The sequence below is a fragment of the Lissotriton vulgaris genome, chromosome 12 (genome assembly GCF_964263255.1).
Source record: "Lissotriton vulgaris chromosome 12, aLisVul1.2, whole genome shotgun sequence".
NCBI classification, from domain to species: domain Eukaryota; kingdom Metazoa; phylum Chordata; class Amphibia; order Caudata; family Salamandridae; genus Lissotriton; species Lissotriton vulgaris.
Window position 1 is genome coordinate 379,203,136 of NC_141700.1, and position 144,179 is coordinate 379,347,314.

The window sequence follows — 144,179 nt, forward strand, 5'->3', positions numbered from 1 at the left end:
GCCCTCACTACCTGCCCCAACCGCTACCCTTAGCCACAAGGGGGAATGATCAGAAATGCCCCTGGGGAGGTGACGGACCTCCCGCACAGAAGGAGAGTGGGCCGACGGCATTAGGAAATAATCGATTCTAGAAAGACTGCCGTGGGCTCCAGAATGGAACGTGTATTGCAAGTGCGAGGGGTGTAGCATCCTCCTAACATCCACCAATCCAAGGGTTTTCAGCAGTTCAGAAAGCCACATCTGGGAATTCGGTAAGACTCTGGGGGGTATCGATCAGAATTACCAGAGACCACAGAATTAAAATCCCCCCCAAGAATAAGGAGACCATCAGGAAGTCCCAGCAAAATCCGACCGAGGTCAGCATAGGTAGTGGGCTGGAGACCCGGGGGGACGTACACATTAACTATTGAGAGCACCTTACCCTCCCACCTCCCCGAAATAGCAGCTTACCGACCCCTATCATCAAGCGTTATATCGTCTATTTCAAGGGGCAGAGAGGATCTAATCAGTATGCCCACTCCTCTGGAACCGGAGGTGAAGCCAGCATGAGCAACCAGTCTATAACCACCAGATGGGTCTCCTGTAACAAAGCAGTGTCAGGGGACTGGTATCGGAGGAACTGGGAAACAACGCCACGTTTTATCTTATCCCCCAGACCATTAACGTTCCAAGACAGCAACTTCAACTCACCAACCCCCATCCCGGTAAAGGACCGCAACCCTCTCTCCTCGGAGCCCAACTACAGAAGGATTAGAGCAAAGCATACAGTGCCATGTGAAAAAAACAAATACAGTAACAAAAACAAGCCCTCCCCCCACCCCCCAACAACGCCCTGTTACAACACCCCCCCACCCTGCACCCCTGCGTACGACTAAAATGCCACCCCAATTTGCAGTGTGCCTGTCGCCCTCTCATAACTACACTACACAAAGAACCCCAGAGGAGGAAAAGTGTCTACCCACACCCAAACCACCCTCGGGCTCAACCCTAACAATAAGAAGCAAATGGCATAACTCAGCTGATAAATAGGAATCACTGACAGAATTTCGACCACAGAAATATCGACCTACAAAAATATCGAGTCAACAATATCGAGGGCAAAAATATCGACATCCTATCTACAACATGGTAAGTACAAAAATATTGGAAAAAAAATATCGATGTAAAAAATATCGATGTTAAAAATATCGTTTTTTTTTTAATATATAAATGTAAAATTAAGTCTATAAGACTAATAAATAAAATAAACATATTTAAAAGTATCTAATAATGTTTAAAAGTAATAAATAATACATATATATTAAGAATACATTAATTAAATATATACAGTAAATATGTAATATATATGCACTGAACAATAAGTATTAATAATTATTTTACGAATTTATAAATTAATGAAATATATTCTAATTTACTAACACATTTACAAACATAAAAGAGTAACATAAATAAAATGTAAGTAATATAAAAAATAAAATAAACATTTGATATTTTAACAATTAATTAAATAAAACGTTGGATAGCGTAAGGGTAAAAATTTCTATTCCTACTCCAGAGAGTGCAACAGTAGGGAAAACTGACCCTGAACTCAAAAAATACCCCTTTACCCAAAAACTGAAAACTGACCCTGAACCCAAAAAATACCCCTTTACCCAAAAACTGAAAACTGACCCTGAACCCAAAAAATACCCCTTTACCCAAGAACTGAAAACTGACCCTGAACCCTAAAAATACCCCTTGAGCCAAAAACTGAAAACTGACCCTGAACCCTAAAAATAACCCTTTACCCAAAAACTGAAAACTAACCCTAAACCCTCAAAATACCCCTTTACCCAAAAACTGAAAACTGACCCTGAACCCTAAAAATACCCCTTTACCCAAGAACTGAAAACTGACCCTGAACCCTAAAAATACCCCTTTACCCAAGAACTGAAAACTGACCCTGAACACTAAAAATACCCCTTTACCCAAAAACTGAAAAACTGACCCTGAACACTAAAAATACCCCTTTACCCAAAAACTGAAAACTGACCCTGAACCCAAAAAATACCCCTTTACCCAAGAACTGAAAACTGACCCTGAACCCAAAAAATACCCCTTTACCCAAGAACTGAAAACTGACCCTGAACCCTAAAAAAAACCCTTTACCCAAAAACTCAAAACTGACCCTGAACACTAAAAATACCCCTTTACCCAAAAACCCAAAACTGACCCTGAACCCTAAAAATACTCCTTTACCCAAACTTAATTAATATTATTTAATTAGCAATTAATTATTAATTAACAATAACAAATAAAGTAAATATATTAGCACATTAGCTGTAATTAATATAATTTAATAATTAATATTATTTTTCCCCAATTAATTAATTAACAGTAACTAAAAATTATATATAAATAAATTACTCTAATTAATGTAACTAATTAATATTATTTAATTACCAATTAATTAATAATTTTAAATATGTACAACATTATAATAATTAATTAACTAATTAATAATAATTATTTCCCAATAAATTAAATATAAATTTTTAAAAACATATATTAATTAATTAATTATTATTAAATTACTCCCCACCCCATTCCCCTATAAACCCACATCCCGCTACAGAAAATATATATCAATTAATCAATTAATCAATATTAATTAGCAATTAATTATAATTAATTAATTAATCCTACTAATTATTAATCAACTTACCATAATTAAATTACTTCCCACCCTATTCCCCTATAAACCCACAACCCGCTACAGAACATATATATCAATTAATAAATTAATTAAAATTATTTTCCTATTATTTTCACATAATTACCAATTAATTATAATTTATTAATAAATCCTACTAATTACTAATCAATTTACCATAATTAAATTACTTCCCAACCTATTCCCCTATAAACCCACAACCCGCTCCGGTACAAAAACATAAAATTTACTTATAAATTTATTTATTATTATATAAAATTTATACACATATAATAGTAATTATTTTAAATACTTAAATTAAACATATAACACATACATAATAAAAAACTATACAATAATACAAATATCGATATTAGTGTCATCGAAATTAGTAACATCGATATATATGCTATCGATATTACTAACTTCGATATTACTTACATCGATATTAAGTATTTCGATATTACTTACCTTGGGTCGATATTCTGTCCTACGATATTCTTGCCTTCGATATTATGCACCTTCGATATTTCAGACTCGATATTATGGTAGGTCGATATTTCCTACTCGATATTTTGACTGTGTACCGATAAATAGGAACAAGAAACCAGACGTTGAGAACCACAATGTTACTCCTGGGCCGATGCACCCCCCTCTGCTCCACCGGGGCGTCCGCTCAGATTGTCTCTTTTCGGCAACGAGTCAAGCCAGTCACTGGCGCAGTCTGGTCGATCAAAGAAAAATGTTCGTTCCTCATATTCGATGCGTAGTCGAGCTGGAAACAACATCGCATACTTGAGACCCAAGTCCCGCAAGCGCCTCTTCACTCCCTGGAACCCCATCCTTTGTCGCTGGACTTGAGGAGTAAAATCCGGGTAGATGTTAACAGTACTATTGTCAAACTTCAATGGGCCACGACCACGAGAGGCCTGGTAGATAGCGTCCCTGTCCCGAAAATGAAAAAGCCGTGCAATAATAGGCCTCGGGGGGGCTCCTGGTTTAGTCTTCCCACCCGGGAAGCGATGAGCACGTTCAACCGCAAAGAATTTGCTGAGTCCGGCGGGAGCAAGATGGTTGAGGATCAGATCCTCCACCAGAAGGTCAACAGTGGGGTCATCTTGATTTTCCGGAACTCCCACCAAGCGAATGTTGTTCCGCCTGGCCCTATTTTCATATTCGTCTAGTCGTCGGGCCATCAGGTCGTGCGATGATCGCAGGTTACCAATCTCCGACTCTGCGCCCGCCATATCAGTGACGAGACTGGAGGCCTTCAAATCCAAAGCTTTGACCCTCTCATTCGTTTTAGCCAGATCGGCTCTGATAAGTGTGACATCAACAGCCACAGTATCGATCTTGGAGACAATAGCCTCATATTGTAGCCCCATATCAGCCTTCATCCCAGTGATGGCACTCATTAGGTACAGGAGCGAAACCTCCGATGGCGCGGTAGAGTCCTTCCTGGGGTCCGCAAGAGTACGACCGGCACTGCCAGGGGAACCCTTCGGTTGCGTATAGCGATCCATCACATTAGTCTGAATGGGACCCCCACAGGTCGGCGTTTTCGTCTTGTGCCTCTCGAACTCAGGTTTGGAAGCCATATTGGAAGCCGTGCGCCAAAGGGGCCCTCTGGACCTGGTGAAAATGGCCGATGCTATTGAGATACCAAAGCAGAATTGCAGCCCAATACTGTAGGATGCGAGTCAAGGGATGAAGCAAAGTTAGAGGGATATGGCAGGACAACACAGCGGGTCGAAGCTAGACCGACTTGGGAGCCGAACCGCTCTTAGAATAGTCAATCGAGGAGAAATCGAAACTGAAAGCGACAATGCAGCCGGCTGGGAGGATGTCCCTTAGGCCGTTGTTGTTGACTTACTTCTCGGCCCACCAAAGCAGCAGAGTCCCCGGTCTCGATCGGGGGCGGGCCAGAAAGATGATGTTGATGTAAAATCGGTTCTCGACATCTGATTTCGATTCTTGAAAGGATATCGAAGTCAGCGAGAGTAGATCTTCAAAAGCCCATAATAAAAATCAAGATATTTCGAGGATAGTTGCAGGAGGGCGGTCCGGGTCCCGGGAGCCCTCTGCTCATGCGACCATCTTGGATGCCCGCGTAGCTCCTCCCTCCAAGCAATTTTTGATGGAAATGGACCAAGTTTGGATTTTGGCTGTTTCGGTATATTTAAAACCACTGCCAGCGTCCCAGATCTGGGAGGGTGGTACTTGGAGGGCAGACCTCACTACAGGCAGGTTCTAGGTTCTCCTTCAAAGTTGTTGCTCAGAACAGGAGGCCAACCATCTATCCCCTGGAGTCACTCTGGTACTCCTATGATCGAGCAGCAAGGAAGGCCTCATGGAGCAGGGCTGTATTCTCAGGGTATAAGGCAGACTTCTAGCAGCTGGGCGGTCTTCTGGAAGCTTGAGGGCAGTCCTCTGAAGTGAAGTACAAAACAACCCTCAAGTAGCAGTGCAGTCCTCTGAAGTACAAGGCAGTTCTTCTTAGGGTCCTATACAGGTTCAGGAGTGAACTGAAGAGTGGTTCTGAGGGTCCTATATTTATACCTGGTGCCAGCTGTGAAGTAGGAGAAACTTCTGGAGTTCCCCCGCCTCCCACAGGTGGGTCTAAAATTTCCTTTCTCCCTGCCCACACCCCAAGAGGTCTCGGCTGACAAAATACTAGTGTGAAATTATTTGTGAGTGAGCTGAGGCAGCTCCTTTGAAATGTAAGTGGGGCAGAGAACAGCTCCCTCACACATCCTGGCAGGATGGACCATCCTCCCAACACATAATCCCCTTTTGTCTCAATGTCAGGGAGAAATACACAAAGGCCAACTTCTATACTAATCGCACTCATGTGACCCAGGACACAGGCCTCAGTCACCAAATGGTTAGGACAAGAAAATACAAACTTTCTAAAAGTGGTGTTTCAGAATTGTGAGTAAAATTCTTACATTTACATTACCATTAAAGATGATTTTAAACTATTCTTCTTTTGAGACCAAACATGGCACTTTTATCTGTTCCCAATCAAAAGTTATCACTTATTAGATAGAATAAGGTAACTCAACAGTATCCTATGGGAGAGGTAGGCCTCACAATAGTGAAAAAATAATTTTGTACTTTTTCACTACCAGAACATGTAAAACTTAACGTACTTGTCAAACTCATTAAATACAGTGCAACCTGTGCTGTGGGGTGTTTAGGGACCCCCTAGGGGTGACTTATATAGATTAAAATTGGAGGTTAGGCCGGGCAAAAGTTTATTTTGACAGGTGGAATTGGCAGGTTAAACCCGCACATAGACTGCAATGGCAGTCCTGAGACAAGTTTTTAAGGGCTACTTATGTCAGTGGCAAAATACCTGCTGCAGGCCAGCTGCCAACCTTCTCCTTTGCTGTGTACTGTATTTTGTATTTTTTGTATTTGTATTTGTATTTTTAGGTGCTCCTTTTACGGCCCTGCCCTCTGTGCCCCCCGCTCCCCGCTTCCCGCCGCTATTCCCCCTTGGCCCGCCCCCTTTTTCCTTCTGTATCCCCTGCCCTCGCCCATTAGCCACCCGCTCCCACCTCCCAGCTGCTCCTCCCTCCCACCTGGCCTCTTATGGAGGCCGCGTATCGGCCGCACCAATTGCGCGCTAAAGGCAAGCCCGTCTGTGCCCATCCGCGCCTGGACCACGCCCAGCGCCAGAACCCCTGGTCCCCGCGCCTCCCAAAACACCAGACTGCACTACGACTCCAGCACCCTCCAGGCACTCAACACCGGACGAGTCCACCCCTGATACCGGGCCACCCCGAAGCGCACCCAAGGGCCCTTCGCCTGCCAGAACTGCAGATTCACCAGCATCTAGCCCACCAAATCACCAACCAGAGAACCCAACCACCTCTGCTGCATCTTCCTCAACACTCGCTCCGCTCGCAAACACGCCATCGAACTCTGGGACCTCCTAGACTTTACCACCCCCGACGTCGCCTTCCTGACGGAGACCTGGCTAAACGCCACCTCAGCACCAGACATTGCCATATGCATCCCACAGGGCTACAAGATCTCCTGCAGAGACCACACCAACGGAGTGGGAGGGGGAATCACCATCATCCACAAAGACACCATCAGAATCTCCACCAACACCGACGACACCCTCACCACCGCCAGGCACATGCACTTCCAGATCCACACCGACCCCAACACCACCCTCAGAGGAACACTCGTCTACAGACCTCCCAGACCTTGACCACAGTTCAGCGCACCCTCGCCGACCTCGTCAGCACCCATTCCCTCGCCTCCACGGACTACATTTTCCCCGGGGATCTGAACTTCCACATTGAGAACAACAACAACGCCAACTCCACCGCCCTGATCGGCAACCTCGCCAACCTCTGACTCAAACAGCTCGTGACGACACACACCAACGCCGCTGGACACACGCTGAACCCCATCTTCTCCACAAGCCCCCACGTCTCCTTCAACCACACCACCGAACCCCACTGGACCGACCACAGATGCGTCCACTTCACCTTCAGGAAACCCACCACACACCACCGCACCCAACAGCTGCCACGCCGCTGCTTGGGCAAGGTCACAAGGACCAACCGACTACCACCCTCGCCCTGAGACCACATGCCGACCCCACTGACCCAGACACCGCCGCGACCAACCTCAAACAGTGGATCAATGACTGTGCCAACACCCTCTCCCCTCTTAAGACCGCCACAACCAACCACACCAACAAGAAAGCCGCCTGGTTCAACGAAGACCTCCGGATCTCCAAGCACACCTGTCGGAAGCTGGAGAAGAAATGGCTCCATGACCGAACACCGGACAGCCACACAGCCCACAAGAGCGCCACCCGCAGACACCACCAAATCATCAGGGCCTCCAAGAGGTCACCTTCAGGGACCGCTTAGACAACAATGTACACAACACCAAGGAGCTCTTCAGCATTGTGAAAGAACTCTCCAACCCCAGCTCCAACACCAACAACATCCCACCATCACAGGACCTGTGCGACGCCCTGGCCACCTTCTTTCACCGCAAGATCACCGACATCCACGACAGCTTCAACTCCGACACCCCCGCACCCACCACCGAGTCCATCACCCCTGCGACCACCACCCGCACCAGCCGCCTGACCGCCTGGTCCAACATCAGCAAAATAGACACCATCAAAACCATGAACTCCATCCACTCCAGATCCCCATCTGACCCCTGTCCTCACCACATCTTCAACAAAGCCAGCACAACCATCGCGCCCCACCTCCGAAAAACAATCAACAGTTCCTTCGAGACAGCAACCTTCCCGGAAAGCTGGAAGCACGCCGAGATCAACGCCCTCCTGAAGAAGCCCAAGGCGGACCCCAAGGACCACAAGAACTTCCGGCCCATCTCCCTGCTCCCATTCCCAGCAAAAGTGACAGAGAAGATTGTCAATAAACAGCTAACCCGCTACCTTGAAGACAACAACATCCTGGACCCCTCCCAATCTGGCTTTCGCAGCAACCGCAGCACCGCCGCCACTGACGACATCAGGATCCTGATGGACAAAGGAGAAACAGCCACCCTCATCCTCCTGGACCTATCAGCAGCCTTTGACACAGTCTGCCACCGCACCCTATCATCATGCCTCCATGACGCCGGAATTCAAGAGAAGGCCCTGGCCTGGACCACATCCTTACTCTCCGGCAGAACCCAGAGCGTCCGCCTCCCACCTTTCCACTCGAAATCCACCGAGATCATCTGCGGCGTCCCACAGGGATCCTCCCTCAGCCCGACGCTGTTTAATATCTACATGGCACCGCTCGCCCACATTGCACGACAACATAACCTCAACATCATCTCCTACCCCGACGACACCCAGCTGATCATATCCCTCACCGAAGACCCCCACACCGCCAAAGCCAACCTCCACAGAGGAATGATGGCCGTAAAACTGAAAGAAGGACAGCAGACTAAAGCTGAACTCAGACAAGATGGAGGTCCTCATTCTCGGACCCACCCCATCAGCCTGGGACGACTCTTGGTGGCCCACATCGCTAGGCACAGCCCCGGAACCCACAGACCAGGCACGCAACTTGGGGGTCATCCTTGACTCCACCCTCTCCATGACCAGGCAAGTCAACACCGTTTCCGCATCCTGCTTCAACACCCTCCGCATGCACCGCAGGATCTTCATATAGATCCCTTCCGACACGAGGAAAACCGTCACCCAGGTCCTCATCACTAACAGACTCGACTACGGGAATGCCCTCTACTCAGGAACAAGAACCAAGCTCCTAAGATGACTACAACGAATCCAGAACGCCTCGGCATGACTGATCCTCAACGTCCCCCGACACAGCCACATCACACCCCACCTGAGAGGCCTGAACTGGCTCCTCGTCAACAAGAGGATCACCTTCAAACTCCTCATCCGCGCACACAAAGCCCTACACAACACCGGACCTACATACCTCAACAACCGACTCAGCTTCCACACCCCCACCCGAAGCCTCCGCTCAGCCAACCTCACCCTCTGCAAACACTTCCTCGTATCCGGAAAACCACCGCCGGCGACAGATCCTTCTCCTACCTCACCGCCAAGACCTTGAACGCTCTCCCCACCAGCCTACGACAGACTCAGGACCTGCTGGCCTTCAGGGGACCCCGCAAGACCTGGCTCTTCAATCAGTAGCGGCCCCCCTTCTCCCCCCAGCGCCTTGAGACCCTCACGGGTGTGTAGCGCGATTTAGAAATGCAATGATTGATTGATTGATTGAGTAGCAATTAATTTACAGACCTTGGGGCTCATTTATGAGCCCCTGCGTCACTTTTGCACCACCAGTGCGTCACTTTTTGTGACGCACCAGTGGAGTAAAACATGCGCCATGTGGCTCATATGTATGAAGTGACGCATCTATGTAGATGCGTCACTTCGTAAATCCCTCCTCTACATTATACGTGCACCAGGTATAATGTATGCAGGGTGGGCGTACCCCCGCAAGAAAGGGTCGTAGGAGTGGCGCCGGGAAATCTATGAGATTTCGCTGCGCCACTTCTAGAACACCAATGCGTCAAAACCTTACGCCTGCCTCATGGCAGGCGTAAAGGAGATGCATGCCCTTTCTTTCACATGGGGCTTGCCTCATGTGAAAGGAACATTGCTGGAGTTGCGTCAAGCTTCCGACGCAACTCCAGCAATGCGCCACTTTTAGCACTGACAGATACATCAGTTATACTGACGTATCTGTCCTTCCTTGCGACATGATGCATCATATTGTAAATATGATGCATCATTGGTGTCGCAAGGAGGGTGCACTGAGAAGTGGCGCATCGCTGCTTTCACGCAGCAATGCGCCACTTCTCGTAAATGAGGCCCCTTGGGTACATGTTGTACCACTTTGCTAGGGACTATTAAGTAAATTACATGTGGCAGTTGGGTGTAAGTTTATTTTACCATGTTTAAAGGAGTGAGCATAAGCACGTTAGCACTGTCTCTAGAAATTAACTTCTCAATTTCCTTGCGATTATCCAAAATTCTTCCTTGTACGACTTTCATCTCTGATTCCATCTCCCCTGTACGCGTGCTTAATTTATCAATTTTATCTTCTAATAATGTACATGTAGCACTTATGCGTTCCTGATTTCTTTTGGAGGCTTCAAATCCTAGATGAATGTCCTGTTCCAGTTTCCTTAGCAATGCCACAACAGACAGATCTATCGTTACTGCATTATCTTGCTGTCCTATTCCAGATTCTTCTGCGGAGATCAGCATTTTTCTGCTATTTATTGTATCTCCTGGCATTGTAGATATAACATCTCTCATATCTCCCTTATCATTTTCCAACAGTTCATCTGAAATGGCTGATAAATTTTCTCCTGATATATCTGGTAATGGGGGATGAAACCCCTCCTCAATAGATGCTTCTGCATCCAAACTAAGAATTTCCCCTTTATCTAAATCCATCTCAACTGCAAGTACCTGGAAGGGGTTTGGTGTCGAAAGAGTAGACCAATCCTGCTCTTCTTCTATGGACCCAAGTGAGGGGTTAACCGACTCACCAACAATGTTTTGTACTTGAGATGTAGAATTTGGTTTCAAAACCAAAACTTTTGCAACTGGCTTAAAATATGAATTAAGCGAAGGGGTTGTTAAGAGATTGAGACCAGCCCTTTTTTGCCTTTTTTTTCTTTCTTTTCTCGAAGGGGAGTACTTAGATTTATTAGAAGTAACTTCTTCAACTTCTTTTACCGCACCCTTTTTAGTGCCTCTTTGCAACTGCAATGAATTAGTTTTCCCCAAAGCACATTCACTATTATCTACTTTGTTTAAATCCTCAAGTTTGTTACTCCTTAGTAGATATCTTGTTTTTCCCTGCTTACTTGTTCTGATTCAGATTCAGCCTCCTTATCTTGTTCGACAGCGTTCCTCACCAGCAGGGGAACAGGGGGGGAGGTAGTTAGATCTTCCTCTCCTCGTCCTCTGCCTCCACACGTCGGCGTCCCAATTTTTGCTAGTATTCGGCGTCCTCTGCCGATGCCTTGAGCCGCTCTCTCCCAGCTCCCGGCCGGTGAATCCTGCGACTCCGCCCCCTCGCTCTCGGCAACCTGCACAGCCGAGGTCTCCGCCATCCGCTGCGGGATACCAGCAAGCGGCCGACAAACGGCCTCCAAAATCGCCCGGTAACTCGTTTTGAGATCGAGACCGTACTCGCAAGTAAGTACACACCGTCCTGGAACCGTAAAGCTGACCGTTAGCTCACACCAACATCACCACTGCTCCGGACATCCGCGACCCGCTACCTAGCCGGTTGCCATGTTTTCCCTCCCTCACTTGGATAATCGCAAGGAAATTGAGAAGTTAATTTCTAGAGACAGAGAGTTGGACGAAAGAGTAGAGAGGCTGGAGAATATGCAAAGGCGTAATAACTTAAAAATTCTTAAAGTACCTGAAGGGAAAGAGGGTTCGGATATAAAGAGTTTTGTAGTACAGCTATTAAAGAAGGAATTGCCGATAGTTGAGACAGAGGAAATGTTGCTGCGAGATATTCAGCGAGTACATCGTGACCCCTTTAGGTTGAATCCAAATCGCTCTAAACCAAGAAAAATTTTGATCAACTTTTTGACATACTCTTTAAAAGAAAAGATTTTGAAAGCTGCTCTTAAGAAAAAGACTATAATGGTAGATGGATCTGTAGTGGATATTAGGTCAGACTTGTCCCCTGCTACAGCAAACAGGCAGTGGGAATTAGGAAAAGGATTGATACCCTTAAGAGAAATAGGGGCTACAGCCCAGTTGAAATTTCCTGCTTTCCTGAAAGTTATGTGGCAAAACAAGATGTATACTTTCCGCACAGTTGAAGATGTAGACGCCTTTCTGGATAGCTCTCAGGATGGATAAGAGTAGATCACTGACCATGTATAGATAAATAATAGAAAGAGACATTACCACTGTGACATCCACCGGCCTAGGCCATGGGAGTTTTGGTTGGGTTTTCCAGGGAGGGAAGAGGGGGGGGGGTAGGAAAAGTAGGCTGTGGGGGAAGGGGAGGGGTAGGGGTAGTGGGAGGGTTGGGAGGGGGTGGGCTAAGGGAGAAAATAAGAAAAAATATTCCTCAGGAGTTACCTTACCGTCAAACAAGTAGAAGGGAAACATGGGTAGCGTATTATGAGTGGGACTACTAATAAGGAGCTAAGGTTCCTTACATAGAATGTGAATGGTCTCCGGGTTAAAATGAGGAGATTATCAATATTGAAATACTTAGAAGATTCTCCTGCCCAGGTGATTATTATACAAGAGACGCATTTAACTGAAAATGAAAGTAAGGAGATTTTTAGTACTCAAAAGTGGATTGCTAATGCTATTTTTACATCTCAAGATTTGGTTACGAAAGGGGTGGCTATTTTGATTAGGAAAGGAGCTGACATAGTAGTTGAAAATAAATCGGTAGATAGAAGAGGAAGATGGGTGATCGTTAAGTTAAGATTGGCAGGGGAAGCTTTTGTTATAGTTGGTTATTATGGCCCGAATGTTGATGATCCAACAATATTAGATAAAATCGAAGCGGAGTTGTTGGAATTCTCAGGCAAAATAATTATGGCTGGAGACTTCAATACAGTATTAGATCGTAAGCTCGATAGAACTGGGAATGACAGGGCAATAGTAAATAGTAAAATGACAGCAAAGTTAAGGTCAATTATGGCACAGCAAGAGCTATGTGATATTTGGAGACTGAAAGCTGCACAACAGACAGGATTTACTTTTTATAATAAAAAATACAAGCATAGTTCACGGATAGATTTCTTTTTGGTTGACACTAGGTTGAAAGAACGGGTCACGAAAGTGGAACATATAGGGGCACATCTATCAGATCATTCTGCTGTGAGTCTAAACCTAAGACTGGAAACAGATGAAATAAGTTCTGTCTGGAGATTAGATCGAACTATTTTAGTAGATGAAGAATTTCTAGAAGCTTTAAAAGATGAGGTACGAGTCTTCTTAGATGTGAATGTTGGATCAGCTAAGGAGGATATAGTATGGGAAACTTGCAAAGCGTTTATGAGAGGGAGACTGGGAGCTCAGGGGGCCAAGAAGCGGAGACAGTATCCTAGCTTGGTTACTAATTTGGAAAAAGAAATTCGAAAATGCGAAAGCAGTCCAACTGCTCAGGGAGGTAATATTTCAGAAGAGGCAGTTAAGAATAAACTTTTAGATTTAAAAATACAACTTACGGCAGTACTTGCTCAAAGAGTTAAAGAAAGATGGGAAGCTAGTCAGTTGGCACATTTTTCATATGGAGAGGGATGTGGCAAGTTACTAGCGTGGAAAGCCAAGAAAGACTTCATACGTAATCAAAATAAAGAGATTAAGAAGGCGGATACAGGGGAAGTCATAACAGAGAGGAAACAAATTGTAGAAGCATTTTATGACCATTTTGTGAATGTGTATACAGAGGATCTTTGTCCAAGTAAAGTAGAGATAGAAAGTTGGCTACCCTTAGTGAAACCACTTTCAGAGGATTATATGTGGGAGCTAAATAAGGAAATCACTTGAGACGAGGTGATGAAAGTGATTAAGGAGAGTAAAAGAGGGAAAGCCCCTGGACCAGATGGCCTCCCAGGAGAAGTATACAAAGTGTTAGGAGACACAATCGCTCCCACATTATGTCATCTATATAATAAATTTTTTAGAGGAGAGGTAATAATACCAAGCTCATGGAATGAGGCAACTATTACTTTAATACTTTAACCAGGGAAATCACCAAGGAGTTTGGATGCCTATAGACCTATCTCACTTTTAAATTGTGACTATAAATTCTTCTCAAAAATTCTAGCTGACAGGCTCGGTAAAATTATCCATAAGTTGATCCACGAAGACCAAAGGGGTTTTATCAAGACGAGATATCTAAAGGAACTAACATACTCATTGATAGGAATGATAGACATAGCCTCCAATTATGAGTATCCCTTGGCAGTGATCGCGTTAGACGCTGCCAAGGCTTTTGATCGGGTTAACTTTACATATCTAAAAACACTTTTGCAATTCCTTAACTTAGGTGATAAATTCACGCAATCTCTTTTTGCTTTGTATTGTTCACCAACATCGCGTGTGTTGGTTAATGGGGCTCTCACACACCCTATCAAAGTAATGCGGGGCACCAGACAACGGTGCCCTCTATCACCCTTGCTTTTTAATTTGTATATAGAGCCTCTTGCCTGCAAAATTAGAGCTTCAGAAGAGATACCCCCTTTTGTTGTGATGGACTGGCCAAAGAAACTTGGATTATATGCAGATGATATTATTGTTTACTCTTCAAACCTGTTGCGTTCTTTGGAAAATGTAGTTAAAATAACGAAGGAATTTGGAAAGATCTCTGGTTATCAGATAAATCAAGACAAGACCGAAATAATGGCCTGGAATCTTAACACAGAGGGGGTAAAAACCACAGCAGAAATGAGATACCTCGGGGTTAGGATTACACAAAAAACTGAAGATCTGGCAAAAACTAATTTTGATAGGGTTAAAAAAGAAGTTGCTGATACTTTAAAAGGATGGATGAATCTACCACTTTCAATATATGGACGATCTAATCTTGTAAAAATGGTGATAGTACCGAAAATTACTTTTTTGTTTGAGACTATCCCGCTGGGTTTTAAAAAGGAATGGCTGGTTAAGTTACAGAGCACGATAACATCTTTTATTTGGGCGTCAAAGGGCTCTCGGATTTCATGGAAGAAAATAAGGAGGAGAATCAATAAAGGAGGGTTGGCGGCCCCAGATATACAAATTTACGCATGGGCTTTCTGCCTAAAAAATTGCAGAATGTTGTTGGGTACCCTACTTAGTTCTCCGATCGGCGAAATGTTTGGAATATTGCTGAAAAGGTCTGGATATCATGATTTTGGTTTTTTGTATAAGTTTGCGGATCCTACATTTTTTTAAAAGGTGAGACTTAAGACTTTGAGAGACCTGTCTGAGATATGGCATAAAATCAGAAAAGTATTAAAATTGCCTTATTTTAGCTATATGGCTCCAATATGGGAGTCCCCTGGTGCTCCTTGCTGGACAAAAGACGCGCTAGCACTACACCTGAAAAAGGAACCTGCTTTGCAAAGGTGGAAAGATTTGTTTCAAGATGGCAAACTTATAACATGGGGTTTTTGCCAGCAAATGTGGGGTCCGGTTTTTTCAAAATATAAATATTTACAGATCCAAAGCTGGGTAAATGACTTGGAAACAGAGATTGGAATTGAAAATGATTTTGAGTTAAAGTTGGAGACAGGGATCTTTAAGAAGGAAGTGGCCTTTTGGTATTGGCAGATTCTAGAAATGGAAGATGGACCATTCGTTTTGCCAGAGACCCTGTGGATGGACAGCTTGCCAAGGATCGCGACAGAAAACCAATGGCAAGTAACTATGTCTATGCTCTATAGTATTGTTAAACCTGCAAACCTAAGGCGAAATCTTTTGTTTACCATCCACAGGGCATATTGGTCTCCGTATAGACTTTCTAAATTCAAAGCCGGCGGAATTGTTGGGTGTCCAAAATGTAAAGCCCCAAATGTGGATGATTTGCATATGTTTGTGTCCTGTCCAAAAATTGTGCAATTCTGGATAGATGTAAGTAACTCTCTCTCCAAATCTCTGAACCAACGCATTGAGGTAAGCCCTGAATTAATTATTACGGGGAGATATGATTTGGAAAACAGATTTATGAATAACAATGTTAGACTTATTTTTTATGCTATGTTGCTAGCGCGTCGAGAGATATGTAAACTATGGGTCTCACCGCTTAGTCCTAGTTTAATGGATTGGATTTTAGCTATGAGGTATATGGCTAAGCTTGATATTTTAGACCATTCTAAGAGAAATAGAGGATTTTGGATACCCTTCCTGTTATGTTTTGGTTGAATAATTTTTGTGTTGAAGTCCGATGATTAAGCCCGTGCCTATCTCGCTGGTATATGGTATTTCAGGACGAAAAATAGAGATGGAGGAGGACACACTTGTTGAGTCAGGTGGCTAAGAGGGATAGTTCGGAGAAAGGCCAGACTCAAGAATAGGTGATGTCCATGCCCCATTACTCTAAACCAGCCTATGAGATAAAAAGCCCAGTGGTGGACTAAGATAGAAGCTATGGGTGACGAGGTGGCAAATGAGGATAAAAAAAAAAAAAAAAAAAAAAAGCACGTTAGCACTGGTTAACAGTGGTTAAGTGCACGGACTCCTAAGGCCAATGAAAATAAACTTTTGGGGGAGGTCTGGCAGGTCTACAAGGAACTATGTAACAATGGACAGCAATGTAGTCAGACATTGTGATGAGTGATAACACATTTGTTGAGTGTCGATCTAAATGTTGATGACACCCAATGAGGTGTTATGTGTAAATTAGATGGAACTTTTTCAAGAGAATTCGTTGTTGTTGCATGATTTGCCTTGGCTTGTGTCTGAGAGAATACCACTGTGGTGTACAGGTAGTACAGGTAGCTGACAATGTGCATACTCAATTATGCTCTGACATTGCATTGTTCATGTGCAGGTTACTAGGCTCTGTCATCTATCTGGTCTGAGTGACCAGTCAACATGGGCAACATTCAGGGCGCCAACAGTGGAAATGGTGGAAGGCTTTCTGAGGGGATGCCAACCCAGGGCCTGCAATAGTCACTGTGATGAATATTTCATATGTATATAGGGATGTCTTCTTGTTTTCTGACCTATGGGAGAACCATGTAAGATGTGCACAGACCAACTGAGTTGATAATCAGGCATGTAGCACATGGTGTGTGCTGTAGACATATATCGTTTTGACATATTTCTGGCTTAGTGAAAGTGATGGACTTTCTTGCCAGGCCTAGTCGTGCCTCTGTCACACATATATGCTGCTGCTGGCACTTGAAGGAGTGCATTCCTGGAAACTTAGAGGAGGATTGGATGCACAGAATAACAAACACATATCTTGCCTTTGTTTGGATATGTATTCAAAAACTGAGGGATGTGTTGTGGTTTTGTGTCCAAGACTGTCCCTACATCTCAAGCGTGATGTGGGCTGTAAGTGGACAAGGTGACATTATCAGCACGCTTTGTGTATTGCTACATGTACTGTTGTGTGCATCTTGCCTGGTGTGATAATGATGGTCTCTAGAATAGACTGGTCATGAAGCTGGTGTTGATGCATGGCAAAGAGGATACGTAGATCGTGGAGGAAGAAATGGAGCTATATCTGGGGTGGCAAGCATATCCTGGTAAACCTATCCTTCACTCAGCTCCTCTTATCTGATCACTTCTTCTTTGTCGTACCTGTGCACGCTGTGCCACTGGAACCAAGCTATACCTGCTTGATGAGCTCTAATAAGAATCATGGATTGTTTGTGTTAAGGTTCAGGAAGGTCCTGACCTGGCAGTTTGGGCTGGACTGTCCCTATTGGAAAGGGTCAAGACTAATTTGCATATAACTAGGTCAAACCAGAGTTGACATGGTGCAGGGCCGGTTCGTTTGCATGAGCGTTGTGGCCCCACCACCCTCTTCCTAATTTCCTGCAGCCTCTTTTTTCATTAATAATATTCCCCTAACACTAGCAACAGCCTTATCACCTATTGACGAAGGCAGTCGAGCACTTTTCACAGGCACATATGCTAGTGCGCATGTGCCTGGTGCCGCAGTTTTTACCTGTCTTACCTTCAGTCAGCCCTGGCCCCCCGGATATCTTCCAGACTGTAGGGCCACGCCCCATGTGACTTGATGTAAACTGGCTAATTGAACACATGCCGGGCGTAATAAACGTCAGCTCTGTGTTCACCAGGCAGTGTGTCAATCAGCGAGTTTCATATTCCCTTTCCCATGTTGTCACAGGGCAGGGACAGCAAGACTCATTGATACCACCTCTCCCTGTGACAAGATGATGAAGGGGTGGGGTTCACAAAAGACTGCCTCCTCACATGGATGTCTAATCTAAATGGATTAGGCAGAGTGCAGAATTTAATTATTGCCACTCCTGTCCTAACCAAGACGGTTTGGGCTGGGAGTCCCTTGCATATCCTTTTCTGCCTTGCCACTCCCTCCTCCTGATACTTCTGCACAAGATAAAGTTCAGGTGTTATCCACCATGGCACGCGTTCAAGGTGAGGTTACTATTTGACAATAATACCTTGGGCAGCCTGCCTTAGTTTGAGATCGTCCCATTAAGCAATTTGTAAAATCGGACTTTTATGTAGAATATGGAGTTTCTCCTTTAACAATCATTGGTTTGTGTCGGTCTCTGCTCTGTGTAGAAAAGGCAGTGTTAATTTAAAAGCTGATGAATTATCAGGTTTGCTTACTGTTGAGTTTTCTATTTAAAAGTAAACATAATCTACGCAGTCTATTTCAAAACTGTTTTTTATTACTGGCATTTATCAAATCCATTGCTATGGAAACAGTATTAGCCTTGATATAAAAACAAATGCTGGCTATGGTCTAGCATCAACTGCTGCATTTTGTGTTCCATTCATATAATGTACCCTATATGTTTAGTCATCTCTGAGAGCCTAGCGCGGAAGTGAGTTGGTGGGGGGTGGGGGAGCACATTTGGCAAACAGCGTAATTGTGCATTTTGTAGGCCAGTAGGTGATCTCCTATCGCTGCTAAGGTTCCCAGGTCCATGCATAACTAAGTTGGCCTGTCTATTATGACTTATTTAACACAGTATAAAACCAGCACTGCAAACTAAAAGAGTTCCGCCACAAATGCTGGCACTGTTCCCCCACATTGCTACCCCATAGCACCTCCGGGAGGTTGATGTCATCATCTATCTCCTCCAGGATCGCCCAGTACCAACATGCAACCTCCTTTCCCCCCCCTGGTCTTGTCATCAATAGATTTTCTAAGTTGCTGTAATTTCCCAGGGGGGCTCCCTTCCTTATTAATGCCTGAGCCCAACTGGTCAATTGTATGTATTTAAAGTTGGTTAACCTTGGCCCGACTCTCTCCCGCAAAGCCTCCCAGGGTAACAATGAACCTCCTGCTATCAGTTCTCCCCAGTTAAGAATTCCGGCTTCCTTTATTGAGCATGCCAGCCTGTCTTTAAGACACAAAGGAGTGCCTGGTGAATCCCAGATGGGGGCTAATTTGGAAAAGTAGCTCATCCCTGTTCGTCTCCTAATTATGGACCAACTACTGGCCAATGAATGAAGAGTTTTTAATTTTATCTTTTTAAAGAATTTCTGGTCCCCAAACTTAAAAAGAAAACCGTCAGATGAAAGTTCTGACCCCTCCAACATAGCTCGAAACATCTTACCCCTAGGGTTATCCACTGGTGTTTTTAGAAGCATTCTTGAAAAAGATAATTGGAAAGCCCAAGCATAATATTGGATATCTGGAGACGTTAACCCTCCTTTTTCTCTCCTTCTCCTCAGTTTTTTCCAAGCCAATCTTGTGGCTCTATTCCTCTAAATGAAAGAATTTATTTCTTGTTGACATTTAGATATTTGTTTGACATCGAAAGCCATAGGGATAGAGTTAAACAAGAAGGTATATTTAGGCAGGATGGACATTTTTATAAGATTTGTCCTCCCATAGATAGATAACAGGAGATGGTTCCATGTCTTTAGTTGTTTTTGACATTCCTTATGTACTCGCTCAAGATTGTAAGTGGCGATTTTACTTATATCTTGGGTTATTCTGATGCCAAGATAACGCATAGAGGACACTACATCCACCTGAGTATTTGGGATATTCCAAACCATAATTTCAGTTTTTTCGGAATTTATGTTGTATCCGGAGATTTTACCGAACTCCTCAGCCCTCCTGATCACTGAAGGAAGGGCCAGATCTAAGTTTGATGTCATTATGAGGATGTCATCGGCATATAGAGCTACCCGCTTTTCCCACCCTCCAAAGCTAAATGGTGGTATATTAGCCTCCTCTCTAAGAAATTGTGCGAAAGGTTCAATATAAAGGTTAAAAAGCTCAGCTTGGCTGAGACGAAACCACCTATTTACTTTACATCGGGCATATCTGTCTCCACAAAAATTAGCCTAATTCCAGCCTGGTAAAAAGTGTAACAAATGTGATCTTGCAAAAGCTTCAGATGTGCACATGTTTAAAGAGTGCCCAGCCATTAGCCGTTTTTGGGAAGAGGTGATGGATGCCCTTTCTTCTATTCTAAATATCACTTTGAGTAGCACTCTCCCTCTGATTATCTTCGGGATTGATGAAAACATCTTAGGGTATGCCACATCCTTCTTGTTTTTTGCAATTTTAATGGCAAGGAGACAGATCTGTAGGTTTGGGTGGATACAGCCCCTCCTACATATGCAGGATGGTTATCGTCCCTATATGAAGTTTCTAAAGTAGACCTGGCCAGATCCTGCAGTAGGAAAAGAGTTGCTTTTTGGGAATACCTGATACAGTGGAAGTAGGTTTCCGGGTTTTTTTTTTTTTGTTTGTTTTTTTCCCTGGGTCCTATGATTATGCCGGTTTCCCTGCTCCATGGACCTACAACAAGGGTCTTTCTCCGAATCTCTGGTCCAACAGGCCGAAATATGCCTAGATGGAGTTTTCTAAAGGTCCCCCTCTTTGTGTGTGGTTTTCTCCTTCTTCCGCCAATCTAAGATCTGTTCTCTTTGTGCAACTGTCTGACGCACACTATAGTTTCCTGGTGGGCAGGACAAGTTAGCACAATATGGTGGTCGGTGGTTTCTTCAAACACACATAAGGGTTCGGCAAATGAGGACAATTTTTTTTTTTTTTTTAAATAAAAAAATAAAAAAACCAGCACTGCAAGTCCCAGAATTCTAAGAAAAAACTAGGACTGGACTACCCGTTCATGCACGGACACAGGAAACCTGGGAGCTATGCCCCCTACTTGCCTCTCTCTGTGGCAAGGCAAGTTATTAGCCATGTTGAACTTTGGGACGGTGGGGTTGTTATTTATTTATTGTGTGTGTTATGACCATATAAAGAAAGTCTCTGGGACATGTTTTGCTACTCTAAGAATGCGCAGAAATTTTTTACCACTGCTCCCTAGAGAGGCTAAGGAGGCTGTTACCCGAGCACTTATTTTAACAAGGCTGGATTACGCGAATGCCCTGTTTAGCGGCATTCCTGCCTACTTAGTTAATCGTCTGTTAGTCATACAGAATGCCGCTGTTCGCCTTCTTTTTAATGTCCCAAGATGGAAGAGTGTCCGGTCTCATATGTCTAGCCTTCACTGGCTCCCAGTCCCGCAACGCATCCTTTTTAAAACCCTAGTGCTTGCCTTTAGAGCCACTCATGACCAAGGTCCGGTTTATCTGAAGAAGAGATTTACTCTCTATGTCCTTACAAGAGCACTTAGGTCATCCTCACTGTCTAAAATGACCCTTCCTCGGTTTAGGGGAGCCAGGCTGGGTGGCCAGTCCATTGCCGTAGCGGCGGCCCGAGCCTGGAACGCTCTCCCATTACATCTGCGCTCCAGTCAAGGTGTTACTCAGTTCAAGAAAAATCCTAAAACCTATCTGTTTAGAAGTGTGACATAAGCTGATCTCTGGTGTTCTTCCCCCGTTTTCTCTCCTTCGCGCCAGGATACTCTCCAGTAACGGAGCGCGCTATAAAACAATTTATACATATACATACATATGCCTTACACTGGTGGAAGCTGCGCCAGAGCATTCTGGGTAGAACCAAACAAATAAAGTTGCATGAGTGAATCTTAAGGATAGAATGTGAAGCTCCCTTACTACATTGTGACTGGAACGCCAAGCCATCTTAGTAAACCGGAATCTGCAGAGTAGAAGGACTGAAGGCCTAATGGACAATATTCACAGTCAAGTTAGAAGAACATTACAATTCTTAAATATATGGAGCATGGGGTTTTGCCATCACGGTATTTTCCAGTAGTGTCTCTCCAATAAACTAGTGCCTTTAAAAAGAGGCATCAGGATGTTATACATAAGACTCTTTATTCAATGAATTGGCTCAGTTGCTTTACATGCCCCCTCCTTGATGTTCCAAATGGGTGGTTACGGCCTACCACTGCCATATTTTACTGACCGCCACTAGCATGGTGTTCAAAATAATGATAGAATTGGATTTTGGCTGAGTATTTACCAGTAGCTAAAATTAATTTAAACATTCCATCCATCACTTTTTGTATACTTTAGTGTTTCGTCCTCAGTAGGATGAGTTAGGACATAGGTGTGCACACTGTGGTATTAGAATCAAGCTATACCTTACTGATGAGCCCTATCGAGGTTGAAACTAGCTCCACGTTGCTTGTGTTCTAGAAGGATCTGGCCTGGAAGTTTGGGCTGGACTGTGCCCATTGGCGCAGGATCAAGACTGATTTGCATATGACTGGGTCCAAACGGAGGTGGCATGCTGTGCAAAATAACAATGGAATGGGATGCAGCCCAGGTAATTACCAGTGGCTAAGATTAATTCAAGCATTTCATTCATCATCATATGTTTGTACACTTTTGATCCAGCAGCTCGAAATTGGAGCTGCATGCCAACAGCACTTGCACCTAATTCCTTGAGTGAGTTGTAACATTTCCTGTAGACTAATGTCTACATGTGTTATTTTCAAACAGTCAAGCACAGCTTTGTTTACCAACATGAATCTGTTATCATTGAGTGTTGCAGTGCCTAATCCTATTTTGGAACAAAAAGATGTATATGGTTTCCTTATGGAGCAAGAGGGCTTTTGTATGCAACACAGCTTTGGATCGATTAGGAAGATGAATCTGGTGCGATTTAATTCATGGGAGAAGTCATGTATTGAGATCCATTCTAAGGGCCTGGTTTAGAATTTGGTGGGTGGGTACGCTTTCACAAACATGGCGGATATCATGTTCTATTTATTACAAGTGCTATAGAATATAATGCAGTAGTAACAAGGCAGATGGGAAATCTGTCAGGTTTGTGACAGAGTGACCAGTTCACCAAACTTTAAATTAGGTTCTAGGTTTCAGTCACGTGGATGTCTGGACTTTTTAATAACATGCAAATATAACTTTCCGGTTAAAACAATTACGAATAATTCATTTTACTTGCAAACCCTGGAACTGACTTTGATCCAATATAGCGGAGTAACTGAGTTCCTACAATATTTTTATTTAACATTTATAAACCACCTGCTAAACTATGGAAATGTCAAAGTCAGGGGCAGCTCCTACTTGTCTTAAAAAGTTTACTTCCACCTAGATGTGATATAGGCGTGATCCCTACTCAGGATTTAATGAGATTTGTAAACCAAATGAATTTTGAGGAGGCTGGATAAAATCTGGGGAATTCTGAAACTAATAAATAATTTCCATCAAAACCTCGTGATGATGGAACATTCTGAAGTGAGCTGCACTCTCGCTATTGAGTTTGAAAAAATAAAGGACGTCAGAGCTTGTGTATTGCTTTGGCTGTTTTTAGAGACAACAGACGGTTGACTCACCTACACCATATGGCTTTGAATTTCATAAAAATGCAAAGTAACCATTATCACCACACAGCCAAATAATTGAAACTGACTTAAGGATTTAGGGCTAGATGTACAAAGCAGTTTTCCAGTTGCAAACTGCCAGATTAATTGAATCGGGCCATTTGTGACTGGAATTTTTTTTTTTTTCTGAAGTACTAAAATGCAGAATGCGATTTGGAAATTTGTTATCCAACAGCAATTTGCATTTGGGATTTCGGATTTGGTAGGGGCGTGTTTCGGGCATCCCTTCCAAATACAGAATCGGTATGGTATGTATTACGAATTCCAATAGCAAGACAGTAATACTTTACCACCATTTTAAAAGTGGTGGTAAACCATTTTCAGATGGGAAGGGCTCCCCTTGGGACGCCTTCCCCTTTCACAATGTTGAATTTTTTTAAGAGCAGGCAGTGGTCCCAAGGACTATTGCCTACTCTTAAAAAATGAAACTTCAAAGTTTCTTTTTCTTCTGTTCAACCCCGTTTTCCTCTAAGTACAATCGGTTACATTTAAAAAAATAAAAGAAAGAAAAAAATAAAAATAAAAGATTGCTTTATTAAAAAGCAATCACCGGCATGACGGTCAGCTTACCTTAACAGGCCACCATCCATGTGATGACTGCGATTCCTGATGGGTAACAAATTACAACCTACCTGATTAATATGCATGAGTTAGGTCTTTTTGCGACCCACGAGGAATCACTAATGAAAGTCAAAAGAGTTTCATACATTAGGAATAGCGATTTCCTAATAGCGATTTGCAGGACATCGCAATAAGGAAATCACTATTCCTATGTTTGTACATCAGGCCTACAACCTTCAAAAATAAATAATAAGTATTATGCAGAAACATGCTTTACACAATAAACAAATAATATTATGGCCATCACCATTCACTTGTGCACCGTAAAGAGTTACAGAAGCAATTGGCTCAAACTTTATTCACACAAAACATCATCGGGGTGACGATATAGGCAGATTTGGGTTAAAAAAATATGAGTTACATTTCTTTCTGTATTGCAGTGTCACCATAACCATACTTAGGATAGAATCAACAGAAAGCTCATTATTTAGAAGAACTCCTTTCTTGCAGTGAACTTCAGGTGATCTTCTTGAAATTATGTGAGTGTACGGAGAATGTTCCTTTCTGCCCCCAGGGACTTCTTGATTTTTTTGTTTCTAAACAGTTTTCTTTTGAGACAATAATGCTTCAGTGGGCTACATCTTATGTCAGTTTGTTAAACTTTCAGCCTGGGACTTTATAGTTCATCTGTTTATTTCTTCCACATTCATTAATATCTACTCCATTTCATAAGAACCTACTGTGAGTTGGAGCTCTCTCATGCCTAACTGCAGGATGAAGGTATTTAAACTGCCAAAACACAATCTTGTTTCACTCTTTTGAGAAGACTTAATTGCCAGTGGCGGCTGCAACTGAATGGGGATGGTGAGGCGGGGAGTGCCATGGTTGGGGGAAGGAATAAAAAAATCACTTACCTCATTCTTTTCTGATTCCCTGAACAGAAGCCGGAAGCACACTGGTTTCCCCTAAGCCAATCACAATGCTGCTGTCACCATGACAGCAGTGTCGTGATTGGTCTGAGTGCCGTGGTTCGGTGCTCAGATGGGGACTATGAGCCTGTGTATGTTCTCCTCCCAGGCTGTGCGTTATAGCCCAGTGGAGAACATGCAAAGTGCGCATGACTGTGTGGCCGGCCCAAGATGGCCAGCCAAACCGTCATGTGCATTTTAGTGCTCATCACTCCTCTCCCTGCTCTGCAGTGCCCAGCCCAGCCCTGCCCCGAGATTTGAACAAGTATGGAACAATAAAATGACAATAACAATGTATTAATATTGTTTCATTTTTCCTTTTTAACTGCTCAAAGGGTGGTGGGCGATGCTAGTGGGCGATACGCCGCCACCTTAGAGCAGGAGCCGCCACTGTTAATTGCTCAACTCTACCACATATTACCTTGCACTCTACCCATATTTTCATAAGGAAATTCCACTTGATAACACATTTGTGTTACCTGCTTTAGTCCACTGTTGAGTAGGATTCAATATTATAAATGAGTTATCAAGTGGTCGTAAGATGTCTAACTGTGCACTTTGAATCTGCAATAATTGGGAGTTTTTATCTCAAACCTTATGGAAAAAGACAGAGAAGGAAAGATTTCTATTAGTAATGCCTCTTTAAGTGTGTTTGTTCCTCCCATATGGTTTTCTTCTGAGCTCCACAACCAAAAGCATGAATTTACTACAGGGGTTAAATAGCATAATAGGGCTAACTGCTCTGATCATCTTCTGGATGGTGTAAGGGATCTTTGAAAAAAGATGTAATGGAAGCCAAAGTGCATTTTTGGAAACTATGGGTTGATATTATACATATTGTTGAGACTAGAAATCCCAGAGCATTCTTCACTCTGTGGATGAGTTCATAAGAAATTGGATATATGTCAGTTATAGTGTAGTTGGAGGACTGGATATGTTGCCTTAGGACTAGAGCGGTTGACCTTGAAGCTGGGGAACCAGGTTCTAGTCTCGACAAGGACGCTCAACGTCGTCTGATTCTGGGCAAATCAATGAATCTCCCTGTGCCTTACAAAAATGAATGTGTCCATCTGTACCGAAGCTAGTGGTCATGTAAAGCGCTCTGATACCTGATATCTTTGGGTCTTGTTTCCGCTATATAGAACTCTAAAAAAGACACGCATTCAGCTTCTATGTAGCTCCAGGCAAAGGGCCCACACATATATTTGAATACTTAGCACTTAAGATTTCTGTTACTGTCAAACAAATATCTTCTCTCATTTGATCATCTCATTAGTCAGGAAGCTCTTGCGAAAAAAGACTCCAATTAATATCATGAACATTTATTTTGGGCCAATCCATTAGCTGTTTGTATCTCAGCTTGTTTTTAGCATAGAGCTATCTCTGACATCTGTATCTTTCACCTACTTTTAAAAAGTGAAATACGAAGACCCAAAAGCTTTCAGGTTAACCACACTCCTTCAGAGTGTAACCAAAATGATTTCTGAAAATATTTTCAGATGAGGTGGAAATCCTGATCCATCAAACTGCCTACTGGGGACTGAAAATACTCACTCAGAGCCAGGGCTGGTTTGGCCATTTAACTCCTCAGGCATTTCCGGTGGGCTGGAGACTTTGACTGTCAGTTTTTTCAGAACCAGGCCAACTGCCTTTGTTACTTTATTGCTGGAGGAACAGTGGGAGATATGAGCAAAGAGAAAGAGGAAGGAAAGACAGAGGATGAAGAGATATCAGAGAAAGAGAGGGAGAAAGGAGAGAGACAGAAAATGGATGGATGGAAAGAGACTGGCGAAGAAAAGCGTGGTGCTGATTTGAACATTTTTATCAGGGCTGTTTTTGATTCTCAGCCCGGTCTGGCAGAGGCCAGTCAGGTGTCCAACAACAAAGCTAATTATTTATTTCCTGGACCACTTGTACTCATTTGATAAAGTTAATAAGATGATCACTTGGCAGGAACTCAATACCTGGAGTGTTTTGAAGTTCTTTTTAAGAGCAATTCAAATGTTGTATTCCAACACATGGACCTGAATAAATCATCATAGAAACACATCTAATATTTGCTTTTGGCCTGGTGAGATTTATTGGGCAGTATGGTTGGTCGAGCCTTAAATGTAAGGAGTGGGAAGAGCAAGGCAGGTGATATGGTAATGTTTCAATTACTTACTGTTAATCTTCATTATATTGAATCTAGACTGCCTCATCCCAGTCCTTAGATTCCGCTCTCCTTCGGCTTCAGCCTCCCTTCCTGACTGGTCTTCTGAGACAGATCTTGGGTTGAAGTCAAGGGAAGGGGCTTAAAGTGTATGAACTGTGAAAAGCTATTAGAGAACTAGTTTTGTAGCCTTGTTTCGAGTGTGGACACTCACTTACATGCAATACCTGTGACGAGGAAGTTGAGATTGGATGTAATAAAGGTTACTGGTAGGCAATCGTAACGTTGGCCTTGTCCTTTTACAGTCTACCTCAAATCTACCCTAAAAGCATGTGCCATTGCCAACCTATACGTTTCAAAGCTCGCTCAACCTTGCATAACCCCCAAATGCCTGTAATTCAAGTCCACCCCCACTCTACTCACCCAGGACTCAGCTTATGAAGAGGACCATTTAAGAAGCCCCACAGTTTAAGACGTTTTCGCACATCATACGCATTTCTGGGACTTACAAAAGCGGATAAATCACAACGTTTATAATTGACAACTGCATGCCAGTTTTTTTATTCTACTTTATTTCTTTTTATGCATTTAATACAGCAGTTTATGGAGTCATTGTAGTTAATACAAGACAGGGCGAACGTGATAGCAACATGAAAGTGTCTTCAATCTCCCCCGCCGGAGTCTGGCCTGATACACTAGAGGCTTAAATGAGGGCAGACATGATTACTAACCAGAGCCCGTGGTTCACTTGCAACTATTGTCAATGTTGACAATCATGCTGGGCAAACGAGTTTAGACGTAGAAAAACAAGTTATTCGTTCCCAATGGAATCAGTTCTTGTTCCTTTGTATGCTGGGGTTGATGACATTATTAAAAATGGATGCAGCCTGCGGCACTCAATTAATTGTGAGTTTACACTGCCAGAATGGCCTCTCTGTTATAATCAGAAGAGAAAAACATAGATTCCATAGTGAAAGCACTGTACTACTTAAGCGCCCTGATGTTCAGCACCAGTCGGAACAAAACAATTTCATCTCCTGAGATATAAAATCGCTACATCAATCTAAGCATATTTTCAAAGCTCATCTCCTAAAAACAGAGTGTCTCAATCAGTTGTTTGGGGTCTAACAGAGCCAGGGAAATAACCTGGGGAAGATAGGAAATATTACACATCGTTTTGTATATTCCCCACATCATATCTACCGGTATTGGACATAAAACTGTGACTCGACAGTCACTATGAATTGTCATGTTCTCAGATCTCTGTGGATTCGTTTTATATGTATTGTCTCAGGGTGGAAAAAATGAAATGTTGTACAGTTGAAGCCAGAGTGCTAGAACAATTATCAGACTAGAAGCCTGATTTCGAGTCTGCCGTTCTCCGACTGACAGGCTTGCAGTGGCACAGTAGCGGCGGTCCACCATCTGCCGTATTATGACTCCTACCCAGGTAGAACAGGATTACTTTAGAAGCCATCCCAGAGTCATTGGATAATCATCCAACTACCTTAGAAGTCATTTTCACATCATCACACATCATTAACCTCCTGAAGTAATCAGCAAAGCTTTGAAGTGGTTGAGGCGGTGGACCGTCGGCTGAACCAGGGAACAATTGTTCCCTGGCAGTGGATCAGGAACGCCACACCGTAATATACTGAGTGGGGACTGGCCCAACCCCGCTCAGCATATTAAGAGTTCCTGGGACCGCCAGCTTTTTCATGGCTGAGCCCCGCCATGTAATGGCTGGCAGTGCAGGAACAAAGGGGACCCTACAGGGCTCCCATGGCCCCCAGCCATGGGGATACATTCAGGGGGGCATAACATGTGCCCTCCCTTCTATACCCTCACAAATTTTCAACACGGCATGGACAGCCACGTTCATGTCGTGCTGCAACTTTTTGGCTGTTTCCATTGCAGTGCCAGTTTTCCAGGGACCTCCATGGGAATAGCAAAGGACCGCCCGACGTAGTGAGAGTTAGACATTTTTGACCCATAATATGGTTGACAGTGCTTGAATGGCTTTGGCACAGTGGAGGCGGAATTGCACCATCTCCGCTGCACCAAAGTTGTGGGCCCTCGGTCTGCGGCCATTAGTGTTATGTCACTGAAGTCAAGGGTATTGTGAAAAATCCAAGTGTCACGCAAAGAAGTGCAGCAAATGAGCAATGCATATTCAGCAGGAGAGATGTAAAGCTGGGGTGTGTAGCAAAATGATGCATTTTGCAGCATGCTGTTGCAAATCTATTACTTTTACAGACAGAACATTTTCCTTTGAAATGGCCACAACATTCGTAGTGACTTGCAGTTTTATTGATAAAACCATAGCACACAAACAGTAATGTGTGACTATGAAGTTTCAGCAAATGTTATTGTTTGCACATTAGCAAGTAAAGGGTATTGGTTTGTCTTGATTCTATTAAAATCATTGCTTTCATCACATTTGCTTCATTTGTCCTTTCCTAACTGGTGATATATTTTGGAATATTTGTACAGTTAATTTTCAAGTATTTAAATTTTGTTGTGTTACAAAAAAATGACTTCCTGCAGCCTTTCCTTTCACACCTCCCGTACCTCAGTAAGTTTGTCAGATAGTTCACCTTACACATTTCTCTAATTTTGCACTTTCAGAAAGAGAATTAAACATCTTCTTGTTATTATAAGCAGCCATTTGTCAGAAAACAAACCCTGACGTTTGACAGCTGTCTCAAGATAAAAGGCAAAATATAAAGGCATTTTTATTCCTCATTCACCTTCAGTACAACAGCAAGGTTATTCTGGGGTTCTGCCACACCTCCCCCTCCCACACCCATGCTTCCAGCACCTAGGGCTGAGGCAAATCCTGAAGACCTAGCAGTGATTCTGGTGTTGGGATGCATCGTGCTGCATCAGGTCGATGAAGCTACACGTCTGAGGCTGCATCGCAGAGACCTGCATCGAGATGCATCATACTGGGTCGGTGCTAAGGAAGCCACCAATCAGGTGCTGCAATGGGAGGCACAGCATTGAGGTACGACATGCTACATAGGTTGTAATTGTAATTGTAAAAATATTTGTTAAGCGCGGTTGCTGCCCGTAGGCGTCCAAGCGCTGAGTTGAAGCAGAGAAGTGACGGGAAGAGGAGCTAAGGTACATAGGATTTCCCTTGAAGCTGCTTGTCTCTGTAGCTCAGGAGGAGGCCAGTTGACTGGCCCTTGAGACACTCTGGAAGTCTTTGGTTCAAGCAGCAAGGCATGCCTCCGTCATCAGGGCAGTCCTCAAACTGGTATGCAGTCCTCAGGCAGCAGGGCAGTGTCAGGAAGCTGAGCAGCCCTTTTACTTGTAGAGTCTGCAGGTCCAGAAGTCATCTGAAGAGTGGGGGTAGGGTTAATTATTTATATCTGGTGCCAACTTTGGAGAAAATTCTAGACTTCCCACATCTGGTTCTGGGATTCCCTTCCTTCCCTTGCCCAGGTCCCAAGATGTCTGGGGTGACAAATGGCTAGTGTGAAGTTCTTTGTGACTGCAGGAGGCAGCCCCTATTGAAGGGAAAGTATGGTAGGTGACAACTTTGCCATCACCCATCCTGTCAGGATGACCCTCTCTGCCAACACCCAGTCCCTCTCTGTGTCATGGTTCTGCATAACCCTTCAAAGAATACACATGCCCTGTAGACATGAGTAGTATTCCCTTATTGAAACCCACCCCTGTCCCGTGCTCCCCGCACGCTTCATAATCAGTGTGTTTGGGTGTATTCAATACTTTAGCAATTCATGCCTTATAACATTTAGGATTATTGTCAATCTTGCTTTAATTGAGTCTTGCGTTTGTTTTTGTGGTCTAATTGTGCAATATTTCAGAGCTTTGGACTCAGCGTTTGGTACAACTGGGACGTTGCCCGGTGAAGGTTTGGTTATTTCTCTCCCCGCATCCCTCGCACGCTCCTTTTTGGTGTGCGTCCGAAGGGGATGAAGAGCAACGTCTTCACGCACGTTCCAAGTGCGTAGCTGGGAGCGGCTGGGTGCGGTCCTGTACTTAAACCGCACCCAGCCTTCTAGAAGGCGCTTTGCCTTCTGATTTCCTCTGGAGGAGGTCGCGTCTGGAAGAGGAACTTACCTGATGGCGTTTCAATGCTGGCAGGACTCCGTTTCAACTCCTCTTCAAAGCGGTTCTTCTCACATCGGAACAAGAATCCAGAAAGACAAGAATTAGAAAGCTAAGTACTTTCATTGTTTAAAGGCGCCCTTCGCAAGTAAGGTCAACAGAATTTTTGGAACTCTTTATTAGAAAAAGAAGATGCAAGAAAGAGACTTTGGACAGTTCTGATTTAAGTTAAAGAACGCATCTTGATTGTAGAGGAACATTAGTAAACTGTTATATGAATGTGACACTCTGAGAAATAATTTTAGTTTGTGGTTTTAGATTTTGTGCCTAACGTAAGGTGATTGAAGAAAGACATATAGGATTTTGTGTTCTTTTTTGGTCTATGCTTATCTTTTGTTGAACTAGAGGAAATACATGAATCCCAAGACAAAGAAGCAAGAAGTTAATCTCAACTTTCAACAATTTGACAATACAAGTTGATATCCTACAAGCTGACCACTAATCCTAGAGGACGTCTGACGACTTCATCATCTCGATCCAAGAAAGAAATACTGGACAAAAGCCAACTACTTACTGATCGCAGGTAGGGGAACTACGAGACAGTCACTCTGATTTAGGAATTCTAAAAAGGGTAGATAAGAATAGTTTAAAAGCCACAGAATAGTTAGGAGGAATATCTTTTGACCTGAATATTAAAGTCCTTGGTGCTTGTTGCTTCGCAGGTCGACAGCAAGAACTAAAGTCTTCACTTCAACGTCCAGTACCGGCCCTCCTCCCTAATTCCTAGTTTAAACCTTGCTGTTAATTTTTAGAACCAGTAAGTTTTAGTTAGTGATTTGGGAAGTTGGTCCCTTGCGTCTCTGCGAAATCATCTGCGTCATCCAAGAGGGCTTCAGCCAAGGCAAGGTAAGGGACGACGTGGATTGTTTGACAGAAGCCAAAGCCCACGTTGATAATTTCGCCCAGACGCAATGGATCAAATCAACCTGCAAGATTTGGCCTCAGTTTTAGACGCAATTAGACAGGATAACGCAGCGTTACGTAGAGACTTGTCCTCTCTCCAAGACTCAATTCAGCAGAAGTCAGTCTTGAGACCAACCACTTTTCAGGGTTCATCTTCCAGTTCTGATTCCTCAACACAAATCCAAGTGGTAACTCCGGTTCCCACCCCCTTAGCCCCACCTGAGAGGTTTCATGGGGATTGTAACAAATTCTCAGTGTTCTTACAACAATGCCATTTACACTTTATAGCTAAGACTTCAGCCTTTCCAGATGATTCCTCCAGAGTAGCATTTATGTTATCCTACATGGGTGGAGACGCAGCTCTTTGGTCAGTCCCCTTAGTGGAAAATGATGATCGGATCTTATATAATTTTAAAGATTTTGAGAAGGCTTTAAAGAAGATGTTTGCAAAACATCTTTTTGTTCAGTCAGCGGACAATGAGCTTTTAGGATTAAAGCAAGGTTCTTCTGATTTGTTGCATTATATTTCCACCTTTAACCGTTTGGTTTTAGAAGCAGACTGGCCATACGACAAAAGAGTCTCTATCTTCTACAGAGGATTAAGGGACGAACTACAGGATATGATAACTCAAATTTTAGAGCCTCCAGAAGACATAAGTGCTTTCATCGACTTAGTGGTTAAGTTGAATCATCGCATTTCTGAGAGAAAGGGAGAAAGAGGGAAGTCAGAACATAAGGTAGTTTTCTTTAAGGAAAGATCCGCACCTAACCGAGAAACTAGCTCTAAAACTGATTCGGTAGAACCTATGCAAATAGGTTCTATCCGTGGTCCTTTATCAAAGACGACGACGATTAAATCAGTGCCTTTATTGTGGAAAGACAGGACACTTTGTAAAGGAATGCCCCACACGATCAAATAAGTTTAAGACCAAATCATCTGACTTAGCGATCACACAAGAAAAGTCGGAAAACTAGAAAACTCGGTAAAGAAAGAGGTCGGTTTATCGGGTTTATTCTCTAGTTTGGCCTCAACTCTTCCTCCCATCAGTTGTAGACACTTTTCTATTCTAGTAGAACTTCGGGGTCAGCTTCCAGGATCTCACACTAGAAAAGTAGAAGCCATTATAGATTCCGAAGCTACAGGAAACTTTATAGATTCCCATTTCTTCCTCCAGTTAGGTTTTAAGTCTTTGTTTAAGGACCACCCAGAAACTGTCAGAGCAGTTGATGGCAAGGAATTGACTTCGGGTCCTGTAAATAGACAGACCGAATTACTGGAAATGGATTGTTCTCCTATACATCGAGAAAGAATACAATTTGATATTATTGATGCTCCACAATTTAAAATGATTCTGGGTATACCTTGGTTGGTAAAACACAACCCGATCATAGATTGGGTAACCAAGTTAATTACTTTTAAATCTTCTACTTGTACTGATAATTGCTTCCTTATAGATAGATCTCAGGATGTGATTCAAGGTTTTGACTTTGGAATAGAATCACCCAATCTACTGATTTTGGATGGGGTTCCATCGGTATATAATGATTTATCTGACGTATTTGACAAGAAGAAAGCCAACACCCTACCACCACATAGAGATTTCGACTGTAGGATTGATTTAATACCTGGAGCAACCTTGCCCTGCAGTCGCATTTACGCTCTTACTGAAGCCGAAAATGTCCATCTGAGAGAGTACTTAGATGAGTACCTTGCTAACGGATTCATTAGACACTCAAAATCTCCTGTTTCATCAGCTCTTTTTTTATTCCAAAGAAGGGAGGGGAATTGCGTACGTGCATTGATTATAGAGCTTTAAACAATGTAACTATAAAGAACAGGTACCCCCTACCTTTGATTCCTACACTTTTGGACCAAATAAAGAAGGCTAAGATTTATACTAAACTGGACTTACGAGGAGCTTACCATTTAGTAAGGGTAAGAAAGGGAGACGAATGGAAGACGGCCTTCCGCACCAAGTTTGGCCTCTTCGAATACCAAGTTATGCCATTTGGTCTGTGTAACGCTCCTGCCGCATTCCAGTTTTTTATAAATGAGGTCTTACATGAGTTCATTGACATCTGTTGTGTAGTCTACATAGATGATATTCTCATCTATTCCGATTCAGAAGAAGAACATGTACAACAGGTTCGCGCTATTCTTCAAAGACTACTTTCGAACTCACTCTTTGTGAAATTGGAAAAAAGTCTGTTTCATGTTTCCAAAGTGGACTTTATGGGCTATATTATTAGTCCAGAAGGGATAGAAATGGACCCAAAAAAGGTAGAAGCTGTTACAACTTGGCCAAGCCCCAATTCTGTGAAACAAATTCAAAGTTTCCTAGGGTTTGCCAATTTTTACCGCAGATTTATTCAGAACTTTTCTCAAATTATTACACCCATAACCAAATTGTTGAGAAAAGGAGTAAAATTTCTATGGACCTCAGATGCAGAAGAAGCCTTCCAAATCCTAAAAAAAGGTTTACCATGGCCCCAATCTTATGCCATCCTGACCCCAATCAGCCATTTATTGTAGAAGCTGATGCATCTCAATATGCGTTGGGCGGAATTCTTTCACAACGAAATTCTGATACCGGCCAAATGCACCCGATAGCTTACTTTTCAAGAAAGTTATCAGAAGCGGAACAGAATTATGCGATTGCCGATAAGGAGTTATTGGCTATAAAAGCTGTGTTTGAAGAATGGCGTCACTACCTGTTAGGGGCTCGTCATCCAGTAACAATTTATACTGACCACAGAAACCTTCAAGCTCTAAGATCAGTAAAGGCTTTGACTGCTAGACAATTACGTTGGTCTATGTTCTTCAATGATTACAATTTTGTAATTACATACGTCCAGGAAAAGAGAACTTAAAAGCAGATGCTTTGTCCAGAATTGGAGATAAAGGCCCGGAGCAACCTGAAATTATTTATCCAGTAATCCCTACTTCTTGTTTTCAGGGAAGTTTATCCGTTGGTGACATCATTGATGACATCAAGGAGGTTTTGAAAGAAAAGGATATTGAGATGTGGAAAAAAGATCATCCTTTTTTATATGAGAAAGGCAATTTGATGATGGTACATGATTTGATTTTTGTTCCTAATGAGAAAATTCGAAAATCCATTATTCATCTGCACCATGACATAATGTTGGCAGCTCACCCAAGTATTTTGAAAACTGTGGAACTGATTAAAAGGAACTTTTGGTGGCCTTTTATGTCCAGAGACATTCAGCAATTTGTAGAAACTTGCAGCACTTGTATTCAACACAAATCTCCTCATCAAGCTCCCAGTGGTTTGTTAATGCCCCTGCCAATTCCACCCCAACCCTGGCATACTATATCGTTGGATTTTATAGTCGAACTACCTGAAACCAAGAAGGGATTTAATACTATTTTGACAGTTGTAGATCAGTTCACTCGAATGGCCCATTTTATTCATTTAAAGAAGCTTCCTACTGCATTGGAACTTGCTCATTTGATCATGACCCATGTAATAAGACTACACGGAATTCCTTCGGTAGTTATTTCGGATAGGGGTTCCCAATTTATTTCTAAAGTTTGGCAAAAGCTAGGATCTTTGTTACATATGGATGTTCGTCTATCTTCTAGCTATCATCCCCAAACAGATGGATTAACTGAACGAACTAATCAAACTATAGAACAATATCTTCGTTGTATGTTGCCTAATGTTTCCGAAGAAGAATGGTCCGATCTTCTAAGCCCTTTAGAATTCGCCTATAATAATTCCGAACATTCTTCCATCAAAATGTCCCCATTCTTTTGTAATTTCGGATTTCATCCAAAGAGTATACCCGAAAGTTCTAACAACAATAATGATAATTCCGTGCCTGCAATTTCTGACTATGTATCCAAGGTATTCTCCATTCAGGAGGAAGCTAAATTCAACTTGGCCAAAGCAAAGGAATCCCAAAAGGAAGCCAAGGATAAACATCGATCTGAACAACCTCAGTATGAAGCTGGGGATGAAGTATGGTTGAGTACAAAAAATTTGAAATTAAGAGGAAACAGGAAATTTAATCCAAAATTTATTGGCCCCTTTTCTATTGAGAAAGTAATCAACCCGGTTTGCATAAAATTGACTCTTCCTCGCAAGTACTTGATACACCCAGTTTTTCATGTCTCTCTAGTAAAACCTTTCCATCCCCAAACTCGTATTTCTAAGTCTCCGCCTTCCATCATGATTGAAGGTCACCCTGAGTTTGAAGTTAAAACAATCTTAGATTCTAAAAGAGTTAGGGGAAAACTTTTTTATCTCATAGATTGGAAAGGTTATGGCCCAGAGGAAAGGTCTTGGGAACCTTTAGAACATCTGAAAAATGCTCCTAGGTTGGTTCGACTCTTTCATTTAAGACACCCTGAGAAACCAAAACCCATTTCTACTGTTCTTGGGGGGATCTTGAGGAGGGAGTACTGTCATGGTTCTGCATAACCCTTCAAAGAATACACATGCCCTGTAGACATGAGTAGTATTCCCTTATTGAAACCCACCCCTGTCCCGTGCTCCCCGCACGCTTCATAATCAGTGTGTTTGAGTGTATTCAATACTTTAGCAATTCATGCCTTATAACATTTAGGATTATTGTCAATCTTGCTTTTATTGAGTCTTGCGTTTGTTTTTGTGGTCTAATTGTGCAATATTTCAGAGCTTTGGACTCAGCGTTTGGTACAACTGGGACGTTGCCCGGTGAAGGTTTGGTTATTTCTCTCCCCGCATCCCTCGCACGCTCCTTTTTGGTGCGCGTCCGAAGGGGATGAAGAGCAACGTCTTCACGCACGTTCCAAGTGCGTAGCTGGGAGCGGCTGGGTGCGATCCTGTACTTAAACCGCACCCAGCCTTCTAGAAGGCGCTTTGCCTTCTGATTTCCTCTGGAGGAGGTCGCGTCTGGAAGAGGAACTTACCTGATGGCGTTTCAATGCTGGCAGGACTCCGTTTCAACTCCTCTTCAAAGCGGTTCTTCTCACATCGGAACAAGAATCCAGAAAGACAAGAATTAGAAAGCTAAGTACTTTCATTGTTTAAAGGCGCCCTTCGCAAGAAAGGTCAACAGAATTTTTGGAACTCTTTATTAGAAAAAGAAGATGCAAGAAAGAGACTTTGGACAGTTCTGATTTAAGTTAAAGAACGCATCTTGATTTTAGAGGAACATTAGTAAACTGTTATATGAATGTGACACTCTGAGAAATAATTTTAGTTTGTGGTTTTAGATTTTGTGCCTAACGTAAGGTGATTGAAGAAAGACATATAGGATTTTGTGTTCTTTTTTGGTCTATGCTTATCTTTTGTTGAACTAGAGGAAATACACGAATCCCAAGACAAAGAAGCAAGAAGTTAATCTCAACTTTCAACAATTTGACAATACAAGTTGATATCCTACAAGCTGACCACTAATCCTAGAGGACGTCTGACGACTTCATCATCTCGATCCAAGAAAGAAATACTGGACGAAAGCCAACTACTTACTGATCGCAGGTAGGGGAACTACGAGACAGTCACTCTGATTTAGGAATTCTAAAAAGGGTAGATAAGAATAGTTTAAAAGCCACAGAATAGTTAGGAGGAATATCTTTTGACCTGAATATTAAAGTCCTTGGTGCTTGTTGCTTCGCAGGTCGACAGCAAGAACTAAAGTCTTCACTTCAACGTCCAGTACCGGCCCTCCTCCCTAATTCCTAGTTTAAACCTTGCTGTTAATTTTTAGAACCAGTAAGTTTTAGTTGGTGATTTGGGAAGTTGGTCCCTTGCGTCTCTGCGAAATCATCTGCGTCATCCAAGAGGGCTTCAGCCAAGGCAAGGTAAGGGACGACGTGGATTGTTTGACACTCTGTGACACTGCCTGGGAGGGATACCCAAAGGGCAACTGCCAACTACACATAGTCATGTGACCCAAGACACAGACTGCAGGCACCAAATGTGTAGAGCAAGAAAATTAAAACTTTCTATTAGTGGCATTTTCAGAGTTGCGGCTTAAAATGTGACTGTACCAAAAAAGAGGATTTTAGAATACAATTATCTATAGCCCAATATAACATCTCTACCTGTTCCCAAGCAAATGTCATCACATATTAAATATAATAAGGTAACTCAATGTCATCCTATGTGAGAGGTAGGCCTTGCAATAGTTTTTCACTACCAGGATATGTAAGTGTTATAAGTACATGTCGGAGTTTTTAAATACAATGATCCCTGCCCACTGGCTGTTTATGGCTTATCCTAGGTGTGATGTATAAGTATTAAAAAAGGAAGGTTTAGGATTGGCAAAATGTATATTTTGCCAGATCAAAATGTTTAAAAATGCACACAGGCTACAGTGGCAGGTCGGAGACATGTATTTACTTATTTATTTATTTATCTTTCAAGTTTTATAATGCGCACATTTGACCCTAAGGTATCAGAGCAATTTGCAGAGTTGACAAAGTAGAGGTTACACGAGTTACATATGGAGTAGATAAAATTACATGGAGTATATACAAATACAGAGCCACAGTATATTCAAGTGGTGAAAAATAGACAGTAGGATATGTGGACAATATAGTCTTGAGGTAGGTATGGCGTGCTTTACAAAGGTGGGGAGAGTGGGAGGGAGTGGGGGCACAATTTTCCCCAAGGAAGTAAGTACTGATGCTCAGATTTATCTGGAGACTGCGGGTTAAGCGCACCAGGCCAGTCAGATGGCGGAGGGTTGAGGTATTTATTGAGAAGTAGACGTTTACGTAGATCTTGAGTGTTAGATTTGGGGGTCTCTAGTTGGCACAGGTAGGTACTTGTGACAAATAGGGACCCTCTCCTCTAGTCAGGATAAGGGGGGTCACACTCCTAGAATAACCCCTGCTCACCCCTTGGTAGCTTGGCACGAGCAGAAGGGCTTTACTTCAGAGGTGTTGTAAGTTAAGCAGTTGTGACCACATACAGTAACCCAGTGACAACACTACACATGGACACCACACGGTTTTATATAAAAAATAAGTAGACTTTATATAGAGTTACCACAAGACCATAAACGACAAGAGTACACACTATGATTACTTTAAGATGATAGATTTAAGCTTAGTTCAGTTCAGTTCTTAGATGCGACACTCTGCGTGAATGTACCATAAGTTGCGTTGCGCTTCCACGACAAGCAATGTCGCAGCGATGGGAAATGCGGCAAAGTTCAGATACAAAGAAATAAAGATGTGTAGATCTTCCCGCTGTGGCACGCCTCTCAGGGATGCGAGAAGTTCTCAGTTCGATGCGTGGACTGCAGCGGCGACACCCTTATGATGCGACGACAACAGCTCCAGCGGCAACGCTCTTCTTCCATGATGCATGAAGCTTCAGCTCGATGCGACAACTACAGTGGCGACATCCAAGATGCGAAGGCAGCAGCTCCGACGGCGGCACACTTCTTGGCGATGCGAGGTGCTCTTGGTCGATGCGGTGCAATGCGACAGTTCCAGCAGCAACACCCTCCTTCGGAGTTGCGACGGCAGGCACAGCAATGGCGACACACTCCAACCTTGTTGTGAGATTCTTCTTCTGATGCAGTGCAGTGCGACAAATACAGCGGCGACACCCTCCTTCGGAGTTGAGACGGCAGCAGCAGCGACGGCGACACGCTTCCTCTTCATTGTGGCAAGCTTCTCTCTGATGCGGTGCAGCGGTGACACCCTCCTTCAGAGTTGCGACGGCAGGCACATCGACAGTGACACGCTTCTTCTCGTTGAATCACGCTTCCATCTCCTTGCGACACGCAGTTCCTCAGAAGGCCCAAAACAGCAGCAGGCACTTCCAAAAAACTCTGGGGAGCTGGGGGGTGAAGTCTGTTGTCCCTGAGACTTCAGCAGGAGGCAAGCTCTTTTCCAAGCCCTTGGAGATCCTTCACAAGATGAAAGCCAACGACACAAAGTTCATTTCTCCTTCCTTTGGCAGTAAGGCAACCACTGCAGGCCAATCCGCCAAGCAGCACTTCAGCTTGGGAATAGTCTCTCCTCAGTTTCTTCAGGTTCCTCTCCTCAGTTGAGGTTTCTTCTTGTAGTCCAAAAGTGATCTAATTTCATGGGATCAGGGTCCCAATATTTATGCCCCAAAATCCTTTGTTCTCTGAGGGGAGAGGGGCCTTTGCCCTGTCCAAACCAGTTCTGAAGCACTCTGTTTACCAGACTTCTCCTTTCCATTCACAGTGCAGGGCGGGCACATCAGACGCAATTCTGACTTGTTTCAAGATCATTGCAGTGGTTCAATACAGACGTTGAATAGAGGAGGAGAGAGAGTTGATTCTTGAGTAACTCCTTGTGTGACTGGTGTTGATTTACATGTAAAATTGTTTAGCTTGATTATCTGTGATCGCTGGCTCAGGAAGGAGACAACCCACTGAAGGACAGTTCTGTTGATGCCTGCATGCTGTGAGAGGGTGTTTAGGAGGATGTCATGGTTGACTATATCAAAGGCAACCAATAGTTCTAGGAGGGCAAGGAGGCAGGCCTGGCCATCGTCCAGGAATCTGTAAAGGTCATCAGTGATGTGTAGTATTGCAGTCTCTGTACTGCAGGCTCTACTGAACCCAGATTTGAAGGAGTCATGCAGGTTTTATTTTTTTATTTGGTTGTTGAGTTGGGCAAGCACACACATTTCAATGGATTTGGCAAGGAGCAGGAGGTTTGTTATAGGTCTGTACTTGTTAAGTTCGTTCAGATCGGCGTCTGGCTTTTTGATGAGGGGGGTGGCTTACCCAAGTTTAAGTGAGGTCGGCAAGGAGCGCTCACCAAGGAGGAGTAAATTATTTTGGTCCATATGGGAGAGATGATCTGATTGAGATTTTTGACAAGTACCGCAGGGTGGGGGTCTGAGATGGGTAAAGTTGGCTTCAGGCAAGCGAGTAATTTTAAGACTTCTTCCACAGAGATATAGTCAAATTCAGTCCAAGCTGCATCAATTGTCTGTTGCAAAGGGGTGGGGTTGGAGTTCTGGATTATTGATAGGAGGAGATTGAGAAGAGAATGATTATTTGGAGGCAGGGCCTTTGGTGGACCCCCACTGCTTTGGTGGCTCAACCTTGGTGTAGAGCATGGGGCAGGTGGCACAAGCGCAAGTTCAATGTTAGCTATTTTTATGGAGAAAAATGTTGTGAATTCTTTGCAGCATTCAGTAGAGTCAATAATTAGGTGCTGAGGGAAAGGGGGGGGTTGCTGTTTGATGATACTGAAAAGGTCTTTATGCCTGTTCCTAGATCTGTCAAGTTGGACTCGGAAGAAGGATGATTTTGCTCTGAAGATGTGTTTCGTCTAATTTAGGCTTTCAGCTCGGAGGATCGAGAGATTGGTTTGCGAGGGCTGTTGTCTCCAAATTCTTTCAGCCAACCAGAGCTGTTGCCTTACTTTGTTGAGGTCTTTATTGAACCTGGATCTTTAGGGTATAGTTCTTGATGCCTTGAGTTTAAGAGGGGTGAAAGTGTCTAGTAGTTCTAGCATTCTTGTGTTTTAGTGGGCGGTGAGGTCATTGGCGATGGAGGTAGAATTTGGGCACTGACTAATCCTTCTAACTCTGCTTTTGGGACTTGATGTATGTTCCTCAATCAGTGCTTGGGACAGGTATTTTGGGGATGAGCCTTTGGTTGGATGGCATTGAGATCAAATAGAATTAGATGGTGGTCAGTCCAGTCAGAGGGCAGGATTGAGTGGAGGGATACAGTGTTTTGTTTGGAGATGATTGTGTCGAGGTTAGAGTCTTTGGCGTAGGTTTGCTTATTGCACTGTTGGGGGAGATCAGTTGCTTCCAGGAGGCAGGATAGGGCTTGTCTATGGGATCTTTGGCCTTATTCAGGTGCAGGCTCAGGTCTCCTAGGATAATGTCTGTTTTTCTTTTAAGGGAGTTTTGCATTAGTAGGTCTGCTAGATCATCAAGGAATTGTTGATTTTCACCTGGGGAGTGGTAGATGGCATGCAATTTGATGGGGTTGGGGCCTTTAGAGGAGAGTTGAGCTACTAGGTATTCAAAGGTGGGGTATTTAATGTTGTGGAGGTGAGTTAAACAGAGATCATTTTTGTGTATGATGGCTAATCCACCGCCTGTGCGAATCTTGCGGTTGCAACAAATGGTTGAGAAACCCTAAAGGGTGGGGAGATCGATGAAATGGGATAACTTGTTTTTCAGCCACGTTTGGTTAGAAAGCAGATGCCAATTTTATGTCATAGGATAGTTTCAGCTATGTCAGTGGCATGCTTGGTTGCTCATCGACAGTTCGGTACTTGCAGCAAAGCGTAAGTGATGATCTCAGGCCTTGTTGACTAGGTTGTATGGTAGTTAGTTGGGCAGGTGGCCTGAGAGGGTGGGAGGTGCTGAAGGTCCTATTGGTGCCCAGGATGATCGGAATCTTGCAGTTGCAGGGTTGGCTAGGGGTATTTTTATGTTTGTTGATCAGCATTTCGGTTTCCCGCTGTGACATTCCACTCATAGTGCGTCTGTATTTGAGGTGGTAATGAGTGTAGCGAATAGATTGCCTGGGGGTGTTGGATGTTGGGTCTGGGTGTGTAAATGAGGCAGGATAAGAGCTTGCCATGGCAGCAAGTGGTTGGGGCATGATGTGGCTAATCTTTGAGTCCTTACTTAGACACACAATTTTATCCAGAATAGTGTTGATTTTGAGATCTTAGCCCTAAAGCCGACATGAACAAATTTCAGTTTGTAAAATCTCAATTTAAAGTGAGTCGTAATCCTACCCATCTAATTAAAATTCATTAAGTAAGGTGCCAATTGCGACTCACTCCAATTGGATACAATCACAAGGATAGCGGCCTGCAAGGGTTGGTGAATGGCCAAATGATATACCCTATTCCCTGAAAGGATGTAAAAACGATTCACACAAGTTGGGCGGGGAAGTGATACCTGCACTACTGTTCGCAGATGACACTATTCTAATTTCACAAACCCCCAGCAGCCTCCAAAATTTGCTAAACTCCTTTCATCTGTATTGTACCAAGAAGGGACTTGAAATTAACCCTACTAAAACTAAATATATGTCTATTAATTCAAACAAAGCTCTTAAAAAGAATTTAGAGCTAAATGGCCAAAGACTAGAATATGTGAGTTGTTTTAATTATTTAGGAATTACATTGGACTCAAATTGTCCTGGAAACCACAATTAGAAAAAAATAGACTAGTTCTGCTCCAAAACTGTACTCCCATCATTAAGAAACATAGTGGGAGCATCTCTAAGGCTGTTTCTCCTGCCAGCTTCGAAATCGGAGAAAACAAATTTATTCGTAAGCTTCTGTCCTTACCTAATAGAACCCCATTTTCCCCCGGTATTCCTTGATATTAACCTAAAGCGCACTGATAGTCTTGCTGCTCTACGCCCCCTTTTATATTGGGTAAGAATTTGGTCTACGGTTGAGCTTGTACACTATAATAAGGGGCTACAGGAGATAATGCCTTTTGGTCTTTTAAAAGGCATTTCATGGTTTAAACATATTTCGAGCTGGTTTAAAAAAATAGGATTGTCACATTATTGGGACAATCCCTCAGATCTAACGAGGGCATGTAGCAAGGAAGTAAAATCATCATTCTGGAACTATTTAGGTACTAACCTGATACATGACACCAGTTTAGGATCTTTAACCATATCATTTCTCCTGTTTAAAGATAACCCCCAGTTCGAACCATTGTTGGACGAGGTAAATCCACCAAGTGCCAAATCACTATACCTGAAACTTATATATGGGGTTCTGCAAACCAATGATAGGAAATCCAAATGGGGTAGTAATGTAAATGACAAAGACTCTGATAAGTGAACTGTTTGTAAAAAAAAACTTGTTTCAAGTGAAGGAAAATGATATGCACATTTTATTTTTCTGCACGCATATGAATATCCAAGAAAAGGTGGATCAAACCATTATGTAACACCTTAAAACTAAGACAGGCAGGCAGAGCGGATCTTACGGTCTGATACCACACAACTGGTGGTTTTCTGTGTATCGAGATTCCTTTGTAATGTAATGTACATCAGAGCTAAAAATGGGCTGAAACTACAAAAGATGCAGCATAAAATTCTAGTAATTAATGGGTATAATTAGTTTTTTTAACCTAAATGATGATTTCCTTCAACTCTCTGAAAGCTGTGGACCAATTAGTCATTTTTTATTTGTTTTAATAGTAATACTGTGATCTGTGATGGAATGTCCTACTCTTTTAAGAGCAAGCTTTTTTCTTAAAAACTTTTAACACTTTTAAATTTATATTTATTGTATTAGTAATCAATTGTTTTTTAATTGTAAATAGATGATGAACTGGTGTAAACTCTGCCCTCCTTCAGTTTATTATTATAAAGTTGTAAAATCGCTGCGATCCTGATAGTGATGTGCTGTAATTTATTTTTTATGCACTTTTATGGTCTAAATAGACCGAAATAAAGTATAAATTGAATTGAATTGAATGGCCATTACTGTGATTGGATTTAATAAAGAAACTTGTGATTTTTAGCAATCCAATGGCTGAAAAGGAAACTTATTAACGTAAACATGTAAGTTATCTTTGTTTAACTTTTCTCTGAGTTGGTAGTGGTTCCCTGGTAGGGACCCCTTACATTTTGTTAATGAGTTACCACCCCAACTTGGGGGTTAGTACCTTTTCAATGGTTTGCAACTGGAATACTATCACAACTCCTCTGCACCTATCCTTGACTTTCTAGTCCCTCCTAGCTAAGATATCATTAGATTAGACAGATCTAGTGGACAAAGTGGACGTATCGCCTATATACACTGTAACACTCCATCAGTCAAACATTCACAATTGGCCGCTTTATCGTCATGTGAATACCTATGCATTGAGGTTACATGCAATAACTGGCAAGTATGCAAATTGCACGCACACTACCACCCCCCATGAGACAACCTTTCCTTCATGAAACAAATTATGGAAATCCTCTCAACTAACGCAAATCTTCACAGCACCCAGATCTTCCTGAGAGATTTTAGCCTTGAATGTCCCTGCAGTCAATAGCCTTAAAACCTAATCCAAATATGCAACAGTCCTACTCACATCAAGGGAGCAACCTTAGATCTAATCATTAGCAAGGTCAACTCCATTCAGCTTGAATCTATCGTCCCTTGTGACTGGACAGACCGCAACTGCATCACCTTCCTCATCATGGCTCATGGCAGTGATAATCTGGGCTAAGGATATAGCAGCTGGCGTATTTGGTTTTACAGTGAAATGAATGTAGGCGTCAGCCATCTGGGATGGAGTATCTTGTATAAGAACTTTGGAAAAGTCGTCAGCAGGGCTTTGATCCTCTCCTGGATGATGCACAATAGTATAAATGTACCTTTGTAATCACAGCCCCACTGTTCAATCCAAGGAGGCATCTTGGCTTTTGGAATCCCAAAGATAGTCAGTAAAGCTTGATGATCAGTTGCAAGTGTAAAATGTTTTTCAAATATGAATACATGGAAATGTTCACAAGTCCATAACATGGCTAAACTTTCTCTGTTTTGAGTAAGCACATGCTCTCTGGGACTAGTATAAGCCACAATATGACTATGAGCATTTGAGTGTCCGCTGTGCTGTGCAAGGATCGAACCTAACCCGACTGGGCTAGCGTTAACAGCAACCTCTGAATGAAGCTTTGGATTGATGTAGGCCATTTCAGCCGCAGTTTCAATGGCTTGATTGATTTTCTTGAAACTTTTCTCAGATTCTTGTGACCATTTGAATGAAATATTTTTCTTCGTTAACTCTCGTAATGGAGCACTTACAGTAGCAAAGTCTAGTATGTATCTGGAACAGTAACTGACCATGCCAAGACATTAATGTTTTTCAAAATCCTCAATGGGTGGAGTATATTTTACTTATTCTTGGGCCAAGTGTTGTATTGAGAAGTAACATCACGGTTCACCTCTTGGGCTTTTTTCACCCCCCTCATCAGTCCAGAATTTCAAAGGTGGGTGGTTGCCTTTATCCAAGACTGAGGGGCCCTCCACTTCTTTGTCCAAGGGCTCCAATTTTAAGGTCCAGAGAAATAACAAACTCAAATCTTTGTACCAGGTTGAAGACTAAAATTGACTCCCTCACATTGTAATGTCAGTTCCCTTGGTCGATTACCATTCCTCTACCTCCCTACTTTAGTTTTTGAAATGTAGGAGGGGACCAGGATAAAACCTTATATGAGTCTCAACTGCAGATTACAGCTCCTTCACTGCTCCCTCCAGAGTGGCTGTCCTATTTGCCAAATTATCAATTTTTTTTCTCAAAATGAGAACGCATTCTTCAGATCTCCTTTTGGTTTACCACCCAAACTTCAAATCTATTCCTAATTTATATAGAGAAGGCTTGAATCATGGCTTCAATGGACTGACTTCCCTCAGCCTCGACCTCTGTTATGGAATTTGGCGTATCCACAGTCCCCCTGAGCACTGTCATATATTTGGTGGGGGGCTCATTGAACCTAGGACTTGAAACCTGATAGGGCTAAGACAACTCAAAAATCCACTGATACCCATATTATCTACTGTAGGGAGTTGATCTGATCCTCCTAAATTTGATGATGTCTCCAGTGATCCCCTGTGGGTCCCCTTCTCAATGCCTCTGATTCCCTCACTCAGAACAAGGGTCTTGGGCAGCATTTTAAAGTAGGTTGGATGCAAGGGTGCAATCTTCAACGTTTGCGCTGATTCCCTCACTTTTAAGTATCTCCCCCTCCCAAGATTAGACTTATCGCTGAAACAGGCTTTTTGACAATAACTACTCCTTTGGGTGGACTAAGCATGTTTTCTAACTTCCCTTTGCTCTCTGCCTCCACTGGTTTGCCTCATAGTGGTATTTTTATATAGTGCTTTGGGCCTTGTCTTTTAAGACTATTTAAGGGTGTTTCATAGTGCACACCTTGATTTTTTCACCTGGACTGTCAAGCTCTCCATTGAATCCCAAGGTGCCAAGTTTTTGATCTTATGCCCCGAATCCCCCTTGACTCCTTGCCTCCTCACTCCAGTGTTCACTTCCTCTCCATTTGAATGAGGTGTTAAATTAGTAAATGCTTCACTAGCCACAACCTCTGTGTCTCGAGGAATTTCTTCAGTGACCCCTCTGTTCGCACCTGTTACCTCTGTACTTGCAATTGCCGCTTCTGCCTCCCTTCCCAAGGAAAGAGATCCTTGCGACAGCTGTCTACCCTCTCCAAAGCTCGAGCATGGCCATTACCAGCATTCTGCCTTCCCTCGAGACATGCCCCATCTGCCGTGATTGCCGCGGCTATGTTGGACTGCCTCCAAACCAAATAGTGCTATCTCTGTATTCCAATGTAAGGTATGTGCTGGTGGAAAATTGTGGAGAAACTGCCTTTTCTTTTCGGGTGTTTCCCTCAAAGAATCCCTCAAAGTGTGTGCATCCCCAGCACTAAGCACTCCTGCTGCTAGCTGGATAACATGCTCCTCCGTACCTCCAGCTGCCACCGAACACTGATTATGCATCTTCTGACTGTCTCTGAACCTGATATGGTATTTTTAAGGGTTGATTCCAAACATGATGACAAGGATTGCTTTTCATGGAGGCATATCTGCTTTGGTCCTCCACTTCTAGTGGAAGCAGTGTGTCCCTTCCCACAGGAGGCATGTATTTCCACAAGCCACACCCCTCCAACCCCCGGGGCTCCTCTGGAAACCTGTGTAAATTTAGAGCTACCTCACATGTGGCAAGCTACTTATCTATGTCATCCCCTACCACATAGTTGGGCACCAGATCCTTTGGGTATACATACCTTTTTTTATCCCCTCCAGAAACTGTGGGTATGCTGCCAACATTATTGCTGGACTCCACCTGCTTAGCTCTGATATGCAGCTCTCTTAGACTTAGCTGATGGGCCATTCTCCTTTCATCCAAGGCACTCTTAGCAGCAACGTTCTCCTTTGCTGCCTCCATGGACAGTTTATTTTCCTCCATCTTGAGCCTGGCCACCTCCAGTCTGAATTATCTCTCCTCCCTCCTCTACGCCATCTACTCTATGAACAGACTGTGGGAAGAGACACTGCTACCTTCCCTGGCAGGGGGCTCCACTTCAAAGTCCGAGTTATCCCCCTCAGCTGAAGGCTGGATCTTAGATTGACCCTCTCCTTGTCTGTAAATCATCTCAATCCCCTTCTGTGGCTTCCACCACTGACTCTTAAGTTCCTCCCCATGCTCTCCAGCCTTTTGTAGTTCCACCATCTTGGTGGTGCTCTTGGCTGGATATGCCCTCTCCTTACAGAACTCCATGTGCTGGGCCACTGTGTAGGCCTCAATATTGGGCAGATCAAATTCTTGCAGGTGTGGTTTCAGACATAACAATCAGGGAAAGAATTTAGAAAAACAAAAAGATGCCAGTCAACAAGAGTTTTAACTCAAATTGATCTTAGATATGGATGGTAGCACATCACGGTATGGCACTGTATAAACACAAGTCTTGATCCTCACCACTGAGCACCAATGAAATAAATTGGGTTACTGGTTGACTGTGGCGTGAGCCCTGGTCAAGCAGCAACCACAATCATAGACAGGGTAAGGCACAAGCAAACCCCAAATTAACCTGTGCTTGACCCCAGTAGCTTGGCACAGAACTGTCAGGCATAATTCAGAGGCAACGTGTAAAGTATTTGTGCAACACTTCAAACAGTAACAGTGAAAACAACACACAAAAAGTTCCCACACCAGGTTTGCAAAATAGGCACAATTTAATAAATAAAACAAGTCCAAAATGACAAAACTCTAATCAGTAGTACTGGAGTTATGAATTTTCAGAGAATAAAGAGTAAAATAGCACTTAAATGCAGAAACGGCCTACCACGGCTATCTGGTTACACTGGACTGGGTCAAAGTCAAATATTCAGGCTGACCACGATGGACCACATGTTGGATAAAGATCCAGATTAGTGGTACTGAAGCTTTACCTTTTCAAGCTATGTGCCAACAACCCTGTTTTGCGTTGGAGTTGACCAAAAAGAGCAGCGAGGGTGTCATTGGAGGCTGTTGACATTGTGCGGGACGTAGGCCGAGGATTGTGGATGGGCAGTGTTCAACCTGTCATCCATAGGATGGTCTTCCCCCAAGCTTTTTGCCTGCTTACCTCCTCTTTTTATTGTTGGCCTTAGGACTCTGAGCACTTTACCACTGCTGACCAGTGCTAAAGTGTATGTACTTCTCCTCTAAACCTGGTGACATTGGTGTATACATGATTGGAACATTAGGTTACTTATAAGTCCCTTGTAAACTTTTGTACCATATACCCAGGGCCTGTAATCAAATTGCTACCAGTGAGCCTTCATCACTGGTTGTGCCACCCTCACAAGTAGTGTTTTGTAGTTCCTATAAACCTATATAGGATCCGCATGTTAGACAATATACACTGCGGGCTTGGTGTCAAAACTGATTTCGGACACACCCACTGAGTATGCCAGCCTGTATACCAGCTAGCTCACAGTGCCATTAGAAACCCCTCTAACCAAGGGGAGAATAGATCTTGGCAACTATCAAACATGACACCTTTTGATCCCTCAGAATCGTGGAAATAGTGCTACCAGTCGCTCAGTCATTTGTGCTCACTTTGTCTCAGAGAGAGATACACAGAATAGAATGGAGTGTATAAAGTTGGGAACAACTCCGAGGATTGTCTGAAAGGTGCTTAACAGTCCAAAACTCATGGTCTTAAATAGTTGGACTATACCCGTTGCATCAGACATATTAAAGGTACGTTGTACCATTTCTGTGAAATGGAAAGAGCAGTTTGTTCGTATCAATTCCTGTATCTTGGCTGAGGACCTTGCAACCTGACGATCATAAGTTTCTCTGACGTAGATTAAGGGCACGGTTTGCTGTAAAAGCATGGCTTCTATTCAGCTTAGAGTATCAAAACGTTTAACGGAAACATTCAACTATGACGGCGCCTCCCTAATGGTGGGGGTCGGTGGAAACAATACTTGCATACAGCAACTAACCCTGGAGTTTACAGTGACAAGATATGCAATGCTCGGGATCATCCCACAACAACCTTGATCATTCAGCATCAAGTAACTCCCATTTGAAAGTAACTCAAATACCGCATTGATCACGGCAGCTGAGGTCCCTTTCAAGTGACAGGATAAGTTTGCAACTGAACAATTACAGACCCAGTGAAGCATGATATCCTGACATATGAGAGATCCATTTAAGGAGTTCTCGCAGTTGGTCCTGCTAAGAAACACTTCTGTGTCCCCATTCCTGCATCGAAATCTGTATGGCAATTCACAAGATTCCTTAAGGAGTTCCCTACCCATCGATTCATATCTGCCTGCCTGTCGTTATTCTAGGCAATATTGAAATTGGAAAATAGTGACCGGTAGTGTTATGTGGCCATGAATTAATCATTCTGTGAATGGCGACACTACCACAGTAAAAGGTAACTTGTCAAGTTTTGCAATACACTGAATTGTATATTTTGCTCCCTTTTGTGCCATTGTAATCTGTTTTTCATTTAGATTGTTTGCTGAACATAGAGAAGTACTGTTGATAAATCGCCAAGGCACATAACCAGTGCGCAATTATTGCAGTGTCCAGCTTAATAAAATAATAGAACATAGCTGAGATTGTCCATGCTGTACAATGGACAAGTCTTGGTTCTAGTATATAATAATAGCGGAAGATACAATGTTGCCCAGTAAATAAATCCTAGATGTTAATGTAGTCATACCATTATTAACTACAGCTCACGCTTTTTCTAGGTTAATTCTATCTATCTCATAAAGTCTCTCCACAGTTTCTTGTTGAGAGATTTTCCAGATTTCATTATTATAGACAGCAAAATAGAAACATTTCTGAAGTGGCTTTCGGGGACCGAGTAAAAAAAATCCCTTAAATCCTCCTCATCTGAGAGTAAGGATAAAGTGCTGTTTCACCTGGGACAGTGTCTAGGTTTTTAGCCAATCGAGGCACAACTTTGTAACAATGTAGGATGTCATTACCCCCGGATGTACTTTTTGTTCCTATTGTGGGTCTAGCCTATGGATACTGAGCCCTTTGGTTGTATCTCTGAATCTTGATTGACATCGGTTTGTGTCTGTGGGTCAAACTAACCATCCCTTCCAATTGGGTTCTGATAATAGGGGTGTGCGGAATTTGCGAAGTTGGCTTTTGCATAATTCAGTGAAATAGCAAGAAATCTCCGCGAGCCCATGAAATTTTGCGTGCTCGCGGAGATTTTGCTGCGCCCGTCGAATATCGCCTGTAAAGTGGCGCCACTGTGTATGCGTGAGAATAAAACCATCCTGGTCACTGTGTCTTACTTTATTTTTTTATTTAACTTATTTGCCGCTTTGGGGACAACTTGCCGTGCTTTATTTATTTATTTATTTTTCACGTTTTCTTGAACTTTTGTTTTCGCCCTTCTCCATCTAGATGCTTCACTTTGAAAGAGAAAAATGAAAGAAACAGACTGCTTTTCCAGCAAAGGAGTTTCATTTGATTTTGGATCCATTTCACTGGGGAACAAATAGAGGAAGTTTGCCAGCAAGTCAGTAGGATCGAGATCAAGGTAGAGACGGACGGAAAGAAAGTGAGAGGGAGGGATGGAGGGAGGGAGGGAGGCAGAGAAGTGGACACTCGGGCTCCTGCAAGTGTCTGCAAGCAGATGCTGCACTTTGAAAGAGAAAAATGAAAGAAACAGACTGCTTTCCAAGCAACAGTTTCATTCAATTTTGGGTCCATTTCACTGGGGAACAAATAGAGGAAGTTTGCGAGCAAGTCAGTAGGATCGAAATCGAGGTAGAGATGGACGTAAAGAAAGAGAGAGAGGGATGGAGGGAGGGAAGGAGGGAGGGAGGCAGAGAATTGGACACTCTGGCTCCTGCAAGTGCTTCCTGGTGAAGTTTAAAAATACCTCATGCCCCCTGAATTCCGTTCCGCCACGGATCGCAGAAGTTTCAACATTTTCACGTTCCGCGCGGAACATGGAAATGCCAAAATTACGCAAGTTCCACGAGCAGAACTGAATTTGCCGCCCACCCCTAGTTCTGAAGTATTGTAATGCATGATGTCATCTAATGTATCCCCTCCACTTGATGTAAAATTGATGCGTGAATGTGTTGGAAACCGTGGTGTGTTCAAATCGTTCCTCTTGGCTAATCTAAGACATGAAGTCTATTGCACAGTTTCATTCAGAAATATTAGTTGTTGCCGAATGAGGCACACTCTAAATAGTGCTTTTGTTCCCTGAACTTTCCATTCCTTAGAACCCCAGACTGATTTTGTGTCTATTGTCTCTTTCCATAAGTCGAAACCCTGTTTAGACTGTTGGGCAATAAAGTATGTAGAATAATTATGTTTGGTGTTAGTCAGCGTATTTTCCTGTGCAGGTGTAGGTGCAACCTTATAGTAAAATAAGGTCGGGTCAGAAGTGTTAAACCCTTAAAAATATGAAAATGTCTGTATGAAATTTTTTGAACTACCTTTTGGTGATGCTGGGCAATATTCCCATTGGTGGTATGTGCAAACATTGCGAGTCATACTTGATTTGTGTAAAAAGTGATGACCATAATTATGGAAACAGTACGTGCTATCATAATCAGATGTGTCCTCTAATATATCATTGTTTGAGAATGCAGCAGATTTCTCTAAATCAGACAACCTATAATTTACAGTTTCAAAGTCCCAATCATCGGAAAATGTACTAGAGGTAATGATATCATTTAAAGATACTGTAAATTAATGTGGTATTTTCAAAAGTTCTGGCGGGCCAAATACATCATAATCAAATTTGTCCCAAACAATACCATCAGGAATTGGAATAGCTGTAATGTTCACTGAAAACAAGTCTCTTTGTTCATGATGAGATGATGTATCTGGTTTCAGGACCAAGTTGACATTGGATACTGCAGAGCGTTCTGGAAGATATTTTCCATTCAGAAGTAAGCAAAAGACAGTCACTAGGCCAATCCAGAACAGAAAAAACAGTATGGCAGATATTATCTAAGCTGGAGCCAAGGTGATACTAAGTAAGTCTTTTTAAGAAAAGTGTAGAACTCACAAATTCGTTGCTTACGTGAAACTGGAGCTGGCGTTATCTCAGGTCCGTTGGGATCAAGAGAGAAGGTATCAAAATTGATGAAGTAACCACGTGCAGTTCGATCTATCTTTGGTAGCTCAGCAGGTTGTGTTGAACTGGCAGGTATCTCTTTTTGAGGCATATTGATATAGATACCAGTATTCGGTCGAATTGATATTTGTGTTTCACTTTAGTTCTGATGTTTAATTTGAACAGGAACGTGTTCCATTTCATTGTTGGAAATTCAATTTTTTGTATTGGAGACTCTTCGAATGTTATGAGTCTTTCAGTCTGAACTTCCTGTATGGTAGCAAGAGGAGAGCGTCAGCTACCCAGGAGCCCATGAGGCCAACTATTCAGTCTCAGCCACATAGTGTGGTTCTATCAGATCAATGGAGACAAATCTCTTTTCTATTTTGCCTGTCCTGGCTGTCGACAGCCAGGACAGGTACAGGCTTTCTGAAGGGTGACCCAAATTCGTTCTTGTTCTCTATATTTTTTCTGACCATATCCCTGACTTTTGGGACCCAGACAGGTCTTGCCGTGACTGATTTGACTTCCCCAGTGGTGGTTGAACTTTGCTTTGTAGTGCTCTGGATTTGTTTAGATCCTGTAAAACAACCAAAAGTTTATTGATATCAAATGGTTTTTCATCCGCCCATGTGCCTTCACAATCAAGATCAGGTACCCACGGGGGCGCTAGAGGGCGCACTGCGGAATGGCTGGCTAGCTTGTCAGCTCCGCCGGACGGTCGCGCGCCTAGCGGCCTTTAACCCCTTAAAACCCCACGAAAAGAAGCGGCGATCATAACTATGGGCATCGGAAGGTGAGGCCGACATCTCACGTCAAAAATAAGAGGCATACTGAGCGGGGACGGAAAGATCCAGCCCAAAGCTCGGACTCCCAGCTGGTACATCGCCAAAATGGCCGCTCCGGACACTTGGCGGATCGGAGCTTCCCAAGGCTCCTAGCACAGCGGGACACACGATCACACCCAGCGCCACCTGGTAAGTGGCTATTAATCACCAGCGCGACATTTGCGGGGCTCAAGTAAGACCCCAGGACACAGCGCCACAGAAAATCGGCGTGCGTTCCACTGTGGGCAAGATGGCGGCGCCCGTGAAACGCACCAGGCTGGAGGCGGCGGCGGACGTTCCCGCCGGACAAATCCCCCCCGATATCTGCAAGAGGAGAACGCAACTATAAACCGGCAGCGGAGGGAGGTTCCCGGCGCTTTCCATTGACCGTGCCTCGCATCGACCAATACTCGGAGCGCTGTCAGCTGGGCAACGAAGGGAGCCGACAGTGAATCAGCTACGGAGGTGAGCAGACAGGACATCTCGCATACGAAGGCGCCTGTAATTTAAACGCATGGGCATCAGCGTAGTGCCGGCTCCACCACCTACACGGGGACTGCCCCCCCCCCACGGCGTGATGTGAGACTGTGAAATACTGCCCTTGAAGTGCCTCAACGGCCCAGTGAACGACACCACCTGCCGTGCCTGACGGAAGAGACCTGGTTGGGCGCCAACCTACATCCAGGCACTAGGTAGCCAGCAGATGACCACACGAACGGCCAGAGGGGGAGCTGCAGTGACGGCGCCTCGTGCCATCTCCACAGCCAGCACAACATCGGGCAACAGCCCAAAATCGGCAGAGCAGCACTCGTCCAAACAGCACCCTGAAATGGGGAAACCTGACCGGAATCAAACTAAGCTCCAGTTCGAAAAGCGGAACCAAGGTAAAAATAGCACAACTGACCCAGAGGTGGACGGGGGCCAGGAATCAGCAGAGGGCACAGGCATGGAGTCGGTTCTGAGGGCGATACAGCAGAGTTTGCAAGAGATGCACGGAAAACTCGACAACGTGGTACAGAGGGTCGACAACATGGCGGCGAAAATTGAACAACACGACGGACGCCTCACGGAGGCAGAGCAGCGAATCTCGAGGCTGGAGGATGAGCAGAAGACCACAACCAAGACCTGCGATGGCCTGGAAAAAACAGTGGAACACCTACGAGCGAGGGTGGAGGACCAGGAAGCTAGGTCCAGGCGGAACAACGTACGGATTTCGGGCCTGCCAGAATCCACAAACACAGGGAAGATGGAGACTTATGTAGAAACCCTGCTGCAGGAAATCTTTGGAGCCGACAAACTGTCTACAGTGTTCCTGGTGGAACGCGCACATCGATCACTGGCACCTGTGCCGAAACCCGGAGCTGCCCCGCGCATGGTCATTGCCCGCATGCTTAATTACAGGGACAGAGACACGGTCTTGAGGCTAGCACGGGAGATGGGGAAAATAACTCACCAGGGGAACACGCTAGAGTTCTACCCGGACCACACTATGGCGGTGCAACAGGCTAGGAAAGAATTCGCTCCTGTCAAAAAGAAGCTCAGAGAACTTGGCCTGGAATACGCCATGCTATATCCGGCGAAACTCAAAGTCATCACCGGCGGGAAACCTGTCATACTACCAACGGTGCAGGCGGCACAGGAATATGTCAAGCAACAAGGCAAGAGGAGAAAACAGCAAAACAGGAATGAACCAACCAGTGACGTGGAATGAGCGAGAAAGAACACTAACCAGCTAGACGGAATTACGAACTTCGCCAATGAGTTACGGCTATCTATAAACATTATGGCCTGCGGACAATTTCATGGACCTTGAAGGCCGCGAAGGTGGCGGCGGCTGAACTGGAAAGGCGCTTACGGACATAATGTGAGTGCTGCCCCTGTGTCTGAGATGCCGTGGAAGTGCTGTTTCAGTTGTGAGTATACGAAATGATGTTGTAAACGTGGAGAGACGGGGAGGCCGGCTGCTAGTATGAGAGGCAGCGGGCAGGTAGCCGTGGCCCTGACCGGCCTGGTTGTTCCACTGATCACTGAGCAGGAGAAATTACGCACGTTACGTAGCATAGCCCACATATGCACTAGAACTAGAGACGTAGGGGAGTCTGGAGTAATTGAGATGTGACATTGCAGCGATGCTAACTATGTTTAGTGGGTGACAGGGGTTGGGGGATGTCACAAACATGCTATACACTAAAACACACGCTTGCGACCGTCCACATCCACTATGTGGGTGGAGATGTGTGAACCTGGTGACACCCCCAGGAGGGTGTACCCCGAACTAAGTTGGACACAGAAGTTACTGTTAAAGTTGAAGTTGATTCAGGGATGGCTTTGGCAAAGTTTGGGCGCTAAAGTGGGTGGGGGGAGGGCGGGGGAATCAGAATCTAGCCGACTGCAACCTCTGTGTCTGAGAAGCATGGCAAACTCCTTGGGACTGTGCTGGCATGTACATAATGTTTGTAATCAGCAGATGACGTTGTCACTATTGCATGATGTACGCTATGGCACCATACACGCATGGTATAACAAGCAGACTAGACGTCTGAAGTGTACAGTTCATCACCGAATACATACCCATGTCACGTAGTAACACGCTGAAAATTCTCACTTGGAATGTGAGGGGCCTAGGCAACCCAAAGAAGATCAGGCGACTATTTGCGTATTTTGATAGATTGCGAATTAACATTGTTTTCTTGCAGGAAACGCACTAAGACCGAGATGGCACCTCCACACTGGGGGCAAGATGGGCTGAAACAGTGGTTCACTCTAGCTACTCAACATATTCAAGAGGTGTGAGCATATTAATCAGGAAGGGTACGGGCTTTGAAATTACAGACGTACAAAGAGACACAGCCGGGCGGAGCATAATGCTAGCAGGCAGACTTAGACGGCAACAGATTTTATTGGTGAACACATATGGCCCAAATATGGATGACCCGGGGTTTTTTAGCAAGGTCTGGCACAACATCACAAACATGCAGGCACCTCATGTACTGTGGGGAGGAGATTTTAATGTCACATTGCAGGACGCTCTAGACAGAGCAACACACACTTTGGAACAACATGGTAATGCTAGGGCAATGGTGAAAGACGCGATGGAGGATCTACGTTTGGTAGATTTATGGCGGGTTCGCAACCCAGGGGTGGCGACAGCGACGCACATAAACGCAGCAAACAACAGTTGGTCCAGGATAGACTACTGGCTGGGCACTCAAGAGGTACTCTCATGGGTGGCGGATATTGCACACTTACCACGTACACTATCGGACCACAGTCCGGTACTTTTAGAAGTGGATATCCCACACTACGACCCACCACCCTTCACCTGGCGATTTAACGCAGCCTCATTGAAAGACCCAGTGTACGCCTCCACAATACATAAGGCAATAGGGGACTACTTTGATCTTAACGGCCCAACCACGGAAGACCCAGGTTTGCTGTGGGAGGCCTTCAAGGCTACAATCCGGGGAGTCTGCCTCAGTACGGCCTCGGGCATCCTAAAGGATATCAGACACCAATTGCACACACGGGAACAAGCCATTCAAGCACTAGAACAGTCATATACGCAGACGGGAGACACCAAATTCTTGGGGGATATCCAGTCACTATTGACGGAACATGCTAAATTTGCAACGGACGAGCTGAAATATGTCACTAAACGAGCTACTGCGAGGAGGTATGGAGAAGGAGGTAGACCTGGCAGGGAGCTGGCCGCAAAGATATGCGCAGGCAAAACACCACAAAATATCACATCCATAACCACTAGCGCCGGGGGGGTGGTCACGGACACCAAGGGTATACTGCGAGAATTTATGAAAACATATGGCACGCTATACGAGGCACACCCCTCGCCGTCACAGCCTGAACTATTGGAATACATGGAGGATATTGAGATGGCGTGGTTAGCAGATGGACATAGGAAATACCTAGAACGCCCCATAACTATAGAGGAAGTCACGGACACCATCAGGCGCCTGCCTAACAACAAAGCACCGGGACCGGATGGCTTTGTAGCGGAATTTTATAAGGCATACGTAGACCTCCTTGCGCCGCACTTAGTACGGATGTACGGGACGGCACATGAGGCCCAGAAACTGCCAGCTTCGCTGAGAGAAGCCCTGCTCATCACGCTGCTAAAACCGGGCAAAGACGCTGATAAATGCGATTCATACCGTCCTTTATCTTTGTTAAATGTAGATACCAAAATCATAGCTAGTCTGCTGGCAGACAGGCTGAAGCCACTTATGCCAATGTTAATTAGACCCGATCAGTCGGGATTCATACCAGACAGGGCCACCACACACAACACCCGAACACTGTTCGCATTAGCACATTATCTAGCTCCGGAAACGAAGGCTGTGGCAGTGCTCCTAGACGCTGCTAAAGCATTCGATACAATAGGCTGGCCCTTTATTCATGCGGTACTGGTGCGTATGGGGTTCCCCTGGATATTTCAGGGTTGGATAGCGATGCTCTACACAGACTTGAAGGCACGCATCAGAGTGAACAGATACATATCAGAACCCATACAAATTTGCAGAGGTACTAGACAGGGGTGCCCACTATCACCGATGCTTTTCGCTTTAGTGCTGGAGCCTCTAGCCTGCAAAATCCGACAGCATTACCACCACTCAGCGATTCAAATGCCCTCCCGACCCATACACATCTCACTGTACGCGGATGACATGGTGCTGTATGTTAAACACCCGGAACAACACCTGAATCCCCTACTGAGGGAATATATAAAATTTGGTCACCAAGCCGGCTTACAGATAAACTGGGATAAATCTCTGGTGCTGGCACTAACAGACAGCACACAACCAACTAAACTAGACTATCCATTGGAGTGGCAAGAGGAACCCACAAAATATTTGGGTATATGGTTCCACAGAGACCCTGAAGTGGTCATTAGGACAAACTACGGGCGGACGATTGCCACCCTGGAGGATAAAATAAAGAAATGGAACAGACTGCCACTTTCGTTGGCGGACAGGGCAGCGATAATAAAAATGGTGCTCTTGCCAAAATTTCTATATTTATTTAACAACATCCCAATAAAACCCCCCGCTGCTGTCTTCCGCAATATCAAGACGCTAGTACTTAGTTTGCTATGGGCGGGCAAGCAGGCAAGGATGGACCTGCGCACCATGACATTGCCATATGCCAGGGGGGGGTTCAAAGTACCAGACTTCTACCTGTATTACTTGTGCGCGCAGGCGCAATACGCACACTTTTGGTATCATGAAGTGCCCTTCCTGACACATGTGGCGGTGGAGGCAGGCGACACTGACCCGATTCCATTGGCCAATATACTCACGCACAAACGCACCAAACTACATGACCGGGATATTAACACAGTCAACGCGACCGCTGAGGCATGGCGACTAATAGGCAAGGCAGCAAATTGCCTGCCACTGTACGCACCCGCACTCCCACTAGCACATCACCCAGCCCTCTCGGTAACACAGGAAAAGGTTGGCATGGATCTGTTCCGGCAGGCCGGAATAGACACATTGGGGGACCTATACAAAGATGGAGAATTCCAGACGCTAGATAAGCTACATTACATCACAAATCCATCTCCGCTGTTTAATTTTAACTTCTACAGGCTACAGAGAGCAATACGAGAACACTACCCAACATATCCAGAGGAGCCGCCTACCCTGGTACCTCTACAGCTACTCTTGACTACACCCAAAGCATCTCACATGGTGTCCAAGCTTTATGCGAGTACACAAGGGGCGGTGGGGAACAACACACACAAGGCCAGGGATAGATGGAGCGCTGAGCTAGCAGAACCCCTGACAGAAGTAGAATGGGACTCCGCATGCATGCTTACGGGTATGCTGACACCCAACGGGAATTTGAAAATAATACATTACAAGTATTTACATCAGGTCTACCACACCCCCCAGAGGCTACACAAGCATGGCTTACGGGAAGATTCGAACTGCTGCAGGTGTAAACAAACAGATGCTGACTTCATGCATCTAGCGTGGCACTGTAGAAAGGTGGCGGGATATTGGGAACAAGTCGTACAGGTATTGAACGAAATGTTAGGGGTTATCATGCCGCGCGAAGCAAAGATTTGTTTATTGGGTATAACTCCACACTTGAGAGCCTTGAAGCGTAAATTCTGTGCTGTTGCTCTCCTGTTAGCTAAAAGGAGGGTGTCAATCCATTGGAATAGTAGAAGGGCACCGGAGGTGAAACGCTGGATTGAAGACATGGTATATTGCCGAGACACGCTCAACACAAACGAGGAGGAACTACCAATTGGCTCTAGGCCCAAAGACTACTGGGGGTACCTACGTGACTATTTACTTGAGCATGGTACGTCAGATTCAGAATCTGAAGCGATGTAAATGGACATCTGATGGTGACAACACAGGACGAACAAATGTAAAGTGCAGGCACCTAGGAGGGAGGATGCTGTGATGCAGAGGGGAGGATGCAGGGAGAGAACTACAAGTTGGGGAATGTACAGTTAAGTGAAGTTTCAGTTAAAAGGATCAAAAAACTGTGAAAATGTAAGATTATTGATGTATCAGGCAGCGGACATAGCACTGACGTGCGACTGGACTCTATCTGACAATTCGCCGCCGGTCCACTGGATGTCGGCTGATGGGCTGTGTACATCTAACACTGTTGCTGATAACCATAGTTGCTGGACGCCGGCCCATTGCGGTTGTAGGCGAGCACGCTATAGGTGATTATCGATTTGTCTTGTATGTGATATAAAACAGTGCAATAAAATTCTTACACCAAAAAAAAAAAAAAAAAAAAAAAAGATCAGGTACGCACATTCTCATTCTAAATAGGACTTCATAAGGAGTGACATCCCCTAGAGGACTTCTTGGCATATTATTGAGGGCACGTTGTACCCCATATATGGTTGACCCAACTACCACCCAAACCTAATACCCTAGCTGTTAAAGACTGCTTTAAGTCGAGGTTCTTCCTCTCCACAAACAAATTTCCCTCAGGATGGTAGGGAGAGGAGTTCTGCAATGCTACATCCAAAGCCAAAGTTTTCATGGCTTCCTTGTAAGCCCTAGAGCTAAACGTGGGGCCACGGTCAGAATATAATGTGTCAACTGCGTATGTCCCTATAAAGACTTGCAAATCTTTTATAGCAGTTCGAGCGTCAGCAGAGCGATGAGCCCTTACCCATTGGAATCTCGAGCATGAATCCACTGCAACCATGATATACCTGTAAGCCCCATCTAAATGTAGGGGGCCGCAGTGGTCTAGATAGACACATGCAAGTTATTAGTAAAGGTGTCTGCGCTGGCATCGCAAAGGTGGAACCCTTCATTTGCTGACAGATGTCACACTTCATGACAAAATCCTTTGTCTGTCTAGTTAACCCTGGCCACCAATAGCGTTGTTTCAACAAGGAAACAGTTGCTGTAACTCCTGCATGTGCAGACCTTAGACCCTTGTATGCAGCTAGAAGTAAACCTAATCTGCGATCCATGTTTGGTATTACTCTATCCTCCACTCCTGGAATTTGAGCATACAAATGTTATTTGCATCTAACTTGTATGAGTACTGGAGTGAAAAACCTTTCAGTAAAGCTGGGCTGTTTTTGCTTGAAGCAATGACAGCTACCATTATCTGACTGTCTATTCTCATTTTTGAATGAGTGATTGCAGCTACGGAAGCAGTACGTACTGCCCCCTTGCTGCTTCATCAGCCAATGAATTCCCTTCAACGTGAATGCCATCACGTTGATGACACAGCTTGTGTATAACATGAGCTTTTGGTAGTTAGTTTTCAACTCAGCTACATGTTCCCAAAGCATTTTATACTTTATTGTGCAACCTTTTGAGTCTTTAAACCCATTCTGATCCCAGTAGTGAAGATATTCATTGTATGAATAGACACAATAAAACGAATCGCACATGATGAGTGTGCAGGATTCCCAATCCGTATATATTAGTGCCAGTAACAGGGCTTTTAGTTCTGCCAGCTGAGCTATGCAATCTCCTAGACACTGCGTCTTCGTACTGCTAGGATGGAACTTGCCATCCTGCATTTAACCGTTACAATTGCACAATCAGTGCTTTATTGCTGTTTACTTCCTGTGGCAGGCTGAGCAGATCCGTCAGTTTAAATAATGAATTCATACTGATCTAGAGGCATTATCTCATTTGGGAGAGGATATTCTTGTTCATATTACAGAAATGCTTGTGTTCTCAGTTTGGTATCATATCTGTATACTACATCCGTTGCAGTGAGAGAATTAGCCCATTTTATCCATCTTTGATGTAAAGCTTTAGCATTAGAAATGCTAGTCTTTGTAACAGCCTCTAAGGCTGGTACTGGAGTTGTGACAAGTATGTGTTTCCCCTGAGCTAGTGCTCTTTCTCTCGCTACAGTGGTTTGTACTGCCATCAGTATTTTTTTTGTAGATGCAAAACGCATTTCAGCGTTTGTGTACAAATGTGATTTGTATGCTATGGGTACCGTTTGTCCTTCATTGAAAGTTAGGTAAGTGTACCTGGATTGACCCGCTATAACATGGATCACCAGATTGCGTATGTTCACGTGTGTCTGTAAGTGTTTTGAAGCTATCACATCAGCTTGTAGGGAACAATGGATATCTGTGTGTTCCTGTGTCCATTGCCTAACTGAGAAATCAGGTCTTATTAAGACATAGAAAGGTTTTACTCTTTATGCATAATTCAAAATGGATGTTATGCAAAAATTTAAAAATACCATTATGGATTGTGTGTTCTTCAAAGGTTTAGGCGGTTTGAGTAGCGCACATTTTTCTAAAAAGTTAGCTGCCAGGCTTTTACCTTCGCTTGATAACTCATATACCAAAAATTGGACACTGAGGTGGGCTACATTTGATTTTTTAAAGTTGAATTTGTAGACCTCAGAGGCGAACCCAAAAATGATGTTGCTCATCCTGTTCAAGTGATCTTTTTAATCATCATCCATCAGATAAATATCATCTACAGGACAATGCATCTTCATTCAAATTTTGAAGTAATTCTGATATCCTAGCGCTGAACAACCCAGGGCTATTCTTATACTAACTGATCCTAACGCGGAGAATGCTGTCAAATACCTGCTTTCAGGCGCTATGTTTTGGCAGAAGAATCCATTTGAGATATCTAGTGTTGTTTTGTATTTTTTCTGCACAATGTTATTCATTAAGGCTGCATTGTGTGCATTCTGTACTGCAAATGTTTTAGTGCATGTGTTCAGATGTCTGTAATCTAAAACTAGGCGATATGAATTATCGGGTTTCATAACTGGAAACAAAAGATTATTCATTGAGGAGGTGTAAGTTTCTATCACATCCGGGTATTCAAGTTGATCTAAGATCTTCCTGACCTGTCTTTTCAATTCTTGTTTTATTGGGTACTGTCTCTATGGAAATGGAGTAGTTTTTACTGGGATTACATGGTGTGGTGACTCAGCATCCCACCGAACATGGTTGCGATAAAGTGCTGGAGAAAGGGCTACCGCCAACTCCAGCACGTAAGTGTATTTTAAGTCAATTGGAACGTGGTCGGAAAAAGCCGGGTAAATAACTGTTTCTCCCTTTGGGAAATCCATAACAATTGCTGGTGGCCAATCTTTTTTCAGCTAAAAGGATGTCATAGCCGTAAATCAGGTTCTCCCAAAAGAGACCTTTAACTTTTCTTGTTTTGTCCCCCTCCATTTGGAGTGTTATTTCATATAACCTATGTGGAACACTTACCCTGGTATTATGTGTTTCCACCGTGATATACTCATTCAAGTCTGCTGTCACCACAAATTCCATCAGGTTCAGGCAAGCTATTGTTACTTCTGCTGCACTGTCTAGCATCGTCAGAGCCCATTCCCTGTTCAGAAGTTGAGTCCTCAAAATTTTGGGCTTGTCTAATTTTGAGACCTGCTAATTTCTTCTTTTTAAATTGAGGTTTAGATTGTGGCTTGTCTTCTTTTTTTGGAAGGGTAGCTTCAAGCGCGTTGAGTGTCTCTGGACTTTGTAGGCTCTTCTTTTCTATGTTCTGACAGTCCTTCTCTCTCAGAGTTTCTTAATGAACCCTGAAAGGAACGAGAGGAGCATGCATCAGTATCCTGATACCGGTCAGGTTTTTTAATGTTATCCCTTTCGGAGGGCTCCTGTTGACGAGACCCACTCCTGGATTGAGAGCTATTTTGTCTATTCTTTATATTTTTCTTTTAATATCCCATTTCTACTTGGAAGAATTAGGTGCTTGCTTGATGTTATCCTTTTCAGGACCACCCATGAGTTGAGGTTTTAATGTTCAAGCTCCCAAATTATCTCTACCTAATTCAGCGTAGGTTTCGGCAATAATTTTAGGTAATACACGTTCATGTTGCAAAGGAGTGAACTCCCTCAGGCGTTGGGGTATTGCCTTTGCTCCCCTTTTTATATTTGCTAATATTATAGATGATACCTGGGCAAAACTGCCTGGCAATTTCATCCCTAAGTTCAGAGCAAGTTCTGCTCCATACTCAGTCTGTACTTGTCTTATACATCTGGTATTACCGCTTATGACTGGATACCATGAGTTCTGGTGTATATGGCAATGAAAACTGTATCCCAAGTGGTACAATCCTCTATCTTGGGAGCTATCTCCATGGGCAAGCAGATTGTTAGCATTCTGTGCTTTTCTTGAAGGCTTATGTGTGGAAATACAGCCTCTAGCTGTGTTATTTTCTGAGCTATCCAGAATGGCATTTGTTCACGTTTAGTGGGCATTTTACCCATAACGCCATGTAGTATTTGTGGTGTAATTTGGTTGCATTTCCCTGAATTGGTCCTGCTTGTGTAGCTTTTGTTGGCTGAAGTGTGAGTGTTCTCATAACCACTTGTATTAAGTGTCTGTAAAGTCTAAAGGTTTACTCCTTTCGACTAAACCTTTAGTTTAGTCTAAAGGAGTCCAAAACTCCTTTAGACTAAATTAAAGGAGTTGTTTAGTCAGATTTCAGTGAGCATTAAGAGGTCAGGATTGTGTGCGAGGATGAGGGCAGCAATGTCTGCTGCATGTATTTGAAAAGCATATGCATTTAAGCTTAGAATTGGTGTCAGCTAGGGTAGTTTGTGTGATGGTGACTCATGTGAGGTTGTTCTTGTTTAGGATCTGGGGTTGACCCAAGGTACTCTGCGCGGGTCCACATGGATTGTCTCGATTTGACACATATTGACTGTGTTGATAGAGTATGCTGGATCATATGAGAGTAGGAGGGTGTGAATTTCCGTGTTGGACAGTGGATCATTTAGTCTAATTGGCCGAGAAGGGTTGTTATGGTAGGGTGAGGTATACCATCTAGGGTGAGGAGAAGCTGAGATTAGTGAGATCACAGTGAATGGGGGTCGTGCTGGAAGCCTGGTGCAGTAGTTAGTGGGATGGGGGTGGTTATGACTGGTTGTTTTCGGAGACCTGCTTAACTGCCAATTATTGGCCGGCTTAGAGGTTAGGTGTAATAGGCTTTGAACATCTGCCTTGAGTTTTTAGTGGACTAGTGTGATCTCGTCAAGTCTGGATTCGAGTGAGTTGTAGGAGCGGATTTCCGAGACTTGGAGCCGGGAGCTAGATGGGCCAGGGTGTGTGTTCGGGAATATTGTGTTAGAAAATTCTTTCCTGGGACAAACAGCAGAAGCAAGATAGGGTTGTTGATGGATCAAGTCTCGATGAGAGGATGTGGGGAGCACAACAGCTTGCTGAGTGAAAGTGCTGGGATCATATGGGTCATGTTGCTAGCTGGGTTTGGGAATTCAGATTTTGGACATGACATTAATTTGATTATGGGGAGTGTCTTAGGCACACTAGTAGTATCCACAATAAACAGGTGATGGTGTGACTTCCAAAGCATTGTAACTCTGAGCTATCTGCTGTAGAGGAGTAGTGAGTATGCAGACTAGTTTGCCGATTGCTAGAGAGGAGTTCAGACCCACCGGGTGGAGTTGAAGAGTTGGTATTGTGTTTGATGGACTCTATGGCGGAGCAAGAAAGACAGAGATAAGGGTCATTGAGATGTCATGGCTATGAGAAAACACTACTTGAGGGTCTTTTGGGTTGCCTGAGCAACAAGAACATCTTTGGGAGATTATGGATTCAGTTCTAGTCACTGTATTTTTCATGATGGGAACAATATTTTAAAAAATGTGGAGGTTGCGGTCTGACAATTGGATAAGGATAGTCCCATTGTTGTAAAGGGAGATAGTTGCTTCTGCTCTGTAAACAGGTAAGGGGGCAACTTTAAGTCTAAGACCATAAGGTGTTTTCTTAGATGTGGCGATCAGGAGCAGTGAGTATAGGTCCTTCGTCTATTGAGCACGTCTTTTTGTATAGAAGATAAGATCACTTATTGTAGCTCCTTTTTGTGTGCAGAAGTAGGGATCAGAAATAAGGGTTTCTGGGTGAGATTTGAGGAGTCTGTGTTTGAAGTTTTTCGATGTGTTTTTGTTAAGCTGGAGGGTATTTGATTTTATAGGCAGTATGGCTGGAAGGCTCCAAATTAGTAAGGATAGCTCTTGATGATTTAGAATCCATGTCGGAGCTTTGATGCAACTGATACCAGAAAAATGGAAAGTATAAAGAGATAGGATCAGGGCTCCAGTAATGGGGGTAGTGTCCATTGTATTCCGTTTACCTGTGAAAAGAGGGCTGGTTATTAGTTTGAAGTTGACCAAATTGGAGACAAGCCAGTCTGCCGGAAGGCACGGAAACACATGGAGTTGAACCAGTGGTAAAGATTGGGAAAGGAGAGCCAGCTACAAGATCGAAGTTGACCTATAGAGAGACAAACCTTCTGACAATAAGGCGCCTAAAAAAATTGAGTTTAACCAGTGGTAGATATTCGGAGGAGTGGAGAAGTAAGGGAAGTGTAGCTAAGTAAGTAGATCAAATCCTGAGACACATGAGAAGGCAGGACCCTGAGCGGCAATGGAAAAGGCTGCAATGATGGTGGTTGAGGAGTAATTCAGATGAGTCACTAATGGTATGACAAGACCAAGAGTGGGAATGAAAAGGTTGCAATGATAGGGCGAGAATTAGATGTACAGGAAAGGTAGGTATCGGATGAGAATCATGCTAGGATGGCCGCTGCTTAGAGACTTGTGGTTTCATCTGTGTTTGGGCATGCTTGTAGTCCTTCTTTACTTTCATTGGAACTGCAAGTAAGCAGACAGTCCTACTTTAGTTACATTGAAACTGCAAGTAAGCAGTCCTTTTGCAGTTTGTCTTTGGAAGGAAAAGGACTGCCATCTTAGTATTGAGGCACTTGTGAATAGATGGGACCACAAAACGACATGAAAGCCACCACTGCGAGTCCCCAACAAGCGTGGTGGAGGACGTGGGCCAGCCCCAGAGCAGCGATGTGGGACAGGCAGGTCCATAAACTGTCCCGCCACAGCGCTGAAACAATTGTAGAAGCCTGTTGGGCTGCAAAGCTGCCTCAGCAAGACCCACCGTCTGCCCCACCTAATTTGGCAAAAGGTATGGACCGGTACCGGTGCAATGCTATGACCCATCCGGTCCCAAAACAGTCCAGACACTACCCTGCATTGCACCATTGCAGTGGCAGAAGTCTGTAAGGCGAGGGACTCGCACCAAAGGTGGCAAGTCATGCCAGGTCAGCAGCCAGAAGTGGGGGAGAGAAAGCTGCACTTATTAACATCTGCAGTGTCCGCAATTTGACTGAAGCAAGCCGCCTACATCCATTGGTGCCCAGTGGTCTAGCAGTGAAAGTGTCCAAAGTGTCTGCCATTTTAATATGCAGGCTGCCTACATCCATCGGTGCACAGCAGGTTGGGGGCCAGTAGGTGAGGCGGGTGGGCCCGTAGGTAGGCTAGGCCATCAGAAAGTGCGATAGCCGGCGAATTTAGGGTAGCAAGATCATGTTCTTTGCGATTCTATCGGCAATGCGGCAGAAGATCAAGCTCCTTTTAAAACCTTTGAGGAGGGTGTGAAGAGAACGACTGCCAGGTAAGGGTACAATGTTGGTTAAATAGGGTCTCCCCATTTGAAGGGGTGAACGTGAGTAGCTCCAGTTTCTCTTTCAGTTATAAGTGTTCCAGGGTGGTCGTTGGTGTGAAGGTCAATTTTAGAGAGGCCGATGGCTGGGTATATACAGGAATATTCAGAGATTGTTGATTCCATACCTGGGAGCTTCCCCTTGAAGCTCCATCCTGGCGGCCATGCTTCACTGAAATAAGTAGGCTCCCAAAACAAACCAGGTGCTAAAATATCCTCTAACATTTGATTCATTTTTTAATCAGTTTCCTGCTTGAACAATCCGAATTAATAAGGCTGACCCATGCATAAATTCAACTTGGACTACAATTTCTAAGGTACCTGTTAAAATCAAACTTTCTCACTTCACTGTCTAGCAATGACACTTATATGGGTTTGCATTCTCTTGACACTTACTTTGTCACATGCTGTCCAGTTCAGCTTTCTATTAACATCATAATATCCCTTTGTTTCTCTACACGTTGTCAAACAATTGCCATGTTCCTTACCTGCCTTGTCTTTTCTTTTATCGCACAGTGAGCACACCTTTCCTGACCGACTTCTAAAGCTTAAAGAATCACTCCCTCCTTCACATCTCTTGCTATTTCCTGACTGTAAGAGCGCCCACTCTTCCTTCTAAAAAAAAGAATATAGTAACAATCTACCCTTTAAATCTTTCTATCCAGCTACCATATTATTTAGGGGGTTTAAAGAACTGCAGGGGCATGATGCCTCAACGGTGATCCCATCTGACAGGATTCACAGTTCAGTTGTGATCGCTGTGCGCAGTGCACATCTGAAGCGCACTTCTGGCTGCAAGGCTGCACGTCATCATACACACGCCTTAGCCTGGAAAATACAGTCAGCCGTATGAAATTCTGCACACTCATCCCCACTAAATGCATAATTTTTTTCTGAATGATGGAATTCAGCGGTGTATCTTGAGCAACTTGTTCTCATGGTGCAGTACACTCCGTGCTTAATTTGAGCTGCTGGTTTCCGGTGCTCAGCACCGACACCTAATTGTCAACACCGGCTCTTTTGACAGTCTGCCACATGGTGGTGCTGTTTTGGTAATTTAGAGATGAGCAGAACAACAGTTGTTTCTTAATTCAATATATATTAAAATGACGAATACCTGCCCCCCATTTTTATAAGTGGGGGCCTGAAACAGTCTGAATTGTCGCACTTGTAGGAGTGTGATGGTTAGCAGTTGTGGTAGCATTGGCAAGGGTGGTGCAAGTTGCTGTGGTGAGGGCCCTGGCACTTATTTGTAAACAAATTAAGCACTGGCTACACTGCCAAGAGATGTTCTGCTACTATTGCCTTACAATGACAGGGTTGGAAGATTATAAGAGATGCATTCATCCCTGAAGCTATAATAGGCTGTTTGGGCTTCACAGCTGACAACAGTTCGCACACAAGAAAACAATATTTTTGTTAACACAGCTTCAGCCAAGACTTGTGGAGTGTGGCTACGGCTTCCAAAGTTAGTGCACTGATTCAATGAGCATGAAGCTGAGGAAGCAGAGCACAGATATCTTAAGTTTATTCCCCCTCCAGGCTGCTTTGCAGGGGTCACGGGAAGAAGAAAAGATAATATGTCCATTTAATACACCCCTACACACACGGGCAGCTTAACAGCCAGCCGTAGTCTTGCCAGCGCCTGGGATATTTGCAATTCCAGTGAACTACAGTCTGTTCGTGCTCGTTTCTCTCCCTACTTTGCTTCTTATGTATTTTACAGGATTTATTTAAGTAATGTTCCATTACAAAAATAAATACTGCAAAATGGCTGTGTTTAAAGCAAATTAGAATGAAAGGAGAGCCCGGGCATGCATTTACAGCAGTTGCACTAACTGCTCAGTAAGAGTAATCGTCTCTTCTCTCACTTACACATAATTATTGGTTTTGGCGCCAGTGTGCTGGTTGCAGCCAGTGCATCGGCCGGCTTCGTGTCTCTTGGCAGGCGACAGGCTGGGTTGCTGTGCTGTGTCTGGGCCTAGAGGGCGGACGGTCCCCCACGGTGTCTGCAGCAGGCCGGCCAGCAGTAGGAGGGTGGTCTGAGAGGGCCTGCAGACAAACCGCACTGCGGAGACTTTGAAGGAAGGGGGCAGGCTACTGCTGCCTGGCAGCGCCGGGCTCTGCTCTGAGGCTCCTCGAATGACCCTTTCTCTCCCAGCAGAAGGTGAAGCAGCACGTGCGCACCGTGATTTGCACAGCGCAGGAGAACATCAGGAAAGGTGCGGATGTAAAAACCCGTGACGATGCGATCAAATGCCACCCTTACGCCGATCAACGGAAGATGCTAGGGCAGGCCACAGAAGGTAGGCACATAAGGGCATGCTGATGATGCGGTTCCGGGGCCCAATTCCAGATTTTTTTCCCACTGGGCCTAGTGGACTAATTGGCACAACAATCATTGCTCTGCTGCCTCAGAAGTGAAAACAGGCTTCACGCGGCCATGCAGCCATTAAGTATTGTTTCAGCCGGCCATCCACATGGGGCCCACCTGGATGTGAAAGGAAGTGCTCTTCTTCCGCCCCCACCCCCTCCCTGTAAGGGCACCGTACCGAGGGGGCGGTAGACGCCTTCATTACGCCCTTGCCTGTCTCGCGCAGGCAGGTGCTGAGCTCATCCTAAGGACAAAGCTGAAGGGGCGTGCTAAGCTATTACCAAAAATACCAACACCTCGACAAAGATGTTTGAATATTCCCAAGTGAAAAGTTTTGCTGACATAGTTGTGGAAATAGAAGAGAGCTTTGTGAGCACCACTGAAGATGAGATCGCATGTTGGATTAAAAAGCAGAGTGTTACATCTCTATTAGGGTGCACATCATGTAAAGGCAGAAGATGGGGCCCATGAAGAGCGCTGGGGTTGCCACAGCCTGTATAACATTAGCCTTTCCATAATGATGCAGGCCTGCACAGTGGAAATGTTTTGGGGAACATTCCTACATGATATTCTCCCAAGCATGACTTTATTATTATTATTATTTTGAGTTTTATATAGCGCTAGCTAGACCCGAAGGTATCTGAGCGCTTTACATGTTCTGCAAAAACCAAAAGAAAAACATACAATACAGCATTGAGGTAGTCAACAACCAAGCAAAAAGAGTGAATTACAATACAGTGTAGAGGCCAGCACGCTTTACAGGTTATGCGCTTCATCCCTGTGCTTTGACACTGGAAGGCTGCATAGGTTTCCAAGTGATCGCCCCTGAGGTAGTGACTTGAACTTTTCCTTTCAGAGCATCAGCTTGTAATTTGTAGAAGTTAAAAATTCGGTAGAAAGGTAGGCCTAAGGCGTGCCATGAAGTATGTTTCGAAGTTAGAAGACAATGTTTAAATAAAGCACTCATTTTTTTTACTGACCCAGACAAAGCAATCAACTTTGCTAGGTCTTATAAACGTGCAATGCATGTGTCATCTAAAGGCACACTGAGAGACGCAAATGTATTAGCGGACTGACAACCAGTGACTTGAGCATTATGAATGCCCTGTAACTTACTCCTGATAGTCATTTACTTTGATGTCCCTCCTTTTCGAGTACTGACAGATATAAAGGGCAGATGTACCATTATGCTGGTCACAAAAACTGGTCGTAATTTGCAACCAGTATTTTTGCCATCAGTTTTGAATTATGTGAACAGACCTTTGTACTAATAGGTCGGTTTGTAAAATCCCAATATAAAGTGAGTCGTAATCCTACCCATCTAATTAACCTGATGCGTGCTCATGACAAGCTCAGCTCGTCACAAGCACGGCGGCACCTCGCGGCCCCCCTCCCCCCGCACAGCAGGTGAACACGCCCCGCAGTGAAGGGGTTAAAATTCATTAAGTAGGGTGCCAATTGCGACTCACTCCAATTGGATACAATCACAAGGATAGCGGCCTGCAAGGGTCGGTGGATGGCCATTACTGTGATCAGATTTAATAAAGAAACTTGTGTTTTTTAGCAATCCAATGGCAGAAAAGGAAACTGATTAACATACACATGTAAGTTATCTTTGTTTAACTTTTCTCTGAGTTAGCAGTGGTTCCCTGGGGGGGGACCCCTTACATTTTGTTAATTAGTTACCACCCCAACTTTGGGGTTAGTACCTTTTCAATGATTTGCAACTAGAATTATGATCACAGACCATAAAGACATAGGGTACCATTTAGGATTTGGAAGCAACGCCTAAAACACACCTTTTCCAAATCTGAAATTAGAAACCAGTCACAATCCCATGTTAGGAGTTGGTAAAAGTTGACTGATTCAGAAAAATGGATTGATACATAGGAAATCTATTTCTATTGTCACAAACATCATTTAGCATGTTTGTGATCCTCAAAAAGGTTACTGTATCTTGCCCAGGTTGTGTGCAGCTCACAGACACATTACAGAAGCTAAAAGAAAAAAAACCTCTCCTTTCAGCTCTCCCTTCTGCAGCTCTTCTTTATCCCCTCCCTTATCAGACATGGATGTCTCAATAGAGAAGTAGTCTCTCACGTCACACAACAATCCAAGAAAGATATATCCCACTCCAGCGTAATGTCACATATCTTGTTTCCTACAAACACAAAGGATTAAGCAAGAGAAATCACAAAGGAATCACAACTAAATGTACACTGGTACCTTAAGACCGGGAAACCATTCAGCCGAACTCCAGTTAAAGAGATTAGTTGAAGAAGCAACATGTATTGTAGCTCAACAAATACATGAGATAAATGCCCTGCTGGTTTCCATTCAGGCTGTGACCATAACCTAGGTCCATCTGAACCTCATAAACCATGCAATCAAGAGCCCGTCACCCAACACACAAGGCAGATATTGAATCTATAGAAAGAACATCCAGGTATACGCCTTCTGTCTCTGACAAAAAGTAACCCTGGGCATAGTACATCCCTACGCTCGCAGAGCTTGCATAGTTTGCGCTACTACGCAAATTGCACGTAGCACAGTGCAAAAATCCGTAGCGTAGCAGCATTTTTTGCTTGCTCGCGATCCTCAACATCCAGTTGGTGGCCTCGAGCGAGAAAAATCAACATCCCAGCGAGACTTTTTCCTCGTTCGCGATCAGCAACATCAAGTTGCCGATCGCGTACGTGGCAAATAAACCTCCCAGCAAGATTCTCAATGCGGGAAGGTCAGGATTCTCATTGCGAGTGGTCGCGTATGCTCGCAACCGCTCGCGATGATAAACTACCAGTCCTTTTCGAAATCTAATCGAGCAGCAGAAAACGACCGCTTGCACTGTGCAAGATGCTGTTTGCAATGATTGCACAGTGCGGACAAGCATCCGGCACTGTGCAATCAGTGTGAACAGCATTTCCCTACCACACTATGCAGTTCGTGTAGCTACACGTTGTGTGAGTAGTGTGAACTGCACTTCACGTAACTATGTGTAGCACTACTAAGCAAACTACGCCCAGGGTTAACAAAAAGACCAACATTGATAAATACATTAGCAGAGATGAGAAAGGAATGAGGCCTGGAAATATAGGTCTGAACTTCCTGATGACACCTAACAGATGCCATGCCTCTTACTTTTAGGAAGGACAGTCTCCTGCTCTCCTTAAAAAGTTGAGAACTAATTAGGACAATTCAAGGATCCAATTACAACACAAGCTGGTCTGGGAAAATATTCATGCAAGTGGTTAAGCAACCAAACAGCATAGTTCACCCAATCTCACAGCAGAAATAATGGCTACCAAAAGCAAGCATTGGCAAAGCAAAAAGGTCTTGCTTTAATGTGCTGCCACATGCAAATATAGACATGTGCGTGTGCATTAGCACATTTAAACCACCCCTGTAGGCTAAATCCCAGTGCTTATTTCATGGATGCTAGGAGAGGTTAAACAGCCATGTCAGAAGAGAATGGTGAGTATCTTTCAAGAACAAATATGTGTTAATGGGCAAACCTTTACACTTGACTAAATGACCAGACATTTTAAAACTGCACAGAGAGAGCCCCATGGGACCTGCAAAAGTTGAAAATATGGAGAAACCAAAATGAGTCACCATGGTAGTCTGTCACTCAGCTCTAAAAAAAGTGTAGCTTTGAATGGAGGTGTAACACCAGTGTTAAAATTGCACTTTATGTAAACCTCTCCGGCATACCTCTCAGATCTGCCCTTGAGTGATGAACACTCAATTTCTGCCAACATTCACCCATCTTGAGGTCTCTGTGTTCGACGGAGGAGCAGTGATTCCCAGAGCTTGTACTTCTGCTGCCCAGATCTCTGAGTTAGAACACAGGCAGCTCCCAGGTTGAAAGAAGAAAGCTGTCTCCTGTGATACATTATTGAGTGGCAGCCGTTGGAGGTAGACAAACTGATCAGTTCTCCATTAAGAGCACACAGAACACAGGCAGTTGAAGGCTGGAATAAAAAGGTTTTTGATATCTGTTTTGCTGATTAGATACTTTGGGCACTGTGCCACTGCTATTCAGTGCCACAGCGAGAGTGCTCCCTATTTTAAATTGATGTATTGATTAGTGACTTCATGATTGGGTTATTTGATTTACTTATCAGACCCTAGTACAGTGCACCACATGTGCCCAGGGCTTGTAAATCAAATGTTGCTGGTGGGCTTGCAGCACTGGTTGTAAAGTGTGTCTCAGGCCTGCCATTGCAGAGCCTCCGTGCAGTCTAGTACTGCCATGTCGACTGGGTAAGTGCACCCACTTGCCAGTCCCCAAACCTTCCCTATTCTTCATATTAGACACCCTTAAGGTAGGCCCAAGGGCAGGGTGCATTGTAAGTATAAGGTAGGACATGCCCTGATGTGTGTGGCATGTCCTAATAAGGAATTACAGGCATTTTCGTTTTTCACTATTGCAAGGCTACCTGTTCCCCATAAGCCAGTATGGGCAGTTTGATACTAACATCTTATAATCCTAACTGACTCAGAGAACTAGGTAGAAATTCGAGTTTAGTGTGCCTGAACTCAGGATGAGAAAAGACATATTTTAGTGAAGTTGGGTTTAATATTCTGTGTTTGAAAATACCACTTTTAGAAAATAGGTATTTTCTTTCCTAACTATCCAAGCCTGCCTCTGCTAGGTTGTGTACTCCTTGTCTGGAGTTTGAGTGACAGAGGCTGGGGGACTCCAGGAGACAGGGTGAGTCAGCAAAGGGCTAAATAGTGAGCTCTGCATGTAGATGGGTGGGAGGAGTTGCACCAGGGACCTGAATAGGGCTGTGCCTTCCCTCCACAATGCTGGCTCCACCTCTTGAGGTGGGTCTGATGTCCCTGGCCTACACTGTGAAAGGAAAGAGGGAGTCTTGTCAACAAAGTGCCCTAGGACTGACCAGAACTAGGCAAAGGCCTCTCTGCCCTCAGAGAACAAAGAGAATATGACTATAAATATTAGGCCTGGGTGGTAAATTCCGTACCGCTTGCGGAATTTGCGGAACTTGAGTTATTTTGCGTTCCGTTGAGAACGCGAAATTGCCCAAAATTCTTCTTTCCGCAACTTTGTGACATTTTTTGCTTGTACGAGTTCTAAAAATGCGTGTTCGCAAGATATTTCCCCCGAGCACGCAAACAGCAATTGCGAAGAGGAAAAAAGCACAGCGAACCAGCAATTCCGCGTGTTTGCGGAATCTCTATGTGTTCGCGGAGATTTTTTACCGTTTCACGGAGATTTGCGGAACGCGATTCCGCAAATTCCGCCCACCCCTAATAAATATGGGGACCCAGACCCCAAGACATTAGATCCCTTCTGGAACAACAAGACAAACCTTTGCCAAGGAGAAGAAACAAGGAAGCTGCAGGAGTATGGACTGCCCCCCAGCCAGTGTGCTGGGTTGGCCTGCAGTGGTTTCTTTATTGCCCAGGAAGGAGAAAGAACTTTCAAGGAACTTTCATTAACTTGCAGTATGTTACTCCAAGGCTTGATCTTGTGCTTGCCTCCTGCTGAAGTCTCAGGGACAAAAGACTTCACCACCAGCTCCCCTCTGAATTTCCTTGCTGGGAATTCTATCTGCAAAAGCCTGCGTGTCGCTAGGAGCGCGACGCATTGAGGAGAAGCCTGTCACAGCTGTTGCCGTCGCATCGCCGGAGAAGCGTGTCACCACCGCAGAGGTCGCCGCCACATCACCAGAGAAGCATGCCTTTGTCAAAGCTGTTACCCGACGTATCACTGGAGAAGTGTGTCACCACCGCAAGGGTCGCCGTCGCATCACCGTAGAAGTGTGTCGCAGGGCATATCGTGGCTCCAGAGTTACAGAGATCACTGCACGGCCGCCGGGCGTTTACGCATTGTCTTCACATCGTCGCATCAAGGGTGCCATCTTATTGCATTGCACCGGATTGTCGCATCGAGGCGCCATCTTGCCTTCATCGCAACCGGGCCGCAGTACAAGAATCTATGCATCACCTCCTCTCCAATAAGGACCGAGACGCATCCCCTACTCTACGCAAGCATTGAGGCGCAACGCATCATCTCCCCCGAAGCTAGAAACTGATGCATCTCCACTTTGCGAGCCTTTTGTTTGTTTTGTGTTATGCATCCAGGTACTTTTGTGAGAACTGTGTCTCATTTATTATCAACTTGAACTAAGTGATTTCTACCATCTTTAAGTCTATTTTAAGTATAGTATGGTGGATTTTTGTTGTTTGTGATCTTGTGTTAAGTCTATATAAAGAAAATCTATTTTTATAAAACCTGTGTTGTGTCCATCTGTAGGGTTTTCAGTGTATTACTGTGTGTGTTCACAAATGCTTAACCCACTGCCTCTGAGATAAGCCTTTCTGCTTGTGCCAAGCTACCAAAGGGGTGAGCAGGGGTTATTCAGTCGTGTAATCCCCTTTCCCTGACTTAGAAGCAAGGGTTCCTATTTGGTAAAAGGCCCCTGGTTCCCGCCACTGCTGCCCCGGCCCGCCCCTCTTCCTATGTTCGTTCTCCCGCCTCCCAGCTAAGCTCCCTTCCCAACATAATGCAGACCACTGCGTGGTCGCTCCACTGGTGCCTTCGGCTTGCCTAAGGCAAGCCCGTCTGCGCCCGTCTGCGCCCGTCCTCACCTGGATCGCGCCCATCGTCGGAACCCCTGGCCCCCCGCGAGTGCCACAACACCCAACAACACTACGATACTGACTTCCTCGACGAACTCGACACCGGCCAATCATCAAACTGCTTCCTGGCCAGCCCATCACTCACCCACGGACCCTTCACCTGCCATGACTGTAGCTTCACCAGCCGCCGAACACCTGCACGCCCCACCCCACCCAACCCCACCAGTCAGCGCAGAACGCAACCACCTCAGATGCATACTACTGAACACCCTCTCCGTCCACAAACACAACATCGAAATCTGGGATCTACTCGGCTCAGCTTCCCCGGACATTGCCTTCAAAACAGAGACCTGGATGAACCCCTCCTCAGCACCCGACATTGTCATTGCCATCCCAGATGGATACAAGATCACCAGAAGGGACCGTACCAACAAACCAGGAGGAGGAATCGCCATTATCTACAGAAGTACCCTCAGAGTCTCAACCTGCATCCCAGACACCTCCAGCACCACCGAACACCTCCACTTTCAAATCCACACCGACCCAACACCACTCTCAGAGAAACACTAGTCTACAGAGCCCCCGGCCACAGATCTTTGACGCCATCTCCGACATCGTCAGCACGCACGCCCTCGCGTCCACAGACTACGTCCTCCTCAGTGACCTGAACTTCCATCTCGAGAACGCCAATTACAGCAACTCCTCCGCTCTGCTTGAGAACCTCACCAACCTCGGACTCAAACAGCTCATCACAATCCCTACCCACACTGCCGGTCACACCTTCGACCCCATCCTCTCAGCCAGCAACCACATCACCTTCAGCCACATCACCTAACTCCACTGGACTGACCACCTCTGCATCCACTTCACCTTCAAGAAACCCGCCGCGCACCACCACCCGCCAAAGATCCCCTACCGAAGCTGGAACAAGGTCACGGAAGACCAGCTCATCATCACCCTCGCTCGGGACCCACCGACAAACACCGCTGATACAGATGCAGCCACAAGCAACCTCAGGCAATGGATCGACGACTGAGCCAACACTCTCACCCGATCAAAAAACCCTCCAACAGGCGCACTGACAAAAAGGCCAGCTGGTTCACCACCGACCTCCAGGAAACTAAGCAGACTTGCTGAAGACTCAAGAAAAGATGGCGCCACAAAAAGACACCGGAAAAACACACAGCCCTTAAGAACGCCATCCGCAAGCACCACCAACTCATCCGAGCCACCAAAAAGACCGCCTTCAAGGAACGCATCGACAACAATGCACACAACAGCAAAGTGCTCTTCAACATTGTGAAGGAGCTCTCCAACCCCAGCTCCAACTCCAACGACATCCCGCCATTGCAAGACCTCTGCGACTCCCTAGCCACCTTCTTTCACCGCAAGATCGCAGACATCCACGATAGCTTCAACACCCAGACCTCCCCAACAGCCGCCAACACTGCAGAACGAATGCCCCCCAGCCTCACCAACCACCTGCTCTTATGGACCCACGTCAATGACAAGGATACCATCAAGATCATGAACAACATCCACTCCGGCTCACCTACCGACCCCTGCCCTCATCACATCTTCAACAAAGCAAGCCGCATCATCACCCCCCAACTTCAGAACATCATCAACAGATCCTTCAAGACAGCTACCTTCCCCAAAAGCTGGAAGCATGCCGAGATCAACTCCCTACTCAAGAAACCCACAGCGGACCCAAAGGAACTCAAGAACTTCTGGCCCATCTCCCTCCTCCCGTTCCCGGTGAAAGTAATTGAAAAGATCATCTGCAAGCAACTAACCCACTTCCTTGAGGAGAACAACATCCTGGACCAGTCCCAATCCAGCTTCCGCAGCAACCACAGAACCGAAGCCGCTCTCATCGCTGCCTCAGACGATATCAGGACCAAACTGGACAATGGCGAAACCGCTGCCCTCATCCTCCTGGACCCCTCGGCCACCGTCGGTACCGTCTGCCACCACACCCTACACACACTCCTACATGATGTAGGACTACGTGACAAAACCCTGGACTGTAGGACCTCCTTCCTCACCAACAGAACCCAGAGGGTCCGCCTCCCGCCCTTCGGCTCCAAAGCCACCAAGATCATCTGTGGTGTTCCCCAAGGATCATCCCTGAGCCCCACCCTCTTCAAAGTCTACATGGCTCCACTCGCCAACATCATCCGCTCGCACAACCTCAACATCGTCTTCTAACCCGACGATACTCAACTAATCCTCTCTCTCACCAATAACCCTGTCACCGCCAAAACCAACCTCCACAAAAGAATGAAGGCAGTCGCCTCCTGGATGCAGACCAACCGCCTGAAACTTAACTCAGACAAGACAGAAGTCCTGATCCTTGGATCCACCCCCTCTGCCTGGGACGACTCTTGGTGGCCAGTCGCAATGGGAGCCGCACCCACATCCACCGACCGCGCATGCAACGTGGGAGTCATCCTGGACTCATCGCTTTCAATGACCCTACAAGTCAACGCCATCTCCTCCTCCTGCTTCAACACCCTTTGCATGCTCCGCAAGATCTACAGATGGTTCCCCACCAAAACCAGGAGGACGGTCACTCAGGCCATGGTCAGCAGCAGGCTGGACTACGGCAACGCCCTCTACGCTGGAACCACGGCCAAACTCCAGAAGAAACTCCAACGCATACAGAACGCCTCCGCACGCCTCATCCTCAACATACCTCGGCACATCACTACCCACCTGAGAGACCTGCACTGGCTCCCCATCAACAAGAGGATCACCTTCAAGCTCCTCACCCACGCCCACAAAGCACTTCACAACATCGGACTAGCATAACTCAACAAGCATCTCACCTTCTACACACCGAATCGCTAGCTGCGCTCCGCCGACCTCGCCCTTGCCACCGTCCCACGCAACCCCTGGTGGCAGATCCTTCTCCTACCTGGCGGCCAAGATGTGGAACACCCTCCTCACACAGCTGCGACAGACCCAGGACCTGCTGACCTTCAGGAGACTCCTCCAGTCCTGGCTGTTCGAGCAGTAGTTGCACCCCCACCCCCTCAGCGCCTTGAGACCCCCACGGGTGATTAGAGAGCTCTACAAATATTTTGATTGATTGATCGATCTAGAATCCGATGCCTCGAATATTGCTCCAGGTGCTATATTAGCTCAAAAGACACCCAGACACAGGGCAGCTCCACCCAGTGGCTTCTTTCTCCAGAAAACTTGCTAAGGCTGAAAAGAATTATACCATCTTCGATAAAGAAATATTGACTGTCAAGGCCAATTTTCAGGAGTTGGGACACTATCTTATGGGCACAAAAAATCCGGTCACTGTGCACATGGACTATAGGAACTTACAGTTCTTGAGATCAGTCAAAGCGCTCACGCCCCGGCAATTACGCTGTCGTTAATTTTTGCAAATTTCTCCTTCATGATCACATTTCGACCTGGGTGAAAGAATGGAAAGGCTGACGCTCTTTCCCAACCCACTTGATAGGCAGAACAAGCAAATGAACCTCCTTTTTTGTTGGATAAAGCACACATTGTGAACAACATCAACATCACAGATGTTTCATGGTTGGAATAAATACAGCAAGCCTCTGCTCAGTTCGGTCAAGAAAAATGGATAAAGGAACACTCCGACAGAAAAGTAGTAGAGGGTATATGATACCATCAAAAACACTTGTTTCTACCCACACAAGCTCTTCAACACAAAACCTTGGGATGGTGTCATGACTCTCCACTTTCTGGTCATCATGGAATCACAAAAACAATCAAATTACTGCAACAGGATTATTGGTGGCCGAACATGCGTTGTGATTGCCATCAGTACGTGAAAACATGCAACACTTGTGCTCGAACTAAATCAGAACGGTGAAAACCCAGAGTTGCTTAATCCTCTTCTAACACCACCATCACCTTGGCATCAATAGATTTAATAGTTGATCTACCTCATGACCAAGGATTTACATTGATCGTGGTGGTAGTCAACCTGTTAAATAAAATGTGTCATTGCTTCCCAACTAAAGGGATGCCTGATGCCCCCCTCTAGCTAATATTTTTTACAACACATAATACAGCTCCATGGTTTACCATCACAAATCATTTCCAACCGTGATATGCAATTTGTTTCGTACTTCTGGGGAGCATTTTGCAAATTACTTAACATCTCCGTGGACCTCTCTTCCGCCTCTCATCCGGAGTCTGATGGTCAAATGGAAAGGACCAACCAGGAGATCAAACAATTATTACAAAATTATGTTACCGAACAAGAGCAATGAGTCGATCACCTTTGGTTGGCAGAATTCGCCCATAACAATGTAGTAAATACATCTAGCAGATTCTCACCTTTCTACGATCTGTATGGGTAGAACTCCAGATCTCCCCTGTTACTAACACAGCATGCATTCTCTCCTAAACCTTTAGCTCAAAAACACACCTTTCATTATCAGGTTCTCAAAGAATTAAAAAAGAACGTGACAGGTGCAAAACTATTGTACAAACAGTACCTGGACAAAAAGCGATGTTTAGCTCCTCCTTACCAAGTGGGCCAGCAAGTGTGGTTATCCACCAAATACTTACGCTTAAAAGGGCCTCTTAAATTTCAACCACGATACATCAGTCCATTCCCCATTCTAAAACTATATCAGAAATCAGCAGTACGCCTGGCCTTACCGGCACACCTAAAAATTCACCCTACCTTTCATGTGTCCATTTTAAAACCCACTGATCCAAACACTTGTCACCTCGCTCCACCGCCTCCAGTAAGTGTGGAGGGTCACTTAGAACATGAAGTAAGTTCCATTTTAGATTCTAGCCGAACCAGGGGCACTTTATATTTCCTAATGGCTTGGAAAGGGTATGGCCCACAGGAATGCACCTTGGAGTAATATCTCATGCCCATGCTCCCCGACAGTTGGGTATATTCCATCAGCCTAACCTCAACAGTCCGACCCTGTCACCAGGCCTTGGAAGGGGGGTACTGTCAGGATCCATTGGACTGCCCACCGCCTTCCGCACTCCAGCAGTTGTGGGGCAACTAATCAGGGTGTACCCCAGGGAGCTAGATGCATTTCACTCACTTATTTCCTACCTAGGAAAACTGCCTGTCGGGTGGGGGCTCCTAGCAGTTTCTCAACACATGTCTCTTTCCCCTGGTTCATCCCCTCTTTCACTCCCTGTGTTCCCTGAGGAAGAAAAGCTAACATATTTCTTTAATTCTCTGCTCTGGTATGTGGTGGTGTTTACCTTATCTTTGTTTCCCAGACCATGACAGACCTCGACTCAGCAACCTCCATGACCCAGCAGTCTCCATGACTCAACAAAGCCTCTGTGACTCAGCAACCTCCATGACTCAGCAGCCTCTATGACTCCACAACCTCCATGACTCAGCAGCCTCCATGACTTATCAACCTCCATGACTCAGCAGCCTACATGACTCATCAGCCCAACGAAAGGTATTTAACCCTCACCCAGGCTCCTCTTTAGTGCTTCGCATTGAGTTTCCTGTTGAAGATCCTGCGGCGCTTCTCTGCAGGTGCTGGTCGGATGAGCCCTGTTCCATCCTTGCTGCTGCTACTCGCAGATAAGTCTAAATCCTTTTTGGGCTACATTTCATTCTTGTGCTCAGTGGAATTCCATTGTTTTGACTTCCGGCTCATTTCTGGTTATCAGGGAGATCTTGGGTAACTGCGCATGAAACTCTTCGCAGGTAGAGACTTCCTGACTTCGTTTCCTATATCACAGTTCCCTCTTGTTCCCGCTCAGCTTACTTTACCCTACTTTGCCTGGATTTTGGTCATTTCCTCCTTATATTATTTATGTACTTTCATGTATAGTTCTTGCTGATAGAAGTGTATATTATTATTGCAGTGTTAATAGTTACCTTGTTACGCATCCGTTTTTTCTCACTGAAAGAAGGTCTTGGTAACGCTCTCAAGCCTTGGACATATTTCAGCTGAAGGATACATATTATGTCTTATCTCATTGAAATAAGAATGTATGGTGTGCCTATGTGTAATCTTCATTGGTTCAATATTGGTTCAGTATTTATCTTTGGCGCAATATTGTGTGTATTTATTTATTTTTGGCGCCATGTGGTGTGAGTGCAGTTCTGATTAATTCTAATCATTCTAAAAGAGCTTTGTTATCGTGACCCAATTCAAAAGTTTATGCATGATTTATGTCATAGATTATTTGTGTTCTTTTTGATGTCTTTTACTACTGCTGCAGGAGCTGGTCTCCATACTCATTCCTAGCTTTAGAACAGATGTCCCAGATTGTTCTGTGACCCAGAGTTTGCTTTTCCAACAGCATGAACACGCATCAGTTGTTTCTTCAATTATTTTCGCTTTTTATTTCAACTATTTATTTTAGTTAGTTTGTTTGTTCCCAAACCCCCTTCCCTTGAGATTATCGGATGAGCACTGGTGTCTCTGGTTCAGAGTTCGTTGGATGGTTCCTGGGGATTGTTGGGGTCCAGCTGCCTCTGCGTGTCTAGCAGAGAGAAGAACGCGCTCCAATGTTCATTTTCCCAGATTGGTTCCTGATACCGTGAGGGAGTCTCCGCGCTTGGGGTGGACTCTCCACAATCATTGCAAAGATTTAGCCAGAGTGCAGAGACTCTATCAAGACTGCGGAGCCTCGGCCATGAGTGGGGAAGCTCTATGTGAATCAGGCCACCAGGCTTTAATGTACCAAAAATAGGAACTGACCTCAGAGTCTTTATCACATCTCAGACTGAAGTTCATGTGAGGCCACCATCTTGTAATGGACATTTTACATTTTCAAGCTCCGCCTTCTATAAGTAAATCATAGCGTTCATGAGCCCATGACCCATAAGCCCAAGTTAAACTTTTTACATGTCATCTGAATGCACCGTCTGCACTCCTCACAATCTGTATCCTTGGACAAGGAGTGACTGGTAAAGTAAAAGACCCAGCTCTGAGCATAGAGCAGAGATCATTGGCACTTAGAAGATGTACCTGTTGAAGACTTCTCCTCTGAAAGCTGCATGAACTTCAGTGAATACTAGGGGCAGGTTTTATGACCCCAGGTGCATCACGTTCACACCACGCAACACAGTATTTGCATGACGTAACTAAAAAATGAGATTTATGGTGCCACACAAGGCCACTTTGCATGGCCCTGAGTGGCTTCATAAACCTTGAGTAAAACAGCGCAGTGCAAATCACTGCGTTGCCTTACTTTGCACTAGGGAGGCATTCCATGGGTGCTGCGTGGGTGTTCCCATGCAACTCCCATGCTTTTTGAGGCATTCTCAAATTAAACAGAACTGGTAAACCTGGGAATGCTCCAAAAAGACATTCCTTCCCAGGAGAGACATAATGAGGAGACATATTTTGATTATGCTTTATTATTCATTCTGCAGTACACATTGATAGAGGAATATTCCTTAGGGGATTGTTTTTGGGTAGGAAGGTTACCCTTCCTACACAGAAACAATCCTGCATGCAACACAGGCACCCTTGCACTATGCTGCAAAGGTGCCTGTTTAGCCGCTAGGCAGCCAAATCGGCACCAGCACAGGAGAAAAGGCAGGAATGAGCCATATTCTATTAAATATGGCACATTCCTGTCCTTTCCCTATCATGCAGTGCAGCGCAGCAAGGTGACTTTATCTAACTCTGGCACGAATGTGACAGTGCTAAGGGCGAAAGTGCATACTTCCTTACCAGGAGGTAGGATGTGAATGCCCAGCCTGACACTGGAAGACTCATTTCCGTAGTGAGTGCAGCAAGAGCAGCACATAATATTGGCTCTCACTTTTTCCAGTTTTTGGCTGACACAATAGTCTTTACATTGATACATTGAACTCTTTAAAGAATGTAATTTACATTGCCCTCTGCCTGGTGGTGGGGAAACAGGGTATCCAAATCGAGTAGACACAGAACAGAATAACAGGTAGTGTCTGCTTAAAATATGTTGCACTTGACGCATGCCTGCTGATCTTTGCTAACTTTATATCTAAAAAGTTCAATGTCACTGAAACAAAGTCAGCAACATCAACTTACCTTAATAGTGCATCCATTACATTGCAAGATACGTATGACTGTGTATCCTAACTCCACCTAGACTTACCTTGGAAGAAATGCATAAGTGGAGTTACGAATTGTAATTCTACCTTTCCTTGCAATATTAGGGTTGGTCGATGTAGTGGATGTAATATTATTTTCATGAGACATATATATCCCTTGAAGATGGTAGTATGATTCTGTGATTTAGCATGATTCGCAAAACTCTTTTTGAAATTAATTAAGGCTTTCCCAAATCACAAAAGGAATTTTGCAATTGTAAATTGGTGAGTTGCAACTGCAAAATGGCTATTTACATAAGGCCCTTTGTTTTTCTGATTTCGATTTGCAGGATGACATTGCCATCTAATTAATATTCTTCGTTCATGTCAAATGTTTTTCTGAAAATTACAATTTTATTTTTAGCTCAGGGGCAGGTTTGCTTTTGTGCTTCTATTTCAATAGCCCCCAGACACTGAGAAGATTTGTCAGAATTAAATCAAACTAATGCAGGACATTGATCAAGTAACGGACTTGCCAGGCAAACTGGATGGATTGGAATGTTTCTAGTATATTTTTTGGGTTTGTTCATAGTGACATGAATATGACTTCCTCTGAATGTGTAAATCAGCTGAATGAAAGCAGGCAAGGTATGGCTGGAGTAATCTGGAGGCACCGCATTAAATATTTCTGGCTTAAACCATTGACATTGACAGATGGCAGAGCATCTATGAAGGAAGAACAAGGGCTAGCTCAGTGAGACAAGAGTGTCCCTGCGGTGCCACACATGCAGCTTTGTTCCACATATGCATGATACTTCGTTTAAAGATGGCATCTCTTGTTTGTGGACGGCTGAATTAAATAATGACCATAAACAATGAGGTGTGAAAAAGTACCTTAGTTTATTCCTTCTATATCACAATAAGGTAGTGTGGCCTAGCGACATAGTGGTCACCCTGGTTCAGCTGACTGCTTCTCCCTGGCATCCTAGAATGTAACTAGATCACAGGTAGAATGCGAACGCGTGGTAGTGTTAAAACGGTTAGGAGGACAGTTGGTGCTGACCGTGCTTAGATGGGGTGTAAATAAAGAGTACGCTTTTCTTGCTTCCTTGTGGTCTTCAATGTGCAACCGACACCACAGGTAGGTATCTGTCTCTCTATTTTCACAGCCACAATCCAATTATTAAGTTCAACAAAAATGAATTTTCTAAGCTTTTATTTTGTTCGTTTTTTTTCTTTGGGTTGGTATTAAGTCTCTTCTTTAATTCTCTTTTGTAATAAACGTGCCTCCAGTGATCCTGGGACTGGTCTGGTATTAACTTCTTCTCATAAAGAATGAATTAGTCAGGAGACGGATCCCAGTGTCAGTCTAGGACCCCCCCTTTCACTCTCCTGCAACATGAAAGGAAAGGGTAGGGATAAGCAGGAGAGCTCCTTGATTTTCTGAGAATGAGCTAAGCATAGTGGTCGATGAAATTGTGAGGGTTGAGCCACAGTGGGTTGGAGCTCAGCTACAGACCTCTACAATAAGTCAGCATTGGCAAATTTGCCCCAGAAAAGTGGAGTAAGTGAATGTTGTTTCAATGTGGGATGTCCACAGGGTGACAAAGTCACGCAGAGGAGGGTTCATTCCTCTATGCCTGTCCTACCAACATGCTGTGTGGATCTACCAGGTCCCTTGAATTCGTGCACTGGGAGGATAAGGTGTTGATAGTCTCCACACAGAAGGCAGTACATAGTACTGTGTAAATATATCGTTACCTATGCTGGGCCATTCCTTTAATTGTTAATCCCTTTCTTACTACCACAAGATCTCCCATTTAAGCAACCAACTGTTCCATATATGCAATCTCACTTAGTTCACAGTCGTCAATCAATCAATCAAAGTACTTGTAAAGCGCGCTACTTACCCGTGAGGGTCTCAAGGTGCTGAGGGGAGGGGGTGCCGCTACTGCTTGAAGAGCCAGGTCTTGAGGAGTCTTCTGAAGGCGAGTAGGTCTTGGGTCTGCCGTAGGTGGGTAGGGAGGTTGTTCCAGGTCTTGACGGCGAGGTAGGAGTAGGATCTGCTTGTAATGTCCAGTCACATCCCACGTGCACCCTACCCACAATCTATAAACATATAGGCCATTGGCCTCATTGGCAAGGCAACTGTCTATGCACTACTTCCCGTTAGACCACAAGCATTACAGGACCATAATGCCAGTAAATCTCATAGCAAAAAAATGGGCATTAGTTACAACACGAAATGAGAGAGGGAAAGGTTCATATATGGAGGCAGGAACCACCATTCTACGTCAGGGCAAGGAAGTCACCCACCAAGATAACCCCTGCTCACCCTCTTGGTAGCCTGGCACGAGCAGTCAGGCCTATCTCAGAGGCAATGTGTAAAGCATTTGCGCACGCACCCACCAGAACAACACCCCAGGTCCCCCAAAAAAGGAACTCCACACAAGGTTATATAAAAAATAGCCTTTGTATTATCAGAACACATCAGAATCAGAATCACAGGTTGTACATTGTGCCAACTGGCACGGGTAATATTTACAAGGGATTATGTACATAGGACAGGGCCTCATGGACCACTGTCAGGAATAAGCACTTGGTAGAACTAGCACATTGTAGAATTAGCACTTTGTAGGAATAAGGCTTAGCACATAGAACATATAATACTTGTAGCACCAAATTAGCAAATGTATCCCACAACCAGTAACCACTGGTAAATCACTGTACTTTGCAACAGTCTGCGCCATGAAATCCATCATACACAGTATCCCATCAGTCTAACTACATTAGACCCTCACCACCTAAGTAAAACCTTACACTAGGGGCGTAAATCACACGGGGAAGTACAGTCTCCATAACCTAAACAGGTAAAATAACCTCCTATGCATAAACCATATCTAGAGGTATTAAAACAGGGTGCGCAAAACATACTATTCACAGTACATTTCCTAACACCCAAAGCATTTAGCACATAAATACCCATAGCACATAAATCACATCAGGGTCCAGGTTGCGCCACTGCGCCAAAACCTAAACGTAGCAGCTGCCCACTGCTTGCTGAGCAGCTGAGGACAAGAACAGGGCCTAAACGCTGCAGCGGGCACTAAGTGCTGCGCAGCTGGGGAAGGCCAAGTACGGATGAAGGAGTGCGACTTACTTCTGAGTCCAAAGTACATGTCCCTAGGAAGGAAAACCTAAATGGTGCAGCTGCCCACTACTTGCTGGGCAGCTGAGGACAAAACTGCGTATGGGGCTCTCGCTAACCCTCTAGAACATTGACTGCGCAAGAGGTTGGAGCCTTCTGCCTCTAGAAATACATATTGCACAAAACGTGGGAGCCATCTGGCTCTGAACACACCTGTGCCCTCTGGAGCACTCTGGCTCCTCAAAGAAAGAAATGCCCCCAACGGTGGAGCCCTCTGGCTCTGGAGGCTCATCAATGCCCCCAAATCACATTGGAGCCACGGGGCTCTGACTGAAATAATGCTGCCAACTGGGGGAGCGGCCCGCTGCCAACCGGGGCCCCTCTACACCGTGAAATGCCCCTGTGGATGTAGGAGCCTCTTGGGCTCTCACTAAATAAATTACCCCAGGAGCCTTCTAGGCTCTTAATAACAATGCCCCCTAAACGTTGGAGTGGCCCGCTGACATCCGGGGGGGCTCATAAAAGGGTAAGGGGCACAACTCGGGTGCCTGAGGGACCCCCACTGGGGCCCCTTCACTTGGATTCACCCATCGCTAGGGCCGGCCCGCCACTGCGGGCCTGCGGTGCACACATGACCTCCCCCCCTCAGGCCATCCCAGCTTACCGGCGCTCGGCGGGGGAAGGCTTGTTCCTTGGGCGGCGGTAGCGCTCGGCGGGGCTCTCTCTCCTCATGGGAGCCAAACCTTCTCAATGCGCCTGCTTCGCCTGCTCTTCACCCGGTCCCCCATCTGGGGACCGGGACTTGATGTGTAGCCTCCGTCGCTCCGGGGCAGTAGTCCCTTCTTCTGGCCGGGCGCCGGTCAATTAGAGCGCGGTGGCAGGCGGGACTTCCTTTCACAACCGGAAGTCCCGCCCAGCGTCAGGCACTACGGTGCCTGACTTCCTGTTTTTGGCCCGAGGGGCGTGGCAGTGATTTTCGGGCAGAAAGGAGGGGTGGGCACCCTCGGTACTAAAATAAACGTAGAAGGGGGTGGACACCCGTTAAGGAGCATATAAACGGAGTGGGCACCCATAAATAAGAATAAATTAAAAATGAAGACGCAGGGTCGGCACCTGCGCACTGGGCACAATGCAGGGTAGGCTCCTGCCAATTAAAATGTCGAAATAAGCGGGCAAAATGGCAAAGAAGCACCCCAGGCTCTAAAGGGTACTGGCACCCAGCCCTGAAGTAAAAGACAGCGCAAAAGTCCTGGGGGCAAGGAAAATACAGCAAAAGGTCCCAGAAGTTTTTCCAGGCATAAAGGGCAAGGCAGAAGGGCCCCAAAGAAATCCTCCAGCATCCAGGGCATCCAGGGGCTGGGCAGGGCCCAGGGAGGCAAGCCTTCCCCTGGGCCCCAGCAGCTGCACGCCCCTGGTATATTCAAGTCAGGAACAACAAGAACATTTTACAAGAGGTCACAGCCTCTTTTTATACACAAAAATCCTTTGTCTCCAAAGGTGCAGGGAAGGGGCGAACCAAATGCAACTGGTTCTGGAGCACTCTGTTTTGCTCAGCCCCTCTCCCTATTCACAGGACAGGCCAGGGTCATCAGTCGCACCACAGGGGGCGAAGCCAGCATTGTGGAGGGAAAGCCCAGCCCTATTCAGGTCCCAGGATCACCCCTCCCTGCCATCAACATGCAGATCTCCTCATTCACCACCGGGGCAGACCCATCTTGACTCCTGGAGCCAGGCACACCAGCCAGCTCCAGCCAATCACAAGCCAGACAGTCATTTCACATTTATTACACAGACATGCCAACTTCTAGAAGTGGCACTTCCACACCAGACATATTAACGCCGCACACATCATCGCGCAGCATTTAATCACACGAGTCCGCACATACAGAACTCGACCCTCCACTCCCCACACATCAGGAACTAACATGGACACATACATTCCCCATGCATTCCTATGGGAGGGCAGGCCAATCTCACCACACGCACTCCGAGAGCGCACGCACTTTATACTGCGCCACAGCGCTAAAGTACGCAAAGACCAGAAATCACTATAATGATGTAACATTAAAAGGCAAAAAGTTCAGGAGTGAACCTGCCAGAAGGGTCAAGTCCAACAATTATCATACTAAGGGCAATGACATTGCAGTAACTGATACTGTCAAATAGATGTAGTGACGGACATTGGACACTTACATAATTAATAAAGCAATCAGGGAGCGGCAGTTGTCAACACCCCTGTTTGTTTACAGAATGCAGTATACAGCTGTATCAAGATTTGTAAAATGTCACAGTGCTAAAATGAAGTACATCTCTGTCACATGTGTCTCCTTTCACACTGTATCTCTCATACCAATATGGTATTAGAATATGTGGAACAAACCTGGGCCCACCACCTGAAAAAACACAGATACTAAACTTGATGTGCTAAAAGGGCATGCTTGTAAACCATACATGAAATAATATTCATCTTTGGCAATGCATTGTACCCACATCACTGGCCAAGTGATCCAAATGGCACCATATAGTTCCTACTTGGTGTACTAGTAATGCTAATAGCATTCACAAATCAAAACATAAAGCAAGGACTCTGGCCCATCACACACATCCTTGTGCCACCTAATACAGCCTTCTCAAAAAGTAACTTCCCACTTGGTAAAAAACCCACTGCACAAAAAATGTAATTTGCATTTGTTTTGGATTGTGTAGTGCAATGGATGCTAGACAAAAGTACAACTCCCAGAATGCATCAAGATACCACACCAAAGTCCAAGACTAGAAATAGTGTCTGTAATGGTCCAAAGGTAGGTGATCATCCTACTTCCTACACCAACAAATTCTCACCAATGTGACACAATCTAGGGAATGCTCCTATTAACATATATGCCAATGGCCACAGACTACAAAGCAACAGCGTACTCTACCTTGGGTGTCATGTAATACCTTCTATGAGGACACCAGAACACACCTGCCACAAACTTATCACCACCATAAACACATCTAGGGCACGCATAGCCTGATTGCCTCAAAATCATAAACAACAATTAGGACTGCCCTTGACTTAATGTCAGACAGTATGCAATGCAGGTCAATGCCCATCAATTTTTTTATTCAATGTGTTTAAAACTCTAAAAAGCTTTCAACAACAAGAGGCACACCTTGCAAATCCATGGAAAACGCATCAGTGAAGTAATGAGTGTTATCCCCCACCGACATGCAAGATGCCAGATTTCATAACATCAGCAACAACATCACGATGTCTTTTTTGTCAATAGTGTTGCATATCTTCTTATATATATCGAACATTAAAATATAAAAAATAAACATGGTTGAATCCTGCACACTACTATGACACCGCTCTCATGCAAGTAGCTATCGTTGTCTGATAAATTAATCGAAACATAAGCAATGTTTGAGATCAGTAGTTAAGTTAGAAATTACACTGTCTAGTGTAACAACGAGACTATGCAAATGCCCTGAGCCTTGACCACCACCTTTTCCAAGGTGGCCACCCTTGTCTTTCTTTATTTCGTAACCAATGAAACCACATAACTTGTGTACCAGCAAGACAAGAGAGATGTGGCAACACCTCTGGGGCCAGAGGGCTCTAGAGCGTAACATTAATTTAGAAACACAGCAGTGTGGGAGCAGTATTTTCACATTTGGCATCTGTTCTCCGTGACCAATCGCCAAACTGCTGCCATCCCTTTCCCTACAACATCTCAGGATGGCAGATCATGAAAAACAAAATAGTACTATCTAGTGGTGCCGCTGAGAGCTTACGCCCTGATTCTGCCCCTCTGCAGTCCCTAGGTAGTGGTAGTTCTGCAGGTCAAGCTGGTACCAGCATAGAAAAAAGGCACATACAAAAAATGAAGGACAAATATCATACTGTGTGCCAGGTACTTTGGCCATTGATTATACCCACTGAGGGCCAAGCACTTCCCTTGCTACTTCGGATCTTCCACATCCCCTATCACGATTACCTTATTATCAGAAATGGGTATCAGAATTGCAAAAGTAAATATATATATATATTTCTCTTAGTTTTATATAGCATGAACTTGACCCGAAGGTATCAGAGCGCTTTACATGAGCACCAGAGGCCGTATTACACATAGTGCCCTAGGGCATAACAGATGTTTGTGCCCACTTTGCGCACCCCCTGGGGCACTCTAATATTATAGAAGAAGCCGCAGAAACTTGTGTGCCCCTTTTGTAATACCGGTAGTGGTGGCTCACATAAAGTGGCATCGCTATCTTCAGGGGGCATTCTCTCATTTGCATGGGGGTGTGACCAATGCAAATGAGGGAATCCCTTTGTATCTGTGCCTGCGCAGTTTTACAGACGTAGGCGCAGAGGCAAAGAAGCTCTCAGTAGATGAACTGACAGTGTGCCACATAAAAGGTGGCGGTCAGTCAGTGCGAGCAGCCCTCTGCAGGGGGAAAAGGGGGTTACTAACTCTAATCCCCCTTAAAAGTGCAGTTGGGTTGCCGACTGCACTGTAAAAACACGGAGCGGCTTCAAAGCAGCTGCTCCGTTTTTCACATGAATGCGTTACCCTCATTGTAGTGCGAGTTTGCAGCTGTCCTGAGGGCAGTGCATTCATCATAATACAACTTATTTTTCTTCATTGCGCCGGGGGCACCTTTTAAAAGGTGGGCCCAGCGCAATTAAGGTAAATGCGCTGCATGTATTATGCGGTCCCAGTTGCATTACAAACAGACACATTCATTTCTTTTGTTTTTTTAGGCACAGGGAGATTCAGTGATTTTCCCAGAACCACAGGATGTTGAGCCTCCCGCCAAGACCTGAGCCCAGTTCCCGAGGTTCAAAGTGGGCCACTGTAGCCAATAAATCCCATCCTCTATTGCAAATGTGAAAAGATCTGACGTGCAGGTACAATTATTTTGCTCACGATGGTGTCTCTTTAGATCTCATTACCTATGTCGTTGTGAAAATGTGAGACGTCAGCTCAAAGTCTATTCCCTGTGAAGGCTTGAACACAGTATTTATGCATTTTATACAAAATTCAGACACTATGTTAATCCATATAATTTCACAGCAAAATGTCATTGCACACAAGAAAATGCTGTCTGCATGACAATATATAATTATTTTATGAAACTTACAGTCGTACTCCCACACAATTTTAAATATTAACACACCTGCCATGTACTTCCTGAATACCGATGAGTACATGATTCCAAGGAGGTTGTGTTACATGTGTGCAAATTACACATCCATATAGTAATAAAAGCAATAGATGTGATATATATTTGCAATAGAGATAGTATCATATCACAAATAAAATGATGTCCTGTTGCTGACTACTCAGCAATGGATTTACGCATACATATCCTCTCGCTACTGCTGCAGTTCTTTCCATCAATGTAGTCCAGAAAGCAATAGAATGACAAAATAAAATATGGCAACATAATGTGCTCCCCCTGGCGTCCAGCAGTCTTTCTACCCCCGGGTGGGGGGAAGTGGGGAAGGATGGATTGCAGTTGGTTACCACCAAACTACCACCAGGGGTTTAAGGTCCATCAGACACCAGGAAAAATGGACAACGAAAGTAGGGGTGGCCCATCCTGGCAATAGGCTTTGCCCCCACCCAGAATCGGTGCAACAAGATTACGGCACTCAAAGGAAGCAGATTGTGCTCTTTAGCCAGGGACAGAAAGCCCACTGGACACCAAGGGGAACATGACCTAAACAATTAGTGCGTTGGTGCTGCTGGCAAAGCCATCGGCTCATTTCCCTCACCCCAAAACTAGCCCAGCAGTCTTTCTGCATTCTCATGGCATATTGCGGGTTTACCCCAATATGCCTACTCCAGGGAGGCAGAAAGACCATTTACATATTTGGGTTATTGGTTGCTGAGGGTGGAAGCCCCATTCAGGCAACAGCTGCAGTCCTTGTCAGGGCAAACCAAAAAAGTCACAAAATCAACCACTGCTTAACCCTCTGGGAGCTTGGCACAGAAGCATTCAGGGTTTCACTTAGAGGCAGTGTTATGCAGCACAAAAACATCAATAAAGTGAAAACACAACACAACAAAAACCACAAACCAATTTACACAAATAGAGTATATTTCCATAAATAAAATGATACCAGAATGACAAAACTCCAATCAGATAATCAATAGTGAACTGTTTATAAAAAAACTAAAACCACTAAGCACCACTTGCTGTCATCTGGTCATACTAGACTGGGAACGTTATAGGTTCAGGCCGACCGCGATGGAGGGCAGGAGGAGGCTTTTGGGGCAAAGAGCAAGTCGAGCATCACCGATGGTCTTTGCTGTGGCGTGAAAATCCGGTCGTGGCTCGAGCTATGTGTTGCAAGTTGTTGTGGGTTTTCTTTGCTGTAGCACAAAGAGCAGGTCTCACTTGGGCTTCATGTTGGCAGTCATCATGTGGGGCAGATGTTTAGTGTAAACGGGCCTGTTCATGGTCACAATGAGCCCAAACGTCCTGATTTTCATGTTTTCTTCAGGAGGAGTACACTTTGATACCATCCCAGGGGTCCAGGACCTGGGGAGCACCTCACTCCAGCAGAGGCCAGCAGCAGGGCTCAGGCAGGCCCAGCTGCCGATGATCAGCTGCTCAGTTGCAGGGATTCCTTTGAAGCTGATTGTGTCCCTGTAGCTCACACAGGGGGTCAGCCAACTGACCCTAAGAGTCATTCTAGGTAGTCTGGTAGCAAGGCAAGCAAGTCCAGTCTTCCTTTGTCAGAATGCAAGGCTGTCTTTTAAGCAGCAGAGCAGTCGTTTGGCTACAGGGATGCACTTCTTCTGTATCTTCCACAGGCCCAATAGTGTTCTGATGAGTAGCTCTGGCAGTACAATATTTATACCTTGCACCAACCTTTGTGTATGGGAACTCCTTGACCTATCCCGAACACTGGTTCTGATAAGTTCTTCACCTGGTCAACTCTCCAAACTGTCTGGGGTGACAAAAGGCAGGACAGACCTATGTATGCTTTAAGCAAAGCCCGTTGAAGTTTAATTGGAGCTTGGTACAGCCTCTTCATAGTCATCCACACCTAAGCCCCTTTAGTCGCACTATCTGGAAGCAATACACAAACCTGAGCAGCAGAGCTATTCACAGTAATGTGACCTAGGACACAGGCAGAAGGTACGATTGGTTGGGATGAGAAATACGAACTTTCTATAAGGGAAGGAAATGCAGCTAGTGTGCACTCTGTTAAATAAGTGATGTGTCAAATTTAAACAATAGAAAAAACACTATACATTTTGGTGTGCACCTGGAGAGGGGGTACAACCACCCCCTGCTTAAAAAGTGTACAGTGCTAGGCCTAATGTCATAGCCTTCAAGTGCACTACTCTAAGGCACTCCTCTGGAGTGTATCACAAATTGTTCTAAATCATCCGGTATCACAGGTAAGAGCATGAACAGTAAATCTAATCAACAACCAAAGTATCCAAAATCAATCACAGAAATTATGTACGAAGAGTGTCGGTGGCTAAAAAAATTCTTCTTTAATCGAGCAACTCTCATAAGTCTCTCGTAAAGAACTTCAATTAGTGATGAGAATAACAATTGCGAGCTTCATGCAGATTATGAAAGAATCCCAATCTATATCTCACCCGTGGTCCGGGAAAAAGCTTAAATTGAATTTCACTGCTGACTGCAATTGTGGCTTTGTCATCTACTTGATACGATGCCCATGTAGATTATATTATGTAGGAAAAACTGAAAGATCTTTGCGCACATGCATTGCAGAACATAAAAGTCGCATAAGGACCAAAACCAGTACCTCACCTTTAGCCGTTCACTGGCACGAACATCACCATAAGGGACACTTTCAGAATTGTAACTCAAAATCTGACTTCACTGTTAAAGGGGATTTTAAATTACAATACATTTTCACATTAAGTCACTGTTGGTCTTTCAAGCATCTGAAGTTGTCCTTCAGGAGACCAAAAGTCTGCTCCACAGGACCCTTGGTACAGACGCGAGCTACATTAAACAAGGGTTCTCCCAGTATTGCTGGGTTCCTTGATAGTGTTAAAAGCAATGTTCTACCGGGTTAGCCAGAAGCAAATAATGTTTTTTGAGAACATCAAATGTGTGTAGACATTAGCACATTTAATGTCAAGCAATAATGCTGAGTAAATTACCAACAAGTCAGGCACTCCATGGTGCAAGATCTGCCATCTGTGGTGGTACACTGCTTTTGCAAAGCACCATTACAAGAGCATACGTCTTGAAATGTTTATTTACCTTGCCACTTCAGACCAGACAAAACCTCCTTAATTGCTTCCGTCCATCTGATATGATGAGAATTAAAAATGGTCAAAGGATCCGGTGACAGAGATATTGTCTAAGGGGCTCTGGGTCAAATACACACAGTTATATGGCACGGTAGACAAGAAGGTGAGTGCACAAGTCTGTAATGTTGGACTTGTTGGCCTTTGATGTCATGGTGCTGTTTTTATCAGTTTTTGAGCATCAATTTTCACTCACAATGTCATGTATTTTTAAACAAGGATCGTAGATTTATCAAGTGCTAATGCAGATACTTTAAATGTATGTTTGTAACATGATGTGGCATTATGTAGAGTTCGGCAGACTGGGTACTTTGATAAGAAAAAACGTGGTGGTTGTCCCATTCACAGGATTACAAGTACATTTTAGAGTATGGAGCTAATTTAGGACCTGGCAGACTCTACTGTCTTCCTTCAGGCCAGTAGCCTGAAGGAAGACAGTAGATGTACTATGCTGCACTGATGCAATGCAGCTGCCATAATTAGAGATGTCACCTGCCTAGTGGGGATCTCCATGCCTTCAGTAAAGCTGCCACCATGGCTACTCTTCTCAAGGCACTGTAGCTTTGTTGTGCTGGCACTGTGCTGAAAGAGTCCACATAGCAAGGTTTTTATTTTTATTTGATAGAAATTAGCTCTCAAAGCAGAAGTTTGTGTTTAAAAAATCTAAAAATAAATGTCCTGATATTTTTGGCGCTTTCCTCCCAGCCTGTCGGGTTAATTTCTGTATTTTCCTGTTCAGGCCTGCCAGGCTTTCTTATGCAGTCACAAAAAGAACAAACATTTACAATTCAATAGGTCTCGCATGTACGCACATTTGAGCTATTGACATTGTAAATGACAATGGGCCCGATGTAGGTAGGCAAATACCAGTCGGTAACGGCCGAAAATTGGTAAATTTGGCCCTAACCGACCGGTATAAGAGATTCGAGATGTATGTGATAAAAAATGTACCGAATCGGTAAAAACCAGTCGTTAAAATACCGAATCGGTATTTCACGAATCGGAATATACCGAATACTTATTTTCCGAATCGGGAAATAAGAAATGGTAATTTTCCGATTCGAAACTTACCGAATTCCTATTTACCGAGTCGGTAAATAAGAAATGGTAAAAATGGCATATCGAGATGTAGGAAACCCAAAAAATACTGAATCCCATGAAAATCGGTATTTAAGAGTCGGTAATTACCATGGATTGAAAGCAGGTAGAAACCAGGTACAGGTTATAAAAGAAGGCCCCAAAATGCAACACTGCAACCACAATGGCGGCTTTCTACATCATGACAAGGCGGCTACGGATACAGGCAGCAGGAGAGAGGGTCTGGCTAAGGGAGGAGCAGGTGTATAGGCAGAGGATCACCCTCTTCCAACTGACTGAAGCTGAAATCCTGCAAAGGTACAGACTCCACCCCAGAACCATCCTGCCCCACCCAACCCCAAGAGCACACGCCATCCCACCCTACGTGCAGGTGTTGTGCTGTCTATATCTTCTTCCTTCTGGGACCTACCAGCATGTGATTAGTGTGGTAGGTGGGGTGACCCAGAGCTGCCTGTCATGTTTCTTCAGAAAATTCCTTGATGCCATGATGCAGAGGATGGAACACTACAATGAGTTCCCTGACACACCTGCTGAACTAGCAAAGACAAAAACTGATTTCTATCAACTTGCACAGTTCCCGCACATCATAGGCTGTATCGATGGGACGCACATCCCACTATGCCCACCTGCAGAAACAAAACACATATATGGAAACCGGAAGTCAATCAATCAATCAATGTGCAGGTGATCTGCAACGCTGCCAACATGATTACGGACATTGTTGCAAAATTTCCAGGGAGTACCCACAACTCCTACATATTCCAGAATAGTGGGATATACAGACGCCTTGTGGCTGGTGATTTTGGGGATGGATACCTGCTAGGTAGGTAAGTGTGAGACACCCTGATAGTCAATGCAGAAGGATCAATCATGAGTATGTGACTAATCAAAATTTCATTTTCCACCCAGGTGACAGTGCATATGCCCTGCGTTCATTTGTTCTCACCCCCTACCTGAATCCATCCACCAGGAGCGAAAGGCGTTACAACGTGGCACACAGAACAACACGTTGCGTTGTGGAACGCACTTTTGGACTGCTTAAAAGCAGATTTAGGTGGCTCCATAAGAGTGGAGGCGCAGGGCAGTACACGCCAGTGATCTGTTGTAAAATTATTGCGACCTGCGCCATGCTGCATAATCTTGCCACCAAGGAGGGCACAGAGGTAGAACTCACATATCATGACGACATAGATGATGGGACAGAACAAGCCAATGACAATGCAGCAGGTGCAGCGCCAGCAAAAGATGGTAGACTGAGACGCGCAGAAATCACAAACAGATATTTCTAATAGAGTGAAGATACACAGGCATGTTTACTTCTTGAAGCACTCTGTTTAATATGTACTACTGGACTCCACATATTCAAGACCACATGAACGAAATAAAATCCACTTTTCACACTGGGTGGCCAAAGTTCACTTCACTGTGACCTGTCCTGTGCTCGGGATGAAATGTTAATGTTTGCGTTTACGCATTATGTTGTAGGAGCCACGGGGCAGGGGTCCAACTTGCGCAGTGGTGCCAGGGTCATCTGCATGAAGCCTGCTGCTCCGGCGAACATCCTGTACAGGCGTGCTGGATCCACTCCTGCTTGTGGATTCCTCTGTGTCTACGACACACGTGTCACCAGCAGTGGCTGTCTGCTGTGTCAGCAGTACCTCAATAGCAGAGGTCACCCTCCGCATCCCCCTGGACAAGTCACTGCAGCAGTGTACAATGTCATTCTGCATGTTCACTGACCGGCGGCATAGCAGGGTGGTTGCAGTTGCCAGACGGTTGATGGATTTATTCATCTGCTTCAGTTCGTGCCTATTCCTGCGCCTTTCTGTCTGGTCACTCTCCAGCCTGTCACAGGGGGAACCCATGTGCACACCCATGTCCCTCACCCCCTCTGCCAGGGACTCCATTCCTTTGGCCATGGACTCCATTCCTAGGGCCATGGAGCATATCCCCCTATCAATGTTTGACATCCTGCTATTGAGGATGCACACCTGTCTGTGCACTTCCATGATCCCTTTAGCCTGCATGTGCTGGATCCTCACCATAGTGCTTTCCAAACCGGCAAAGACCCCTGCATATCATGCCCCTCTTCTCGCTCACGTGCCCTACAACCACGGGCACTTGCACGCCCAGATCCTAATGACCCCTGTTGCCCTGCGTTGCCAGCCACTGCTGGAGTGCTAGGTGTCTGAACCTCCACCTCCTCCTCATCAGAGCTTTCAAGGATCCTGAGTGGTGGAACGTCCTGCCTCCTTGGCCTCAAATGCACAGAGGACCCTGAGCTTGGTGTTGTGGCACCTGCAGGTACTGCCAGAGTCTGTGTCTCAAACAGCAGGGGTGACAGTGGCTGTGCTGTGGTGTCTTCCTCTATTGCTATGGGTGCCTGCGTTGTGGAAGTGTCCTCAGGGACAGTGCTGGGTCCTGCTTTGTCTGTGAGCTTCTCCCTCGCAGCCCTTGCTGGTGCACTTGCCTCCCCTCCCCGCGCTGCACTGCGCGATGACTCTCCTGTGGGCAGACATGGACAATGATCACCTGTGCATTTCCATTGGACAAATTCCTATCACACAATTTCCTAAGCCTCAACTGATTGTGTATGGGGAGCATGGCATGGCATGCAGTATTCTGTGTTGGCTGCTTTGATGAATGTTCCTATGACTACGACTACCATGATGCATTCCTGGTGAGTACTGACATGTGTTCTGGATTGTGCATGAGTAACCCACATTGGGGAAGGGGCCAGGGAATGGGTGGGGATTTATGTCCATGCATCTTACCTTTCTTTCTTGCAGCTCTGGCTGAGCTGTCACCATCCCCAATCCCGTGTATGCTTTCAGGCTCCATGGTGGATTCCACCAGCTGCTCCAGTTCAGTGAGGCTTGGTGCACGGCTCTTCCCTCCACCTGTGGCTGAGGATTCTTTCCTCTGGGTTGCAATCTTCTTTTTAGTGGTGATCCTCAGATCATACCACCTTTTTTTGATGTCTTCTATTTCACGATGTGTGATCCCAAGGGCATTTACTTTGCTCTGGATGGCCAGCCAGGTGGTTCTTTTGACAGACTCTGCCACTTGCAGGGACTGTCTCCCAAAAAGCTGGCTGTAATGCTGCACTACCTCCTCCACCAGCACCTGGAGCTCAGTTGTGCTGAATTTAATCTTCCCTTTTCTGTCAACACCATCCTTCTGGGCTTCCTGGGACTCCATGGTGATGCTCTGCTGGGCTCAGTGCAGCCTGCTCCTCTGTCTCCCCTCCAGCTCTCCAAACAGTTCTGTGGCTCTGCACCTGCATGGGTGTGGCCAACTCCAGGTACTAGGTGTGGTACTTGCATCTGATTGGTTGATTTCACAGTAGCTTTGTTGTGGGGTGTGGTGGGTGTCCCTGATAGGTTGACTGGCTCACATGTCTCCCATTCGAATTTTCGAGATCTGCTTTTACCGATTCGGTAAATACCGATTCAGTAAACTCTGAATCAGTAATCTCCGATTCAGTATCTCCCATTTATTCCTATGGGCCTGGAGGCCCATAGGGTTGAATGGGTGATACCGAATCAGTGATTAACGATTCGGAGATTACGGAATCGGTATTTACAGAGTCAGGATTCCGACTGTTATCGATTCGGTATTTTTTTACCATTTTTTACCTACATACAGTTTTCCGATTCATAAATACCGATTCGGTATCAATCGGTATTTATGAACCGGTAAAATGAAATTACCTACATCGGGCCCTAAGCCTTTTATTTTTGTTTTCATTTTTAATACATAAATAAAAGGCATTGTCATTTACAATGCCGATAGCTTAAACTCACGTACATGCGAGACCTATTGCCTTGAAAATTCTTGTTTCTGTATTGGCATTCATAATAATTATTTGTGGTAATAATGATTAAGCTAAGGGACTCTTGCACTCAGCAGACTGAAGAGGTGTTTACGAGTGAACTGAGGAAATACCGAAAAAGGCTTAATAATGACCAACAGTTTACGAGGAGACGGACAGCCCAACATGAATCCCTGATAGAACTGAAAATTAAAAGAAAGACAATTTGAAAATGGGATGGGGAGGAAGGGTGACATTACAGACACACCTGTGTGATTTGAAGACACTAGTAGGGGGTGACAGTGGGCCAAATTGGAATATTGAGGACCTGCAGCAGGACTATGAACTTGCAAATTGCCTATTCTTGCTGCATAATTTACTCAAACCCTAGTGCCGCGTAATTTCTTCCTCCCCTGCTGCATAACTCCAGTGGCTCTGAGGATCCTCCACATTAGTAGGATTGAGGGACGTGCAGCACCAGGGGACAGTACCAATTATCGTTACTAGATGTCCCTTTAAAGCCTGATGCAACTCGACAGACCAGAACTAAGGCCGGGGGCCTGATTTACTAGTTTCATCCAATGTAACACAGCAAATGAAGCGCCTCGATAAGCGCTAATAATCTTGGTATAATATATATTGGCAGTAGCCTGTGTGAACAAGTGCTAAGCTGGAAGTCTTGTAAAATACGTGAGGTAAGGGGAAAAAGGGATAGTAACATTTTAATTCTACATTCCTATCAATTCTCAGTTTAGAAATTGGAATGAAATTGTTCTTTCATGAATGAATTCCACCTTGTCTCCTTGCAGCACAGCCGCAGGTACTTTCCTGCATATTAACCCGTCTATCGTTGCATGATGCACGCTCAGTGGTGAACATAAGGGTGTGTCAAAAAACAAGTCCAGTAGTCATACAGCCGTAATAATGGAAATGTAGCGCACACCTGAAAGTGGTGCCTCCAGGCGCTTGAATAACGGGTGCTATTGTTAAGTAATTCTGTTGCATTCATTGGCTTTGAAATAATGAAGGGCCTTGTGAGCTCTGCACGGGCTCATATGAGGCGGGATCAGTCCCTATCTGTGCTGGACAGGTTCGTGAGATGTCCGGAGGGACTAGGCCGATGGGGGGCGCAAGACATTGTTTCTTCAGCCAAGTGATTGTCACAACAAGCTGTCACCATTGCGCAAAAGCAGCCGCTTGTTTAGCCGAATGAAAAAAATATAGTGCCTACCGACTATTGAAGGAGGCAGTGTAACGCCGCAAGTAAACGATCCAGTCCTCATCGGCGGTCACAAAAGGAGACAGGGCGGTGACAAGGAGAGACTAAGAAGCCTCATTATCAATTGGAAGCCAGCATTCACCAAGGACACTGCCACCAGCCAATGAAAAATATGGGCGGGGCTTCCACTCCACTTCTACACTATACCCTGCTATAGCATGCCTCACAGAGCGAGCAGCACATGCACTGCAACGCTAGGCTCCACCTAAAGACAGTACATGAGATATACCCCCTAAATAGGGAGGATGGTAGTGAGTACTTAGATTAACATCCTGATGTTCACCAGGCTGCCCCTAACTGCAGAGGTTGTGGAGGCTGCACCACTGGAAACATGGTGGTTACCACTGTGAGTTAACAGAGAAGATATGTCACCACATTGTGGCAAAGTTTCTCGTCAACCAAACTCTTAATAAACAACTTAGGCACTTACAATGCGACAGGGGAGACATCTGCCATATTATGATGGAGTGCCCAGTTTGCCAAACTCTAAATAAAACCATAAGTCTTTGCAAAATGTGGTGATTTTATATGGAAGAAACTTATCACAATTAAAACATGTTAATTCTTAAACTATGGAAGCGTCCCTCCTTTGCAATAAATCGAACATGAAAGTTTCAAGCCAATACACGTGTTATGAAAAAAATTATGGCATGCGGAGATGTCTGATCACATACACTTGATTGATAGTTATGTCATCTGGCAATCTGGCAGTCTTATTTAGTTAGAACACTTTCTGTAATTTTGAATAAATTATGCGATTTTAGCCTTTCTTTGTTAGAGTACTGTATTGTTTATTCCAGAGGTGCTACATAGTACAAAAGTGTGCATGGACTGTTGTCTACCCGTGCCATAGCAATCCCATGCTGAAACACTGGAGCAACCGCTGCCAGTGTAGCCTGCTCACTGTGTTACATCAGCCAGGAAGGTCCATCCAGCAGAAGAAGAAAGTGGAGGGCAAACTGACCTCCCGCTATGTATTGCATACTCAAGATGGCCTACCTTGACTTAGCATTGTAGCTGCAGGCCAGACAACAGCAGCAAAATGGTGTCACACATGAATTACATAGACTCCATTGAATGTGCTGTGTGAATTGATATTGTTTAAATAATCAAGCTATTTTGTTACTGTAATGTGTAATATATGCAAATATTGCATGCTATAAATGTATGATGTCAATGGTTAATTGTTGGCCATATAAAATAAATACTCATGTTCTTGCCAAGCACATCCAGGGTTTGTGATATTTGTGAGCATATGGGTCACATTGTATAGTGAAATGAGACATGTTAGAAACTGCTACCCTGCTAATTGCTTTTGAATTCCAATAGACTAAATAAAAACTGTCCAAATGGTATGTACTACATGTCCACTTACAGTTGTCATCACAATACATGTGTTTGTGCTGTGCTAGTATTTTTTTAAATGCCAGTTTGTCCAATGGTACTGCCCATATAATTTTAGGATTATGTATTGTGTAAACATATTTCTCTGCATGGACAGGCCACTGTACACTGTGCCAAGTTCAATGTTGTGATGAACACATTTCAAAAACAACTATACATCTAAGATACGTTTTGGATTTGTATACCAGCCCCCTGATTTCCCACATTACATAATGATATTTGTTCAGCCTGACCCTCTATGTAGGGTCACCCCCAAACCTTTTGCCTTTATCTCTTATGTTTTGCTGACTTCGTTTTTGTTGGCCTTACAAACTTTTTACACTTAGCCACTGCCAACCAGTGCTAAAGTGCTTGCGCTCAAACCTGTAAACATGGTAACACTGGCTTACACCTAATTGGTGCATTTAATTTACTAATAAGTCCATAGTAAAGTGGTACATCATGCAACGTGGGCCTGTAAAATAAATGCTGCCACACTCATTGGGTCACCCACTTCAGTAGCCCTTTAAAACATGTCTCAGGTTTGCCATTGCAGCCTGTGTGTAGTTTAAAACTGCCAAATCGACCTGGCAAAATATACCTTTTCATAGACCTGAACCTCCCTTTTTAATATATACAAGTAATCCCAAGGGCAGGGACTAAATAGGCCCATAGGGCAGGGTGCATTGTATTTAAAATGTTGGACATATACGTTTATGTTTTGCATGTTCTGGTAGTGAAAAGCTACTGAATTTGTTTTTCACTATCGTGAGGCCCACTTCTGCCATAGGATAATATATGGGGTTACCTTATCACATGTAAAAAGTGACTACTTTTGATTGGAACAGGTAGACGTGTCATGTTTGATGTCAAAAGAATTGTAATTTAAAGTATGTGAGGTAAGGGGAAAAAGGGATAGTAACATTTTAATTCTACATTCCTATCAATTCTCAGTTTAGAAATTGGAATGAAATTGTTCTTTCATGAATGAATTCCACCTTGTCTCCTTGCAGCACAGCCGCAGGTACTTTCCTGCATATTAACCCGTCTATCGTTGCATGATGCACGCTCAGTGGTGAACATAAGGGTGTGTCAAAAAACAAGTCCAGTAGTCATACAGCCGTAATAATGGAAATGTAGCGCACACCTGAAAGTGGTGCCTCCAGGCGCTTGAATAACGGGTGCTATTGTTAAGTAATTCTGTTGCATTCATTGGCTTTGAAATAATGAAGGGCTTTTTGAGCTCTGCACGGGCTCATATGAGGCGGGATCGGTCCCTTTCTGTGCTGGACAGGTTCGTGAGATGTCCGGAAGGACTAGGCCGATGGGGGGCGCAGGACATTGTTTCTTCAGCCAAGTGACTGTCACAACAAGCTGCCACCATTGCGCAAAGGCAGCCGCTTGTTTAGCCGAATGAAAAAAATATAGTGCCTACCGACTATTGAAGGAGGCAGTGTAACGCCGGAAGTAAACGATCCAGTCCTCATCGGCGGTCACAAAAGGAGACAGGGCGGTGACAAGGAGAGACTAAGAAGCCTCATTATCAATTGGAAGCCAGCATTCACCAAGGACACTGCCACCAGCCAATGAAAAATATGGGTGGGGCTTCCACTCCACTTCTACACTATACCCTGCTACAGCATGCCTCACAGAGCGAGCAGCACATGCACTGCAACGCTAGGCTCCACCTAAAGACAGTACATGAGATATACCCCCTAAATAGGGAGGATGGTAGTGAGTACTTAGATTAACATCCTGATGTTCACCAGGCTGCCCCTAACTTCAGAGGTTGTGGAGGCTGCACCACTGGAAACATGGTGGTTACCACTGTGAGTTAACAGAGAAGACATGTCACCACATTGTGGCAAAGTTTCTCGTCAACCAAACTCTTAATAAACAACTTAGGCACTTACAATGCGACAGGGGAGACATCTGCCATATTATGATGGAGTGCCCAGTTTGCCAAACTCTAAATAAAACCATAAGTCTTTGCAAAATGTGGTGATTTTATATGGAAGAAACTTATCACAATTAAAACATGTTTATTCTTAAAATATGGACGCATCCCTCCTTTGCAATAAATCGAACATGAAAGTTTCAAGCCAATACACGTGTTATGAAAAAAATTATGGCATGCGGAGATGTCTGATCACATACCCTTGATTGATAGTTATGTCATCTGGCAATCTGGCAGTCTTATTTAGTTAGAACACTTTCTGTAATTTTGAATAAATTATGCGATTTTAGCCTTTCTTTGTTAGAGTACTGTATTGTTTATTCCTGAGGTGCTACATAGTACAAAAGTGTGCATGGACTGTTGTCTACCCGTGCCATAGCAATCCCATGCTGAAACACTGGAGCAACCGCTGCCAGTGTAACCTGCTCACTGTGTTACATCAGCCAGGAAGGTCCATCCAGCAGAAGAAGAAAGTGGAGGGCAAACTGACCTCCCACTATGTATTGCATACTCAAGATGGCCTACCTTGACTTAGCATTGTAGCTGCAGGCCAGACAACAGCAGCAAAATGGTGTCACACATGAATTACATAGACTCCTTTGAATGTGCTGTGTGAATTGATATTGTTTAAATAATCAAGCTATTTTGTTACTGTAATGTGTAATATATGCAAATATTGCATGTTATAAATGTATGATGTCAATGGTTAATTGTTGGCCTTATAAAATAAATACTCATGTTCTTGCCAAGCACATCCAGGGTTTGTGCTATTTGTGAGCATATGGGTCACATTGTATAGTGAAATGAGACATGTTAGAAACTGCTACCCTGCTAATTGCTTTTGAATTCCAATAGACTAAATAAAAACTGTCCAAATGGTATGTACTACATGTCCACTTACAGTTGTCATCACAATACATGTGTTTGTGCTGTGCTAGTATTTTTTTAAATGTCAGTTTGTCCAATGGTACTGCCCATATAATTTTAGGATTATGTATTGTGTAAACATATTTCTCTGCATGGACAGGCCACTGTACACTGTGCCAAGTTCAATGTTGTGATGAACACATTTCAAAAACAACTATACATCTAAGATACGTTTTGGATTTTTATACCAGCCCCCTGATTTCCCACATTACATAATGATATTTGTTCAGCCTGACCCTCTATGTAGTGTCACCCCCAAACCTTTTGCCTTTATCTCTTATGTTTTGCTGACTTCGTTTTTGTTGGGCTTACAAACTTTTTACACTTAGCCACTGCCAACCAGTGCTAAAGTGCTTGCGCTCAAACCTGTAAACATGGTAACACTGGCTTACACCTAATTGGTGCATTTAATTTACTAATAAGTCCATAGTAAAGTGGTACATCATGCAACGTGGGCCTGTAAGTTAAATGCTGCTACACTCATTGGGTCACCCACTTCAGTAGCCCTTTAAAACATGTCTCAGGTTTGCCATTGCAGCCTGTGTGTAGTTTAAAACTGCCAAATCGACCTGGCAAAATACACTTTTTCATAGACCTGAACCTCCCTTTTTAATATATACAAGTAATCCCAAGGGCAGGGACTAAATAGGCCCATAGGGCAGTGTGCATTGTATTTAAAATGTTGGACATATACGTTTATGTTTTGCATGTTCTGGTAGTGAAAAGCTACTAAATTCGTTTTTCACTATTGTGAGGCCCACTTCTGCCATAGGATATTATATGGGGTTACCTTATCACATGTAAAAAGGGACTACTTTTGATTGGGAACAGGTAGACGTGTCATGTTTGATGTCAAAAGAATTGTACTTTAAAGTACTCTTTAATGTTATATGCTAAAGATTGGGTTGCAGTTTGATGGGGTGTGAGCCGTAGTTAAGTAACAAACACAGGGGCATATTATCAAGCCTGTGCGCTAAAATTATCGCCGCTTTATCGGCCGAAAACGGCCGATAAAGCGGCGATAATGGGCTTGATAATATGCTCTGTGGAATTCCAATCGAAGCCCATGTTAGATGTCTTCACATCTAACATGTGCTTCGATTGGAATTCCATAGAGCATATTATCAAGCCCATTATCGCCGCTTTATCGGCCGTTTTCGGCCGATAAAGCGGCGATAATTTTAGCGCACAGGCTTGATAATATGCCCCACAATCCTAGTCAAGGTAATAAGCAGGCAAACCCTAAATTAACATGTGCTCACCCTCTGGTGGCTTGGCACACATCAGTTAGGTCTAACTGAGACTCAATGTGCAAACTATTTGTACAACACTTCAAAGAGCAAAACCGTGAAAACACCACACATAAGAGTTGACATCAAGTTAGCAAAATGGAGCTAAATTTAGTAAATAAAACACGAGCAAAACAACATAAGTCCACAAATGGAACATGAGTTATGAATTTTTAAAGAATAAACTGAAAAATAGCGCTCAGAAAAAATAAGCATTTACATGAGATATCTGGTTGTGCCGGACCGGGACAAAGTCAAACGTTCAGGCCGACTGCAATGGAGCGCAGGCCAGATACAGGGACACAGTGAGGCCCACTGAACAAAAGTACCTTGATTCTGATTGCGTCGAAGATGATATGTTCAGCTGAGGCATTGCGTCTTGTTTGATTCACAGAGCCGAGGGGATTCAATGTGCTGGTTCGACAGACGAGCATGGGTTATGCTGAAGCAAACACCATAGGCCCATTTCCAAGGGTCAAGGACTGGGATGGCACCACTTTGCAGGGCAGACTCACATATGGCAGAGTCCAGGTGGAGAAGCAGGGTGGTAGGAAGTCTTTTTTGTCCCTGAAACTTCAACTAGCCTTTGGAGTCACTCTGGGGTCAAGTAATGCAGGTCCAGTCCTTCTTACCCATGCAGTGTAACAAGAAGCAACAGGGCAGCACAGCAAGGCAGGAGTTTAGCAAAGCCCTTCAGCAGTATAGCAGCCTCTCTTGCTGGCAGAGTCTTCACAGGTCCAGAAGTGTTCTGAAGAGGTGGTGTCAGAGTTCTAGTGCTTATACCCAACTGTGACTTTGAAGTGAAGGAGATTTCAAAGACATGCCTTTGCACTGTGGTCTTCTCTTCCTTCCAGGCTCCAGACTCACTACAGCGGGGTATGCAGCACTTGTGTGGGGACAGGACACAGCCTGTTCAGATGTAAGTGAGGCTGGGTTCAGCTGCTCCCTCCCATCCTGCCCATCAAGTCACACCTAAACTCCCATTGTGTGTGGCTGTCTAGGAGGAATACACATTGCCCAATTGTCACACACCCCATTGTAGGAAGGTGGATATCTGACTATATGGCTACCCCCACTTTTTGCCTGGTGTTTTGTTGGTTTTCGACTTAGTTGGACTGGGACCCTGCTGTTCAGGGCCCCTGTCTTTCTGCTTTCACTATAAAATGGACTCCATGTACTTTAGGTACATACCAGATAGGTTACTGGGTCTCCCTTGTGAGCCCCTGTATATGGTACTCTAGGTACCCAGGGCATAGGTGCGCCCTAGGCCTACCAGGGGCTGCAGCATGTATTGTGCCACCCCTGGTTAGCCCTCCAAACTGACATCACAGGACTGTGCTTATGGCCTGGGTAAGGTGGTGTAATCACCCCTTACTTAGATATAGTATATCTATATCTACCTTATACATAGACACATAGCAACCTATAAGTCACTCCAATGGCAGGCCTTGGCATTCCTGGAGGCAGAGTGCTTGGTTTTGTGTGGGAGGGTGCCCTAGCATGAGCTGAGCCCCTTTGCAGCTTTCATAACCATCTCTTTTATAGCTGTTCTAAGATATAGCCATACCATATACTCTTAAGTGCATTATAATCCTCGCGGTTAATGCTGACTTTGGTTTGGCTTTATCAAAACAGGTTGTGTTAGGTGTCAGACACTTTGGAATACTACCCCATGCTAAGCCTTATGCCAATTCTGGCAGCGGGGGTAGCATTCCACCCTTCTAGAGGGAGAAGTCATGTAGTTACTGTTAAACCCAGTTAAAGTTAAACAGAGCCCCAGCATCACAAAATGGATGCTGCTGCCACAGACACAAGTCTGCCCTCCTGCTGCTGGACAAAACTCCGGCAGGGGAGGCCTGGACAATAGGTTTCCTGTCCAGGGAGGTGCCCAGGCAGGCTTTAGTGTATTGGGGCAGGGAGGGCTGAATTCAGTGAATGCTTTCCAGACACTGCCTGGGGCACACAAGGTGCTCCATGCATTTCCCAGTTCAAACCGGTTGCTGGGGCCCCCAGCCCCAGGTCTGGCGTGAAACTGGACAGAGGGGAAGGGGTGTAACGAGCCCCTCCCCAGGTCCACCCATAGGAGGGACCTTAGAGTTAGTCCAACCACCCCTAAACTTACTATAAGTATATAACCCCAGTCCCTAGGACTTTAGATTACCCTGGACAAAACTCTGCAACATATAACTTGGAACTTCGACATTTCTTATCGAATGAAAGACGGAAGAAATCTCCCTTATGGTTAAGGAGTGACCACCCTGTTCAAACAGGCACCAACAGCATCTTTACCAGTCTGCATTTTTTAGGCTCCTGCCAGATCCTGAAGAATCTGTGACACAGGACACAGACTTCCAGACATCGCTAACGCTGACCTGCGCTCCCAGCAAAGCTGAGACCTGTGGCCAACATGAGAGACGTGGGACCGGAACTCCTGGACATCCTGCATTTAGGCACCTGCACCGCCTTCCCGAGGTATACCAAAGTTGTGCATTGGGGTGCTTAAAGCCCCAGCCCCAAGCACCTTTTGCACTAAATCTCAGAGGCCCACACTCCACAAGTGTCCCGTGGGCCAACTTTGGGCATTTCAGCTTGATGCGTCTTTGCAGTTCCTAGTCCGTTATCTAGGGAGCCCCAAGAAGACCAATCCTTGATTTACTTTGCTTTTCTGGTTTCTTCAGGTTTGCTCCAACTTCTCCCCAAAAGAGAAGTTCCCTTGAACTTGCTGGTCTGCACCAAAGCCAATCTCAACATCTTGCATGGATTGCGTTTGCCAAGGCTTGTTGGGTCCAATCCAGATACTGACACAGCAGTCAACTAGATCCTTTATAGGACAACTTGAATCCAGCTTCTGGTTGTCGTCGACACCTCCTGGTCCTTGTGGCTGTAGAGACAAGCTTCACCTTTTCATCTGAAATTACCCAACATCTGGGGGCATCTTCCTATTGCCATCCTGGTCACTGGCTAGTGGCCCAGACTCGGTCTCCTCTGCTTTCAGGTTCTTCACATCTCCGATCCACCCTTGGATCCACCCAGGCTCTTTTACTCTGGTCACCTGCAGCACTTCTTCGCAGCTCTCCATAGGAATCGACGGCGAACCCCGACACCAAAAGGCACCTATGCACCCGGCTTCCCTCGGTGAGGTAACACAAGTTATCTGGTGTTCCTGTGGGTCTTGACTCTCGAAGTGTCCTAGTCTAAAAGGGTTCCATCATAGTTCACCTAGAAGTACCCTTACACTGTAACTTTGTAACTTGTTCGTTCGCCATGGAAAGTCAATGGTAACCCGTGGCTGTGTTTAGACACTGCACTCGTCACCCGTGGGCCTCCTACATCCTAACCTTTGGTGGTTTTAGGCAGCCCCAGCGATTCCACAGGCTCTATGCCTGCTTTCTAACTCTCACATGGTTCTTATACCACTATTTTAGTATATGGTTTGTGATGCCCCCTAGGGCATAACGTATACTGTGCAACTTATCATATGCTAATTAAGTTCCTTGTATTTTAAGTTTACCTCTGACCTCATAAAGAGTGCAGAGGAGTTGTGTTTAGAATAAATACATATATATTTGATATATACCTTGTGTGGTCTGCTTTAATTTGGTACTCAAGAGATTATAAATGCTAAAACAACTAGCTTAACTCGTCTTCAAGTCTTAGCCTGAAGGCTGCTCTCCACAGCTACCACTAGGATAGCTTTATATAAGGTTGACTTTATAACCTACCATCAATAAGGGTCTATTGGACTGGTGCAAGGTGCCCACTAGAATAGTGGACATCATATACCAGGCCAACTTCTCACATTGGTGTGCAGCGGATGGGATAAGAGCTTGCATTTGTTTTACCAAATAATCTTCAGAATATCATTTGAAAAATCAGATCAGGGTACCATTAGGTACATAGGAATCAAGACTTATAATACATAAGTTCTACTGAACTTAGCAGTTGTAGGTGGTAAGGGCTTAGCACACCCTGACTACAACTTCTAGAGAGGTTCTAGTAGGAAAACAAGTAGTACAGGTAGGTGCACACACCACACCTCACTAGGCAGGAGCTAGTGCCTCTCTGCCTGATGTCAGCAAAGTGCAGACATCTAAATATGACACATTCACTTTCCAAGAATTGAGAACATTGTGTGCCATTAGAAAATTAAAGCAAGGACAGAGTCCAACCACCCAACACCTGATAGATATCTTAGTGGCAGATGACTTAGCAAAAGCATCAGATCCAGATTCTCAAGGTAGTAGGGAGGGGGGCCCACCTCATCTGAGGAAGATCCTAGTGGGGCTGTCCACCAGGACTCTGAGGATGATGAGGATGTAGACCAGGAAGTGGTTCCTGAGCCCAACCTGGAAGACACAGGGCTACTTGGAGATGGAGATGGCCACAGTGGGCCTTCCTTCATCCCCTCAAGTAGGCCTACTGGTGGACCTAGAAGACAGAGATCTCTCTCAGGAGAATCTCACCATTCTAGTTCATCAATAGGGTCCTCTGCCTCGTCTCACAGAAGGAGAACCTCCCCTGAGAGGAGAGAGCATGAAGCTAGAATGAGAGAAGTCAAGCTTAGAATCAAGAGGCAAGAAGTTGCCCTTGAGAAAGAGACCCTAGCTCTTGAGAGAGAGAGACAATTAGCAGGGCTAGAGCCCTCTGGTGGCAGCAAAATTCCTAGTGGTAGGGATAGGTCTTATGACCATAGAAACCTAAGCAAGATTGTCCCTCCCTATCAGACTGGGGATGACATCCACAAATGGTTAACTGCTCTGGGGAGGGCCTGCAAAGTACAGCAGTACCCCATAAGCAGTGGGCAGCAATCTTGTGGCTCTCCTTTGCAGACAAAGGTAGAGATAAGCTCCTCACTGTCAGAGAAGAGTATTCTGACAATTACAAAGCTCTTAAGAGTGCTCTAATAGATGGGGTTTGGCTTAACCACTGAACAGTATAGATTGCAGTTCAGAGACACCCAGAAGACACAGACTCAGGACTGGACTGATTTTGTAGATTGTGCCACTGAGGCTCTGGAGGGCTGGTTACTGGGCAGCAAAGTACAATACGTTACAGGATTGTATCATTTGATTATGAGGGAGCAGATCCTTAATATTTGTCAAAACCAGCTTTTACACCAGCACCTGGTGGACTCCGATCTGATCTCTCCCCAAAAATTGTGAAAGAAGGCAGACAAATGGGTCAGAACCAGGGTGAGGCCCAGAAATCAGAGTGGTGATCAGAAGAAAGATTCTACCAAACCACAAGAGAATGGTGGGGACACATCTAAAGATAAATCCACAACACGGCCCCAAAAATCCTCTGAGGGGGGGTCCCAAACTCCTTCCTCTACTGTCAAGAAACCGTATTGCCATATGTGTAAGACACCTGACCACTGGAAAACTGTCAGCAGTTTCCCAAAAGCCAGCAATAAGGAAAATATTCCTCCAAATACTACTCCAACACCTCCTGTTACTACCCGTAGTAATCCCCCAGGTGGTGGGAGTGCACCCAAATTTGGTTGGGTTTTCTTGGGGAACTCAAGTGAACTCTGGCCTAACCAGGTCCCCTACAACAGCAACTCTAGTCTGTGATGGTGGCATGGGGTTTGCCAATTTCACTGCCTGTCCCAATACCTTGGGCAAGTACAGACAGGAGCCCCACATCAATGGTCAGACAACTGTGGCATATAGGGACACAGGGGCTAGTATCACCATGGTGACAGGGAAACTAGTGCCCCCAGCACAGCTTTTACCTGGGTTTACCTACCAGGTTACCAATATTGATGGAGTCAAGTCAGATCATGCCATGGCAGTAATAAATCTCAACTGAGGAGGTGTCACTGGCCCAATGAGAGTGGCAGTGTCTACAAACTTGCCTGTAGATTGTTTACTAGGTAATGATCTAGAAATATCAGCCTGGGCTGAAATAGAAAAAGAGGTCCATTCCAAGATGATAGGCCTCCCTGAAAAGGTTGGTAGGGCTGTGTTGGCCACAGCCCAAACCCAGACAGATTTTAGTGTTATGAAGCCTGAAACTATGGATCACTCCACTCAGAGAGAGAGCACTGGGGAGGAAGAAAAGTCTCCCTCCCACCAGACTTTAGGTGAGGGTCAGCCTCCTCAGGGAACTGACCCTACCCCTTGTGAAGGAACTGCCCCAGAGGTAGTCAGGCCTGGACTGGCAGAGCCCCTGATGTCAGTGGACGCTTCCAAGGTGGTACCCAGTCTTGAGCAGGTAACCTGCCCCTCTCTACCCTACCTCAGTCAGCCAAGGGGTGCAGCGGTCAGGGTGGTCAGTGGACCCCAAAGGGTCCCCTGTCCAGAGGAACCCCCCATCAGGCGATTAGGGGCACCCAGTCTAGTAGCCCTAGCCAGGTGCAAACTCCTCAACACTCTGAGGTATTCCCCTTACCCTTGTGTAGGGATCTCCCCCAGATGGATTCTGTTGGATCAAGGCACATCAGGGACCCAGTGGTTCCAAACCTGCCCTGTCCCTCCAGTAATCCAACCCAAGGGATCCAACCCCCAGCTGTAGGCAGTCAGAGGTTGACCCTGAGAGCACAGTGCAACTCAGTCATGGCAAGAAGGGCATCATGGTGGATAGTGATTGGAGGAAGCGGAGCCCAACCTTAGTGGAGCCTCACTTCAGTACTACATCCCAGAACCAGCCTTTTACTTTGCCAAAAAACCCACAGGTAGTAATTCCCTATGGTGGAGACCCTCTGATACCCTTAGGGTGAGGGATTGCTTAGTGGACTATAAGACAGGGGGTAACAATGCTAGTGCAGGTACTTCCTTATATGGCCACTTAGTCAATATAGGTACAAAAGGGGGTGGTGATAGACGGAGCATCTGAACCAATCAAACACTCACACCCAGTCAACAGATCTGGGTTTAATACATCACCGTTCTTTAGTCCACTCTGCCACCCCAGTTCAGACATGGCCATATGCAAATCAGTCTGACCCTGTGCCTCATGGGAACAGTTCAGCCCGAACTACCAAGCCATGCCTTCCCTGGACCGGAAACAAGCTTCCGAGGACCAGTTTCTGGTATTTCAGCCATCTTCAGCCCGGCTTGCTTGTATCCAGTGGCAAACTGAGCAAGGGACTCACATCTGAGCATACCCTGCCAACTTATGGCGAACAAAGCGGTACAAAAGGGGGTGTGATAGACGGAGCATCTGAACCAATCAAACACTCACACCCAGTCAACAGATCTGGGTTTAATCCATCACCGTTCTTTAGCCCACTCTGCCACCCCAGTTCAGACATGGCCATGTGCAAATCAGTCTGACCCTGTGCCTCATGGGAACAGTCCAGCCCGAACTACCAAGCCATGCTTTCCCTGGACCGGAAACAAGCTTCCGAGGACCGGTTTCTGGCATTTCAGCCGTCTTCAGCCCGGCTTGCTTGAATCCAGTGGCTAACTGAGCAAGGGACTCACATCTGAGCATACCCTGCCAACTTATGGCGAACAAAGCGGTACAAAAGGGGGTGGTGATAGACGGAGCATCTGAACCAATCAAACACTCACACCCAGTCAACAGATCTGGGTTTAATCCATCACCGTTCTTTAGCCCACTCTGCCACCCCAGTTCAGACATGGCCATACGCAAATCAGTCTGACCCTGTGCCTCATGGGAACAGTCCAGCCCGAACTACCAAGCCATGCCTTCCCTGGACCGGAAACAAGCTCCGAGGACCGGTTTCTGGCATTTCAGCCTTCTTCAGCCCGGCTTTCTTGAATCCAGTGGCAAAGTGAGCAAGGGACTGACGTCTGAGCATACCCCGCCAACTTATGGTGAACAAAGCGGTACAAAAGGGGGTGGTGATAGACAGAGCATCTGAACCAATCAAACACTCACACCCAGTCAACAGATCTGGGTTTAATCCATCAACGTTCTTTAGCCCACTCTGCCACCCCAGTTCATACATGGCCATATACAAATCAGTCTCACCCTGTGCCTCATGGGAACAGTCCAGCCTGAACTACCAAGCCATGCCTTCCCTGGACCGGAAACAAGCTTTGCACTTAGTCAATATAGGCTTGCCTGGGCAAGGTTAGCCTTATCTCCTTTCGTTTGGCGGGGGGTGGGAGGTTGTGTAGGAAGGTGGATATCTGACTATATGACTACCCCCACTTTTTTCCTTTTTTTTTCCTGTTTGTCAACTTAATTGGACTGGGACCCTGCTGTTCAGGGCCCCAGTCTATCTGCTTTCTCTATAAAATGGACTCCATGTACTTTAGGTACATACCAGATTGGTTACTGGGTCACCCTTGTGAGCCCCTGTATATGGTACTCTAGGTACCCAGGGCATAGGTGTACCCTAGGCCTACCAGGGGTGGCAGCAAGTATTGTGTTACCCCTGGTTATCCCTCCAAACTGACACCACAGGTCTGTACTTACAGCCTGGGTAAGGTGGTGAAATCACCCCTTACTTAGATATAGTATATCTATACCTACCTTATATATAGACACATAGTAACCTATAAGTCACTCCTATGGCACGCCTTGACAATCCTGGAGGCAGAGTGCTTGGTTTTGTGTGAGAGGGTGCCCTAGCATGAGCTGAGCCCCTCTGCAGCTTCGGAACCATCTCCTTATAGCTGTTCTATGATATAGCCATACCATATATTCTTAAGTGCATTATAATCCTCGTGTTAATGCTAACTTTGCTTTGGCTTTATCAAAACACTTTAAAATACTACCCCCTGCCAATTGTGGCAGCGGGGGTAGCATTCTACCCTTCTAGAGAGAAGACATGTAGTTACCTTTAAACCCGGTTAAAGTTAAACAGAGCCCCAGCATCACAAAATGGATGCTGCTGTCACAGACACGAGTCTGCCCTCCTGCTGCTGGACGAAACTCCGGCATGGGAGGCCTGGACAATAGGTTTCCTGTCCAGGGAGGTGCTGCCACCTCCCCAGACAGGCTTTAGTGTATTGGGGCAGGGAAGGCTGCATTAAGTGAATGCTTTCCAAACACTGCCTGGGGCACACAAGGTGCTCCATGCATTTCCCAGTTCAAACCGGTTGCTGGGGCACTCAGCTCCAACTCTGGCGTGAAACTGGACAAAGTGGAAGGGGTGTAACCACCCCCTCCCCAGATCCACCCATAGGAGGGACCTTAGAGTTAGTCCAACCACCCCTAAACTTACTATAAGTATATAACCCCAGTCCCTAGGACTTTAGATTACCCTGGACAAAACTCTGCAACATATATCTTGGACCTTCGACATTCCATATCAACTGGAAGACGGAAGAAATATCCATTGTGGTCAAGGAGTGATCACCCTGTTCAAACAGGCACCAACAGCATCTTTGCTGGTCTGCATTTTTGAGGCTCCCGCCGGGTCCTAAATAATCTGTGACACAGGACACAGACTTCCAGACATCTCTGACGCTGACCTGCGCTCCCAGCAAACCTGAGACCTGTGGCAGACACGAGAGACGTGGGATCGAAACTCCTGGACATCCTGCATTTCTGCTCCTGCACCAACTTACCGAGGCATCCCAAAGTTGTGCATTGCTGTGCTTGAAGCCCCATCCCGAGCCCCTTATGCACAGAAGCTCAGAGGCCCACACTCCACGAGTGTCCCGTGGGCCCGCTTTGTGCATTTCAGCTTGATGCATCTTTGCAGTTCATAGTCCATTGGCTAGTAAGCCCTCAAGAAGACCAAACCTTGATTTACTTTGCTTTCCTGGTTGCTTTAGGCTTGTTCCAACTTCTCCCCAAAAGAGAAGTTCCTCAGACTTTGCTGGTCTGCACCGAAGCCAATCTCAACATCTTGCATAGATTACGTTTGCCAAGGCTTGTTGGGTCCAATCCAGATACCGACACTGCACTCAACTAGATCCTTTGTGGGACAGCTCGAATCCAGCTCCTGGTTGTCATCGACGCCTCCTGGTTCTCGTGGCTGAAGAGACAAGCTTCACCTTTTCACCTGAAATCACCCAACATCTGGTGGCATCTTCCTATCCCCATCCTGGTCACTGGCTACTGGCCCAGACTCTGTCTCCTCTGCTTTCAGGTTCTTCACATCCCCGATCCACCCTTGAATCCACTCAGACACTTTTCCTCTGGTCGCCTGCAGCACTTCTTCGCAGCTCTCCATAGGAATCGACGACGAAACCCGACTCCAAAAGGCACCTATGCACCCAGCTTTCTTGGGTGAGGTAACACAAGTACTCCGGTTCTCCCATGGGTCTTGACTTCGAAGTGGCCTAGTCTAAAAGGGTTCCATCATAGTTCACCTAGAAGTACCCTTAAACTGTAACTTTGTAACTTGTTCGTTCGCCATAGAAAGTCAATGGTAACCCGCGGCTGTGTTTAGACACTGCATGCGTCTCCCGTGGGCCTCCTACATCCTAACCTTTGGTGGTTTTAGGCAGCCCCAGTGATTCCACAGGCTCTATGCCTGCTTTCTAACTCTCACATGGTTCTTATACCACTATTTTAATTTATGATTTGTGAGGCCCCTAGGGCATAACGTATACTGTGCAACTTATCGAATGCTAATTAAGTTCCTTGTATAGTACTTTTACCTCTGACCTCATAAAGAGTGCAGAGGGGTTGTGTTTAGAATAAATACATATATATATTTGATATATACCTTGTGTGGTGTGCTTTCATTTGGTACTCAATAGATTATAAATGGTAAAACAACTAGCTTAACTCGTCTCCAAGTCTTAGCCTGAATGCTGCTATCCACATCTACCACTAGAATAGCTTTCGATAAGGTTGACTTTATAATCTACCATCAATAAGGGTAGATTGGACTAGTGCAAGGTGCCCACTAGAATAGTGGGCATCATATACCAGGCCAACTTCTCACACCCATGTGATCAGAAACAGACACCACACACCAAATGGCGAAGTAAGAAAATACCAACTTTCTAAAAAGTGGCATTTTCATTGTTGCAATTTAAAATCTGATTTCACCATAAGCTTGGATTTTAGATTCTGATTCCTGAGACAACAAACTTGAAAAGTCTACCTCTTTGCAATGTGGAACCACACTTACAAAATGCAATAAGGTAATTCCAGTGTTATACTGTGGGAGAGATAGGCCTTGCAGTAGTGAAAAACAAATGTAAGTATTTTTCACTACCAAGACATGCAAAACTTAAAAGTACATGTCCTGTTTTTTTGTAATACATTGCGCCCTGCCCTTTGGGTTGTCCAAGTTCTACCTTATGGGTGACTTGTATATGTAAAAAGGGAAGGTTTGGGCATGACAAAAGCAAATAGAAGGGATGATTGATGGAATGCTGAGCAATGCAAAAATTCACCCCAGTCAACAGCTCTGGGTTTAATTCACAGTTTTATTGCCCAGCACACCACACCAGTTTGGACCCAGCCATATGCAAATTAGTTTTGACCCTGGTCCTCATGGGAACAGTCCAGCCTGAACTGCAATGCTAGGTCCTCCCTGAACGAGAAACAGGCATCCTGGTGAGACAAAACGAGGGCTTTAGGCCCATATTTCTGTACTGGGGTGAGTGTTTGACATTGTTCAGCATTTAGTCCATCATTTGTTTTTTTGCATTTGTCGCCCAAAGTGGGGCGGGTATGCCCAGACAAGAGTCCCGTGCTCACCATGCCACTGGAATCAGGCTATCCCAGCTGATGAGGGGTCATACCCCGAACCAATCCCAGGATGCATGTTTCCGGTCCAGGGAGGACCTGGCCTGGCAGTTCGGGCTGGACTGTTCCCATGAGGAGAAGGGTTAGGAATGATTTGCATATGGCTGGGTTTCAATTGGGGCAAAAGAATGATGGATTTAGACACAGATTTCTGTACTGAGGTTAGTGTTTAACATTGTTCAGCATTCCATCCATCCATCAATTGTTCTTTTTACATTTGTCACTTCGAGTGGGACGGGTATGCCCAGACGTGGGTCCCATGCTCACTATGCCACTTGATTCAAGCTATACTGTCCGGTAAGGGGTAAAACCCTGAAACCGGTCATAGGATACTTGTTTCTGGTCCAGGGAGGACCAATGGGGAGCAGAACAAAGATGCTGTGAAAATGTGTTTCTGCTTTGTATGGTTAGTTTTTAACATACAGAACTCTGAAGATACTATAAGGAAGTTAGACTTGCATTTAAGTTTTTCTACAGTATGTAAGTTGTAAACATCTGCCAGTCATGAAGAGGGTGATGTTCTGCAGAAGTCTACAGTTATTGAATTTATATAGCTGTAGGCCTGTTGAATACCTTTGGAAAAACCATTAAAAGGCCTTTGTGATAGTGAAAATCCTTGTATATTTGTGATTTAGGCATATATAGATGTATTACTGTGTTACGGCTATTCCCAACCCTCTATACAGCCTCAGATCTTCCATCATGCATGGTGTGTGTTGTCCCTATGAAAGCAAATTTATAATGAAATGAAATGAACACAAATTTATAACGGCCAGAACTCAGCCCATAGGGCATCAAGGCGCCTAACGCAAAATTATTTTCATGTCCAAAGAGTTAGATTACTGATAGGCTTTCTTGAAACACCATGTTTTAAGGGCCTATTTAAAAAGGGGCAAAGAGGATAGGGACTTAAGTTCCAATGGAAGTGCATTCCAGAGACGTGGGGCAACTATGGAGAAGGCTCTTCCTCCCCATCTGGACTTCTTAGTCCGGGGGATTACCAAAAGATTGTGTTGTGATGAACGTAGACATCTGCTAGGGACATAGCCAGAGAGAAGAGATCCCAGTCCATCCGATGTTCCAGCTTTCAGTGCCCTGTGTACCAGACAGATGATCTTAAAGGAGATACGGTGCTCTATGGGAAGCCAATGAAGGCTCTTTCTGGCTAGTGTCGCAGAGGAGGAGCGGGGGATGTCTAATACAAATCTTGCGGCCGCGTTCTGTACCATTTGGAGGCGCTGGATCAGTCCCTTGTTGATCTCTGCATAAAGTGAGTTGCAGTAATCCAGTCTTGAACTGACCAGTGCAACTACTGTCTGTTTCCTAGCTTGGGGAGAAAGGTAGTGAACAATTCGTCGGAGAATATTGATAATTCCCCAACAAGTAGCCACAGTTCTGTTGACCTGAAGGGTCATTGCCAGTGAGGTATCAAAGATCACCCCTAGATTCCTGGCTGAATGAGAAGGGACCGGGCATGTTCCCAGGGATGGCGGCCACCATTCATTCGACCATACATCCTGGTCCCTTCCGAAGATAAGCAACTCGGTCTTATCGCCGTTCAGCTTCAGGGAGTTGAGTATCATCCAGTCAGAGACTGATTGCATACAACTCCTGAAGCTGGATGCGGTGGTGCTGATCGGTTGGGCCAGTGACACCATGATCTGAGTGTCGTCTGCGTATGCCGCTACTTCCATGCCCTGCACTTTTACTAGTCTCGCTAGTGGGGCCACATAAATGTTAAATAGGGTCGGGCCTAAAGCCGACCCCTGTGGTACCCCACATTGCAATGAAGTAGGAGGGGAGAGGTATTCTCCAAGTTTGACCCTCTTTTCTCTAAGATCTAAAAAAGAGGACAGAAGGCTTAGAGCGGGCCCCTCCACTCCTATCTCCCTCAAACGAGATGTTAGAATTGAGGGCGATAGGGTGTCAAATGCTGCGGTCAGATCGAGTAGAACCAGCAGCGTTGTCTGTCCCTGATCCACTTTCACTCTGATGTTATTTGTCACCATGGTGAGTGCAGACTCCGTGCTATGTAGTTTCCTGAACCCATGCTGGGTCTGATCTAAGAACCCAGTTGAGTCAAGAAAAGCAGACAAGTGCGAATTCAGGTGGATCTCCAGCATTTTGGCGGGGACAGGAAGTAAAGATATGGGTCGAAAGTTTTTTAAGATGGTGGGGTCAAGTGAGGGTTTTTTTAGTAATGGCTTGACAATCGCTTTCTTCCAGTCTGAGGGAAAAACCCCGTGCAACAAGGCACTATTCATTACCTCTAACAGAGGAGGAGTGTATGTAAATGTAAATGTAAATGTAAATGTATGTAAATGTAAATGTATAGGCATTTATATAGCGCACTACTTACCCGTAGGGTCCCAAGGCGCTTCGACCGCTGCGAAACCCTTCCTGGCTTCCCTGAGAGATGGTCCCTTAATGGGTATCTCCAGGGTGAGACCAGGCATCCCCGGCGGTCTGGTGGGGCCGTTAGTGAAGATGAGGCAAGCTAATGCCCAGAGTTGCCGAGTGTGATCGCTGATCAGAGTGGGCACCGAGGCGAGAGAATTATCGAGTCCGCTGACCCTGGTCCAGAAACCTGCCGCGCCGGGAATCGAACCCTGGTCCCGGGCCGTCCTCTGCTCTCGGGTCTGCTGCCTCTAACCAGTGCGCCACACTACTTCACTTGTCCCTACACTCCTTCATCACTCTAAGAGGACAGGGGTCCAAAGGGGAAGAAGATGTGGTCCTATTTAGCAGTGAGTTAAGATTGTCCCTAGGGCAGGCCCTGTGCCCAAAGTCCATGTTGTGCATGGACTTTGGCTGTGTGCAGCAGGGTGTGGTGCAGGGCCTTGCCTGCAATCAGGCCTGTGCCCATCCTATCCAGCAGTTATCCTGCATTGCATGGCCTCTTGCAGCCAGGCCCTACCCTCGACCTCCTATATGACCAATCCCACTGTACACTTTCAAAGACAAAGCACATTGGAGGTTGCGAGGAGGACCTGAACTCCAGCTTGGCCATATGGCCAACCCAATATGTGGACTAGCCTGCAGTCAGGTCATATGTTCAACCTCCACTACACATGTGCTTCAATTATGAAGAGTAGATGTTGAGTGCAATCACATTCTGTGCTCAACTGCCCATGGAACTAAATCTCAGTAGGCACAGAAATAGCCATCTACAGTGGTGGTGGGCTGACCTGTGGTGACACCATTTATCCAACTCATTTGCACCTTAACCACACTGCACAATGCCTTCAGACAAGCACACCGCGGACTGGCAGTGGTAGGTCCTGGTCCATCCCCCTTTCACTCAAACTAGCTGCACACACCCTTTGAACATGTGCAGTAGGCTCTTGGCCTAGGCTGTAGGCCATGAACAAGGAAATATAAAAGAAAGGGAGGTCTCCTTCTTGATCTAATTCGGGACAAGGAGATATAAAGTGAAAAACTAGAGAGGTCCTAATAGGTTCGACTCTAAAAAACCTTTACGTGTATTGCCCCTATAACTCACAAAGCCAGCTTTCTAGAAACATACAAAAGTACTCAATTTTAGCATATCTTGAAAAAATATCATAATATCAGAAATCATAAAAAATACATAAATAATACATGTGTGTTTGGTTAAAAAACAATTTATTACAAATCATTAAAATTAATGTCATATAACATCAATAATGTCGTGCATTCAGATAAAGATACAATTTGTTAAAAGCAAATATTAGCCAGTGTTAACAATACAATAGTAAAAAAGTAATAAAACGATCACAGTTGTCTAAGGTTGTTGACGCAGCGTTTCGGTGTATAACGATACCACCTTCTTCAGGACAAACAATTCTGTGAATAATCATTGTTATCTCTCTTTTCTCAGTTGGAGGTAGCTTAATAGGTATCTCTCGAGTGTTAGAAGGTCTGGTCTAATCTTTCCAATGTCAAAATTCTTTCTTTCAAGTTCGAGAACTCTAAGATGGAGAGGGTTAGGGCTGGAAGGGGACCACCGTATTGTTTAGAAAGTCTTGCATACAATCGAGGTTGTATTGCTCTCAGTGCAACATCAATGGATTCTTTTGACTTTGTTGCCAATACTCAGTATCCTTTTATAATGTCCGTTTTCAAATTGGACCTTAATGCTTTAAATCGGCCTCCCTGCTCCCTTCTCAGCTGCCTCTCGTCCTCAATCCGGAAGTAGTTTGCACTGAGAGCAATACAACCTCGATTGTATGCGAGACTTTCTAAACAATACGGTGGCCCCCTTCCAGCCCTAACCCTCTCCATCTTAGAGTTCTCGAACTTGAAAGAAAGAATTTTGACATTGGAAAGATTAGACCAGACCTTCTAACATTCGAGAGGTACCTATTAAGCTACCTCCAACTGAGAAAAGAGAGATAACAACGATTATTCACAGAATTGTTTGTCCTGAAGAAGGTGGTATCGTTATACACCGAAACGCTGTGTCGACAACCTTAGACAACTGTGATCGTTTTATTACTTTTTTACTATTGTATTGTTAACACTGGCTAATATTTGCTTTTAACAAATTGTATCTTTATCTGAATGCACAACATTATTGATGTTATATGACATTAATTTTAATGATTTGTAATAAATTGTTTTTTAACAAAACACACATGTATTATTTATGTATTTTTTATGATTTCTGATATTATGATATTTTTTCAAGATATGCTAAAAATTGAGTACTTTTGTATGTTTCTAGAAAGCTGGCTTTGTGAGTTATAGGGGCAATACACGTAAAGGTTTTTTAGAGTCGAACCTATTGGGACCTCTCTAGTTTTTCACGGCCATGAACAAGGGACTCTGCCAACAGCCTGAAAAAACAGAAATGTTGTAGATACAACCTAAGGAATCACAGATCAGGATCTAGGCCTGATAATTTGTAGGCAGATCTGAAAAGCTTGCCTCGAAGATCTGGGCCTATAAGTCCAATATAAAATGGCAACTCACAGGTCTGAAAATCCTGCAAGCAAAACCATAGGCTATTTTATTTGGGGCAGGAACCTGTCCCTCTGATACTCACACATGCTCCCTGAGGTGAAGGTCATACCCATACCCCCTCAGCCCTCCTGGCATTTGTTTCATAACAGAGGCTTGTCTGCCCTGCATCCTCCAATGGACCCTAATAGCACCACAACTAAAGTATTCAGGAGTGACTAGCCAAGCAGAGCATTCGGACAGCCCCGGCCGATGGAGGGAGTTACCATGGGTTCAGAGAGGCGGGCGGGGGAGGGGCGTGGTGGGGGGGGCTAAAAAACGGAATATGGATAATTGGAGGTAAGTAAACAATTTAATTAATAAAACGAATTTCGTAGCGCGCCCTGCATCGCATTTTGCTTCGTAAAGCGCTCTGATACCCGATTCGGGAAGAGTTTGCGCTATAAAAAACACTGCACAAGAAAAGAAAGTTCATGCTATATAAAAGTCTGTCAAATAAATAAAAAATTAATCTCCTAGTATAGAATAAAACGATAGCTGGTATGTGGTGATATATATTCTAACCCCCAAAGTATACATGTTAGCAGTCTTATATATTTAATCCAGTCCTTCTATGTTTACATTTTATGCAGGATTTCCTCTGAACACACTAGCATCCTTTTTTATTTTCACAGAGAAAAGTTCCTTTCCTGCTGTTTCCGTGGGCACGTCTCTGCGACTCATTTCCAAGCTACTGGCTCCGGTGCATGACAAAGTGTCACTACTGTTGTGATGGACTTCAACATGTGTCACCATTTGGCAGACTTGGTCGCTCCCCTGGGTTTCCGAAGTGGTTTCCTGATGCCGAAGCATCTTACTAATAGCCTTACATATGCATTCAAAAGTCACAGAACAAGGTCAGAGGAAGCGCAGAAAATACACCAAAGAACCTCTAAGAGTTGTAGCAACAGTTAAATCTCACACAAGCACATGCATAATACGTTTTTGTGTATATGTGAATAATTGAGAAATGTTTTATTTTACTATAGATGTGTTTATTACATATTAAAGCTTTTTAAAATGTTTTAATAAATATGTTTCAGGTGCATATTCGACACGGAAGACATGCCGTCGTTCTCACTCGTGAAGGAAAATTCCAGTTGGAAGAACAGCCCCAGTCTCTATGTCATTTTCAAATCAAGTTATAGCTTGCTTGTTTGTGCCAGTGTTCCTGAGGGAGATCACTGGTTTCAGGATATTTCACAAAAAAGAAAAGAAAACATTGTGGCAAATTCAGGAAGACATTCTCAGACGTTCAGATGCTCCGTTTTCCCATTGCTCGTTGGTGGCAGGTTTGGGAGGGAGGGGTGGGGGGGAGCAGACCAAAACCAGCTTTTAGGTGTAAAAGGCCGCTTTATTGAAACAGGTGCACATTAACAATTATAAAACGCCGGCCAACGCCTTACAAAACTAAACCTCAATAAATAAAACATTTCCTTAACCCCAACTCCCCGCCCCTAAAATCTCATTGGCCCCGCCCCCACCCATACATTACATCATTACAACAATACAAACAATCCAAATCCCTGCATAAACGCCTAAACCTATAATTCAAACAATCCGTTACACAAAAACCCCTGCCTGCCCCTTGACAACTTTAAATCCCCAAACCTATGCAACCACCCTAACAAATGAACCTGCCCAATTTATCCTGTCAATGACACAACTACGCAAATGAACAACAAAAATTCTGCCAACCCTGGCAAAATACCCCTAAACCCCGCACTGCACCTGTTCCAAGCGACAATACAACATAATCCCTGCCCACCTGTTCCAACAACGCTAAGCCAAAAAAAGGGGGGATAACCTAAAAACCTAAAAAGAAAAAAACTTCCAACAAAGGGAGGGAGGAACAAAATAATTCTGCCTAAAGCTCCCAGCCACTAGGTCACCGGACCTAAAATGGTGGCTGGGAGACGGAGCCCAAAGCATTTATGCTTGGGCTCCTTTTGGGCTATATAAAATCAAGCCTAAAAACAAAATGCCCGCCATGATACTGAGAACCCCCTCCCCCCACCCCTCCCAAACTGCCGGGGGGACCTCCCTATGGTCGGCTACCCCCCCAAGCCCCCCTTGGGAGGGAGGGGTGGGGGAGCAGACCACAACCAGCTTTTGTGTGTAAAAGGCTGCTTTATTGAAACAGGTGCAAATTAACAATTATAAAACCTCGGCCAACGCCTTACAAAACTAAACCTCACTAAATAAAACATTTCCTTAACCCCAACTCCCCGCCTCTGCCCCTAAAATTTCTTTGGACCCACCCCCACCCATATATTACATCATTACAACAATACAAACATTCCACCTCCCTGCATAAACACCTACACCTATAATTTAAACAATCTGTTACACAAATTCACCTGCCTGCCCCATGACAACCTTGGTATACAACTGTTACAACAAAGTGTTTACCACGCACTACCATTACAACGCAGGCATTACCACGCATACCATTACAACGCATTGCGCTGGGGGGCGCTCTAGGATAGGGAATAAGTATAATTTTATATCCAACACCTTCCCTAGTGTCCACGGGGACTGGAGTTGGAATATAAAATTATACTTACCACTATCCAGCACCTCTAAGCGCTATGCGTTGTAACGGTATGCGTTGTAAATACTGCGTTGTAATGGTATGCGTGGTAAAAGTATGCGTTGTAACGTCATACATCCGACAACCTTTAATCCCCCAATCTATGCAACCATCCCAACAAATGAACCTGCCCAACTTATCCTGTCGATGACACAACTACGCAAATGAACAACAAAAATTCTACCAGCCCTGGCAAAATACCCCTAAACCCCGCACTGCACCTGCTCCAAGCGACAATACAACAGAATCCCTGCCCACCTGTTCCAACAACGCTAAGCCGAAAAAAGGAGGGATAACCTAAAAACCTAAAAAGAAAAAACTTCCAACAAAGGAAGGGAGGGGCAAAATATTTCTGCCTAAAGCTCCCTGCCACCAGCTCACCAAACCTAAAATGGTGGCTGGGAAACGGAGCCCAAAGCATTTATGCTTGGGCTCCTTTTGGAAAAACAACAAGTGATGGACTGAATGTGGATCAATGTCACACACTCCCCCAGTCAAAAGATCTGGGCCCAAATCCATCGTTTTTTTGCACTCCACACCACCCTGGGTTAGACAATGGCGATATGCAAATCAGCTCTGACCCTGTTGCCCCATGGGAACAGTCCAGTCCGAACTACAAAAGCCATGTCCTTCCCAGAACGGAATCAAGCATCCGAGGACTCTCATCAGCCCGGCTAGCTTGGCTCCTTTTGGGCTACATAAAAACAAGCCCTAAAACAAAATGCCCGCCGTGATACTGAGAACCCCCTCCCCCACGCCCCTCCCAAACTGCCCGGAGGGACCTCCCTGCGGTCAGCTACCCCCCCAAACTCCCCTTGGGAGGGAGGGGTGGAGGGAAGCAGACCACAACCGGCTTTTGTGTATAAAAGGTCGCTTTATTGAAACAGGTGCACATTAACAATTATAAAACCTCGGCCAACACCTTACAAAACGAAACCTCACTAAATAAAAAATGTCCTTAACCCCAACTCCCCGCCCCGCCCTTAAAATTTATTTGGCCCCGCCCCCACCCATACATTACATCATTACAACAATACAAACAATCCAACTCCCTGCATGACCGCCTAAACTTATAATTCAAACAATTCGTTACACAAAATCCCCTGCCTGCCCCTTGACAACTTTTAATCCCCTAACCTATGCAACCACCCCAACAAATGAACCTGTCCAATTTATCCTGTCGATGACACAACTACGCAAATGAACAACAAAAATTCTGCCAACCCTGGCAAAATACCCCTAAACCCTGCCTCTCAGATAGCCGGGGGGGGGGGACTACCCCCCCTTCTGCCCCCCTAACCAAAATACCAGAAAATGTTAAGTCCTAGCTTATCCAGCATATTCTTGAACCTTCAGACACCTAGACAACACCTCTCTCAACTCCAGAAGATACAAGTTCATCCTCATCCTGGATAGGTGTACCCCATCACTCCTAAAAAACTCAACCGCATCAAAGCAAAAGTCTCTATTTGTCACTCTCCCAAAACCTTGGCCCCTACAGAATCTGGAAATTTCCAGGTTTACCTTCTTACGCGCCTTGTCAATCGCTTTAGGATTGTGCGCTCCTCTCAACGTCCTGCGTGGCACCAACTCTGTCCATAAAACATGCCAACCTGACCACTGATCTTTCAAAAGTGTCAAATCCCTTTTCATCGCCCTCAACAGCACAACTCCCTTAACCCCACAAAGATCATTCTCGCCCAAATGAATTAACAGAATATCCGGGCACTGGCCCCTGACCAACCACTTATTTAGAGCAGGAATAAATTCCCTCCAAAGCATCCCCCCTTTTCCCTTCCACACCATTTTGAAAAAACGATCATTAAAACCCAACAATGAACCAAAATAACTGCGGCATGCCTGTACATGAGCCCATTTAACGAAAGAATGTCTCACAATCCAGATAGTCAATTCTGATGAGCGGGGGCCAGCCACTGAACCTGCAAAGAGAAAAGCAATATCAGACTTATGGCAAGGAGGATGACGCATGCGCCTTCCCGCATTGTGTCTCACATAGCGCTGCAAACAATTAGAAGACTAGCGCCCCAACCGCATAATGTCTTCCCTAGACCATCCCCTGTTGCATACCTCCATCGCTGCCCCGATTCTAAAGGAATGAGTCCCATAGTGCGCCCCGTCTAAACCGATAGACCGCAAAGCCTTTCGCAGCACCATGCGCAACTGATAGTCAGAGACCCTGGTCCCATTAGCATGTCTGAAAACTCCTTCCCCGACTTTCCCACCTGACAAGTCCCTCCAACGCAGGGCCCACTGTAAAGGGCACGTTAAAACTGGGGAGTGCGCTTCCAACCAAACTCCTTTTCCCAGGCCCCTCTGGTCCGTTTTGGAGCTTGACAGCCAAATGTGAACACCCTTTTCTGAGAAACATACGTCCTGCCACCCAATTCCCTCTCTTAACTTAGAACCTAGAAGTTCAGAAACTCTTAACGCCCCGAAAAACATCCACACCATAAGAGTGGAGAATAAACAAGCTTCAAAACCGTCCCTACAAACCAGTGGTAACACTTGCAAAATACAATACAAAGTCTGCCATGACAGCAGGCTACGGGAGAACCGCTCCCCCCTGCTCCCTAGCCCAACCTTCCAACATTCTCCTCCCAACTTCACCCGCAGAAAGAGAGTAATCCCAATCGAGTTTCCCCATAAAAGAAACACCCGCCAGCTTACCGGTGATAGTAACCCTAGAAAGACCTTTCTCCATAAGGTCAAGGATGAACTGGATCACATCTTCTGACCGCCAACCTATCTCCCGCCTGCATGCTCCTGAGAGTAAAAAATCCTTCCAAGCTAGCGCATATGCTGCTCATGTCGACGCAGACAACAAACCTACCACCAGTTGTATGACCCTAAGTTGCCTACATACCAAAGGTGTTGCGGCATGGGGGTGGGTGTCCGGTCCGCCTCCTTGTCCAGCCCATGGAATCTCTCCCACTGCGAATGAGGCAAAGCATCCGCAATGTCATTGTCCACACCGGGGATGTGTGATGCCCTGAAAGCGATATCATGTCTGACACAGTCTAGCACAAAAACCCGAAGCAATTTCAGAATCTGTTTATCTCTCGCAGACTGCCTATTGATAATGTCCACCACTGGCATGTTGTCAATCCTAAACAGAACCTTCCGATGCGCCAATTCTTCCCCCCACAGTGTCAGGGCCACCAATACCGGAAATAGCTCAAGAAAAGCTATGCTCCTCCCACCATCCGTCCACTGAGGCGTCCACTTCTCCGCACACCACCTGCCCTGCCAATAAAGGCCAAAACCTTCACTGCCTGCTGCATCCGAAAAAATCTGCACATCCCACTGAAGGTCATCTTTCCTGGCCAAAGGAACTTCATTAAAAGAGTGAAAAAAGACTGTCCACATCCGTAAATCTTCTTTCACCCCTGCTGACAAAACAGATATGGTGGTGAGGCAAAGGATGCTCTGACAGTGCCCGCCCCAATCGTCTACAAAAAGTCCTCCCTGCCCTGACAACTCTGCATGCAAAGTTAAGATGGCCTAGCAATACCTGGACATCCTTCACCGTCACTTTCTGTTTTGATAACATCGCCTCCAAGAGCTCCAACATCTTAACTTTCTTATCCACTGGTAAGCGAGCCTGCATTGCCACTGAGTCAATCTCAATTCCCAGAAAAGACATAGTAGAACATGGTCCCATTGTCTTCTCTGGTGCCAATGGCACCCCCAAATCCTCCATGAGTTCTTGGAAAGTGTCCAGGGCTACCTGGAAATCCGTGGTGCCCGGGGCACCCACAAAAAAGAAATCGTCCAAATAGTGTGTTACCAACTCATGACCAGTGTGCTGTGTGAAATACCACTGCAAGAAGGAGCTGAAACACTCTAACAGAGCAAAAGACATTGAACAACCCATCGGCAGTGCTTTGTCGACGTACCATTTACCATTGAAATGAATCCCCAGTAAATCCCAGTCTTCAAGGTGGACTGGAAGCAATCTAAATGCCGATTTTATATCGCATTTTGCCGTCTCTGCAGTTGCGCCCGCGGTCATTACTAGTGACATAGCAACGTCAACTGAGGAATATGAAACAGAGGCCACCTCCTCATCAATAAAGTCATTAACTGAAGACCCCTCTGGCCATTTTAGGTTTTGAATTAGTCTGTACTGCCCCACCTCTTTCTTGGGGACTACCCCAATCGGGAAAATAATCAAATCCTACGATGGCCAGTCATCAAATGGCCCACCATCCTCCCTTCTCGCACCTCCTTGTTCAGCTTTTCTTGCACAACTGACTTATGTTCCTCAGCCAATTTCAAATTTGTTGCCCACCGCCGCAGCCGCGACCCAGTGTAACCTAGATTAAACCCACTTGAAACTCTTCCAATAGCACCCCCTTGGCCCTCACATCCCCATCACCCCTCAGGCCTTCTGTCAATGACACCAACTTAACCGGAGTAGGAGCCCTTGGGCCCAGACCCCTGTGAACCCTTACCTCCCCAAGCACTCTGGAATTGCTGCGAGGGGCCTGGAGTGCCAGCACTCGGCTGTTGCCACTGCTGGCTGACTGACGTCTTGAATTAACACATTAGGGGCCCGATGTAGGTAAATCAGATTTACCGCTTCATAAATACCGAATTTTACCGATTCGGTATTTATGAATCGGTAAATCTGATGTAGGTATTCATTCGGTAAATCGGTATTTGCTATTGATTCCTATAGGCCTTGAAGCCCATACGAATCAATGGCAAATACCGATTCGGTAATTACAGAATCGGTAAAAATACTGAATTCCCAAGGGGGACAGGGTGTCACTTTGACACCCTGTAGCACCCCAGTTTTTGGCTTGTGTGCAATGTGACACACATACATGCCCTAAGGGCATGTATGTGTGCCACATTGCACAGGTGTACATGCACAGATGTGCATGTACACAGAAATTCGTAATTTACCATGCAACAGTATTACATGGTAAATAACGAATTTCTAAGGGCCTGTGGCACTGTAAACTGTGCCACCTACATTTGGAATTACAGAATCGGTATATTTACTGATTCGGTAATTTACCGAATCGGTAATTTTACCGAATCTGTAAATATACAGATTCTGTAATTTTCAGCCCCCTACATAGCAAAACCCAAATACCGGTCGGTAACGGCCGAAATCGGCTGTTACCGACCGGTGTTTGGGCTCCTAAATCTGGCCCCAGATGTCTATGGGTCTATAAAAATATTTTTTCTGAAAAGCCTGATGTTGTGTGATCAGTTTACAAGGAGGAGATGGACTCATACCTGTAAATGTTGTGAGTATAGTAAACACAACGTGATATCAACAGAGTGTGAAAAATACCCATCAGTGCTCTTTCTGTACCGCCCTTGTCATCATGTGGGTTCTCCCTAGACCGGAGAGAGCACGTTGGCAATCAATGAAGATACTCAGTGTACAATGCCAATCTTTTGGAATAAAGACAACGTACGATGACTAGAAGTGGCACCATATGGTAGGGTAGTTAATGTGCAGTGCGTGAAAGAAAGAATAAAGTGCATATGTAAAATTGGAGAGTGGGGAGAAAATATTTTATTAGGTGTCTCCCAAACTTCCAAATTTAAAAACAGCATAGTATTAGCTACAATGTCCAGAAAAAAGGGCATCAGTGTTTGATAATGCAAAGAGGGCCGTACATATAGAAACGCATGTATTTAAAGTCTTTGCGGGTAATTTTGGTGCATTGGCGCAAGGGATTGTTTGGATATTATATTTAAATAAAGTTACAAATATAGATAGAGAGCGTGTCCGTCTATCTATATTTGTAAGTGTATATTTGCTGATATCATAACATTATTATCAGCCGTGGTTGTTAGCAATTTCAGCACTCGTTTTTTAACATAACACAGGGTATGAGTCAATTGATCCACGCCTGTTGGTGGTCTGTTTGAGCAATTGCTCCTTGTTTTTTCCTACTACTAGTGCGGTGAACCCACTACCTGAGCTGCAGCCAGGTGAGGTGACGCCCGTCCTCCTACCTCAATAGGTAAGCAGGCTCTGTACCAATTATGGGATATCTCCCACCATGAGTAAGCTTGAGACTTAGCCTAGCTACCATGAAATGCATTATATCATTTCTAATTTTTCTTTTCGTTTTTTCTGTCTTTTCCTGGTGTGATCCTCCCTTCTGGTCCGTTAGAAGTAACTTCTATGAGGAGGACTTTCAATGACCTGAATCAGGTGATATGGTTATTAGTTTTAAATGATTTTCACTTATTGCAGTAGCGAACGGTCCTGATGAAAGCTGTGGCAACGTCCACTTGAGCTGAAACATGTTGACCAATTTTTGAATAAGCAGCTATTTGGTAAACCTGCTTTATTCCATTTTGCACTGTTTTTAAATGTGGAAGTTTGGGAAACACCTAATAAAATATTTTCTCCCCACTCTCCAACTTTACATATGCACTTTATTCTTTCTTTGACGCACTGCACATTAACTGCCCTACCATATGGTGCCACTGCTAGTCATCGTACGTTGTTTTATTCCAAAAGATTGGCATTGTACACTGAGTATCTTCATTGATTGCCAACGTGCTCTCTCCGGTGTAGGGAGAACCCACATGATGACAAGGGCGGTACAGAACGAGAACTGATGGGTATTTTTCACACTCCGGTGATATCACGTTGTTTTTACTATGCTCACAACATTTACAGGTGAGAGAGCGCAAATCTCTGTTAGAAATTGTAGGGGTGCATCATATTCACAAGTAATCTGCACCCGCATATATAGAGGCTTATAATCATGTTTAAGTGTGACACGAAGCTATGAACTTATGTACCAGGATTTACATAGCTGCAACGTAAAGCGGTTTGAAATACTAATGTCATGTTAATTTAGAAATATGTTTGTAGCGCAATAATAATTCAGTTAAAGGATGCTTTAATAGGTATTGATGTATAAATGCATGTTTTAGTTGGAAAATGTATTCTTTCTTTTGCTATAATGATGTAGGCCTAACGAGTTAAACTGTTTGCCAATGTTAGGGGGTGACATCTCGAAAACATGCAGAGGCCCAGGTGGGGATAGAGGATTGTGTAGGCCGAGCTAGGAATGTTTCTTCTAACATTAAATCATGGAACTGCCTTTTGCCTAGAAGGAATTAATTGCAAGTAGCATGTGGCCGCAAATCGATTTATGTGCGTTCCTTTGCAGGTGCAAGGTTAACCAAAGATAGTAGAGAAGGGCCCATTGTGTATGAGAGTTAGGATGGTAGTTACAGACCCGGAGGAGTGGCTGTGGAATTTTAGGGAAGCAACTTCAAGAGGAGACGACTGTGGGACCCAAGGCCGTTTTTAAACGAACAAGGATGAAGACATCATGATGAAGACCCTTTGAAAACTAATACTTTGAGAGGGGTGTCCCTTGGGGCGTGTCATCCGAATTGTGGGTTTCGTATTAGGGACAGCACCCCGGGAGGAGAGCAGAGTAGAAGCGCACGAGGGCGAAGAAAGATGTTGGGTAGGCAGAGAGCTGCTGTGCGAGATGAGCTCAAGAGGCTAAGTCCGAACTAAGTGAGTGAACTTCTTTGGAAGTCACCACAGCTGACACCTTTGTTAGGAGAGAACCTGGTTGTAGAGATGACACTTAGTATAGTGTAGGGACAGACTTATCTTGATGTATTTCTTCTTTTCTTCCATGCCTACCAAGACCCAAATCATAGCAATTCTTGCAAGCCTGTTGGTCTTGGAAATTATATTAGTGTTGTTTCTCAGTCGCTTGAAACTTTTCCGTAGGATTATGTTTGTACTAGTACCTGTGTATTTGCTGAACCTTTTACTGAGGTGTTTATATACACAATTGCTTTTGGCTTTATAATAAATTTTCAAACTTGACCTTTTGTCAGTGGTTCTTTGGGGAAGTAGATGGAAGTGGTTCGAATTGACTTGTTGAAAAAGATTACCTTCTACACTCTATGATAGGTAAAAAGATCTAATCGACCTGTGACGGGATTCTAGAGTTCTGATACAAATTCTAGATTAAGATTCCTGCCTTTCCAGTTGGTAGCAGAGTAGGATGGTTTATCTTCTGGAGTGAAGGTAATCCAGATAGGCTAAGATTTCCCCAAGGCCCATAGAGATCTGGAAATGTGCATTCATAGAGCAGCGGACGGAGGATGGCGATCCACGGAAGATGACGGAGAGTGACGGTGCGGCAGAAAGCAGCAGGTCGTAAGAGTGTGAGTATAAAAAAGGGTCATGCGTGTTAGATTGCGGTGTGTATTGTTTTGTTGAAATTGTATTGTCTAGCGGAGTTGAGTGCCTGTAGTGTGAAAGGAGATCAGGTTGTGAGCGCGCGCAACCGGTGAAAATCTTAAGCTCAAGAGGAGAGCTTAAGTGGTTCGGGTGTATTGAACACCTACATTAATTGTCGACCATCGAAAGGAGATCATGAGGTACCATTGATTGCCCGCAGGACCGAGATAGGGGGAACGAATGCGTGAATGCGTGGGTAACGGACGCTGGTCGGAAGTTGCCGTGTGTATGAAACCTATCAGAGAGGCAATTGTTTGATCGTTAAGCGGACAGACATTTGCCAGTTGGTGACAATTACAGTCAGACTGTGGACGTACAGTCAGAGAGGTGGTTGCTTGGTCGGAAGTGATCATTTCAAAGTGTATGATTGGGACGCATGCATGAGCGAGAGACGAGCGGAGAAAGGAGGGGAACTGCTGCAAACGGAGGAGAGTGACGTCAGGAAGCGCCACGCTGGGATAGGACCGTTAGCGTGGAACCGCGCTGAGATTGGGCGGTTAGCGGGAAGTGAGTGACGTCAGCGAAGAGCCGCGCTAGGATAGGACGGCCAGAGTGAAGCCGCGTTGAGATTGGTGGATTGTCATTGTGAAGTGAACGAGCGTAGTAAACAAGGAATTGTTGTGAATTTCATCATGAAATGTCTAAAAGGGTTGCAAAGTTGTTTTTCGGGAGAAAAGAAACTAGAACCTCGGGGTGGGGAAGAGGCTCCACCCGAGGATACGCCAGCTCATTATATGTCTACGAATGTTGGGTTACATACTATATTGTGGCTTGAGAACTGGTGTAAGATGACTGAGGGGAATGAGGAACTGACGTTTCCTAAGTACGGGACGTTCAGATTAGAGGTGTTGTACCAGCTAAAAGCGATTATGTCTTCTTTGCGACCTTTGCCTAGACCAACACAGTTTGAGGCATTGAATGCGTGGATCAGGGCAGCCCACAAGAAGAATAGAGACAGAAGACAAGAAAGAGTGAACAGATCAGTTAGGGCGGTGCAGGGCGCGAGGTGGGACGCACTAGCCAAGAGATGGAGAGTACAGACCATAGAAGGGAACAGGTTGTACCCATTGTTGGTTAGTGAAAGGGAAGCGCAGAAAAAGAGTACAGAAGACGATGACAGTGAAACGGAAGATAGTCTGATAGAGAGGCTGTTGTCGGACAGACCACCTCCGTATAATCCAGAAATGGAAGGGAACTCACCACTACCAACAGAAAGGGGAACATCGACAGTGGCATCCTAAGAGAGAGTGACTTAGGTCCGGTAGGGAACAGGGCCATCTCAGTGGAAAGTGAGGTACCTCAACTGGCCCCGGAAGCAAGAGTAGTGGGAAGGTTCACTGTACAGAAGGTACACAGTGAAGAGGGGGCCAATGCTCAGAGGTTACCAGATGCCCTTACGGTACCTGTTACCATAGGTCCGATAGTGTCAGTATACAATCCAGAGCAAACACAAACCGAGGGTCTTCCACAGATGGACAGGGAAAGAAATACCAGCGAAGGTAGGAGTAATGTGGCAGACGAGTGGAATCAATGGTCCAGACCGATAGCAAGGAGCACCCCTTTGGCAGCATCAGCGGATTCTTCAAGAGAACAGGGGGGCTTAAGAGGACCGATGGATCTGAGAGGACCACGGCCCCGGTCGATTAGAGAATTGAGGCCAGATTTGAGGACCTGGGAGACAGTTGCAGATATCCAGAGTGACAGGTCAAGAGACGATTGCAGACAGTGGGGTTCGGAGAATAGGGAAGTATCCCATTGCAGGTCTAATGGAAGTAGACAAGAAGGGGATCGTGGGAGTGAGGAAAATAGGGGTATGTTTACCCCTGGAACTGCAGAAAGACGACAAGAGTGGGATTGCGAAAGATGGGAGAGAGGAAGTGTTCCCCATAACACCCATGAGGAAGACAGAAGGGTGAGTCAGGAATGTAAAGGGAAAGAACCGAGTGAAACATCTAGTCAAGGCACATTGAGAGCGGTGATAAAGGCAAGAAGGATAGATGTGCTAAGACTCAAGTCAGAGGTAGAAGAGATAGTGGAAGGTACAATACCGTTGGAAAGAATAGAACTTTACGAACCAGATGAACTGTTGTTCGTAGCGAAAGATGTTACTCGTCGAGCTAGGGCAGCTCACGAGAAACTAACAGAATTAGCGAACAAATATTCAGTGGACTTGACCAGGACAAAGGGGTTCCAATGTGGCCATAGGTTGCAATATACAGACCAAGATCTTGACGAGAAGAGAGTGATCGGATTAAAAACCTACATCAGAGAACTAGTAGTGGGAATCCGAATATGGGTCCAAATGGACAAATGGGAGGAAAAGTGGTAAAAAAAAAGTGTTAGACGGAGCACTATAGAGACGCCTCCAGGAGCGGGGCTAATGAATGCAGATGCATACCCCTTGACAGAAGTAGCCCATGGAGGATATGTGCACGTACCCTGGAGCAGGGGAGATTTGGCTGCTTTTACGAATACATTCCCCAAGTTGAGGGAAAACCCAGTAGAATGGTACAAGCAGGTAGAGAGGTTTGTCAAAATTTCAAAGGTACTGTGGGTTGATCTGAACACACTGTTTGACATTGTGGTCCCGGGAGATCTGTGGGTAGCGTGCAAGGTCAGTGTCGAGTGGCCCACAGAGGAGCCAGAACGGGATGCACACACGAATGGACCTTCACCAAGAGTGATGGTAAAATATGAGCAAGTGATTACGTGGCTGAAAACCAAGGTGCCACCACAAGACATAGATTGGGTGAAAATAGATCGAACTAGACAAGAACCAAAGGAGACAGTTCATGAATATTACGAGAGACTGTTACAGATATTTAAGCAGTGCTTTGGCCTGGATTTGATGGATCCAAAGGAGATGGGACAGTTTGTGTCCAAGTTTGTTTTGGGCTTGAGACCCGAGATCTGTCTAATGATACAGCAACATTTGATCTGTTGGCAGAACAAACCTCTAGACGAGATCCTGAGGTACGCAAGGTACTGCAGTGATGAGATAGATTCTAAGACTAAGAAGCTTAAAGATAAACTGATGCTAGTCCAAATGCAATCGGGAGGACAGGGTCAGCCTGGAAGTGGAACATTGGGGAGAAGATCGAACAGCCAGAAAAGGGACAGTGAGGATGGCCCAAGGCCAAGGGTAGATCTGGCGACTCTGAAAAAGACAACAAGGTGCCATCAGTGTCACGAGATCGGGCACTGGAGACGTGAGTGTCCCCATAACCCGGAAAATCAAGTACCGGAGGAGGAAGAGGAGAGTCAGGCTCCCCAAACTCAGAGATCAACAGTAGTCAAGCTTAAGGTGGCAAAAGGGGGGACTTCCGCTCCTAGAGCTCCTGTTCCCCAGCCACCGAAGATCGGAGCAGGGAACAAGATATATCAGCAGATGCCTCTCCTGATAGACGGAGACGAATACTATGCTTTTAACCCAGTGAAAGGAAGGTGTCTGGACGGGGAGGAGGAATGCACCTTAGGAGCAGCATTAGAGATAGATCAGAGAGGACCCTTTGTAGAAGCGGATGTAGCCGGACACCCCACTACCTTTCTGGTGGATACGGGTGCGACTCGTTCTGCTGTACGGTCCGCAGTGGTCCCTAACCTGCCTCTGTCAGGACAGACCATTCAAGTTGTGGGTGTAGCAAATAGGAGAATGACGAATCCACTGACTGAGCCAGTTCCAGTAAGGATAGGAAATTTCAAAGACAACCATCAATTTGTGGTATGTGATTCTAGTCCTGTGTGTCTGTTAGGAAGGGATTTATTGTGTAAACTAAACTGTACCATCTACTGTACACCCAAGGGAGTAGAGTTGGAGACAAATGATGATGATGCTGCCCTTAAGGTTGCACTAGAGGAAAGATACCATCGTGTGTGGTCCTCCCACCCACTGCTGCCTCCACTGTGGAGCTAGGTAAGCACCTAGGTAAGCACCTACCATGCGCGTCCTATACGCAAGTTCAGTCCCGGAAGGGGCCGTATTTAACTGTTGATATTTCATTTGTAGCATCAAGATTGCGGTTCAACTGTTGATTCTTAGCAAAGAATCACTCCTTATCCCTCTTAACAAGGAATAACTGCGGCCCCACGACCATTGCCCAGGACCCTTCAAGGTAATCGGTCCATTTTCCGATATCATGGGCTCAGTCGGAAATAAGTTCACCTTGTAAATTCCAATTTCGTTTTCATTAGGTATCCCGGGCATGGCAACAGCCTTCACACCAATCCCCGTCCGACCAAGCCACCCATTACGTGGCAGGTTAGTGATTTCCCAGCACAACGGCCCTCACTTCATCCACTCCGGTTGAATGTTCCCCCCCTCCCCCTTTCACCCGGCATGTTTGCTGACACTATGCGATCGTAAAAATGGTTCACTGCTCTCACGAACAGCTTATGGGATGCAAGCCCATTTTTTATCAGACCTGAAATATAGAACTCGTGTAGCTATCTCATGTCACATGAAATTATAACAGCTGTCATTTATGATAATGAATCATCGCACCTTCACCTAGTCACTGCGCCGGTCTGGAAGATGTATCAGTGAACCACTTTGGAAATATTTTACTAAATCACTGCGCCGTTTTGACCTTACCCATCTGCTATTAAATGCATGTAAGATGTATCAGTGAACCACCTTGGTAATATTTCACGAAATCACTGCGCCGTTTTTTACCTGATCCAACTGCTATTACATGCATGCAAAATGCTCCCACCTAGCCATAAGCCGGCACCCGAGGCATGACAGTAAGAGTCACGTTAAACTAGGTCATGACGGACAACTTGAAAATGAATCATCATATTTTCACACAGGTACTGTGCCGTTTTTGTAAAATGTATCAGTGAACCTCCTCGGAAATAAGTCACCATATCACTGCGCGGTTTTTAATTTATTTCACCCAATATTGTAACTACATGTATGCAAGATATTCCCACTTTGACACGAGTTGGCACCCACTTGCATGAAATTTAGAGGTACAGTTGAATGTAAACACTGGTTGACCGTGGTATTTGGTCAGGAGAGGCTACTAAACTGGACTCTGACCTTGCTATTTGTTGTTACTTATATCTTTCATTTTTAGGCGGATGCCTTATGTTGTTCTTTCATTTCTTCCCCCTTTACTTTCACAGGCGTTCGTATTGTAAACAGGCAGTTCCTTATAACAGTCCTGATGATGATCCCGGTTCATTTGGAGCCTAGGGATCGAAACGTTGACGCTTAAAAAACAGTGTTGCATGAAATCCACTTTACATATTATTGTGTAGACACTGTATGTTGTGACTTGCTCTGATTGAATACTAATTTGCAAGCAACAATTGGCTCCAAAAAACTTTTTCTTGCCTGTTAAATCTTTTCTTTGACTTACTTCCTTTCCTTTATCTAAGGTTTTTTCAATTTCTCGGGATAGGTACAGGATTGTGCCCTATCTGATAAGTTCCTATGTGACCCTCCTTAGGTCAACCAAATCGTTGTTATTCCTAAATAAAACATTCCTTGCCCGGCTGGGTTTGGAAACTGAACTATAGTACTTATCGTGGTCTATAGCTTTATTCATTTGTTTATTGTAATTCCTGAGGACCCTTGTTTTCCTTAATAAGCCTTTAAGGTTGCAAACACACGTCTGTGCATAGAATTGTATCCTGCACTAACAGTGGAGGAACTCCCCTGGGACTTGAGGGAGACAGTCAGACAGGTGGTTTGGGATTTTACAGGAGAAGAGATTGGATTGATCAAGGGCGTAGAACCAGTCAGAATACAAGTAAGGCACGATGCGGAATTTCCAAGAACACCCCAGTACAAGCTGACCCCAGAAACAATTGTGGGAATAATACCTGTGATTGAGTCCATGATTAAACAGGGAATCCTAAAAGAAATAATGGGCAGTCCGTGTAACTCTCTGATTATGGGCTTGCAAAAGCCTAGCGGGAAGTTCAGGATTGTGCAGGATTTACGAAAAGTAAACAACATTGTTGTTCCATGCTGTCCAGTGGTACCAAATCCATCAGTAATACTGTTTCAGATTCCAGCGCAAGCTGAGTGGTTCACCGTGATTGATCTATGTCAGGCATTTTTCTCAATACCGTTACATGAGGAGAGCCAATTTCTTTTCGCTTTTAAGCTGGAAAACCGTGTATTAACATGGTGTCGTATCCCACAGGGGTATACAGAAAGTCCATCGATCTTTAATCAATTATTGAAGAAGAATCTTGAAAGTCTAGTACTGCCCCAGAACTCGGTTCTTGTACAGTACATAGACGACCTCCTTGTTGCGTCAGAGACAGAAGGTGCCTGTAGAATAGACACCATCGCTTTGTTGATCCATCTGGCAGAAAATGGTCACAAGGTATCTCCTAGCAAGTTACAATACTGTCTTCCTGAAGTACAGTATTTGGGACACAGAATAGAGAAGGGAATAAGAAAAGTGTCCCCAGACAGAATAGAGGCCATAATGAAAATGATGGTGCCTACCACACAAAGGGAGGTTAGAATGTTCCTGGGAATGGCTGGCTAATGTCGCCAGTGGATTGCAAATTTCTCACTAAAAGCGAAGCCTTTACAGAAACTGACGCTCAAGGACGTGAGTGATCCGGTACCATGGGACACAGACTGCATGATGGCCTTGCTAGCGTTGAGAGAAGACTTATGTCATGCTCCGGCCTTGGGAATGCCTGATTATACCAAACTGTTTTCATTGTTCTGCTGCGAGCGAGAGGGCTGCGCGTTAGCAGTTTTGACCCAAGATCACGGAGGTGCCCGTAGACCAGTTGCATATTTCTCGGCTACCTTAGACCCAGTAACCGCAGCGTTGCCCGGATGTCTCAAATCCGTTGCTGCAACAGGTGTCAGCATTGAGAGATGTGAGAGCATTGTGATGGGGCATCCATTGGTGGTACACGTTCCACATTCAGTAGAATTGTTAATGACAAGGACCAAAACGCAGCACCTGACTAACAACAGGCTCACACGTTACGAGCAGGTTATACTTGCCGCAGAGAATGTGACCCTAAAGAGGTGCTCAGTTTTGAACCCTGCTACGTTGATGCCATTGCCAAATGTTTTAGATGATGATTGTGAAGATCATGATTGCCTTGAAGTGACTGAACTATGCACCAAACCAAGACTAGACATTGTTGATGAGCCTTTGGAAGACCCAGATGAAATTCTCTTTGTAGATGGCTCAGGTATAAGAGACAATGCTGGACAGTTGAGAGCGGCTTTTGCCGTTTGTACGATCCATGGGATAATCGAAGCCGCCTGCTTAGAAGGAGTACACTCCGCTCAGGTGGCTGAGATAGTTGCGTTGACGCGGGCCTGTTTGGCAGCCAACAAGATTCGAGTCACCATATACACCGACATAAGATATGGGTTCGGTGTGGTTCATGACTTCGGTCAGTTATGGTCTCAGAGGGGTTACATGACATCATCAGGTTCCCCTATCAGGAATGGAGAATTTGTCAGGTTACTGCTGGAAGCTCTGCAGGGACCAGCAGAAATTGCAGTGGTGAAATGCGCAGCACATAGCAAAGGTGATGATTTTGTGTCCCTGGGTAACAGATATGCGGATGAGGTAGCACGTTATTGTGCCGAGCAAGCTTACTCCTTCACCGACCAGGTTGTTGAGGGAATACACAGAGGGACCGAGCTAAACATGGTACTTGAAGTGGCAGATACTTGGGATGAATTGAGAAAGATGCAGGAACAAGCGTCAGACTTTGAGAAAAGAGTGTGGGTGACTTCTGGTTGTACAAAAGGGGATCGGGATTTGTGGATTTCGGCAGATGGGAGAGCTGTGTTGCCAAATGAACTGGTGAGCCCGATGGCTCGACAAATACACGGCTCTGTGCATTTAGGAAGAGATGCTATGATACGAGTGTTCAAGCAGTCCTGGTATAACCCGAAGTTCAGAACGGCTGCAGAAGCAGTGTGTCAGAGGTGTGTTACGTGTCAACAGATGAATGTTGGAAAGAGGACACCAGTTACGTTGAGTCACGTGGGGAGGTCTGGAGGGCCTTTCAACAGAATGCAATTGGATTTCATTGAGATGCCAAAGTGTAACAGCCTCAGATATGTCTTGGTAATTGTATGTGTGTTCTCCAGGTGGGTCGAGGCATATCCCACTCGTAGGTGCGATACACTCACAGTAGCTAAATTATTGTTGAGGGAGTTAGTACCTAGATTCGGGGTCCCGACCTCTTTGGAATCTGACAGAGGAACACACTTCAACAGTGAAGTTGTGAAGATGCTCTGTTCGGCATTAAACATTGATCAGAGGTTGCATT